The 118,024-nt window shown below is 33.0% G+C and overlaps 16 protein-coding genes, 1 non-coding gene and 1 pseudogene across 23 annotated transcripts; 6 read left to right on the top strand and 12 right to left on the bottom strand.

Annotated features, from left to right (window-relative positions):
- The first annotated feature begins 9,519 nt into the window (after nt 1-9,519).
- On the top strand, nt 9,520-9,705 carry LOC132800399 (U2 spliceosomal RNA; annotated as a pseudogene).
- A 6,302-nt stretch (nt 9,706-16,007) lies between these two features.
- LOC112490344 (U2 spliceosomal RNA) lies at nt 16,008-16,204 on the top strand. The gene has a single exon (XR_003054595.3). It is a non-coding gene; the product is annotated as a U2 spliceosomal RNA (small nuclear RNA).
- Nucleotides 16,205-16,456: 252 nt separating this feature from the next.
- On the bottom strand, nt 16,457-20,998 carry LOC107431421 (disease resistance protein At4g27190). The gene has a single exon (XM_060815201.1). The coding sequence runs from the start codon at nt 20,366-20,368 to the stop codon at nt 17,450-17,452; it is 2,919 nt and encodes a 972-aa protein (XP_060671184.1). The 5' UTR covers nt 20,369-20,998; the 3' UTR covers nt 16,457-17,449.
- Nucleotides 20,999-23,145: 2,147 nt separating this feature from the next.
- On the top strand, nt 23,146-26,745 carry LOC107431653 (probable galacturonosyltransferase 12). The gene is made up of 6 exons (XM_016042632.4): nt 23,146-23,505; nt 24,704-24,759; nt 24,914-25,069; nt 25,198-25,788; nt 25,892-26,194; nt 26,357-26,745. Exons 1-6 carry the CDS (start codon nt 23,295-23,297, stop codon nt 26,639-26,641), a joined length of 1,602 nt encoding a protein of 533 aa, XP_015898118.3. The 5' UTR covers nt 23,146-23,294; the 3' UTR covers nt 26,642-26,745.
- Nucleotides 26,746-27,110: 365 nt separating this feature from the next.
- On the bottom strand, nt 27,111-28,409 carry LOC107431664 (uncharacterized). The gene has a single exon (XM_016042643.4). It carries the CDS (start codon nt 28,180-28,182, stop codon nt 27,205-27,207), a length of 978 nt encoding a protein of 325 aa, XP_015898129.2. The 5' UTR covers nt 28,183-28,409; the 3' UTR covers nt 27,111-27,204.
- Nucleotides 28,410-28,889: 480 nt separating this feature from the next.
- LOC107431674 (transcription factor ILR3) lies at nt 28,890-32,433 on the bottom strand. Its single transcript, XM_016042654.4, has 5 exons — nt 32,085-32,433; nt 30,372-30,434; nt 29,806-29,883; nt 29,561-29,723; nt 28,890-29,383 (listed from the first exon to the last, which is right to left on the bottom strand). The coding sequence occupies exons 1-5, from the start codon at nt 32,222-32,224 to the stop codon at nt 29,117-29,119; spliced, it is 711 nt and encodes a 236-aa protein (XP_015898140.2). The 5' UTR covers nt 32,225-32,433; the 3' UTR covers nt 28,890-29,116.
- A 1,232-nt stretch (nt 32,434-33,665) lies between these two features.
- LOC107431557 (thioredoxin-like protein CXXS1) lies at nt 33,666-35,790 on the bottom strand. Its single transcript, XM_016042510.4, has 3 exons — nt 35,581-35,790; nt 35,254-35,376; nt 33,666-34,044 (listed from the first exon to the last, which is right to left on the bottom strand). Exons 1-3 carry the CDS (start codon nt 35,680-35,682, stop codon nt 33,859-33,861), a joined length of 411 nt encoding a protein of 136 aa, XP_015897996.1. The 5' UTR covers nt 35,683-35,790; the 3' UTR covers nt 33,666-33,858.
- An 8,976-nt stretch (nt 35,791-44,766) lies between these two features.
- On the top strand, nt 44,767-45,879 carry LOC107431631 (photosynthetic NDH subunit of lumenal location 3, chloroplastic). The gene is made up of 3 exons (XM_016042601.4): nt 44,767-45,122; nt 45,274-45,560; nt 45,652-45,879. The coding sequence occupies exons 1-3, from the start codon at nt 44,843-44,845 to the stop codon at nt 45,748-45,750; spliced, it is 666 nt and encodes a 221-aa protein (XP_015898087.2). The 5' UTR covers nt 44,767-44,842; the 3' UTR covers nt 45,751-45,879.
- Nucleotides 45,880-45,990: 111 nt separating this feature from the next.
- On the bottom strand, nt 45,991-52,064 carry LOC107431622 (kinesin-like protein KIN-14N). Its single transcript, XM_016042590.4, has 16 exons — nt 51,311-52,064; nt 50,958-51,102; nt 50,758-50,867; nt 50,556-50,675; nt 50,268-50,450; nt 49,317-49,526; nt 49,151-49,225; nt 48,915-49,061; nt 48,707-48,845; nt 48,470-48,579; nt 47,810-47,971; nt 47,478-47,695; nt 46,979-47,060; nt 46,751-46,855; nt 46,526-46,630; nt 45,991-46,348 (listed from the first exon to the last, which is right to left on the bottom strand). Exons 1-16 carry the CDS (start codon nt 51,500-51,502, stop codon nt 46,169-46,171), a joined length of 2,283 nt encoding a protein of 760 aa, XP_015898076.2. The 5' UTR covers nt 51,503-52,064; the 3' UTR covers nt 45,991-46,168.
- A 6,201-nt stretch (nt 52,065-58,265) lies between these two features.
- LOC107431642 (21.7 kDa class VI heat shock protein) lies at nt 58,266-59,621 on the bottom strand. Of its 2 annotated transcripts, none has more exons than XM_016042622.4 (2): nt 58,948-59,621; nt 58,266-58,656 (listed from the first exon to the last, which is right to left on the bottom strand). In XM_016042622.4, exons 1-2 carry the CDS (start codon nt 59,261-59,263, stop codon nt 58,391-58,393), a joined length of 582 nt encoding a protein of 193 aa, XP_015898108.3. In that variant the 5' UTR covers nt 59,264-59,621; the 3' UTR covers nt 58,266-58,390. The 2 variants fall into 2 exon arrangements, with proteins under 2 accessions (XP_015898108.3, XP_015898099.3); XM_016042613.4 differs by having other exon boundaries at nt 58,266-58,692; nt 58,948-59,601.
- A 2,249-nt stretch (nt 59,622-61,870) lies between these two features.
- Nucleotides 61,871-68,933, top strand: LOC107431611 (formin-like protein 5). Its single transcript, XM_016042580.4, has 7 exons — nt 61,871-62,703; nt 63,307-64,096; nt 64,207-64,918; nt 65,026-65,228; nt 65,996-66,231; nt 67,313-68,203; nt 68,428-68,933. Exons 1-6 carry the CDS (start codon nt 62,509-62,511, stop codon nt 68,186-68,188), a joined length of 3,012 nt encoding a protein of 1,003 aa, XP_015898066.3. The 5' UTR covers nt 61,871-62,508; the 3' UTR covers nt 68,189-68,203; nt 68,428-68,933.
- A 3,831-nt stretch (nt 68,934-72,764) lies between these two features.
- On the bottom strand, nt 72,765-74,456 carry LOC132799090 (probable histone H2A.3). The gene is made up of 2 exons (XM_016042422.4): nt 74,112-74,456; nt 72,765-73,332 (listed from the first exon to the last, which is right to left on the bottom strand). Exons 1-2 carry the CDS (start codon nt 74,298-74,300, stop codon nt 73,114-73,116), a joined length of 408 nt encoding a protein of 135 aa, XP_015897908.1. The 5' UTR covers nt 74,301-74,456; the 3' UTR covers nt 72,765-73,113.
- A 2,406-nt stretch (nt 74,457-76,862) lies between these two features.
- LOC107431488 (uncharacterized) lies at nt 76,863-81,233 on the bottom strand. Its single transcript, XM_060814022.1, has 5 exons — nt 81,084-81,233; nt 79,028-80,151; nt 78,751-78,859; nt 78,298-78,598; nt 76,863-77,209 (listed from the first exon to the last, which is right to left on the bottom strand). Exons 1-5 carry the CDS (start codon nt 81,231-81,233, stop codon nt 76,863-76,865), a joined length of 2,031 nt encoding a protein of 676 aa, XP_060670005.1.
- A 3,472-nt stretch (nt 81,234-84,705) lies between these two features.
- Nucleotides 84,706-86,327, bottom strand: LOC112490246 (protein VASCULATURE COMPLEXITY AND CONNECTIVITY-like). Its single transcript, XM_025069820.3, has 3 exons — nt 86,081-86,327; nt 85,740-85,951; nt 84,706-84,980 (listed from the first exon to the last, which is right to left on the bottom strand). Exons 1-3 carry the CDS (start codon nt 86,297-86,299, stop codon nt 84,758-84,760), a joined length of 654 nt encoding a protein of 217 aa, XP_024925588.3. The 5' UTR covers nt 86,300-86,327; the 3' UTR covers nt 84,706-84,757.
- Nucleotides 86,328-94,316: 7,989 nt separating this feature from the next.
- On the top strand, nt 94,317-97,194 carry LOC107431545 (uncharacterized). Of its 2 annotated transcripts, XM_016042501.4 has the most exons (3): nt 94,317-94,702; nt 94,808-95,791; nt 96,365-97,194. In XM_016042501.4, the coding sequence occupies exons 2-3, from the start codon at nt 95,110-95,112 to the stop codon at nt 96,994-96,996; spliced, it is 1,314 nt and encodes a 437-aa protein (XP_015897987.2). In that variant the 5' UTR covers nt 94,317-94,702; nt 94,808-95,109; the 3' UTR covers nt 96,997-97,194. The 2 variants fall into 2 exon arrangements, with proteins under 2 accessions (XP_015897987.2, XP_015897979.2); XM_016042493.4 differs by having other exon boundaries at nt 94,317-95,791.
- A 2,248-nt stretch (nt 97,195-99,442) lies between these two features.
- Nucleotides 99,443-103,205, bottom strand: LOC107431595 (putative anthocyanidin reductase). Of its 4 annotated transcripts, none has more exons than XM_048467419.2 (5): nt 102,888-103,205; nt 100,859-101,051; nt 100,374-100,751; nt 99,947-100,069; nt 99,443-99,776 (listed from the first exon to the last, which is right to left on the bottom strand). In XM_048467419.2, the coding sequence occupies exons 1-5, from the start codon at nt 103,008-103,010 to the stop codon at nt 99,715-99,717; spliced, it is 879 nt and encodes a 292-aa protein (XP_048323376.2). In that variant the 5' UTR covers nt 103,011-103,205; the 3' UTR covers nt 99,443-99,714. The 4 variants fall into 4 exon arrangements, with proteins under 4 accessions (XP_048323376.2, XP_048323375.2, XP_015898044.3 ...); XM_048467418.2 differs by having other exon boundaries at nt 99,859-100,069; nt 102,888-103,196; XM_016042558.4 differs by having other exon boundaries at nt 99,859-100,069; nt 100,859-101,026; nt 102,875-103,171.
- A 1,751-nt stretch (nt 103,206-104,956) lies between these two features.
- On the bottom strand, nt 104,957-107,681 carry LOC107431561 (large ribosomal subunit protein uL24c). Its single transcript, XM_016042520.4, has 4 exons — nt 107,481-107,681; nt 106,256-106,294; nt 105,782-106,012; nt 104,957-105,292 (listed from the first exon to the last, which is right to left on the bottom strand). The coding sequence occupies exons 1-4, from the start codon at nt 107,583-107,585 to the stop codon at nt 105,086-105,088; spliced, it is 582 nt and encodes a 193-aa protein (XP_015898006.1). The 5' UTR covers nt 107,586-107,681; the 3' UTR covers nt 104,957-105,085.
- A 534-nt stretch (nt 107,682-108,215) lies between these two features.
- Nucleotides 108,216-113,596, bottom strand: LOC107431519 (calcium/calmodulin-regulated receptor-like kinase 1). Of its 2 annotated transcripts, none has more exons than XM_048467487.2 (8): nt 113,221-113,596; nt 111,790-112,157; nt 111,428-111,581; nt 110,916-111,042; nt 109,979-110,064; nt 109,795-109,866; nt 109,364-109,567; nt 108,216-108,870 (listed from the first exon to the last, which is right to left on the bottom strand). In XM_048467487.2, the coding sequence occupies exons 2-8, from the start codon at nt 112,101-112,103 to the stop codon at nt 108,532-108,534; spliced, it is 1,296 nt and encodes a 431-aa protein (XP_048323444.2). In that variant the 5' UTR covers nt 112,104-112,157; nt 113,221-113,596; the 3' UTR covers nt 108,216-108,531. The 2 variants fall into 2 exon arrangements, with proteins under 2 accessions (XP_048323444.2, XP_015897947.3); XM_016042461.4 differs by having other exon boundaries at nt 111,790-112,178; nt 113,221-113,595.
- Nucleotides 113,597-118,024: the final 4,428 nt, after the last annotated feature.

Below are 118,024 nucleotides of genomic sequence, written 5' to 3'. Positions count from 1 at the left end.
GAAACTGTTCACCTTAGTGTACCTCATATCTTCATGCCTATAAACAAGAGAAATTATGGAATACTTAGTAAGGATCAGGACGAGAACATATATGTACTCGTCAAATGGAATTGCTATTTGTCTTTTAAAAGTTTGACAGGGATGCAATAGTTAATCATTATTGTAAGCATATACTGATGGGACTTTCCATTTCTACTTGGATACATCAACACCCCACCCCCCCCCAAAAAAAAAAAAAAAAAAAAAGAGAAAAAAAGGAAAAGAAAAGAGATAAAATGTATAGGCAATTTCTTACCCATCTGTCCTCTCTTGCAAGAATTTTAGTCTGCACAGGGTGAAGAATGAATTTATTTTGCTATAATTCCATCAAAGATTAATATCCTCTAATGTCTTTTATAGTTGATGCATTACAGGCTGAGTGAGTGAGCTGCAATAACTTGGGGGTAGTTGCTCACCTCAATGCTCTTCAAAAGCAAAGGACATGAGCTTCTTTAGTCTTGGACAGCCCACAACTTCAATGGTTTTTAACTTGTCAAGACATCCTCTTGTACCATTCCATCAAACATGGTCTTTAAGCCATTTAGGTAAGGCGACTCAGACTTCAAATGCTCCAAATTTGAAAATGTCCTCCATAGAGATCTTTCCATCTAAAAATGTAATTTATATTTATGTCCTTTTTTTTATTTTATTTTATTTTTCCTCCCTTGTATAAACATATTCATCACGTCCTTCCCTCAGTTTCCTGTTTTAACAAATCAAAAAGGGCCCCTCACGTTTCTACTGGGGTATTGTCAGGACATTTAGGGACTTGAATTTCAGGATGAACTGATTCGAAATACGGCCGCAGAGATGACTTAGTTTTGTGATTATCCCATTTCAGTTCACTCCACCAATGTGATTCTCCTCGTATTTCTTTAATTATATTTGCATTTTGGACAGTAAGAGGTAGCTTCCTGAGAAGATAACACTTGATAATTTCAATATGCTCTAGGGGTGGACATAACTCTTTCGGTCTGGAAATCACAGTCCTTAGCATGGGGAGGTCTTCCAATTCTAGTTTCTTTAAGTTGGGAACTACGGGAGCTGTACTTGCAGTTTGTCTTGAAACATAATTAAATAGACTTTCTAACCTGTAACAAGACCTTACTTCGATTGCTTCCAGACCTTTGGGAGTGAGAGAACAAAAAGAACAAAATCCCCATAAGAAAGAATGCATTTCATGTTGTTACACCTTTGACTTCAATCAATTTTAGCTCTGAAAATTTAAGTCCAAGTTGGCAAACTAATTCTGAAATGTTTTCTAGATGAGTTAAGTTGTAGATATGAATTTTCTCTAGATCAGGTAGCAAGTCACAGGAGGCGGCATATTGGCCTTAGCATCTTGTTCATTCCCTCACAACTGTCTATAACGAGAGAACTAGCATTGATCAACAACCACCCAATCCACTCTTCAGAAAGATTAAGCCCCACTGATTGTCACGATTCTTTGATCATGTATCGTTCCCAAGGAAGATTCAATAAGTACTGGACCAATGAATAATTGGAATCTTCTCAATCTGCATATCCAGGTTATGTATCTAGGTCAAAGACATGAGATGCTTTTCAACCAGATGGATAATGAAACTAACCGCTTAAGGCAACCAATTTCTTCAAAAGTTGCTTTTCCTTCTTCAACCTCCCCCTCTGTACCCCATTAATAAGTACTGAGTATCATATCTAGAACCTCTAAAACAACACCACTTAGATACAATACCAACTTGAATTTTCGTCAGGCCGGTGCTTGACAGGTTCAATTGCCTCAAGTTTATCAAGTTCTTCATGTCTTTAGGTTGTTCTTTTGTACGAGTGGCAGAAAGATCAATAATCTGAAGTCTATTAAGCACTCCAACTTGAGGTAACTCCTCCAGAAAGAAGCAATCTCCGAGAAGAAGAGCAAGAAGGTCACTCAGTTGAAGAAGGGAAGGAGGCAATGATTGGATGCGAGTTGTGCTCATATATAAGACCCTGAGTGCTGGAAATCCTGGCAGGAATCTTTCAGGGACTTCGCTAAGTGGAAAATTACCTTGTAGTAGTACGGTTGAGGCATTTGAATATTGTATCTCGCAATCAGGTAGTTTATTTATCTTGTTATTCATGAAAGAAATGATAAATATCAATGCCGACTTAGCTCCCTAGAAGAATCTAGAGTTATCTTGTTTTCTCTTTTAAAAAATGGAGAACAACTAGTGCCTTGGAAGTGATGAGAAAAATATCTATAATTAAATATTTCTAGAAGTATCCACAGCCGACTTTCTCTTCTATAAATAGGTGGTGATGTATGAGGTAAGTGTTATGTCCAATAGCAATAGAAAAAAGAGAGAGTGCTGTACGTGTGAGTGTGAGTGTGTGTCCTTTGAGTGAGAAGAGTGTGAAAAGGTGTTTTGTGTCCTAGTGTAAGTCAAAAATCAAGTGAGTGTGAGTGTGTTAGTGTGTGTTGCTCATTTGTGTGAGTGAGTGTGTTGCTCTCTTTATACGTGAGAGTGTACCAATTTTTTTATATTAATAAAAATCAATTTTCTTGGTTTCTCCTTTAGTCCTCTGTCTCCAACATTTTTGGTATCAGAGCCTGGTTGGTCCAAGTTCGACTTTGTGGGAGCTTCTTGTTCGTGGTCACGCAGTCAAGACTAAGTTTACATAGTGCTGCGGGAATTTTCAGCAACCATAATGGGAGACCTTCAAGTTGGTGGAGATATTAAGAAGCTCAACAGTCAGAATTACGGCACGTGGTCAACGTGCATGAAGTCATATTTGAAGGGCCAAGATCTCTGGGAGATCATAGCTGGCAGTGAAGTCGAGCAACCACAGGATGCTGAGGCTTTGAAGAAGTGGAATATTAAAGCTGGTAAGGCAATGTTTGCCCTTAAATCTACAGTTGAAGAAGAGATGTTGGAGTACATGCGGGATATTGAAGTTTCAAAAGAGGCCTGGGACACGTTTGCAAGACTCTTTTCAAGGAAGAACGACACAAGGTTGCAGCTTCTCGAGAGTGAATTGCTGTCAACAACACAGCACGACATGACAATCCAGAAATATTTCAACAAGGTAAAAACTCTTAGTCGCGAAATTACTGAGTTAGATCCTAGTTCTCCTATTACAGAATCTAGAATGAGGAGAATAATTTTACATGGGTTGAGACCCGAATTTAAAGGATTTATTTCAGCCATTCAAGGTTGGCCAGTCCAACCTTCATTGATTGAATTAGAAAATTTACTTATTGATCAAGAAAATATGATCAAACAAATGGCTGGGGTGTCACTAAAGAGCGATGAAGAAGCGCTCTTTAGCGGCAGAAGAAAAGGCCGACCCAAACAACAAAAATTTAATAAGGTAAATCAACATGGAGAAGATTTTAGAGGAGAACAAAGGAATAATAGAAATAGACAACAATTTTTAGAAAATAAAAGAAATAATGGACGATATTTTGAAAATAAAAGAGATGATGGAAGATGCTTCAACTGTGGAAGAAAATGACATTATATTAAAAGCTGTAGACTAAGGAAGAAATTTACAGAAAGTAATATAGTTATCCCAGAGCCTCAAAATAATATAAGTGAAGATGAATGGGATGTTGAAGCATCTTTGGCTACTGCTGAGCTCATGGATGGCTCAAGTTCAATGCAAGAAAGGGAAACGGCACTCGCAGTGGTTATCCCTAGACGCATTGATTATCCCTAGACGCATTGATTATAAAAATGATTGGATTATAGACTCTGGAAGTTCAAATCATATGACGGGAGATAAAGAGAAGCTGCAAAGCATGACAGAGTATAAAGGAGGGCGTATGGTGGTGACGGAAAATGACTCAAGATTGCCGATAGCTCACGTTGGTAAGGCAGCAATCATGCTTCATTTTAGTTGCCATCAAGTTCAACTGCAAGATGTCTTTCATGTGCCAGGAATGAAGAAGAATTTGCTGTCAGTAGCTCAACTAACATCTTCAGGAAATTATGTATTGTTTGGACCTGAGGATGTTAAGGTGTATCGAGACCTTAAAAACTCTGGTACACCAACAATGAAGGGGCGGCGATTGGAATCTATCTATGTGATGTCAGCAGAGTCTGCCTACGTAAACAAGACAAGAAGGAATGAGACATCAGACCTTTGGCATGCACGGTTAGGATATGTCAGCTACAAAAAGTTGAAGGTGATGATGCAAAAGTCAATGCTCAAGGGTCTTCCCCAACTCGATGTCGGTGTCAACACAATCTGTGCAGGGTGTCAATACGGCAAAGCACATCAACTACCATTTGAAGATTCAAAGTTCCAAGCAAAAGAGCCTCTACAACTCATTCACTCTGATGTCTTCGGGCGTATCAAGTAGTCATCAGTTGGAGGCATGCATTATATGGTGACATTCATTGACGATTTTTCAAGGTACGTCTGGGTTTTCTTTATGAAAGAAAAATCTGAGACCTTTTCAAAATTTAAGCAATTTAAGGAAAAGGTAGAAAGAGAATTAGGCAAAAGGATACAATGCCTACGCACAGATAATGGGGGAGAATATACTTCAAGAGAATTTATACAATATTTAAGAGAATACAAAATAAGACATCAATTGATGTGTCCAAATACTCCGCAACAAAATGGTATTGCGAAAAGAAAGAACCGACATCTTGCAGAAACATGTCGGATCATGCTACATGCAAAAAATGTTCCAGGAAGATTTTGGGCTGAGTGCATGAATACAGCAGCTCATGTGATTAATAGGCTCCCGCAAGCAAAGTTAGGATTCCTCTCACCCTTTGAAAAACTGTGGAACATAAAATCCACAGTAAGCCACTTTCGAATCTTTGGCTGTGTTTGCTACGTGTTTGTGCCTTCTCACTTACGCATGAAGTTTGATAAGAAGGCAATAAGATGCATTTTTGTCGGATATGATAGCCAAAGAAAAGGGTGGAGATGTTGTGACCCTAATACTGGACGATGTTATACTTCACGAAATGTGGTGTTCGATGAAGCATCTTCTTGGTGGGCACCTCAAAATACAGAGTTGCCAAATTCAAAGGAGATTGAGGTCAAGCTGCAACAAAATATGGGGGAGCAAGAATATGAAGCATGCCAGCCAACAAATGAAGGAGAAGACGAGCCGACTGTAGCAGACGAGCCTACGATATCATCTCAAAGTCCCTGGCGGTCTGGTGTACATCAAGGAATACGAGAGAACATCGGGTCGAATCTTCAACAAAATGACGAAGAGACAACTCCACAACCATGAAGATCAAGCAGACAACGAAGACCAAATCCCAGGTACGCTAATGTAGTAATAACAGAAATGGAGGATATAAAAGAACCTACATCATATGAAGAAGCATCTAAATATCATGAATGGAGAAAGGCTATGGAAGAAGAAATTTCTGCATTAAATCAAAATCAAACTTGGGATTTGGTGCCTAAACCTACAACTGTAAAACCCATATCTTGTAAATGGGTTTACAAGATAAAAACTCATCATGATGGATCAATTGAAAGATATAAAGCTCGTTTAGTCGCACGAGGATTCTCACAGCAATATGGACTAGACTATGATGAGACGTTTAGTCCAGTAGCAAAGGTCACTACCGTACGTGTTCTACTAGCACTTGCAGCAAGTAAAGACTGGAAGCTGTGGCAGATGGACGTGAAGAATGCCTTCTTGAATGGAGATCTAGACAGAGAAATTTATATGATACAGCCAAAGGGTTTTGAAAGCAAAACTAATCCAGAGTACGTGTGCAAGCTAAGGAAGGCACTTTATGGTCTAAAACAAGCTCCGCGGGCATGGTACGGTAAGATTGTAGAGTTCCTTCTTCAAAGTGGATATATAGTATCTTCTGCAGATTCTAGTTTATTTATGAAGACTGAAGGAACAAAACTAGCAATAGTGCTAGTATATGTGGATGATTTAATTATCACAGGAGATCATGAAGATGAAATCTCTCAAACAAAGAGAAATTTATCAGTTCGCTTCCAAATGAAGGAACTTGGGGAGCTCAAGCACTTCCTTGGACTCGAAGTTGACCGAACAGAGAAAGGTTTATTTCTTGGTCAACAAAAAGTATGCAAAGAATCTATTACAAAAATTTGAAATGTTGGACTGCAAGCCAATATCAACTCCAATGGAGGTGAATACTAAGCTATCTGCATATGAAGGAAAAGACTTGGAGGATGCTACTATGTACCAACAATTGGTAGGAAGTCTTATCTATTTAACACTGACGCGGCCAGATATTTCATTTGCAGTTAGAGTTGTAATTCGGTATATGCAAAGTCCAAAGAAACCTCACTTGGAAGCAGTCCGACGAATATTAAGGTACGTTAAAGGCACTCTAAACTTGGGGCTTCTGTATAAAAGAGGAGAGGAATGCAAGTTGGTTGGTTACTGTGATGCCGACTATGCTGGAGATCATGATACACGACGATCGACTACTGGATATATATTCAGCCTTGGTTCAGGAGCAGTATCTTGGTGCAGTAAAAGACAACCAACTGTGTCTCTGTCAACTACAGAAGCAGAATATAGAGTAGCTGCTATGGCAGGCCAAGAAGGTATGTGGTTAAGACAACTACTTGAAGATTTACATCAACAAGTTGACTATGCAGTTTCTCTCCATTGTGATAACCAATCAGCAATACAATTGGCGGAGAATCCAGTATTTCATGCAAGGACAAAACATGTGGAGATACATTATCATTTTATCAGAGAAAAAATACTGCTAGAAGAAATTAAAATGCAACACGTTAAAACGGAAGATCAAGCGGCAGACTTATTCACTAAAGCACTCAATATTACCAAGCTTACGAAGTTAAGAGAAATGCTCAACATGGTGAATAGAGAATCAATCAAGAGAGTCGACATTGAGGGGGAGTATTGATAAATATCAATGCCGACTTAGCTCCCTAGAAGAATCTAGAGTTATCTTGTTTTCTCTTTTAAAAAATGGAGAACAACTAGTGCCTTGGAAGTGATGAGAAAAATATTTATAATTAAATATTTCTAGAAGTATCCACAGCCGACTTTCTCTTCTATAAATAGGTGGTGATGTATGAGTTAAGTGTTATGTCCAATAGCAATAGAAAAAAAAGAGAGTGCTGTACGTGTGAGTGTGAGTGTGTGTCCTTTGAGTGAGAAGAGTGTGAAAAGGTGTTTTGTGTCCTAGTGTAAGTCAAAAATCAAGTGAGTGTGAGTGTGTTAGTGTGTGTTGCTCTCTTTATACGTGAGAGTGTACCAATTGTTTTATATTAATAAAAATCAATTTTCTTGGTTTCTCCTTTAGTCCTCTGTCTCCAACAAGAAACTCTTTTAAGAGAATATGATAACTCTAACTCTGAAATCTCACTCAAACCAATCCCTGATCGAACTAAGGATTTACATTCATCTTGCAATCATGATGCAATACATATAGCAACATCACGAACTACGTCATGCATCTTCACAGTTCCATTGCAAGCACATTCTTCTAATAATCGACAATCCTTAAGAATTTCGAACAAAGTTCTTCCAATGTTAACAGAATCCTAAAAGTCATGCTGTCCATCTATCAAACCTTCAGCCAGCCAATGTTGTGCCACTTTACTTGTTGAATTATATCCCAAAAGCTTGAATTACCACCTACCACCTATACCAAAAGCTTAAATTTGTCGAATGTGGACTTTTATTTCATTTATAGTTTTCTCTAACACTCGCCTTCACATGTAAGCCCCTCTTCTTTTGGATATATATATATTTTTTCTAGGTTCTTAGATATGTTTTTAATTTTTGGATGAAGTTATTGAGTTTTGAACTTAAATCTCTTGGATCTCTAGCTTATACCATATTGAATTACCATTGATCTCAAAAACTGAGATTAGTGGTAATTCAACATCATTTACTTAAATTGAGAAATCCTCAGGAAACAAAGCACAATATAAGAAACAAGCTTTGTTGGTGTTACTTTCTAATGAGTCATAGCTCAACTTCAAAGAGTTAAAAACATTATCCTTTATCCCTCTTATACAAGGCACTAATCTTCGCAACTTGCTCAAGGCATGTTTCCGCAGCTCAGCCTTATCCTTTCTCCTCATTGCACATCCCGATGTGATTATAGCCAAAGACAATCCACAGCATTCCTGAGCAACTGCTTCTGCAAATTGGTTTAATATGCAGTGAGTTTATTACCTCTCCTGCATGTTTACTAAACAATTCCCAAGCTTCTTCATCTTTTAGAGCACTCACTTTGAGTTCAAAATTAGTCATCATCTGCCTACAAACTTCTGAAAATAGAGATGTTAAAAAGATGTTAGAACCCTTGTGATCTTTGTGCTGGGGAACACCCAAGGAGTCCAGATCAATTTTTTCCCAAACATCTTCTACAATAACAAGAAACTTTTCTGCCTTCCCTGCTAAGCAATAATAGCTCCATTAAAAATTATTAAATACAAGGTTATACTCCTGTATGTATATTATAGTTTTTATATTTCCTAATGGGTTCTGTGAGATAATAATCCTCAAATCAAGCCATTTATAAGACGAAAGAAGAGGAATTTTGCATGTCCAAAACGGCATCACCTGCTGCCACATCAGTTAATTAAGGGTAGAAATGTTATTTCACGGGTTGCTTGCTACATTGGAGTTGCTGGAGATTAATTGAATGCAACGTTTTTGTTTCTGGAAATATATATATATATATATGTATATGTATTTTGGTTTTCTTCTTCATATATCAGATATAGGAAAAAACAGTGTGTGAAAAAATTGCAGACCCGTGTAAAGCTTTGTGCGAGTGAGTCCCTTGAGTTTCTAAAAGCCATTCTTTCTTGTTTCTTTGTATTCTCAACGTGGGTTTGAGAGAGATCTCAATGGAGATGGAAGAGTGAATGGGTGTATTGGGATCTTGGGTCTTGGTTTGGGTATTCTTGTGTGAATCCTCTATTAGAGAGTCTGTAACAGCTTGTAAACACTACATTTACATAGTGCAGAAAGCTCAACACCTAAGCAACGAGGACGTAGGTCGATTTTGACCGAACCTCGGTAAATTTGTGTGCTTTTGTTCAGTTTCTTTATTATAGAAATAGTTCCAGAATTCTACAACAGGTTCTAATAGTTCCTTTGGTGTGTCACTAAAAAAATCTTTTCTCTCTCTAATTTAATATGTCAAAAAAAGTATAAAATGATATCTACCGATAAAGATTGAAATTATTGTAGCTAGGAAACTACTAATCATTTTCGTATTTGTAAAGTTCTTCCAAAGTTGAGAATAAAAACATTTTCTTTTTTTCCTCTAATGAAGCTGACCTGAAATATAAATAAAATTGTGATGCATCTGTCACCATGTTCACTCAATGCTATATATGCGTGTAATAGCTAAGCATAGATACTAGTGTATATAAATATATATATATATATATATATACATATGGACGACCATAGAGGTTGGCCTTTCTTCTTGCCTCTTGGCCCTGTAAAACATCGCTATCATGAGAAGAAGAGCTAAAGTTCCTGGAGCTAATCAAGAAAGCAATTCTGTATCTTTCTTAGCAGCCTTTTTGGCTAAGATCAAGTTGTGGTATCGGTTCTTATCAGTTTGATATGTATGATATTATTATTATTATTATTATTATTTTTGAATGGGGAGTTTCGTATATAACTTGTTCTATGTCCTCTGGCCTTTATATCAAGCTTCATGCTTTTGATAGTTAAGATCATTGCATTTCTTGGTACATGTTAGGATACAGAAAATGGAGCAACTTTAATTGCACCAAATAAAAAAAAAGAAAAAAAAAAGAGAAAAGAATATAACTGAAAAAGTAGTAATAGAACTGGGCAAAAAAAGGAAAAAAAGAAAAAAAAGAAAAAAAAAAAGTGTGTTTGCATAAGAAATTTATCAACGTTCCTGTATACATAAAAGTATTTGAAAGTTCAGTTAGGAATAAAAATTATTGGCATTGTTTTTTCTCTTGTTGTCATGTTTTCTTTTCTCATTTTTGGAGGTTGAATTTGTCCCCCCACCACATGAGAGTTTGTCGAATTTTACCATCACTTTGGAGAATAATTGTAATGTTGATTGGAATAACACACAGAGTTGTGAAAAAGCTCATCTTGTTGAGTCAAAACCAATGTATTTATACAACGCCAGTATACATGATAAACAGAGAAATAGCAACCAATACAGGATAATGAAAGAGTACACCATCACAACAGATAAATACAACAAAGATTGCTTTTTAGCCTTTTGATTACCCTACTTTCTAAAAATAGTAACAAAATTCTTTCTTTTTGGAAACTCGATTTTATTGCTCTAAACCAAATAGACATCAAGGAGGATAGGAGGGTACGTAGTTGATAATAACATCAGATTTTCCCACGAAAACAGAATATTTGTGATAACATTCCTTTTTCACCTCCTTGTCCATTTCTCAAATCCAAGGATTTTCACAGTTCAAGCATAAATGTTCTCAAAATCAAATCTTTTATTACATGCTTTCAGCATTTGAAGTTTCCAAATTTGTGATAACATTCCTTTTTCACCTCCTTGTCCATTTCTCAAATCCAAGGATTTTCACAGTTCAAGCATAAATGTTCTCAAAGTCAAATCTTTTATTACATGCTTTCAGCATTTGAAGTTTCCAAATTTATTCTGCTTAACATACAAAATGATGTGGCAAAAGTTTACATTAACAGGATTACATTTCAAGCTATTTTAAAGTTGACAGGAGCTGGACTGTAACTTGTGCATGTAGCTAGCATGCATTTTGTACTTGTGAATTGGAATTCCTATTCATAAAAATTGGCTTGTGATTAAAAATGTCCACAAGGATACCTAAGACGGCATATATGAATAACATTTTTCCATTTCTATTAAGAAATGATAAAAAACAAAAAGGTTTACACCTCACACACACAAAAAATAAATAAATACATATGAGACATCAAATATATAAGTAATTTCTTACCCAGCTGTCCTCTCTTGCCAGAATTGTAGAGTCTGCACATGCTTGGAATTTCTGCTGAAGAATGAATTTATTCTGCCATAATTCCCTCTAAGATTAATCTACTCTAATTTATTTTATAATTATGCATTGCAGGGTGACAGAGGAAGTTTCTGTAACTTGGGACAATTGCTCACCTCGCTACTCTCCAAAACTGGCCATCCTGATGTCCACTGACAAATATTCCTCAAACTGGCCATATCCATGAGTTTTAAGATTTTCAACTTTGGTAACATCTCAGAGTAATAAATTGCTGCAATAATTTGCCAAATCCTTCTGCAATCCCTAACCAGGATCTCCTCAAGGTTTTGGACAAAACAAAGCAAAAGATATGAACTTTTTTAAGTCTTGGACAGCCCACAACTTCAATGGCTTTTAACAAGACATCCTCTTGGTACCATTTCCATCATCCATGGTCCTTAACCTTTTCAGATGACTAGAAATTAAAATGCTCCAAACTTGGTAATGCACTCATCTTTCCCAATCTTGCAGACTTGTGATGGAATCAATATTTGACATGGCTGTGCATCTCCATATTTTAATCACATCCTCCCCTCAATTTTCTGTTTTTCAGCAGAGACCTTCACGTTTCAAACATAAATGAGCGGACTGGAGTATTGCGAGGACATCTAGGGAGTTGAACTTTAGGTCGAACTGCTTCAAAATACTGATTCAGAGATGACTTAGTTTCATGGTTATCCCATTTCAATTCTCTCCACCAATGTGATTCTCCTTGTATTTCCTTAATGACATTTGCATTTTGGATGGTAATAGGTAGCTTCCTGAGAAAGTAACACTTGGTAACTTCAACATGCTCCAGGGGTGGACATGACTCTTCTGGTCTAGAAAACACAGTATTTAGCTTGGGGAGGTCTTCCAGTTCTAGTTTCTTTAAGTTGGGAACTATGGGAGCTGTACTTGTAGTTTGTCGTGAAACATAATTAAACAGACTCTCTAAAATGTAACAAGACCTAGATGGGGTAGCAAGTCATATGAAGCAGTACAATGGCCTTTCCTTGGTTGGAAAATGCTTCTAGAACTGGTTATAGTCAGTGATTTTAGACCCACAAAACTCTCAAAGCTGTTTATTCCAGCAAAGCTGCCTTAACTGTTTATGGCCAAGTGTTCGAGCATCTTGTTCAGTCCCTCACAACTGTTTATGACAAGAGAACTAGCATTGATCAATAACCATCCAATCCACTCTTCAGAAATATTAAGCCCGCTGATAGTCACCTTTCTTTCATCATGTCTCGTTGCTAAGGAAGATCCTATTATAACAGGACCAATAAATAATTGGAATCTTCTCAATCTACGTATCCAGGTTACATATTCAGGTCTAAGGTATGGGATGCTCTTCAACCAGATGGATAATGAAACTAACTGCTTAAGGCATCCAATCTCTTCAAAAGTTGCTTGTCCTTCTTCAACATCTTCCTCCGTACCCCATTGATAGGTACTGAGTGTCATGTCTAGAACTTCTAAAGAAGACCACTTAGACACATTTCCAGCTCGAATTTTTTTCAGGCCGGTGCTTGACAGGTGCAGTTGCCTTAAGTATATCAAGTTATCCATTTCTTCAGGTAATTCTCTGATATGAGTTGCAGAAAGATCAAGAACCTGAAGTCTTCTAAGCAATCCCAATGGAGGTAACTCCTCCAGAAAGAAGCAATCCCTGAGAAGAAGAGCACGAAGGTCACGAAGTTGCAGAAGGGAGTGAGGCAGTGATTGAATGCGGGGTTCCACTCATATTTAAGACCCTCAGTGCTGGAAATCCTTGCAGGAATCTTTCAGGGACTTTGTTAAGTGGAAGGTTACCTTGAAGTAGTAAGGTTGAGGGACTTGGTACACTTCTAATTTTTATGATAACTTCCTAGTTCCTACTTATGGGTCCATGATGCCTATAATTAATACTGAAATGGAAAAAAAAAATTAAATGCTAACACTATTCCTTGTTGATATATTGTAGTTTTCACATTTAATTTCCTACATTGGTTCTAATAGTTCCTTTGGGATGTAAATAAAAAATCTTCTCTCCCTTAAATTTAATATGTCAAAAAATGTAAAATAATATCTTCAGATAAGACTGACATTATTCTAGCTAAAAAACTACTAATCTTCTTCCTATTTGTAGAAGTTCTTCCAAACTTGAGAAAATTATATATCTATATATATATATATTTCACTAATGAAGCTGACCTTGAAATAAAAATAAAATTGTGGCACATCAGCTCACCGTGTTCACCAGATGGTGCACCCCTAAATTGTCTTCGTGCAGCAACGAAATACAATTGATTTGACCTTCGTTGTTTTAGTTCTCACGTTATGCAACTAGTACAAAGTTGCATGAAAAATCAATGAATCTTAAGGGTCATATTAATCAGTTCGTTTTTTTTGTTCTTTTTTGGTGAATGGATCATATAGAACACGCACTTACTTGCTATTGACAGGCTATTTATATACAAGTACGATACCACAATGGTTGCTTCATTCAAACACAAAAAAGGGTCCAGAAACCACGCAAAAACAGTATTCATTCTCTCGTTACTTAGAACCTCATCTCTACCTCCAAATCATCATCTAGGCCAGTAAAGAACTCCCATATCTCGATCTACATCAGCCCATAATCACGCCTGTCTTCCGGACACGTTATCCGTCTTCAGATGTACATAAATACACTATAGATAGTCAACAATTATGCATCCTTTACAACTTCTTCAACCTTACTTACTTTATCACCTTCCCCAGATCGGCGGGTAAGCTGCATAAGTTGCACAAAGGCAACTTCATTTCAAGGCTGGCCTAAATAAAATTGCTCCACCAACTTTTAAACCAAGAAAATTGACATAAAAAAAAAAATTAATTGACAAATGAGTGAGAAAAAAATGAGAGACATGGGATTAACAGGATTGTTATAGGGTGATAATGAACATGGCATTGGAAGATTTCTATTCCAAAAAACTCAGGCATATAGCATATTTTTCCACTTATTTTAATCTAATGCAAAACTCGGCAAACACAATAACGGTTAAACTTTAACTTCTTATATCAAATAAAAACTTTATGCCAAAGTTTCTGCATTAATCTAAAATGGGATTTAAAAAAAAAAAAAAAAAAAAAAAAAAAAAAAAAAAAAAAAAAAAAAAACAGGGGAGTTCATGTTGAGTATATATGGACTTGGTTTTCCGTTATATTTTCCCAGAAAATGTACAGTTTGAAACACTCGGTTAGCTTTGGAAGAACATATTATGTAGATTATGAAAGAGAAAAAGAGTTTTAGATGCTACTGAATTTGGTAAAATAGTACACAATATTGGGTTTAGTATAAAGTTTGTGTATATATAATATATATATTTTTGGTGAATGGTTAAGTTATATATTCAAGCTAGCAGAGATCAAATTTATATACTAGGGAAGTAGAGAGGAAGTAATAGTCTATGATTTAGATATAAAAGTAGTTTATTATGAAGGCTACAAATTATATGTCCTGCATAAAATTCTGACACTGGAGGTATAAAATTACACAAATGTCGAAAACTATAAAGTGATGTTAGCTTAGTTGATATGTCCTTCACATCCACCTTGTAAAATGATCAAAAAAATAAAATTTCCATGACAAGATGTATCAAAGAACTTCTCAAAATCGCTCACATTCATATGTGTATTCTCTTCTATTCATGCCTGCAAGCAACAGAAATGATAGTAAGAAGTAGAACGTATAGACATAGCATGTTCTCATGGCTAGTACTTTGTACTCGGGCCTTAAAAATGTTATTCACAAAGAATTCGGATGAAGTGCATTTAGAAATGATAACAGGGAAATAATCGTTTTATTATTCTAAGCGTATATATGGACAGCCTGTTTTCATTTCTATTAAGAAGAAATAGACTTACATGCACAAACACGAAGAAGAAAAGAAACATGATCTAATATACAAGTAAAGATTTGAGCTTCTTTAGACTTGGATATCCCAAAACTTGAATGGTTTTTAACCTTCCACCTCATGGCCAATTTCCAAGACCTCTAAGGATGACCCTTTTTTTCTCATCATATTTAGCAGGTAGACAATTTGATTAAAACAATCGGCCAGTTGTTGCCACCATGGAAACTGCAACTTCCATGCCAGAATTTTGGTGTGTCTTAGGTGGTGGAATAAATTTGCTCAAGAAGGATTCAAGGAAATCAATTCAGAAAGAATGCAGATATTCAGAGGTTCATAGCAAATAATGATCAGAATATTGCCAATTCACATAGTTGACTTTGCATACTTTCTATTTTTATGATAACTTCCTAGTTCCTACTATTGGGTCCATTATGGCTATAATTATTATTGAAATGGAGAAAATTAAATACTAATGCTAGGTTGTCCATCACTCCTTTTCTACATTTATATATGTTTAGTTTTTACATTTAACTTCCTTCATACATAGGTTCTAAATTTCTAGTAGTTCCGTTGGGATGTAACTAAAAAAAATCTTCTCTCGCTTAAATTTAATATGCTAAAAATATAAAAATAATATAATCTTTCATATAAGATCCATATTGTTACTACTATTCTTCTTCCTATTTGTGAAAATTCTTCCAGAGTTGAGAAAATATAACCTTTTTTTTTTTTTTTTCCCTTTCTCTAATGAAGCAGAACCTGAAATAAAAATGAAACTGTGACACATCAGCTCACAGTGTTCACTAGATGGTTAACCCCTAAATTGTCTTCACGCAGCAACACAAAAAAAAAATAATTAATTTGGCCTTCATTATTAATTTTCTGATTATGCAAGCATTACAAACTTGAATAACAAATCGATGAAATCTTAAATAACAAAGTGGGTGTAATAGCCAATCACAGACACTAGCATATTTCGACCGAAGGAAATTAAAAACAGACACCAAGCATGAACATATACGAATACGAGGCTACAAAGGTTGGGTTTGGCCCTTTCTATATAATATCCCACATCATCCGGACGAAAACAAGTGCTGAAGTTCCCAGAGCTATAATACTAGAAAGCAGTCTTCTTACCAACTCATACCTTTCTCGGCCTTTTGGCTAAGATCAAGTGTAGTATCTGTTCTTATCAGTTTAATATCTGATACGTGGGCCAATGGTCCACACGATATTAAATTAATTTTTTATTGGGGAGGGTCCAATACGGTAGCTTGCTACTGTGGGCCTTCAAGAGTCGCCCAAGCCTTGCACTACAGCTCGGGCCTGGCTCACCCTAGCAAAGCTAAGTTTAAGCTTTAAACTCTGAAGAAAGCATTTACAATATTTTGGATTTTAGAGTTTAACCAATTTAATACCAATAAAATAGATGATTACGCGTTGGAGTGAACGCTCATTGAAATTTCCGCGAATGGTGTGGTTTGGCTGTGGGCATTTATACAACTACAATGCTTGAATTATTGAAGGTCATCATTGCATCATTTCTTTGCTGTGTTTAGGATTGGAGGCTAAAGACCAGGCAAGTGGTTTTTACATTAAGCAATTTTTATACATTCCTGTATTATATATGAATATTCTGAAACTTCTATGCGGAATAAAAATCATGGGAATTGTCTTTGTCACTTTGTTTTCCTTTTTTCTTTTTTAAATTTTTTGTCTCCCTCATTTTTGGTCTTGCTATGCTCTATGGCTTTTTCACACACATGTCAAATTTGTTCCGCCAATTGATGAGATGGATGTCATTTTCCATCATTTTGGAGGATTAGAGTGTTGATTAGCTTATTATCTGAAAATAGTTATTGATAATAACAAAATTTTCTTTTATTTTAGGAAACTGGATTTCTTGACATATAAGAAATATAGAGATAGGAGGGTTAATATTAACTGCAAATTTTCCACACATACACAAAGAAGGGAAAAAAAATTGAACAAAAAAAAGGCCAAAACATAGAACCATGGTCAAATCCTTATTACATGCTTGCTCGTAGTGTTTTTAACACTTGGATGTCCATGGAGTTATAGGTTAATTCTCTGTTTACCACACAAATGATGTGGCAAAAGTTTGTACTGCCATGACGATATTACAAGCTTTTTACAAGTTGAAAATCCATATAAATGGTAACATAGTCGCACACCACAAGTCCAAAAACTGTTGTTGGAATAGATTTCCCTCGTTTCCTTGCCCCTGTTCCCAACAATAAAAAATAATAAAAAAATAAAAAACCTCTTTCAATACGAAAGTTAATCACCCTAATAAAGGGGAGTTTAGTGTTATCAATGCATTTAAATATCAACTAACAGTACATGCTCAAACAAGGAAACTCAATCCAAGACGTATTTGGGAAACTAGTCGAAATCACTCACCTTTATATGTGTATTTTCTTGTATTCATGCCTGCAAACAACAGAAGTGGTGTCAAGAAGTAGAAGATATAGGCTATTCTAAGCATATATAGACAGCATATTCTCATTTCAATTAACAAGTAATAGATTTACATACACACAAATATACTAGCAACTATTCTTTTACCCATCAGCTTCTCTTGCCAGAATTGTAGTGTCTGCACATGCTTGGAACCTTTGCTGAAAACTGAGTCTGTCTCTGCTACCTTTCCACTTAAGATTGTTCCACCATCTTAAATCTCCTCTAATTTCTTTTATAGTCGATGCATTGCAGGGTAGCAGAGGGAGCTGCTGTAACTTGGGGCAGTTGCTCACCTCAATACTCTCCAAAACTGGCCATGCTAGTGCCCTTTGACAAATACTCCTCAAACTGGCCATATCCCTGAGCTCTATGATTTTCAACTTCGGTAGCATTTCAGATGAGTCTATTGCTGCAATAATTTGCCACATCCTTCTACAATCCCTTACCTTGATCTCCTCAAGGTTTTGGACTAAACGAAACAAAGCAAAAGATATGAGCTTCTTGAGTCTTGGGCAGCCCACAACTTCAATAGTTTTTAACCTGCCAAGACACCCTCTTTGTACCATCCCATCCAACATGGTGCTTAAGCTCTTAAGGTGACTAAGAGTTAAATGCTCTAAATTTGGTAACGTACTCTTTAGAGATCTTTCCCAGTCTAGCAAACTTGTAATGGAATCACAATTTGATATTGTGAGTGATTTCAAGTTTGGCATGCCACACAAACTCCTCTTGCCAACTATATCAGATAACCCGCATATTCCCCCACATATTACCAGTTCTAAGGCGCTTGCATTGGAATATAACCCCTCAAGGCCAATTTCCAAGAGGTTAACCCCTCTAAGGATGACCCTTTTCTCGTCATACTTAGCTGGTAGACAATTTGAATCACATCTGCTTGGACTGATCCGTATATTGAATTCTTTGAGCCGTATCAACCAAGCAGAGTCTAAAGGAAGGCAATCAATTGTGTCCAGCCTTATGTGAAGAACTGAAAGTCTCTCCAATGACAGTAACTCATCAAATGTTGCTCCTTCTCCTCCATTACGTTTCACATCCCACTTGTATGCACTGAAGGACATGTCTAAGATCTCAAGACTAGATAACCCTGATATACTTCCCGCTTCTATGTTTTCTAAGTGCTGTGTGTGAGACAAGTTCAATTCCCTAAGGTTAGTTAGCGTTCCCATTTCTCTCGGTAGCTCTCTTACCCGAGTGCCTTGGAGATCAAGCACTCTGAGTTTATTAAGAACTCCAAGTTGGGGTAGCATTTCTAGATAACAGCAGTCTCTCAAAAGGAGAGCACGTAGCTCTCCTAGCTGAAGAACAGAACGAGGCAGGGTAGTTATATGAGTTCTGCTTAAATTCAGGGCTCGTAGTGTTCTAACCTCACGAAAGAAACCATTGGGAATTTTTTCAAGAGGATTACCTTGGAGGAACAGCACAGATAGACTGAAGCATCCCGGCAGCCGACTAGGCAGCCTTGATATGTTGTTGTTCATAAATGATACTCGTTTGAATGAATTCTGGAGCTTTTCTGGCAGTACTTGCAAACCGCTGCTTGGTTTACAGAAAAACCCACTTTCCTTTTCATTCAAGGATATCCATATTGCTACATCCCTCAACACACCATGAATCTTTACTGTACCAAGGCCATCACCCTCTTCCAACATGCATGAATCCTTCAAAGTTTCAATTAGGGCAATCCCATTATTGAATGATTCCTCCTGAGTTTGATTTTCATCAATTAATCCATCAGCTGTCCAGCAATGTATCAGTTCACTTACTTTCATTGAGAAGTTTTCTGGGTATAAAGAACAGTACAAGAAGCACCACTGAGCAATCTTTGGCAGTGAGCTATAACTCAACTTCAAAGGCCGATAGACCTCCTTCTCGATATCCCCAGAATGCAGTGTTGAGCGTTTTAACTGGTGCAGTGTGTTCTTCCATAGCTGAATCATTTTCTTTCTGCACATGGACTTCCCCATGGTTTTGATTGCCAATGGTAAACCAGAGCACTCTCTAGCAATTGCTCTTGCCAGAGGATTTATATTTTCCAACTCCACTACATCTCCTGCATATTCTGCAAACAATTCCCATGCCTCTTCTTCTCCAAGAACATCTACCTTGAAATCCACAGAGGTCATCATCTCCCGGCAGACATCAAGGAGCCTAGTTGTAAGCACAACCTTGCAGTTCGCTTGGCCTTCACCTTGTGGAGTCCCCAAGATATTCAGATCAATTTTCTCCCAAAGATCATCCAGGATGAGCAGCACCTTCTTGCTTGAGGACAAGCGATTGCGCAGTATGTAAGCTCTCCGCTCTGTGCTCTCTTCAGCATCCAATTCTAAATTCAATCTGCATGCAATTTCAGATTGAATCCTTCTCAAATTCAAGTCCTTTGACACCGTGATCCATATGACCACATCAAATGGTTCTTCCATTGAAGAACACTCGAGCTTGTTGTTCAAGTTCATCGCCAGTGTAGTCTTCCCTACTCCTCCCATCCCCCAGATGGCAACCCTGGTGATCTGCTCGTCGTTCAAAAACTTCATTAACTGCTCCAACATTTCCTCAGCTTTATGACCAGCAAGCAATGGTGCTGGCAATCTCTCAACCGGTTTGATAGGATATTTCCTGTTGGCTGTTACCATGGAGAAACTGCATGAATTTATGAGATGTTTCACCTCATTGCACTTCTTCTCTGCTCTTCTACTAAGTTTGTACTTGGAGAACAAGATGCAGCCATCGATCTGACCCGCCTCCAGAATCTTCTGGACTTGACATTCGATCGTTTCAACCCTTTCAAGCCATCCAATAACTCGTGCAGTGGGAGACTTCCCTTCCATTCTTGCTATATCAATATTTTCTTTTATATCCTTCTTCTGCCGACTAAGTTTTTGTATTTCATCATGCAGAGATTTGATATTTCGGTGGAAATTTCTCAGTGTGGAGAAATTGAAAATTATGAAGGTGGTTGCATATGCACTAGCTTCGAAAATGATTCCTTCCAAGGACGCCATTGGAAAGGACTAAGGAAGAATTCAGATAAAAAAAAGGATCAGTGAAGAGAAAGAAAGGGGAAGGAAGGAACCAGAATTAGAAATGAGAATACTATGCAAGTTTATGGAGGGAGATATTGGAGAATTTCCAAATGAAATGAAATTTTCGTGTTGCTTCCTGGTGTGTCTTCACTTGGTTCTCTGCTTAGTTATAACCAACCCTTTATAAGTACAATCTTTGGAAGATTCATACCTTTGGATTAAACATTTACCCACATGACAAAATTCTTGCATATTGGTTACTCTGTATGTCTTATTCATATTTTCGAATGCAACTCCCCCATTTTTTGTCTGTTTCATTCTAGCATATAATGACGGATTTTGTAGCGATAGCATGACCCTGTACAAGTATCAGCAAGGCTGTGCTTTTATTTTTAAAATTTTTTATTTAACAATATTTTCTGATTTTCCTATATCGGTATTTAGAACCAATAATCTTTTAATCATAAATATGAATGATTTACCAACAAATCCGATCTCAATTGACTAAATATTATGAGTTTTATTATAAGATTTTCTCCATCAATAATGTGTTTAGTGCGAATTTTATCTCTCTTTTTTTTTTTTTTTTTTTTTCATACAAAACTCCATGTCTATATTGCGATGAAATTAATTGGTTTTGTTTTCTACTAATATTTTTTTTGATAATCTATTAATTTTGTGTTAAAAAAAGCGTTTAATGATATCCAAGTTTTCGTTTATAATTTTCTTTTCCTTTTATGGACAAACTTTATATATCCAAAACCAAAAAAAAAAAAAAATGTTTGTAGGATATTGGTCGGATCAAGTCCTGAATATATATATATATATATATATATACAACCTGTTTGATTTGTATTACTTTAATTATTGTTCTTTCTCGAAATTTTTATGTAAATCTCGATATTAAGATGTAATATTTTTATAATCAACTATCCTGTTTGAATTTGATTGGATGAATAAATCTCTATTTTTGCATTTCAATCTAGAAATTTCCATTATCTTTACAGAAAAACGACATGCCGACTTTGAATAGTGATATTTGGTGGGAAACACCATGAATGCTTGATCTGTTTTTTGTTTGTATTAATGATGCTCAGCGCCATTAATTGTCGTTTGCACGTTGTCATTAGCTACAAATGCGACACCATTTTGAGCCGTTGGTTTAAAGGCTTTCCATCTGATTTCATTGACTGCCATTCATTTTCATAGTTTTTAAACAAGAGAAGAATTTTTTTCTTCCTCAACTGCTTTTCAGATTGACCCAACTTGTTTAGCCCAAAGATCATTGCCAATGGCACAAAAGATTTGTTCATTTTTGATTGATGAAAATGGTCGACTACCCAACTAATTTATTATTATAATGATTAGTCCAATTTCTTGATGTGAAACAACTCTAACAATGTTCAATATTAGTGCTCATATCAACCATTTCAACCATACAAGTTTAATTTTTCATTAATCCATTTCCATCAAACCCATAGGAAATTTTCTTTATCTGTTTGGTGGATATCTTATCTACTTTTGGCCATTTCAATTCAAGCTTTCCTTTTGAGTTTTGAAACATGAAAAGCACTTCATGGCTTTAAAAACAATAATTAAATTATTTCTGATGTTTTAGAATTCTTTTGGCTGATGTAACGTAACTAGGAAAAAAAAAATTAATTTTAAAAACATTTAAATAATGTTAATTAAAAATAATTAATTTCATTTAAATAAAAACTCTGTCATTCTTAAAAAAAAATGATAAAAAAACAACTTTTACAAGTGTATATATATGTATATATATATGGTCAAACAATAACTTAATTTATGTGACTAAAAATATAATTAATACAATTTTTTAAAAATGAATATGTTAATTAGGTTGGAAATGTAATGTTACTTAATTCAATGCTTACCTAAACTAGGTCAACATCAAAGTAAATAAGGGCATATATATATATGTAGAAAAATTTAAATAAATTATATTATATAATTTATGGCTACATTCAATATTATCTCTGTCCATCTTCTGCAAGGTTTTGAACTATAATTGACCATACTAATGCAAACTTGGTACTGTTGGAAAAGGTCAAGAATATATACTGAATTTGGCAACACTAGGCTCTTTATAATTCTATGGACAAATCAAAACCTTACGTATATATGTATATATGTAATAGGTTATGCCCTACAAACATATAATGAGGAAAAACCTAATATAAGGTACACCAATACCTTATATATTGATTTTGCTATAGAAAATGGACATGGGAGAGAGCTTCCTGTTTTTTCACTCCAACAACCAAATCCTAACCCCACCTCACAAGAGAGAAAGAGGGAGAGTCATTGTCCATTTAGAAACTCTGTTGTGTCAAAGTCCAAAGTCTCTGTGTTTCCAAAAAATAAAATAAAATGAAATAAAAATAACAACACAAAAAAAAAAAAACTTCGTGTGAAGGCAAAGTCAAGCAAACAAACAACAGCACCAAACCCCCTCTTTCTCTCTCATTTTTTATATATTTTTCATGTCCTCCAACTTCCCTCCTTCAAAACCAAGCCAAAACAAAACTCATATATACGAGCAGCTAGTAATTCTCTTAGTCCCATGTCTCTTTCTTATTAACAACCCTCTTCACCCTCCAAAATTAATAAAAAGTCTTTAAGAATTTTTTTTAAAATTTGTATTACATACATACATATCTAGCCCACATGTTAAGCAAGGTTAGGTAACAGATAGCTACCTTAAACAGCATCAAAACCTTCCTTTTACAGCATATCTCTCACATGGGTTTCTTTGGGTTTGATTTGCCATAGATGAAATAAACAAACTCTCTCTCTCTCTCTCGTTGGGAACCAACTCCATAACCAAAGTTTCTTGGTGTGTGTGTTTTGACTGTTTTTTGTTTCTGTTTTGGGACAAAAAATGCAGCTTCACATATCGCCGAGTTTGAGGCATGTGACAGTGTTTCCAGGGAAAGGTGTTAGAGAATTCATCAAAGTGAAAGTTGGTTCGAGGAGGGTCTCTTATAGAATGCTTTTCTACTCCCTCTTGTTCTTCACATTCCTTCTTCGGTTTGTATTCGTAATGACCGCTGTGGACTCCATTGATGGAGAATCCAAGTGCTCTTCCATTGGTACGTTTTCTACTAATTTCTTTCTATTTCATTTTATATTTTCAAATATTAACGGATTATTAGATCCTTATAAGAAAATATTATTGCATTGGCATCAACACCTCCATAGGATTTGTTTGTTCTTCAAGAATTAATGATTAACAAAACTTCAAATTCCAATATTAATGTTAGAAATATAAATTCAATAAAGCTATACATATAGGTGAGTAAGTCTTTATTTTTGCAACGTGTACATAACGAAAATTAACTATTCCCACTATGCTAAAAAATATTTTGTGTATAGAACCAAAATGTGATGTTCATTGTACTTTTATATTAATATGATATTTTTTAAAAGTTAAAAGTAATTTTAAAATTTATTACAAGCGTAGATTAGTTATTCATTTACAACATTTTTTTTTCTAAATTTAATATAATATTATATAGATTTAGAATTATGCCTGTTTAGGACTCCAAGAAATCGTTACAGTCATGAATTTTATATTTACCATTTATACGGTTTGTATATGTGGATTTTTTTATTAATTAAATAAATCGCCACTTGCGAAGAAAAGATAATACTTAAGCCCAAAAATAAATAAATAAAAAGGCCAAAAATATTCCAAAATGAAGTATTTTACTGTTGCAATTCAAAACCGACGAAGAATCTGAATTTCTAATAAAACATGGATTAATGGACACGTGCAATCCATGCAAGATGCACTTACATAAGCACCCCCTGTATATGTTATTTATTCAGATTTAAATATTTCGTTTGCATCATTGTCTTCTGCAGTCAGTCAGTGGTCACTTCATACCCACAGGGAAATTCCATGTCAAAACACTCGAATTTTTATTTTTTTTCTTTTTTCTTTTTTCAGCATCAAAACTGTAGAATTGGATGCATAGGATACCATCTACTGTACAAAATCTAAGCCAAGCTTTGGAAGTTGAATAAAATAATACAGAAATATATATATATATATATGTTCACGCAAAGAATTTAGTTGTTGTTATCAATTTGGTATGGTCAGCAACGTCTAGAGAAAAAAATAATAATAATAATATAAAATAAAACAAAGACTGAGAATGAGAGTCTAACTGCAAGATAGTAACTATCTAACTATTAAATAATAAAATAAATAATTTAGTTATAGAACAATTTTTTACATTAATTATTTAAGTTATGAATAATTCATAATATTTTTTTCAATGATAGGTTGCTTGGGGAAAAGGCTAGGACCAAGGATTTTGCGAAGAAGGATTGATTCAGCTGTAATATTCTAATCCCTTATTTTATTATTATTTTTAAAATAAAAAAAAAATTAGTTGTAGATATTTTAGTACTACTTTGTTTTTCCCTAAAAGGGATGTTAAATATTCATGAAAAATTTGCTTACTGATTGAAATTACATTTGGTATTGAAAAGGTCCCAGAAGTCATATATGAAACATTAGAAGAACCCATCAACAAAGAAGAATTAGAAGGAAGAACCGATGTTCCTCAGACTTTAGAAGAATTCATGGCTGATATTAGAGAAACCAAATCAGACGCAAAGACTTTTGCTCTCAAGCTTAGAGAAATGGTACTACTAATTTCTTTTATTCAAATTAGCATTCATTGTAAATTAATTATATTCTAACTCGCTAGCCATCACTATGTATAAAGATCTATCAAAGCAAAACAGTATTTGAAATTTGAATTACTTTTCAGGTGAGCCTTCTAGAGCAAAGGACTAGAACAGCCAAAATCCAAGAATATTTGTACAGGCATGTAGCATCAAGCAGCATACCAAAACAGCTGCACTGCCTAGCCTTAAGGCTTGCCAGTGAGCACTCCAACAATGCAGCAGCACGCCTCCAGCTCCCCTCGGCTGAACTCGTCCCTGCCCTTGTGGACAACAACTATTTCCATTTCGTCCTTGCTTCGGACAACGTGCTCGCCGCCTCTGTTGTCGCCACGTCTCTTGTCCGGAACTCATTGCGCCCTCACAAATTTGTGCTCCACATAATTACTGATAGGAAGACATATTATCCTATGCAGGCTTGGTTTTCCTTGCACCCTTTGTCCCCGGCCATCATTGAGGTCAAGGCATTGCACCATTTCGACTGGTTTACTAAAGGGAAAGTGCCTGTCTTGGAAGCCATGGAGAAAGACCAAAAAGTGAGGTCACAATTTAGAGGTGGATCGTCTGCCATTGTGGCAAATAACACTGACAAGCCTAAAGTTATCGCAGCCAAGTTACAAGCACTTAGTCCCAAGTATAATTCAGTGATGAATCACATTAGGATACACCTCCCTGAGGTAAAAATGTCTATTTCTCAAATTTGCTTGACTATTTTTCCCAAATAGAAGCAAGAAAGCTACTCCTTACAATGTACTTAATTTTACTACACTTTCTTTGCAGCTGTTTCCTAGCCTCAATAAGGTGGTCTTCTTGGACGACGACATAGTGGTTCAAACTGATCTTTCTCCTCTGTGGGATATTGATATGAATGGAAAGGTCAATGGAGCAGTGGAAACTTGTAGAGGAGAAGATAAGTATGTGATGTCGAAGCGGTTAAAGAGCTATTTGAACTTCTCCCATCCTTTGATAAGCCAGAATTTCAATCCAGATGAATGTGCTTGGGCTTACGGAATGAACATATTTGATCTTGAGGCTTGGAGGAGAACCAACATAAGCCTTACATACCATTATTGGGTTGAACAGGTGAGCTTCACCATGCATTCTAGTTTCAATTATGAAAACCAGTAGATTTCACGTCCCAGATAGTTTCAACATTGTGGAGACTAGAAAATGAATCCCTGCAGATTGCATCACAATGCGGTATTGTATATTACCCCTAATATATTCTGTTGTTCCTTGATGCAGAACTTGAAATCAGACCTCAGCTTGTGGCAGCTAGGCACATTACCTCCAGGCCTAATAGCATTCCATGGTCATGTCCGTGTTATTGATCCATTTTGGCACATGTTGGGGCTTGGATATCAGGACAACACCAGTTTTTCTGATGCAGAGAGTGCCGGTGTCATCCACTTCAATGGCAGAGCAAAGCCTTGGCTAGACATAGCATTTCCAGAACTGCGGACATTGTGGACAAAATACATAAACTTCTCTGATAAATTCGTCAAGAGTTGTCACATTAGAGCATCTTAGGCTGAGTTTTTGAGAGGAATTTCTTGACCATATTACTCATAAAGTGTGTATTTGTATAAAGAAAAAAGGAAATGAGAGTTCTTCCAAAACTTCAAGGCTTCCAATCCTCAGATGCAAGATGAAGCAAGCACCAGGGTTCTCTTTTTTTCCAACTCTATTATATCCTCGGTTGGAATTCCCTTGTTTCGTCTCAAATTATTTCCATTTCTTAAGTTTGTTTGTTGAAGCTTTTAGACCATAAATTTTATTTAAGAATAAAAATCTGTTAACACTACTGTGTCAAAGATGCAGAACTACATTTAGGAGCTCAATAAGAACTAAAAACTCATTATTTTTTTAGAAGAAACTGAGAGAAGATTCTAAATGAAAGCATTATTATGTAGTAAAAGAAAGCAATCCAAGATTTTATTATTTTTCTCATTAACCATTTAAGGGTCCAATTTTCACAAGCTTAACATATGCAAAGTCGTCACAAGTAAGTTTTCAAATGCGTTCATTCACATAATTTTACAATCATACATACGAACCATCCAAAGATAGAAATCTCAGTTATTCAGCCACATTTACTTTTTTCCGGTCACGTTCGATACCAAATCCTTTAAGAATTTCACAGACTTTGTGACGGGTGAATTCATGGCCATCAAATTGTACAAAACATTTTCGACTTCACCAATCGATGGTCGTGCCTTGAACGTCGAAACCACCTTCAATTCGCCTTCTTCTTCAACAAGAACATTCCACTTCTCACCACTTACAACCCCATCTCTTACACACTTGAATATCACCCCCTTTCGATTGCTCAAAAGCCCTTTAACTTCCAACCCCATAAATGAGTAAATCACATCAAACGAACCCACAAAGCCACTCAGCTCCTTGAATTCATTCTCATCCTCAAAAGCCCATCTGGGGTTGAAGATCACCACTGGCCTTGGGAACAAACTGTCAGCAGCCTCTTTCACAACGGCCAGCTGAGAATCCTCTGGGGCCAAAAACACTGCCACGTCAGCAGAATTCAAAATTCTGGTATCACCGTCTGAGAGTGAAGAAATATCTACATGTTCAACTGGGTTTGAAGGATTAGATTCAAAAGCTTCAAGTGCTGCCTCTAGGAAAGTGGGGTTGGGCCAAATGATCAAGATGTTCACAGAAGAGCCTTTTCTTCTAATGGGTATGTCTCTGAAAACCTCAAAAGCTAACTGAGAGAGCGATTCCGGTGAGTCATCAATGACAGGAATCTCCACACGGAATCTGGGTTGCTTGAGTTTCCTGAGTCTGCTGGTCAATTTGGGGTTGTTGAGGGGCTTTTCTAGGGTGGTTGAGAGGCAGGTTTTGGCTTGGAGAATTGCTGCTTCTTTTGAGTTTGGTGGGATTGAAGAAGATAAGGAGCAGCGTACACACAGATGAGAGATTTTGGATTTGTTAAGCAGAGTTGAAGAGGATGAAACATGGTTATAATTTATGGGAAAGGGAAGAGAAGGAAAGGTTTGACTTCCAGTTTGGATAGTAGTCTGCATATGAAGTTTGGGAAGATTGGAACCCATTTTCAATCTTTAACTGAGTAGACCAAAGATAGATTGATGGTTAACAAGGTAGACTAATGGATAAGATTTCTTGGCAGGTTCGGGGCCTCATAAAAGTAGTCAGTTTCTCTCGTCTTTAAAAGACTTTAAGGTGAGCAGCATTCAAAATATTATTTTAAATTCACCTTTTAGTCACTGATCCACATTGCATCTTTAGGATTGCTGTTACCCATTCATTTTGGGATCTCCACTGAAAAGAAAGACCCACATTTCACTCGTAAATGTTTACGCGCGTACATAAGCAAACCATAACGCCTAGTTTTGATCTGGACAGTAATAGCCAATTACCACTTTCTTAGGTCTGCATTTGTTTGATGGGTTTATGCATACAGGCCCGTCACCTGTTTAGATGATTCAACAGTTCCAATTTTTCACGGTTGTTAGAATTAATTAGAGTATGCATATCGAAATATATTTCATTCATGGCCTACACTTGCTTCGATTTCGACTCATAAGTGCCCAAGCTATCCTTACACCAGAAAAAATAATGCCTACAACACCACCCACCCATCCCTAAAAATCCGCAAAGCACCCAGCTTCTTTTTGAGAAAGCTTTACGTATATGATTGCACGATTGCAATCTCAACGGTTTGCTCCGGAACCAAAATTAAGAATGCAGTGGCAATCAAAGACAAGGCAGTCAAAGCCACGAAACACCTAAGAAACAGTTCAAGCAAACACACAGGTTAACATGCTAACTTATTATCATTTACATGTGAATCCCAGCATCAATATATAAATATCCCAGGTTCCAAATACAGTTAAGTCACCCACCAAATCCAGTTAGAAGACTACAACAAAAAACCCAGAAAGAAAGTTGAGAACAATGACATGATGAATACATTTCCTTGGTGCAGAGTGCAAACCCAAATCATCCAAACATTGTACTGCTTGCTTAAGCCACTGGTGGGCGGAGAACATGATCCTGCGAAGTATCCACTGCAGCAGGAGGCATGAACTGCCACATGGCGACACCTGGGTAACCAATGAAGGGCACCAACTTGTTGCCAGGAGCTTGGCCTTGAGCAGCATACGCAGCAGGAATTGCAGGTGGGGGAGGCAAGAATCCAGGTTGTGCATTCACAGCTTTAAGTTGTTGCTCCAACTTCTCCTTCTCTCCCTTCAGCCTCTGCTTCTCATCACGGAGCTCATTCTTCTCCGCCTACAGGGTAAATTATTTTAAACTTTGCCACATTAAAAAGTTTAGAGGTTTTCTTTGTAGTCCATGCAGAAGATTTTTGGGTCAAAAAGAAATTGCAAAACCGAAGAAATCAGACAAAAGAGTAATTTCAACCTTAAAAAAAAAACAAATGCAAATACATGAATATAAGAGACTTACCTTCAATTCCTTGATCTTCTCCTGGAGATTCGAATTTGAATCCTTTAACTTTTGTGCTTCACCCCTCAACTGGTTTACCATTCGGACGGCATCAATCAAAATTGCAGCCTTGTCCGTCTTGGGAGGCCTTCCAGGCTCCAAGATAGCACCCAATTCCAGAAATCTATGATTAACAATGTCAACCATAAAACAAATATACCACAAAGAAGAGACAAAAAGAAGGAAAAGAGAAAGGAAAACTGTACTTGTCATTAAGCCTATCCCTTCGCAACTTCTCCCTACATGCCTTTGAGCTAGATGAACCACACGTATCAGATCTGACCCTGCAGGCCAGAAATGCAAGAGTGAAAACAAGCAAAGAGTTGGATTAAGGCTATTTAATAACATACTTGCTAATTCAAATTTACAAACTCGTTGCATCAGCTTCTATCATAATAACATTGATACCCCACAAACCAAAATATGAATGGTAAAGCAGCTAATTAACAGAAATATCCATCCAACATGCATACGCTCCTGGTTAATAAACAAGTTTTAACTTTTTCTCATGTCAAATTCTTATTGTGGTTGCTTAAGAGTTATTCTAGATAGTTAATAATAGCCATGACTAAATTCGATAAAATTCCTCCAGTCTGGCCACTGTAACTTATGCAATGTTTACATAAAGCTAAAAGCACAACTTTATGAGAAAAATGGACAAGTTAAGCCATCAATCCTTTATGTATCAGGGAGAACAATACATTTGTCATGTAAATGGATCTAACTCTTTCCTTTGAAGTAAATAGTGCAGAAAAAGAAGAAAAAACCATACCTCTTTTTTGAGCCAGATTCCTTAAGCCCATCTGAATCTCCCAATGAGTTATCAATCTCCACACTAGAACCAAATTACGTAACAACAGGAGAGTAACTCCGTTAAAAGTTGGAAAGAAACTGGAATAACACAAGCATGTCTTTACAAGTATGATAGCTTGAATGTTCACAATTAAAATAAATCATAATGTACAAGGAATATATGTGATAGCAGAAGAATAGGAGGAGACAAGGAAATGGTCAGAGTAGAAAAAATTATGAGAACATAAAAAGTGAATCTCAGTCTTCAAAGAATTTTGCCTATCCTAAGTGAAATAAAGCACTTTAACTGTATCAATCTTCAAAATCAGTAAGAAATGGAGTACAAAACTTGAACATGACAATTTTTCCTTTACTTTTACTGAATGAGACTGTGTGCCTCTAAGAGTTCAAATTTTGTCATCTGACACATCTCAATTAAAAGGATTCCAAATAAACCAACAATTTGATGATCTCTTTCATTTACAAACCAAAGATAGAATAGGGTCAGGTCCAATAGTCAAAGTACAGAATTCAAAGGGGTTAAACATTTAAACCCCCATTTCAACAGAATAATCTTGTCGATGACCCAAAAAAGGAAAAAGAACTGTAGAATAAAAGTCCAAGAATAAAACTAAGTAGATGAAATGGTGAGTGGATATATCACTTTTGGTAAACCTATGCACATAATTCAAAGGCAAACATTTTGTGCATGATCCTTTTATTCAAATCCCCATTTCAACAGTATAATCTTGTCAACGACCAAAAAATAAAAAAATAAAAAAAAGGAGTAGAATATAAATCCAAGAATAAAAATAAATAGATGACTGGGTTAGTGGATATGTCACTTTAGGTAAACGGTAAACCTATATACAGTTATAAGAACCACTTGCTTCAGCCCCTAGAAAAGATCATGGGTCCTTTACTTTTTTCAAGAGGCCACAACATCAAACAGCGACTTCCCATAAAATTTGAGTGCTAGCAGAGGTGCAAATGAAATATGAGCCAAATCACAAACTCGGTAAAATGTTAAAAGCTAAGTTCCACTAGATCATTAAATATATATATATATATTCACCCAACATAACACATCAGAAAAAAGAACTCTCAATTTTATAAAAAAAAAAGAAAAACAGAGTCGATAGAACCCCTACAGTTCGCCGTAGATGCACATAAAACTTCCGAATAAACTCACAATTTGGCCAGAAAACCACGAATACTCCCAGAAAACCACGAATACTCCCACAACCACTCAGCACTTGAACCAAAATAGTACAAAATATATGTTTAATCTAATAGACTATTCACATGAATATAGAACTTCAACATGCTAAAACAAGCAGACCCAAAAATAAAATAAAATAAAATAAAATAAAAAACCCATTCGATCAAAAAATACAATTCCAACTATAAATCCTAGTGATACACATTTACAACCACTAGAAACGCCCACAAAGAACCAACTTTCGGAATCAGCAATAGGAACCAGAATTCCAACACATAGAATCGCCCCCAAAAAAATATATATATATCAACAAAAGCCACCCAGACTAGTCTCAAATTTGCCACAATCAACTCAAATAATTCAAACCCTAAAACACAAAATTGACCCAAAAAAAAAAAATCGAACTTCGAAGTAAAAATAAAATAAAATAAAATAGAAAATTGGGAGGAGATCTTAGCATAAATAGAGTACCTGACACTGGAGGAGCCATTTAAGGTCTGAACAGACCAGTTGAAACCCGATGAAGAAACAGGGAAATTGGCATCGGGGACAGGGATTTCGTCGATCAAGCCGTAATCGATGAACCAATTGGTGTTTTCCGGGGAGACCATTCTTGGGTTAGTGCCGGAATTTGGGGCTTATCCGGCTGAGGAATAGAGTTATACTCGGAACCAAACAGGGTTTGAAAAATTGATGGGTTCTGGGGGAATTTGGGGGAAAAATAGGGACGAAGTGAAAGGGTGGGTGTGGGTTTTGAGGGGAAAAAGCGGGGAATCTCCCAAAGGTTCGATGATGGGGAATTGTTGGCTGCTAATGTGGTCATATTTCTTCACCACCTCCCAGTTAACGGCTTTTGTGGATCTTTTTTTCTTTTTGGGCCTCGTTCTTTAATTTTGGGCTTTTTGGGCTTCTTTTTTTAAAAAAAATTTTAAATTTAGCATTATGGAAATTTTATTTTATTTTTAACTTGATTAGGTTTAAGAATCTTTATGCTTGCTAGGATTACACTTTAAATTGTTGATATTTTAAGGGGAAAAGAAAAGGGAAAATAAAAGAAAGAATAAAAAAATATATTGTTTATTTCATTATAAAGTAGTTGTACATCATCATTAAGTTTGATTTTTGTGGTTGTTCACCCAAGAGAAAAAAGTTTGATTTTTGTAGTACGAAAAATCATAAAATACTCATATTTTTTTAATTGGTTTAAATAAACAAATAAATATTAAAATTAGGATAAGCTTATCTAGAGAGTGATGATGGCATTTCAATTTTTTTTAAAAAAACAAAAAAAATTAATAATATATAAATTTTAAATTACAAGATATGGTGAGCTAATGAAAATCCTCTCTATATAACCAAAAATAATAATAAGAATAAGAATAAGAATTCTCTCTGAAGAGCATCTTTCATTCCCATCTCCATGTGAAACAAGTCCAAGAATTACTATTCTGCAGCTGTATATATTGCTGTGGATAATGGAAATATAATGGATGCTGACATGTCATGAGACAATTGGTGAAGCATGATTTGTTGGAAAAAGTGAAAGGGTAGGAGATATGTGGCCTCAACATTTCCCCTTTAACACGATCTTTTGGGGGACAACAAGAGGAGCAGCAAAAGGCCAAAAGGACACAAGCAAGGGTACCACCGCATAGTCCACGTCATATTTTTCGAGTTTTTAAATAACTTTGACTCTTTACAATAACATGGCAAATTTGACCACCATTTCTCAAAGCTAATTTCACTTACAATTTTCATGCTTTTCACATTTCCACAAGTAACAAACAATTGTTGACTTGAATAACGCGTTTGTTTCTTTTTGGCTTTTGAAAATTAGAAATTGAAATATTTTTACTCTTAATTTGTCTCCTATGTCCTCTCTAAGAAAATTCCTAAACAATCATATTTACATTGCTATGAATTCACATTACAACACCAACTTTTTCTTCTTTCTTAGAATATTAATGATGCATAATCAGCTGAAAACCACAAACTTAAAAGTATTTTTTTCCTTTTTTTTTTTTGTGGTTTGGTGAATCACAAAACTTAAAATTGTATACAAACATCAAATACCCATTTTCAATCCTTAAAGTTGCACACAAACATCAAACAGCCATTTACAAACTTTGATACACTCTTAATTACAAGAATCAAAACCAATGTACAAGAAAGTCATAGAATTTGGAAAGTGAAAAAGACACAACAATTCTTCATTTTGCAATTTTCCCAAGTCTAGAATTTTGATTTAAGGGTTGGTTTGCGCATTGATTAATTTTGAAGTGGTTTTGTAGGAGCGAATGGAGTGAATAAAATCATCGATCCTTTTCCTCATCTCTTTAGGATTAGCACCCACAAGTTTATCAACTGGAGCTCCTTCCCTCATCAACAAGAAGGTAGGCATGGCTTTTATGTCCATCTTGGAGGCTACAATCTAAGTTAATTATGGAAGTCGCTATCAACAATGTTACGAAAATATAACAAGAACAATAATAATAGAAAAATGAGAATAAAAACAAAATATATACAGATTTACATGGAGAACTAACGGAAAAAAATCATTTGTAGAAAATAAAAAAAAAAATTATTTAAAAATTAATACAAAAGGTGAATAAATAAAGTAGCTACTAAAATTGAATAAAATCGAAAAATCTCCAAAAAAAATAAATATATTGTACGGAATAAACTTAAAACCCAATTGATCCGTATCAGGGGCGTGTTGCCCCCAGAGCCTCAAAAATTTCACAAAATAAATTTTACTAAATAGATCGCATCGCGAGCTTTTTAGATCAGACCAAATATAATTCGAATCACCAACTCTAACATACAATTCGAATCATCAACTCTAACAAACAATATCTCAATGACTAATGGAATAATAAGTGGAATTTATCACCTAACTTACGGTCAACATATTACATTAAAATTTCTATTGGGGTTGACAAAAATGTGACAACAACATATATAGTTTTTTTTTTTTTTTTTTTTTTTGGTATTAATAGATACCAATAAATTAAGAATAGCCAACACATATGTGCTTCTGCAAAGAAAATGACTTTAGTTTTTCTGTCACAAAAGCTGTAACTTGTTTTAATGCCGTATTCATACATTCATAGCTCACTACGACCAGAACCTGAAATATATGACACCGTTCCATTGCTGTTTTATTATTTTATTCATGATTACTGAATTGTATATTAACTTATTATTATTATTTTATTTTTTTTAAGGGCTCTGTGAAATATACCCAGTGTGTATATATATATATATATATACACTGTAGCCTTGTGTAACTTGATACATAATATGAAGAAAGCGAAACAACAGGTCATCATGTGACACAAGATGAGATAGAGAGTTTTGAACCAAAGGATAGAAACAGGATTGAAGACTCTGATTCTTTTTAGTTTTTAATTCCCCAAGATAATTTATAATATTTTGTTCCACTGCCAACCTCCCCAGAAAAAAAGAATAAAAAAAGGAAAAAGAAAAAGAAACTGAATTATATAATATATATATTTTTTTATGAAGTCTTTGGTACCATCATGAGTGAAGTCCTTACAAAGAAACACAAAAACATCTTCACAAATTTTTGCAGAAGAAAATGAATATTATAGAGGAAACGAAAATATATAATTTGTACCTTAACCTCATCTACATCAACCAAGATAAACAGAATATCTTGGTAGCTGAAGGCCAATTCCTCAAAGAAAGGATTCATGGCCACTGAGGGTATGCACCAAGCAGCAGTAAAATGCACAACAACCTGAAATTTTCAAGCTTAAAATTCATTTACTCCAAAACAACAGGATTCCAACAATTCTGGCTTAACTTAAACTCCATTTTGATTTCTAATCAAGTATACATTAAAACATGAATTTATAGTATATATGGAAATTCCCAGATAAATAAGAAAAAAGAATCTGAACCAGAACATGGAAAATATATATATATATATATATATACTCACAGGGCAGCCTTGATTGGTAGCTTGAGAGATGAAAAAATCCCATGATTTCTTAGAGTCAACTTTGACAACCCTGGACTTTCTGAGCTGGTCATGTCCTTCCATGTTTTAGTTCCTCCTATTATCTTCCACTTGTCTTTATGGAATTTATATACTGGTCTGGACAGGCTATATAAAGATTGAGAATAATTCAGCAAGGTACGCAGCTTCTTTAATTAACCTTTTTTTTTTTTTTTTTCTTTTGGCTTTTTGATTTAGATATAAATAAATATAATAAATATATTAAAGGACCCCACTTTAGTCCTTATTCTTACGTATATATCCAAAAAGGATATATGCTTTATCCAAATCTAATCGTCATCATAAAAATCATAATCATGCCCTATTATAAATTTGTAATTTGAATTTTACTTTAAAGAAATATCCACTATTGGTTATCGTTTTCCTCCAGAAAAAGAAAATCAAAGCTTGAGCAGGTCAATCTCTCATTATAGCTTGTAGACAATAAGTAAAAATCTATAGTCCCTAAATGCTATGTATTTGATCATGAAACGTATACGGAAGTTTTTTGACGTTTCTTACGACAGGATGGTCTAGACTTTCCTTGAGTTAGATTGACACAGACAAGCACACAGAATCACATTTACTTTTAAATTTCCAGGGAATAACAAAAATAAAAAATAAAAAGAAAAAAAAGTCAGGTTGCACAGTTTATACGTTATTAATAAATAAGTAAAATAAAATAAAATAATACTAACTGTGTCCTTTTTCTTCATACAAAGGTACATAGAAATCATATCCTATTTCTTCATACAATGGTACATGGAAATCAGGAAGATGCTTTGCAAGTTATATTGCTTTCTGGTTTTGTGATGTCGAAATACCAACTAAAGTATGAGCAAGGGACAAGAAATTTATGAATTAAAACGATTATTATATTAAACAGCTCGATATCGAATATCGATACATGGTATATGTTGAATATTGAAATTGAAAGATCAAATTGATAACTCGTAATCAACAAAATAATTAATGCAAATATTTTCCAAGATGGATATAAGGATATAAAGCATCGCTATCTACATTATTCAATAGTACAGGTGAGATTTCTGGCCATATTATATATCAACTGGCAAAACAAGTAAACTACAGAAATAGTGCACTTACTTGGCTACTTTTTGAGATCTACCACCCTGGCTTTGTTACTAATTAAGAAATGTTGGGGAATATTTTTGGTGAAAACAAGAAAGTAAGTAGTTTATATCAAGATGTTCCTACTCAAAATGTCAAAGCCATTAACTACTGGCAAGCCCATTTGAATTTTGGTATGAATTTCACATGCAAAGCACTATAGGAAATGACAATAAAAACAATTGGATAATGGTGGACTGGATAGTTTGTGTGGTTGTAAAAATACAACTGCTAATAGTACATAATTTTCTGAAATCTAAATCAATGATATTCACCAAAAGATCTATTTTTTTATTCACCAAACAAAAAAGACAAAAAAAAAAAAAAAAGCCATTAACTACTAGTACTATTACTGTGTTGTAGGAAAAGTAAAATGTTGCAAAATGGTATTTTCAGGAGGAGGGAATAACCAAAACCATTAACTACTAATACTTTTATTTTTTTGGTTGAACATTAACTACTAATACTACCATGCTCTTTAGGTATCAACTATGTATTACGTACATTTTGTGATCTGCTTTCATTGATTACATATAATGGAGTAATAGTTACGGTTAGATTATGCCTAATAGGAGTTTTTGCCAAACATGAATTTAATTGGCACGCATATGTGAATGAGACTTTGCTTGGAGGCTTAGAGCCAGAGCCCATTCTCTTTTGTCACATTATAAGGTGGGCATCCAATGACCGTAGTTTATTGTGCATCATTTATTTTTCCTTGCTTAAGCAGTGGAATTTTTATGTGGCCTACCCAAAACGATTTGCAATTTTTTTTTTTTACTTTTTTTAGAGGGCTTTTTGGTGCGCACCACAATAGACCGCACAGTATTATTTTAGTACTAGACAATGTGTCATGTGTGGTAATTGGAAGTACGCTAACCAAGGCGTTTTGCATAATATCAACCAACCTACCCATATTTCAGCACCATTATACGGTGCCCAATGAAACCCATGGGAGTTGGGTTTAGCTTGTATGAGCCTTTTCTTTTTTTATTTGTTTATTTATTTCTTGCATAAAGCCTTATCGATGCAATTTTTTTTTTCCCCCTTTTTCTTTATACACTTGTCAAAAACACATAATGGGACAAAAATGGTAGAACTGTCAGTGTGCTTAATTTGAGCTAAAGTTAACATCCATATTTTTAGGTCTAGCGTTAGCAAGATAATGCTACTAACTTAAAAACAAAAATAAATTAATAACCTACTAACTAGTCAATAACTACAAACTTCTTCGATATGGTCTCAGCAGAGTATTTATTACCTTCGAGTTTGATCATGCATGGCAACATACAAATACTTCCATAATATAATATTAATTCCAACTTAAAAACAATTCAAATATTAAATAAATAAATAAAATAATATACCGAAATAATTGAATAAATAAATAAAATAATAAATTCAAACCTTCTCCGATTATGCACAACGTTGATAGTCAATAATCAATAGTCATCGTGCAGTTGAAAGAGAACGATGAATATGGATATATATATATATATACACGAGTGGTTTTTTTACAATTTCAAAATAATTTTTTATGGTTTCATTTTTTATATATTACTATTTAAATATATAAAAAATATAATATTATTTAATATAATATTATTTATTTCTAAAATATTCTTAATTTATAACATCCCAAAATTATATATTTTTTTTTTACAATTCTAAAATAACTATATATAGTCCCATAAAAATTAATTTCACTAAAATATTTTTATTTTCTTCTTTTTTATTTCTTGTTTTGAATTAGGGTTGATTTCTACTTTTTTTAAATTTTTTTTATTTTTTTAATGACATAAAAGGTTGTTTATTTGAAAACAAAAATCCAATAAACAACAAAGGGTACTGGAGATTAGGATTGACATGACCATCTCATTTTTCAAGATAATTGCTCTTTTCAAGACCAAAAAGTTTTATTATTATTTTTCCATCTCATTTTTTAAGACAATTTCATTATCTATATCTTTTTCATCCTGCATATTTTTTACATTCAATTACATATAAATTATCAATGACTAAAAAAAAAAAAATGACATATTTCATAATGTATGGTATTTAATATTTGTACATACATACAATGTTCCATAAATAAAAACTAAACATCTTAATAATGTTCGGATGGACGCTGCTAAACAATTAAAAAACTTCGACTGAAAGAGGAATTCTAAACATTTTAATAATGTTCGGATAGACCCTTCTGAACAATTAAAAAATATTCAATTTAAAACTTTCAAATAAAAGATAAATTTTAATACCAGGATCAAATATAAGAGTATTGTTCCGACCTGATCGTTGGTAAGCGATAGAAAAAAAAAAAAAAACTAAAGCAATCATCACAATATAAAAATAAAATAAAAAAATAAAAACTAAATCCATCTTACTATTCCATATTTTTAAGCTTTTATAATTTATAAATAATTGTTATATCTGCAATTCTAATTTTTAATAAAATATAAATTAAATAGATATATTTAATATATTATTTGCGAGAAAGAATGAGACTGTATAAAAAATTATTTAAATAAACTTAGTTAACAAATATCCTTAATAGTGATTTTAAATGAAAATAAAAATATAAATTAATAATAAAACTGTATAAAATCCAAATAGTAATGCAACTAGAACTACTTTATTTATATATATATATATATATATATATATAGAGAGAGAGAGAGAGAGAGAGAGAGAGAGAGAGAGAGAGAGAGAGAGAGAGAGAGATTTGCTCGGTCACGTTAATTGAGGTTTTACTATTATTATTATTATTATTTTCAAAACACAAGTTAATTGATTTCGGCATATATGTAAACGTTTTATTTACAAGTTTCCTACTACCAAACAACTTTTTTAGTATGTATTTTATTTACTGCACTACTATAAGTTTTTCAAGGATAAAATACTAAATTTCAATGTGAAATATTTAATTTTACAGTTATAACAACTTCTCGATTATATCTAAATGTACAGAATTAAAAAAAAAAAAAAGTATACAATAAACTTTTTAAATATTTATTACTCTATTAATTTTTATATTTAAAATTAAAAAAAGAAAAAGAAAACACACACTCAAGAAAACGCAAACCTACAGTAAGATTATTTTTAAATTTTAATTTCAATAATTCCAGATTTTGAATGATGAACAGTCCTTTATTTATACAGTTTTCAATTATGTTGCTGAACTACCGTAGTGGTCATTGGATTTATGCCAAACATACCTTTTATTGTATTTTTTGGGTACTTTAGTGTACTGGCAGCATGTAAATTGGGACTTTGCTTGGCATATCTCACGCATTTTCGATCCACATCAATGATTATACATTTATTTATGTGTCATTTATTTTGTTGTTTAAATAAAAATAACATTGACTTAATTGGTTAACTATTTAAATCCATATTTAAAAGGTGATGGATTCAAAATACTGCATTAAAACGTTTTTATAGATGATAGTGTGATAGTCTAATGGCGGTTTGAAACATCCAGCATGGTGAAGTCTTTATGGTTCAGAGTACATGATGGTCTAATGGCCTGAGCGTAATGAATGATCCTTCCACTGAGGCGGTTTTTGAAACATCTAGCCTAAAGACGTCTTTATAGTTCATAGTATGATGGTCCAATGGTCATGAGCGTAATGAATAATCCTTTTCTTGGAGCAGTTTTTGAAACCTCTAGCATGGTGAATATACCTTGAGGCGGTTTTTGAAAAATCAAGCATGGTGAGTATCCTGCTGATATTCTGTTTTTGTGTTTAAAAACCACTAGCAAAGTGTACTTGTCAGTGGAGAGTGAGTTATCAACTTTGGACAAAAATAAAGATAACAGCGAAGAGTATGAAATGAAAGTGTTTAGGAATCATTTGTACACATTTTCCAAGTTATTTGTTTGATGTCATTATTCAATTCAAATTTCAAACTCAGCTCTATGGCTTGAATACTCACATAAGAAAGTATCAAAAATTTTAGTACATATTGTTTATTAATGACTGGTTGAGAATTCATGCCATGGATCTTAGATTAATCTTTAGCATATACTATTTTATAGATGATGATTGGAAGTTCCTATTATGAATCTTTGATTATTATGAAATCTGAAAAACAATAAACCAAAAAAGAAAATATCGATGAAATCACCGAAAGATTGTCGAAATTATCGGATATTGCCAACCATTGACTCCGATAGAGGGGGAGAAGAAATTTCCGTCAAAGGTGTAGTGGAAACATTGCCGGTGCCATATAATATCGTAGTTGTTGGAAAAAATCAGTTGAAATTTCGAAAAACTTGTGGAAATCCGATGGATATCAATGGAAATCTAATGGAAATTCGATACATGTAAATGAAAAACTAAAGTGTTTTTCAGGGGTTGAAAATGTGATTATTTTTTTTGGTTTTCGTGTTTTTGTGCCCTAGACACACAGACTCATAACAAGAACGACGCTTTTTTTTTTTTAATATATATTTTGTTTATATTCTATTTTTGGGCTTCTATGACGGGTTATTTTGTCACTTGGGTTAGAGTATTTGTGTTGTGTCTCTACTCGGCCCATTAATGCTTTTATGCTCTTCCCAATTCATTTCCCTCTATTAAAAACAAAAACAAAGGATCAAAAGTCAAACTTTCATGCAGAGGAAAAATACTAAAATAATATTTTTTTAAATTTGCTTTAGGGACCATTTATATTGTAAGTGTAGGTTAAACTTGCTTGAATTATTTTAAATATAGATCAATTAAATTAAAATATTTTAAATTTAGTTCAATATAATTGAATAAAATTTTTAATAGTCTAGTTCAGTAAAAACCGATTTCATAACACAAAATGATTTTAAAATTTTTCATAAGAGTGGATTGAATCTAAGTAAAACCACCTTGGGTAAATCTACATTATCTTTGATTTAGTTGGTTGAAATTGATAGAGAGAAATATGTTTGGCATATCCACAATTACATGGAAAATTTTTCTAATATAATGAGTTGGAATGCCAATTGTTATACTTCCGAAACATCTAGATATGATCATCAATTTAAAATACGAAGGAGTTCCTTTTAGTATTGATGATATATTTGAATTATATTTGAGAATTTCATATATTTTAGTATTATTTGTTAAATTATCTATATTTTGGTGCTAATAAATATTGTATTTTCTTTACTTACAATGATTTTTAATATTTATGAACTATTTTATTATTATTGTATTCTAATTATTGTATTTTTTTTACATTATTTTACTATATTAATTATTTCATATGTAAAAATATATATTCTGAATTAAATATTTACAGTTTCCATAATTTCATCGACATTTCTGTCGATATCGACATTGTCATTGATATTTTCATTCATACCTTTGATATTTCCGTTGATATCAACATTTTCATTGATATATCGACATTTTCATTGATATTTTCATAAAATCATACCCTCGATATTTCCGTTGATATCAATATTTTCATTGATATTTTCATAAAATCATACCCTTGATATTTCCGTTGATATCAATATTTTCATTGATATTTTCATAAAATCATATCCTCGATATTTCCGTCGATGTCAATATTTTTATCACTACAATAAACTACGTGATAGAGACGCTATGAAAACAATTATCTCAACATTCACCTTTCTGTCTAGGTTAAAATAATACGAATCAAAACAATGACATCATTTTTTATTTATAACACACACCAAATAATAATTAATATATATTTTAAAATAGAGATAGATCACAAATCCATTAAGATTTTACATAAAAAGAGATTTCAAGCTTTTCAGCACACAATAAAAAAAAATTTAAAAAATAAAAGAAAAATAAAAGAAAAGATGTCAAGGTATTTAGGTCTAATGGATCTATCGAAAAATAAATAAAGAATGTTTTCAATAGATCTTTTTATACAACTAAATAATAAAGTATCAAATTCCGAAACATCAAAGCCAAATAAGTTAATGAAACTAAGTGTTGTTATTTGCACAATCAAAATTTCTTTTTACACTGTTCTTTATTTAAATTACTTTAAAAACCCTTTTGCCCCTTTTTTTATTTTTTTATTTTTTTTGGTTCCTCACCACAAATGAATAGACGGACCAACATGAACTTTGAAACCATGGCAGCCTTGTAGTTAAAGTTAGGAAAACGCCACTCGCAACGCTACAACTCACGGTTAAAGTGGCCATTCACGCTGACGTCCACCACCAACATCGAAGCATCACCACCAGCACCAAACAAACGGCCTTTTGCCGATCTGTGTATTTTGCGGCGGTGCCGCAGCTCAATTTGCTCGGAATCTACCGTATGCAGCACCCAAAGTGTAGTTGGAATTGCCGTCTTTGGTACCGATCTACCACAAATGAACGCCAGGGCTACCACTCGCCCTGCCGCAACTGATCCTTCCTTTCCATCTTTATCATCTCCTTTCAAATATTTATCCTCCAATGCCTTTGCTATTGCAGGCCAAAGAGACAAGTGCAAAGCTTCTGTGTTTCTTGTGCAATGATTTTTGGTTTATTTGCATTGTTTGTTTTCTCTTCAAGGTGAGATTAAATGCAGAGCATGTAAAATTTCTTTTGTTCATTTATTCCCCTAAATCCAAAGGTTTTTTTTCTTAGTCGGGAAGATCAAATCTCACAGAGAAGAAAAGATGGTGAATAAAAAATATACTTAAAAAAAAAAAAAAGGATCTAGTAATTTTACATAAAAGAGTAGTGTGGATAGAAATTTAGTTGGTGCAAAAAGCAGCACACTTAAACTAATTATGCCAGTCCACGTACTTATTCCAACAGGTGCCAGATTCATTGAAGTACTTTGGATGAGTGTTGCACTATAACTCATTATCTTTTATATGACATAGTAAATATCATAAAAAACATATGATTGTATTATTAGAAACGTTATGACAGTATAAAAATTCATACTTTTTTTTTTTATAGCAGTATTGAACATGTTAAACGTTATAAATAGCAATTAATAGCATTGCATATTTAGTATGTATTTGAGATAATTTATAGATCTCATGTTACTTATTTTAATAGTTATTAAAATACTATAATCATACTTTAATAGCATTTTCAAATACTATGTTAATTCATAACATTTTGAAATGTTATTATACTATTATAGAAATCTTAAAGCAAAATAATTAATTGGTGTAGTTAATTTTATTTGTAATCTCATTTCTAAAATTCAAGATAAGCACAACACCATGAATATTATAATAGTATAGCATCACTAACAAATAATAAAAATTAAAAAACTAATTCTTTATACAATTGTCAAAAACACATCCAACAATAAATTCATAATTACAAATACCTCACAATTAAATTATCTACAGCCAAATATCCATAAAAATTAACTCGGTTGCAAAATTTATTTCTTTAGCATCTATGAGTTCTAAAATATTAAACTCGGCAGCAGCGTACAGTTACAACTACAATTACACTATTTCAGACATCGGCCAAGATTAGGTTAGTGGAGAGAAAGTGTTAGAGAAAAAAATTAAGATTTAATTTGTAACTTGAATCTAAAGCAAGAAAACCAAGCAACTAATTAGAGATTGAAATACAAATTTAGCTAAACTATGCTTCATATACAGCCAAAAAATAAAAAATGGAATAGGGTAAAATATCCAACTAAAGCAAATTACCACAATTGCGATAGGGGTGTTGGTAATGCTTTCGATAACAAGAAGACCCATAGGCCATAGTCTTGACGTTATTGCCACATCCACCTTCAAAGAAAATATAAAAAATGGTAAAGTTCTCTGAATTTCCCATAAATAAATTACCATGTTAATTAATTCTGGACTTGAATTGATCTTTGATGATAAAGATTATAATAATCAGTGGTCAAGAGGTTACAAATCAAAACATGGTCAAAAGAATGGGGAAAAATATACCATATTTTAGTAAAATAAAGTGAAAAGAATCTAAATATGAAGTGCAATGACCAAATTATCCCTCATATGGATATCCTTCTGATGGTCAGTAGTAGCTAGCCCCTTGCAAACGGATACAAATAAACTTGAAAACCAACCAACTTTATCAGTTTGCTCAAACCCCATTTCCTCAGTGGCTTCTTCTACTATGGCCCGTCTGGCAAACTTCAATGGAGTCTCTGAAACTCTGCCAGGCATTGCAAAGTTTCCCAGCATTCGACGAACCCAAAAGAGAGTAAAAAAAATTGGATTCCTATGCAAGAAAACCGATGATGATTCGCAACAACACTCACTGCAAACTACAAGAAGGCTAGCACTCGGCCTTGCCTCCATTACACTTGTTGGGAACAGCTGCAATGGAGTCTCTCTTGCTGAGGAGAATAGGTTCTGGCTCGATGGCCCTTTACCTGTTCCTTCTGTGTATAACAGTAAGCATCCCTGTTCCCAATTCAGTATTTATGACTTGTTGTAACTTTCTGCATGTTTTTTTCCAGTTTGGTCTCTGTCTCTCATGTCAGGAGCCACTTTGATTGATTCTGAGACTCAAAAAAAGTTGTCTTTTTCGACTTTCTATGACAGATATCGCGAATGAGAAGACGGGTACTCGTTCGTTTCTTAAAAAAGGAGTTTACATAGCAGATATTCCTACCAAAGGCAGAATGTATAGGCTAAGGAAATATGCATTTGATCTCCTGGCTATGGAGGATTTGATCGGACAAGATACGCTGAACTATGTCCAGAAGTATCTTCGACTCAAATCCACCTTCATGTACTATGATTTCGACAAAGTTATCTCCGCAGCACCAGTTGCTGACAAGCAACCTCTTACCAATCTGGCTAACAGATTGTTTGACAATGTGGAGAAGGTAAGCAATCAAGTCTAGTATTATTCTCTGTTCTCTTTTGAAAGTTCAATTCAGCTGCTTAAGAAAGTTTTATTTTCAATTTTATTTACAGCTAGATGACGCTGCTAAACAGCGCAATCTGACACAGACAGAGACATTTTACAAAGACACTAAGGTTATCCTCCAAGAGGTCATGGATAGAATGGCATAAATCTATAAAATCTGTTTGTCTGATAAAAGGAAAGGTTGGTCGATTATTTGAATGGACAATATATGGTTACAATTCTAGATTTATCAGTTTTGCAAATTAAAAAAGCAGCTTATTGTTCTTTTTTAGTAACTGATGACACTTTCTGCTTCGAATCATTCGGTATTCAAAAGATTAAAATAAACCAAACACATCAGAGTAAAATTTTCTGGGAGGGTATTTGTTAAAGAAATCAAGCTCACATAATCAGAACTTTTTAAGGATTAGAAACTTGAATTTTTGTACTTAAGCTAGTACAGAGTATTTTCTTCACTATACAAATAAGCCTATGTTAGCATCACTCTCAACTTTCATTTTATAATACTAGTGATAAAGAAACAAATATTATTTGCATCCAATAAAATGGAATATCTATCGAAGATTAACAGTAGCTCAAACGTGAATCTGAAAGCCGCATATTGGTTTGACGCCGTGGAGTTCCTATCTCACAAGCATTTACCCGAGCAGCAAAACGAAGTGAGCAGAGTGACTCACCCGCAGAGGAGGAATCAGGAGAGATGTTTACAAACATCAATGTCTTTGAGTCTCCTCCTAGACATGGCTGATCAAACATTCATATGTGAATTAGAATGTCCAAAATATGGAGATAAACTATATTTTGGTTCATTGCTGATTACAGAGACTTCCTCTCTCATATTAGGAGTGAGCAGTCCATAACATTAGTGAAACCATCTGCATAAATGAACTAAAACTATCTTCATATCTCTACAGAAATTACCTGAAGAAGATACGTCAGCTTTGAGTTCCTAAATGGGACATAGTCCTCTTTCTTTGCCAGGGCAAAAATAACATCACTTAAGGATGACAAACTTTTATTGATGGCCTGATTTAAAAAAGAAAATACTTAGAATAGAAAAGGTAAAATACAACAATTAATAAATAAACAAAAAAGAATACAGAGATGTAGAAATAGATATAGATTAAAAAGGTTTCGATGATATACTTGAGTTTCTTTCAGTCGGTCCCCTGTAGAACCACTCTTAGAAAGACGCTCACTTCCAGCAAGATCAATAAGATTCAATACACCTTGTACATGTTGTTCAGTGCTCTGGTAGATAAAAGGGCAAACTTAGCCAAATAAGTTACCACAGCAATACAGCACATGAGAAGATAAAAAATCAAAACATTATGCTTAAAACCTTTAAATTATAGAAATAGAGGATGTTGATACCTCATTAACACCAGATATCCGTAGTGTGAAAACAAAATGACTTCTTGATGATTGCTCGTTCATTTGTGTCTTGCCTACAGACCTAAAAACCAAGTAAAATATAAGAGTTCAGAAATTTAGATCACATAGGTATTTAAGAAAATGTTAGTCAAATAAACTTCAGAACATTAATTGCATATATATACATATATATCAATTCAGGAACCTTTTTTCTAATATCAGTTGTTGTGTGAGAAGTTATATCACAATTCATCAAACATTAGCACCACACCATGAAATTCTACATAATAAGACAAATAAGATAGAAAATAATATACAAAGGACTAGAAATTTTGTAACATAACATAGCAAGCATGTGTTAGTAGTTATCACTTGTAAATGCTGTCAATTCTCAAAAAGTAGTTAGTAGTTATAAATGCAATCAACTTCTCAAGACATAGATACAATGAACCAGGGAAGAAAAAACTTGTAGCCAAATATTGAAACAAGATTTGTTTACCTGCTATTTGCAGCCTGGTTCAAAAGAAATGCGACTTCTTTAGCACTACGAACATCCACAATTGTAAGATCAGAGACATGTGTGTTACCGTTCGCATCATGCTTGATTGTATATTGCTTACCACCGTTACTATTTTCTAATCGTAAGACATCTGTAGATGATCTATTTGTAGATATCAAATCACGGATAGTTTCATTATATATTTCCAACATTGACACCTACATATTTGCAAAAGAAAAATATAAGTGGTTGCCACCATTAATTCGCAGAACTGGTAGAGAACTACAAGAGAGAGAGAGAGAGAGAGAGAGAGAGAGAGAGATTCCACTAACCTGCATTTCATATTTCCAACCTTGTGGTTCAAGAGATTGTCTAGTTTGAAATATCTGTTCTAATGAACGAGGTATCAACCCCTTTAGCTCTGGGAGACCTGGTTTACCCATCATGGTATAGGTTTTGCCAGATCCTGTTTGACCATAGGCAAAAATACAAACCTGGAAAAAGAAGCCATATCATCTGGCTAAGTTACATATGCTGAAAATATATAGCAGTTTAAACGAACAAATCAAATGCAGTTGCATATGCAAAGTAAATGAATCTCTATACACCATATACATCAGCCAAATAGGATAAAGGTATTAAATAACCAAAAAAAAAGGAATCTACTACAAATTGTGATACCCATGATCAACTCAAAATAACACACATGCAAACAAATGTTTTAACGAGTAAAACTAGTCATGTTATAATAATCAATTTCATTATTTTAAAAGAAAGAAAAAGAAAAAAAGTAACATTTTCATCTTATGGAATCTGTAAATATGATATATAAGCATATAACAAAAACATTTAAATGTTGAAGGATGCAATCTTATGCTTTCCCAACATAACTAACAAAACTTTCAAGAGAAAAGTATTCAACAAAACATATTATTTCACTGCTTGGTATGAACACAGATAGTAATTGAAATGTATCTGTAGCTCAGAATCACCTTATAACCATCTAGAGCACTTTGTACAAGCTGTGAAATTTCTACAAAGACCTCTTCTTGCGATGCATCAGGCATAAAAACTTTGTCAAATGTGAAAGAATGTCTTTGCCCTGTTGATGATATAAACCTTTTGAGAGTATAATAAACAAAAAGTAAGGCATGAATGATTCTAAAAGCAACTTGCTATCTTTATCTCTTTTTTATTTTTCCTTTTTCTTTTTTTCCTAGAGGACTTACCGCTTTGCACTAAATCAATGCCCCGTCCATGAGCTTCCATTGATGTTGGATAAAAGATAACCTTTCCTTCACTGCTAGAACCATCATCAGGCAACAAAGGTCGCACTCTACAGAATACTCGAATGTTCCCCTTTAGCTCCTACAGTATGAGAGAGTTTAGTAAGGTGTAGCTGATGTTGGTGTCAAGCAGGTGTGACAGAAGAATTACCAGGATGGTGTTGTGTAACTTTTTACGGAGCATCTCTCCCTCAATAACTTTAGATTCTGCATCTGCTAGACGATTTTGTAACACAGTTATAATATTCTTCTGCTCCTCATATTCTGTTCTTGTTTCCAGTTGAGATAAGTCGGACAGCTAGAAAAAGAACGGAATCAAAAACAATATGGCACACATCCCAAATCTTTTACTTATTTAATGAACTCAACACCGTGTATTATTATCACCTGAAGTTTCTCTTCTGCATTCATTAGACGGTCCTTCAATGTCCTTATCTCATTACTCTGTAAGGTGCATCTTTCCTGAAAAGAACCCAATAACCTAAAATGTTTGCCAGGAAGAATAAAAGTTATCGCAAACAAAAAAACCGCAGAAAAAGTAAAAAATAAGGACCTCTAGTTCATTTGTTTTTGTTGTCAGGTTATCCAACTGAGAACAAGAACTTTCTGTAGACTCTTTATACTTCACAACTTCAGCAGTCAAAGTCTGCACTTGGAGTAGCAGGCTGTCACGATCATCTCTCACTTGCTGCAACTCCACTCTAAGGGATGCAACCTCATTAACCAGAGAATCCCTCTGCTTTACAGCCTCATCATGAGATGCCTACATATAATCCATAATTTGCTACAAGTTAAAATGGATATACTGAAATGGAACTGAAGAGAAGGAAACCATCTTCACACTTAAGATTTACATAAATCATTGATTAATACCCTTAAAGGGTTCCAACATGGTTGCCAAAGTCACAACCTGAAGAAGAAGAACTGTCGCATGTGGACAACAATAAAGCCAGCCACAGAAACATAATTTTAAAGTCTTAAAACATATGAAAACGGCTTCTATGAAACCTTGACTTCAAAAGATTATAGAGATAATTTCCTTGATGAAGAATTCAAGATCCTAACTTAGTAATGATTACAATATAAATCATCCTTTTGGTCCATCAGAAACCCATTGCAGCCATCTAACTACATAAAGCAAGATGTTCTTTCCATTTTAAAAAACCCATCCACGGAGAGGTGAGATTTAATCGCAATGGATTTCATTCACATGTCTCTGATCACTGGCTAAACATGTAGGCACCTACCCTACCATTTGTTAAATTACAGCTTTAAGGAGCAACATCAGAAAACAAGATTTGCTTACATCATCTCGGATCATTAATGTAAACCAATTTACAATTGTCCAAGGTGTTTCACTTCAGCATATTAAGAAATCTAAAATACCATCTGAAGGATCCTATCTTCATTCTTTCAGCCACCCATTAGAATCAAGTATTTCTATAAATCATAAGTAAAACTATCTTATGCAATGGGAAGTGGATCTACTAAAGAAGAAACTCACTCTGCACATTGTAAGTTGACCCCTTAACATGCTTAGGTTCTCCACGATACTAGCTTTCTCTTTCTCTGTACGCTTCAGGTCATCCTCAACAGTAGAAAGATCTGTATGAAGTTTACTGTTATATTGCTGTAAGCTAGCAATGTAATCTTGCAATCGCTTATACATATCATTAAGTGACGACATCTGCAGAATTCAAAACCCAATCCAAATATTTAGAAGAACAAGTCTATAATACATGAGAAAGGCCAAAGTTAAAAAGACAATAAAGAAAACCGTATCCTATTTCACCTTCTGGTTAGCACTTGAGAGCTCTCGTTGAGTTCTCGAAAGCTCTTCCGAAAGGGAATTCTGTGATCTCTCAATATTAAGTCTGGCCTCTCTTTCAGTTGTGAGAGACTCCATTGCAGCCTGATTGTTATTTTCAAGAATTATATAGCTTATAGCAATCAGAAGACAAACCCATACTGCACAAAAACTTGGCCTTGCTTACCAATTTGTCCAATTCTTCCTTAGAAAATTTCTCTTGTAAAGAAGAATAATTATTCCTGAGCTCCGCAATAACGGCATTCAATTCCTCTTCTTTTTTTTCCAGTAGTATTTCTATGATCAAATAAATCTGGTTACTTTCACAAGTAACTTACATATAGAATTCACTGAAAAAAGAAAAATAAATAAATAAATAATCATTACCCATTCTACTACAGTTCTGCTCCGCCTCAATCAACCTATCCTGCAACTTCTCTTGCTCAAATAAGTAGCTTGACTCAAGCTCTTGAAACCATTTGATGCAAAGTTTAAGCCTTTTAATATACTCCGTTAAAAGATCACATTTTTCCTGGAAAAAAAAATCAATAAATTTATGAAAAAAAAAAAAATTGTAAATATAAAACTCAAAATTCAATCCATACTAAAACTAAACGAGGTAAAAACTAAAACTTCATTAACAGAAACATTCTGTCATATAGATAGAATGCGAAAGAAAATTAACCGATCCAGAAAGAACTTTTACTCCGAAATCCAAAACACTCAAAATGACAACTGACCTTGAGATTGAACCTGTCCTTCCTTTTGGGTTTCTCGTTCAGCAATGCTTCAACATCTTCTCTAGTGAACTCAAAGCCACCGCATTCCGAACCAGCATTACTCGCCGGAGCACTATTCGGACCTATATCGTGTGCCCCATTAACCTGCGAAAAAGCATGCCGGCTTCTTCCATTTGTAGCCGTACCAACCATTTTTTCTCGCTCCAAAGTTTATCACTTTTTTCACATCCACTTCATTCCCACGATTAGTTACTCAGAAAACCAACCAAAAAAACTCAAAAGAAAAGGAAGCAAAAGCAGATCAAGCACACATAAACTATTATCCAAGGGAGAAAAAACAAAAGAGACCCACGTAAAACAAGCGGATGAAGAATGAGACCCAGTTCTTGGAAAATGCAAAACACTCGAAAGGAGCTTCTGGTTGTGGGTTTGTAAAAAAATGGAGGCTAGCAGTACTTCTTGGAAGCCAATTTGAAGAAGGAAAGAGGAAGAGAGAGAGACAGAAATTTTAGAAAGTTTGTTGTGGGGTCATGGATTGTATCCAAAGCTAACAGTTTATCACAGCCGTTGCTTCAACAAGCAGGAAGATGGATGATCCACAAGCAAGAAACACAGAGATGAGAGATAGACAGCAAACCCAATTCTTTTTTTAGGGGAAAAAACACCACCCAAAAAAAAAAAAAAAAAGTTTAAATTATTAGATAATTTACAACAAAAATATTAAATTTTAAAATTGGGATGTTTCTTATTTTATTTTCCATAGGTTCGTTGGTTTGTTGGTATAGTTACATTTTTTACTGCCATTGGAATTTGAATCTTTTTGAAATGGGGATCGAGCGGTACTACTATATTAAAGATTCGTTGGGAAATCATAATTCCTTAATTGCCCTTAAATTATCTTATTCTCATTTGCCGTCTAGATGTTCATATTTGTTATAGACGGGGGATATTTTGGGTAATTAATGAAAATTCATCTTTATAACGTTAAAAACAATTTTGGGTTTTGGGATTTTTCTTTTATCTTACAATAACCATAGTTGAAATATAACCATAGCGTATTTTATAATGAAAAAAAGGAGGAATTATAAATTGAATGTCCAAAAAAAATTAAATTGTTTATAAATTTGTTTTTTAATTATTTACAAAATAATTATCGTTTTCCACCATCAAAATTGTTCTTATAGTTGATTTTATTTGGTGAAATATTTTTTTTTTTTTGGGTAAATGATTTGGTGAAATGTTGTTTTGCTATCCTCGGTGAAAGTGAGATATGGACCAAAATAGTCTATTTACCCCAAAAAAAAGGACCAAAATAGTCTCTGTGAGGGAATGAGGTCTGTGTAATCAACATCCATAAATTGCAATATTTACAATTTTTGGGGCCAAATATTTAAACAATGCAAGATAACCAATATTTTTTTTTTCTTTTTTTTTTAATTTTATATTTTTTTTTGGGTCATCCAAGTCAGCATGTCAACTACAAAACCAATTTTTGAAGAAAATTACAGACTGCACTTTTATATGTTTGAGTGTGCATTTTTCTTTTTTTGGGATAAACATGTTTGAGTGTGCATATGTTTTTCATAGAGTGAGTGATAATGAAAGAAACGTTATATATATATATATAATGAAATAAAAAAATAAAAATAAAAAACATACAGAGGAGTGACATGTTAAAAAGCTGATAGGTAGTTTGATAAAATGAAGGTTTAATAAATGAACATCAAAATGTATATATATATATATATAATTGACATAAGTGTATGGATACATTTTTAATGATAAAAAGTAATATGAGAGGTTTTCAGAAAAAGAAAAAAAAAAAAAAAAAGGTAATATGAGAGGCACAGCACATCTCTCCTAGGATATTATAGAATAATTTCTATATTATTCATGGGATACCAATGACCCAAAAATTCTCACATGTTCTCAGCAAAAAATAAACAATAAAAATTCTCACATGTTGGGAACTAGTTTATATAATATTTTACTTCACTTTTTATCTCAATTATTAATTCAATATGGTTAATTTTGACGTTTCAGTTCGAAGTTCCAATATGTCAGTACACCACAATGTTGGAATTATATTAATTGAGATTTTTATTATTATTATTATTATTATTATTTTGGTATATTATACTATTAGCATTTGGTAAAGCCAATTGATTAATTTGAATCAGTAAATGTATTCTTTACTAAAGCCGTTATTCTTCATAGTAGTTATTCTTCTGAATGACAAATCAAATTATTCTCTTCTTAGTCCAAAACAAAAATAAAAATATCAAACTATTCTCTTTAACATCTTATTGGTTAATAACGGGTCAAAATGTTTAAGCCTTGAGCAAAATGCTTAAAAATGTGTTTGTGAGGGAGTTATTAGCAACCCCAAAAGAAAAGCAAATAAATAAACAAATAAAATAAAATAAAATCTTAGATATCTAATCTCTATTATTTTGTATCTTATAATTAACCATAGACTCCCTTTTCTCTCTGTGTGTGTGTGTGAAAAAAAGAGAAAAAAGAAGCAAAGTCTCCGCAACAATCTTAACAAGAATTAAATTAGAAACTTGTGTTTGCGTCAGATTGGGGTCAAGAATTTTCTCTTTAAATTTTCCCTGGAAACTTTCAGAACAATTCTCTCTTTTATAATTGATATGGTAGTAAGATAAGAAAAAGGGTAAAAAAGTTTGTAAAATATCCTTCATGGTGTGTAACCTCAGTTGTTGGTATTTCTTTTCATTTCTTGGTGCTCAGCTGCATTCCTTGCACTCCTTTTCTTTAATAATCCCTTTTAAGGAAACTTCTTCTTTAAATATAGATCAGCAGCCAATAAAGTTTATGCTATGCGTGTAGCTCTCATAAAATTACACTCCAAATAAAATAAAGTAATAAATAAATAAAAATTATTTCTAGTTGATCTATACATATAATATAAATTTATATTTATATATATATATAAAATGCTATGATGCGGTTCCAAATTGATGCTTTTTTTTACAAAAAAAATATATATATATTGATTTTGTTGTGTACAGCTATATACACATACATAGCAAAGTTTGATTTTTTTTTTCAAAACATCAATTTTGATACAAATCTACGTACAGATGGACTGTAGTCTCCTCCTATATATATATATATACATATATGAATGGAATAAAATAAAGACCAGAATTTCTTTGTCTGTTTTAATTTGTTCATACTTTCATAGCCAGCATGCCCTTATGAGGAAATATATATATGATTTTGATTATTATTATTATTATTATTTTGGTGAATGGGATTGTGATTAGTTATATATTCAGATATATATAGAAGTTTTATTTGGTGCACATCAATCATATATAAACATAATAAATATTAGATTATATACGGGTGAATTTATATATAAGAAATTACCTAGCAGAAGATCAATTTTTAACTCTTTAACAACCATGGGGCTTCTAACGAAATTGCTGCATTTTCAAGCAATGTGGTGCTTAATACGTGATTCAAATTAAACGTAAAGATGGTAAAAGTTAAAAGGTCAAATATATTAAACAGATTAGAAGTAGCTTCTTTCTTTCTTTTTTTTTCTTTTTTTTTTTTTTTAAAAAAAAATCTGGACTTTTTGGTAGCACATCATGGATTAATTGGATTCTCACTAAAAACAATGTTAGGTATGAAGAATAATAAGTTATAACTTGTTTGGCATATTTCGGATACAAAAATTGACAAGGTAGCTAGCCTTATGTATGAGTCGCTGAAAACAATTATAGTTGATTAGGTCGATTAACAAAAATATATAGAGTCAAAGTATCAAAAAACAAAAAAAAAAAAAAAAAAATAGGGGGGAAAAATTAATACTTTTTTTCTCCTTAATGCTTTGGTATAATCGATATGCTAATAGATGAGTTTATTTTTTTTTGGGTTTAGTGAGAGAATATTGCAAGATATATAATTGGACACATAATTGATTGTTGAACAACAAACCGGCCAGTTTATGTTTGTTGTGTTATTGATCGAATCACCAGATAATTAAATAAATTAATAAGAGATATAATTTTTTTAAATGATATTATAATATATATATATATATATGTATATATTTTCTTAGTTGTTTTATGCTTCTTAATTAGTAATCAACCAACAAAGGAAAATTCTAGGGTTGATGTGCTTTCTCAAACACAAATGGATAGACAAATGGCTGAACTTAATTAGAGCTTACATATGGAATACTTGGGATGGGAAAGCCCGTCCTGATTAATTATGTAGTTTGATCGGCTTAACTTCTTGGGCCTGCAGAAAAATTTTATATATATATATATATATATATATGTATATATATTGTTTTCCATGTGAGGTGTATATATGTATATATATATATATGCATGCATTTGTATAGAATTAAATTAGTACTTATAATATGGTAGAAGAAATAAATTAGCTAGGATGCTCAGAAATTATATTTTCTTTTTTGGACGGTACAATTTAAGTTCTATCAATTTGAGCTATAAATATTATGATAAATGAGTGGTGATGATATATTTGTTTTGTTATATTTGTCATGCATGCATATATATATATATATAACCTTTTAGAGCTTAAATCAATAGGGGTGGATATTTACCCCAAAAAAAACAAAAAAACAAAAACAAAAACAAAACAAAAAAAGGGGGGTGGATATCGAAAAGCATGCATATGTCAGATGGAGCTTCAAGGCGCATTAGATCTTTTATACCTTTTTTTATTTTTTTCTTTTTTTCTTTTTTTTCTTTTTTTTTTTTTACGGTTGATTATTCCTTAATACTTTTGAGTATTTAATTGTAGACTTTCAATTGTTTAATTTATTGTAAATTATTTCAATAATCAATTTGGCTAAATAAATTACAATAGTAATTTCATCTACATGACTACTTTATTTTCATTAATCACCATCCTAAATTTTTTATTCACAACTTTATTGCAAGTTTCTCGGAAAATTTCAAATCAAGAGTACTAAAGTCAAAGTGTAATTAACTTTTCTTTGTATTTAGTGGTATGTTGGAGGATGTTGTCTTTTATATATATATATATATATATATATATATATTCTTTATTTTCTTGGTTAATATAAAATATTTTGAGTTAAGAAAAGCAAGGGAAAAAAAATCATATTAATTAAAATATAATATTATACTTTTTTCTTTTCTTAAATATCATATATATTAGATTTGAATAGTATTGTTTTTACAGTGAATTATTGATAAACCGTCTAATTAAATTTTGTCAAACTTAAGATAATAGTAGGTGTGGTGGAATTTTTTTATTTATTTGTTTTTTTTGAATAGATGGAATGTCTTGATTAAAAGCTTAAAAGAAATTAATTACCATCATAATATCGATTATGATTGTTTGTTATTGTTCATGGTTCATATTCCTCCCAAGGCCAAGAAAAACAAAATAAAGAATGGCTTGAACTTCATGTGCTGAAAAAAAAAAACAAAAAAAAAAAATCCTAGCTCCATTTTATTTTGTTAATTAGTGATCAAAATGACTAACAAATTTTGATATATATAGGATATTCCTTTCTTTCTTTCTTTTTTCTTTTTTTTTTTTGCTGTAAATATATATATATATAGGATATCCTTATTCAATATTTAGATAACTAAAAGAATAGTTCTTTTCTTTCATTACCTCGTTAAGATTTCAAGATTTCAGCGATCAAGTTTGATAAATGATCTAAACTTTTCACACCATTTTTAAGGATCTAGCATCGTCCATTTTTTATTTTTTGCAGCAATATTTGTATATATAATAAAAATGACTGTAAATGAGATTTGCATCTAGTATGCATAATTAACATTAAATAGTTCATGATAAAATCCAACTTTGTGATTTGCATGGGAATTCTGATAAAATGTTTATGTTGTTGATCATATTAAATGCATTAGAAATGTGAGAGATTACCTTCCAAATATGTTAATATAATCAATGAGATATATTTGGAGTTATATATCATAGTTGTTAGGATTTAGCTACTACTAGTATGTATATTATTGGACATCCTTTTATGTGTGACATTCGACCAATTAATCATGCATTACTATAGGAACCTTCCTTTATACAATGTCTCACTACCCTGCTTATTACTTGGGGGATTTTACTAGTCAAAAACAAAAAAAGAGTTTTAATTACTTGATTTGATGCTTAATTATATTATATATAACTATAATTTTAAATACTCCAAAACACAATTGATAATTATGCTTTGCATTGTTTTATGTGAAAATATTTTTTAATATTATATTTTATATATACATATATAAGTTTTTTGCATTGAAACAAAACAGTAACTCAACACAGAATTTCTACAGCACAAAAAATTTACCATTCTAATACGTGTAATTCAGTAAATACATTAAAATGATTAAATTTTATGAAGTATCTTGATAAAAGTCGAACTATATATATATATATATATATATAACAAAGATAATATATTGATTTGGTTAGACATATATAAAAATGCTTTTAGTCATTTGAATAAATAAATAAATAAATAAAAGGTGCAAACGAGTTTATAAGTGATTTATCAATTGGTGTTAAGGGTAAAAAACATTAAAATATGACAATTATTTTACAGCAGGTGCTAATTTCCCAACCTAACATGCAAGATTTTGTGGCTTAGGTAATATGCCGTGGAACATAGATGTCGTAACAATATCCTCTAACATGTTGATAAATATATATATATATATATATATCCTACAACATATTATCTGAAGCACAAAATCAGTTGAGGCCCACATTATGGTGGGAGATTAACACCATGATAGCATGTAAAAGTGTTTTTTTTTTTTTTTTTTTTGGTTTTGTTTTGTTTTGTTTTGTTTTTTTTTTTTTTTTTTTTTTGGGTTATAAGAAAGGTATTATACATGTTTAATTTGATATCTTTTTCAAATCCTTCATTGTATGAAACCAGGCTATTTGAGACTTTGATATCTTATCAGGAACTCTCATAAAAGAGTCTATATGTTGCATGTCTAATATATAGTACTGTATGAGATAGATTTTTCAGTGTCAAAATATGGCAGTGATTAGCAGCATGTTCTTCTCTACTTACACTGCTTCAGAATTTTTTGTTGCAATCGATACATCCTTTCCTTTATTTGGATGATCAGAACCCAAAGTTTTCTTGGCTATTTTAATTTCAAAAACCATGTCAGTAGTCACATATGCCTCTATTCTTCTGCAATCAGCATCTTCAGGCATCTCAAGCCTCCTGACAAACCCATATTCCCACCAGTTCCCACTTCTCCACTCCATTTTGGACTCTCTGGTCTGCTGCTTCCATTGCCCACTAATTTCCACAACTTTCTCACTGTCTGCATATATTTGAACATTACAGTTTTTTCCATTGCCTGTTTCAGTAAACCACACCAGATAATACCCAATTAACTTTCTTTCCTCTCATGAAAGTTTGTATCATAAAGTTTAAACCTTTTTTTTGGATTCTATACTATCTCTCCCAAACCCTCTTTCCCATCTCTATAGACTTCTTTTTTAGTTTTTCTTTGTTTTTATGGATTCAAATTGGAATCCAATAGTTTTATATAGATTTAATTTCAGAACTAGAAAGATATCTGAGAATTGCATACTCGGTAAAATTTACTTACCTGGTAGTTCTGCTTTTAGTACATAATCTTGCTCTGTTTGAAACCAATCCACAGTGGTTTGGCCCGAGCTCCGGAGATTAGATAGCAGTACTTCTGACTCAAATTCCCAAAGTGGGAAAGCATCAGAAGGGTCAAAAAATTTTCCAAACAGGAAAGGACTGAACAGTGACCCATCACCAAAAACCTTTTGTACTGTTGGATTGCCCTGGGACATGAAATTTTTGAACACATCGTCTCTGAGTGAGACACACCATCTGTTTGATGTATGTTCTTCTCTAAGAACTTCAAGCTGTTTGCGACCAGTCATTTGCGACATCTATAGAAACTATACAGGATTTTGAGATCGTGGGGTTGGAGACAGTCATGGTGGTGTCTTTGATTCTTATAGTGCAAGAGAAAAGGCTTTTCCATAAAGCATTGGAGGAACAAATTCCATTGAGAATATTTGGAGGGCTGTAAAGTTAATAGGAATATTACTTTTCTAGAGCTTTGCTCGTGGGGCTCAGAAGGAATTTATGGGCCTGCTGTTTAGGCATGCCTTAGATGCAATGTGTCAATTCATCATTTCCCAGTTTCTTTATCTACAATCAAAAGATGTGGCAAATTAGAGAAGGGTAATGATGAAGTTGAAGGCCATTCAAACATTGCGATTGATAGTTTGCTTCCACGCAATCAAATACAATATGTGTCAAGTTTACGTTGGAAGAGGAAGATGTATTATTCAGGTTTGCTTTTCTTTTTTGTACAAATTTTTATACCACAAATTTAAAATGAAGTCATAATATTCAATCCAACTTGCGAAATTTTCCTTTTTATTATTAAATGGAAAGATTTGAATTTAAATTTTTTATATAAAAAATAATGAACTTATCACTACACAGTCTTTTTTATTATGAAATAAAAAAATTTGAACTCAAACTTTCTATATAAAAAATAATAAATTTATCACTAAACAGTGCTCGGAAGTCAAATTTTAGATAAGAAATTTTCACATACCTATTTCTCATGTTAATGCCATTAAATTATAGTAATATTTTTGTCAATCACATATTTATTTTATCTCCTTTGTACAAGTACAACTAGAGCATATATAGCTTTTTTAATTTTATGCTTGTCACAAACAAAATAATAAAGGTTGGGTGGTTGTAATTCAATTCAAATTATATGCAGACCTATAAAACTATATTGTTGCTAAATTTATAAAAGTATATAATTAAGCAGGTGCAACTGAGACTTACAAAGTCAAATTTTTGAAAAGGAAAATAAAATCTTGTAAAATTCTAGATATAATAAAGATGGTCTCAGGAAGGTACATCCCAACTGACAATCACCCCAAATTTTGGAGGTGATTGCCTGTTTCTATCAATATTGGAGATCATGGTTAACTTTTTGAGATACAAAGCCAGTAAATTATATTGAAATTTGAAAGTAAGTAGGTGTGAAAGGAATAAGAAAAGCTGGGTGGGTGTCAGCAATAAATGATGGTTGGAATTGGAAATGAGATATAAAAAATGACCATTTACAAGCAAGATTTATGCACTGGATTTGTAAATGGGCATAGGGCATCTGCAGAGCTACTTTTAAGTAAAATAAAAGCAGGATTAGTATCTCCATGATGGATGCTTGCATTTGGATTACCGTCCATGGAAATGCTGGTGCTTCTTTTGGAGAGTGGGTGGGACTGGGACCCCCATTCAAAATCTCCTTTGTTTTCTTGGGCTCTAAGCAACCAGATTGGGTGAATTTATAGGCTATCCATTAAGGACTTCCAAGCCCATTTGGTTAGAAGCCCAAAATGAAAATTGAAGAAAACACACACGCTTAAGAAAAAGGAAAGCAACAAGGAAACTCTGGTTGTCAAAGCCGCGTTTGATCATTTTGAATTTTGTAGCAGTCTTGTCAGAAATAATGGGTCAAAAATGTCCAAACCAAACCTTACCTACATACAGGCTGGGAATGGAAATATTTTTGTTTTCCATTTTTTTTTTTATTGGGAAGTATTTCTGTTTTTGATAGGGAATAAGTTTACATTTGGCATTTCCATTGTCTTAAATCTAATGCAACTCTCTATCGTTAAGGAAAACACAAAAGCAATATAACAAAATAATCAAATGAATTTTTTAATTCGGCTGCTTTAATTTCTACTGTTGATGACAAAAGTTTGGAAGAGATGTTACGTCTTGACGTTTGGTTTATATGACTTTTTTGTGTTTGTTATTATTATATATGTGCTTTTTTGAAAGTGTATATTTTCTTTTTGTTGGAGGCAATGCAATAAATATTTAAATTCAGTAACATTTATTGAAAGAAATTATTCAAAGTGGCAATAAATTAATTGAAAGGCATGAGTCGAGGAACTTATGACTTGAGTTCTCCCCCACTAAATGATGTTTTATTAACAAAATGATTGTCCCTTATAAATTTGTGTAAGCATATATTACTGTTATCATTTTCATATATAAAACCAAACGTATTTGAAATACACAAATACATATTAAAGTATAAAAACCCCATGAAAATAAAGTTTGTATTATCTTAAAATAAATAACAGTCTTTAGATTTTGTGAGCTGTTGGCTGGCAATAATAATTTAGATATCTAGCAGTAACAGAAATTAATAAAATGTGGCAAAACAAAATTGGTAAGAGATTTCTATTTTAGGAACACAAAATAAGAAAAACGACACCTGACAGAAATATTCCATACAAGTGTGGCTAAAATCCATGGACATTAATAATTGAAATGGTTGTAAACTTGTAATGCATTAATACCATATTATATGCACGATATATATTTTTACAAATATCAGGTCTCAAAAAAAAAAAAACTGTTGTTTGTTTTTATTTTCTTTCTCTTTCTACCTTGAGTCATTCTTCTGGCAAAGAAAATAAAATTTAGGGGAAAAAAAAAAAAAAAAAACAAAGGTAAAAAGAGAGTTATCGAAGTCATTCTCATTTCTTTGTTGGCAACTTTTCCACGGTAACTTTGTACAGGAAAATCTTCAGCCTTTTAGACAAGTTATTGTGGTCAACAGCTCGCAATGCTTGTGGAATTCCCTAACAGCTAATGTTTTTTCAGATCCTTTTTATGGATCTGGTCAGACAAAAATAAAACAATAATAATAATACCCATTTGAAAGTTTCACACAGATAGCCTTTTTACATTCTCAATTCGAAGTTTCAAGGGACATTTGAGGGTAATTTCGATTTAATACGGTTTATTAGAGCTCCCAGACGAGCTCTCAAAAGTTTTTTTTTTGGGGGGTTTGTCCTTTTCATATATACCCTTTAATTCTTGGTGGGCGATTCCGTATTTTGGCCGTTTGGGAGAAAAGAAAATTTTGGGTTTTGTTTGATTCATTATTCCAAAGCTCAAATCTTCATCAAAGCTTCAGGTGGGTCTTTGAGAATTTGCTTGTAAAAGCTGGTAAATCGTTACGTTAGAGGGGTTTTCTTGGGAAGAATCGAATTGGGTCCCTTGCAAAATGATGAAAGTTTGAAGGTTTGGGGTGGTTGATGAAGATGTTCTAGGGTTTTTCCTGAGAGGTTTATGCATTGATGAAATGACAAGGATATTATATGTCTGGGATGAAAAAATTCAACAACATATGGATCTTATGAGGACGAGTTGTTTCATTGTTTTGGCTATTCTGCTATGCTTGTCGGCATCGATATGTTCAGGGGAGAGTAAGAACGCAGAAGAACTGTTTATTGACCAACTAGTCGATCCAGCATCTGGGAAAATTAATGGAGAAGTGGTGAGAGCCACATAACTTTTTGAATGCACTATCTCATCACTTTTGCAATTTGCTACATCTAACTTCACCTACAGGAGTTCTATGTGTAATAATTTTTCCCTATTAACTGGCTGGATTCTGTTTAGTTTGTATTTGTTAGCATAACTAATTGATGAAGTTTAATGCACTGCTTTTCGTTTGCTGTTTCCAACTGTTTCAAACTAATAATAATGATAATAGTAAGATATTTATAGGGAAAGCATATGTGGATGCTTATTTGCACGAACCCAATAAAAACAGTTCCTTTTATAAGTTTTGATATTGTTCAACAAAGGAATGATGGTATCTCAACCCGAGCTTGAATTCTTTTATTTGCTTACATTCACTCTAGGTGGAACAAATTTGGTTCTCTATCCCTGAAGTTCTTATTATATGTATGGCCGATATAAATATGTTTTACATTTCCTATTCTTCATATATCTTTGATTATAATGCGTCTCAAAGCTCACCTGAAGTCAAGATTAGGGAGATATTTGAGAATGTGTGCATTCATGCATGTATATGGTGGGTACTTAAGATTTGCACAAATAGAAATAAAAATCGTTACAATTCAATGGACTGCAGGCAGATATATTATGGTTGAATTGCGAGGTAGATTTGATCCATTTGAAGGAAGTTGTTGAAGAACTTGATTTGTGCTCAACGGAGGAAACATCTAGTAGAACCAATGAAATTAATTGGAAAAGTGAGTCATTAACAAAAGAAAACATTCAGAAAATTATCTATTTACTGCATCCACAGGTGAAGCAAACTCTTCTGGATTGTTTAAGGAACAATAAATTTGTATTTCCTGCTTCTGGAGAAGAAGGGGGCTCCAACATTTGGTTGGGCAAGTATGTTGAGTCCATGTTTCCAAGACCTAAGGATCCTAGAAGGAATCTTGGTACTGAGTCAGCGCAGAGAGTTAAAAGAGTACTTGCTGAAGCTCCTGCAGTTGGATCACCTAGATCCAGTCTAGCGCCATCCCCTGATCTAGCATCAGCCCCTGGTCCAGCACTGTCCACCACTCTGGCACCATCCCCTGGTCCTACACCACAAGTTCCTGGTTCTATACGCCCTGCTGCCTCTCCAAAAACGCCATTCTTTCCACCTATTTCCAATAGGAATACAAGTTTAGAACCCGCAGCAAACGAAAACTCTTCGAACAGTCCAGGTTCTGGTGGAGTACAACAAGAAAAGAAAAGTAATAACAATAAAACAATTGTTATTGCTGTTGTTGTAACTGCCTCTGTAACATTTATCATTGCAGTGCTGCTCTTTTTATGCTGTTCTAGATTTTCTAGAACTGGTCCTAGAGTCAGACGAACGGATGAGAGGCCCCTTCTCAGCCTGAGCTTAAGTGACTTCTCTGTCGGTATGTATTCATTTTTTTTTTTTTTCTCCCCTTTATGTTGTTCGTGTAATTTATAGTTGTTTGGCAATCTTCCAAATGTTATTGATCTTGACACAAATCTTGTGCTTCAGGCAACTCAGTTAAAGAAGAGAAGCTTGGGCATCAGTCTTTTGGTAATAATAACTTGAGTCTTCATGGAAAGGTCTCATCTTTGGATGGCAGTCGCATGGAGACCAATGTGCTCCACATTTCATTAGATGAAACTCCAAATGGCACAGGTATCAATCCTAATGGAAGGGTACCGCCTCCTCCTCTGAAGCCTCCACCTGGAAGGACTATCCCTACAGGGATGCTTCCTTTGAAGCCTCCTCCTGGAAGGGCAGAACCCCTCCCTCCTGAACCACGTTCTTCTTTTAAGCCTCCTTCCACCATGGCTGGTCCTCCTCCCCCTCCACCTCCTGTACGGCCACCTCCCTCTCTGAAGCCATCTGGCCCTACGGGCCCTCCCCCTCCCCCTCCTGCACCACCTGCACCACCTCCACCACCACCTCCTGTACCTTCTGGCACCAAGCCCCGTCCTCGTCCACCACCACCACCACCTCCTCCAAGTAGTGGTGCCCCTCCTCCTCGACCACCTCCGCCAATGGCCATAGGTTCAAAGGTTGCCCAACCTCCACCTCTTGCGCCAAAGCATCCACCAAAAGCTTCTACTAGTGAGGGAGCTGGCTTAGAGGATGATGGCATGGCCCCTAAAACCAAGCTAAAGCCTTTTTTCTGGGATAAGGTTCTTGCAAACCCAGATCAGTCAATGGTTTGGCATCAGATTAAATCAGGATCATTCCAGTAAGATGCATATTTCTTTATATATATCTATATATATATATATATATTTGTTTCCCATGGATCTTTGAATTTATCAGCTGCTGAAATGCAACCTACTTACTGTACAGGTTTGATGAGAATATGATAGAAACTCTATTTGGATATTCCAATGTTGATAAAAATAAAAAACAAACAAACAAAGAGTCTTCATCCCAAGATCCTTTGCCTCAGTTAATTCAAATTATTGATCCAAAAAAGTCACAAAATCTGGCAATTCTTCTTCGGGCATTGAATGTGACAATAGAAGAAGTATGTGATGCACTTCATGAAGGTATATTTTTCACCCCGTTTCCTTGGCAGAAAATTCATTGCTAAATAAACAAACATATGTAACCTCTTTCATGTTGTTTGGGGATCCTCTTGTTAGGATCAGAAAAAGGTTACATATATTTTACTTCTTTTCCTGATTATTCTAGAAGGAAAAATGCTACTACTCAAGTTCTTAAGTTAGGGTATTAGATCTGTACAGTGGCAGATGCTATAAGCCAATATGAGCTGGTATTCTAAACCAATGTATTCAAACTAAATCAGGAAAAGGAAAAAAAAAAAAAAAATTGTGCAGCTTGTCCCATGTATCTAATATGCATAATATCTCACAGCTATAAAATAGGATGAACAATGTTGGAATCATTTAAGATAAACACAAAAAGTGCAAGAGAATCAATATGTTTAAACCTGCATGAGGACCAAATAAGATACTTAAGCATTTCCATGCGCAATGCAGCATTGATATTTCCTTTCATAGTCTTCCCGAAGGCATTAATAAATGATTATTTAAGTCTTGTAAGAGTAGTATGCATTTATAATTTAGTGAAATGATTTTTATTTTTGAATTTTCCTGATATGTAATAAAAATAAATAAATAAAAATCTGAGACTTTAGAAGGATATGCTTCTGTAAAGAAAAAGATTACATTATTTTAGGGGGAAAACGAAACTAAAATTGGGGAAATGGAGCTGCTTGTAGTACCTGTTTTTCTGTGTTTGAAGTTGATGCATCTGAAGATTATTTGTACCTTTCCTTTTCTCATTAAATCAGGAAATGAGCTTCCCGCTGAGTTCCTTCAGACTTTGTTAAAGATGACGCCAACATCTGAAGAAGAACTAAAGCTTAGGCTCTTTAATGGTGAACTTTCTCGACTTGGACCTGCCGAGCGGTTTTTAAAAGCTTTGGTCGATATCCCATTTGCTTTTAAACGACTGGAAGCATTGCTTTTTATGTGTACTTTTCAAGAGGACATTGGAATTGTGAAAGAGTCCTTCACAACCTTAGAGGTAGCTAACCAGCTCTCAAACTTGCATCACTTATATGTTTTTCTTATATGTTGCTCTTGTCTGTCACATTAAACGTTTCTCTAATTGACTTTTATAAGTTGAAAAATGCGAAATAAGTACCGTAGACATTATTGTCCTAGACTAAAAGGACAAAGACAGTAAGCTACATTAAGCTAGCATAAGATATTTTCTACTACACAAAAGCATAAGATATTTTCTACTAAACAAACCTTAACTTTGAGCTATTCAACTCTCAGTCGCTATGAAGTATTACATGGTGCTTTTTTCAAAGAAAAATGGATAACAGGGAATCACGGAAGTAAATCAAACTGGAATTATGTATCATATTCAAAGTATAATATGAACTAATCCACAGAGTCCATTTGATAAGAACTTTCGTAATTGGCAGTATAGCTTACTTGCATTTGCCAGGTCCTTTGGAGTTACAAACCTTTTTCTTTCATCCGTGTGCGAGCACTCAAAATGAAACTTCCAATAAATTTAACCTACTTCTCTTGGCTAAAATGGCTGGAGAGAAAGAAAGTAATAGCAAATGTTTCATAGATTCTACCTTATAATCAATGGAGTTCCCACCAGTTGCAATGATCAGGTTCATCAATTTTCAATTTGTCTCATTGCTATAACAATTTGTGGATATGCTTGTGGAATTGGATGAACATGACATATCAAATGTATCTCTGACTATGCTCTATATAGTAATCTCAGAAAGAATGAGGGCTCATATGGACTGTAACTTGCTATCCTGTTTGGCTGTTTATATGGAACCTTTCTTCTTGTTATTCATCATTGGTGATTGGTGAACTGTTTCTATATTGCCCCATTGTTGCTGTGTTTTTTTTTTTACCCCTCACCTCGGCTGAAATTCGAGGAAGATTATGTCATCTATGTGCATAAATGTATAGACATGCCTAGATTTGCTTTCATGGATATAGATTGTCTGTTACTTATCTGACCTGTTGATTCTGCTTCGGCATATTATATTCATCTGCCAGTGGTTTCTGATTAATTTCTTGAAATTTATGCACTTCAATTTCATAACGTCTCCATGCTTTTATGGCAGGTTGCCTGCAAGGAACTCAGAAACAGTCGGCTTTTCCTCAAACTTCTAGAAGCTGTTCTTAAAACTGGCAATCGTATGAATGATGGAACATTTCGAGGTGGTGCACAAGCTTTCAAACTTGATACACTTTTGAAATTGTCTGATGTAAAAGGAGTGGATGGGAAGACAACACTCTTCCAGTTTGTTGTTCAGGAGATTATTCGTTCTGAAGGTATAAAAGCGGCCCGTGTAACAAGGGAGAGCCGGAGTGTCTCTAGCATCAAATCAGATGATCTCCTTGAAGAAGCTTCACCAGATATAGAAGAACACTATCGCAGTCTTGGTCTTCAGGTAGTTTCAGGTTTGGGAAATGAACTCGAGAATGTAAAGAAAGCAGCAATTTTGGATGCTGACAGCTTAACAGGAACAGTTGCCAAACTTGGTGATTCATTGCTAAAAACCCGGAGTTTCCTGAACTCAGAAATGAAGAATGTTGAAACTGATAGCGGCTTTCATCAAGCACTGAAGAGTTTCGTGCAGAATGCTGAGGTTGATATCATGTGGCTCCTGGAGGAAGAAAAAAGAATCATGGCTTTGGTAAAGAGCACTGGTGACTACTTCCACGGGAAAGCAGGGAAAGATGAAGGTTTACGATTGTTCATTATACTACGGGACTTTTTGATAATGTTAGATAAGACATGCAGAGAGGTGAGCAATTCAACAAAAAAGGCAAAAGCACATAGAAAGGAGGCATCTTCCTCTGATCCTCAACAGCCTCGAACTGCATCTTCTTCTTCTGATCCCCAACAGCCTCCTCCCAATCTCCACCAGCGGCTTTTGCCTGCTATCACAGACAGGCGAATGGAGTATTCTAGTTCAGATGATGAGAGTCCATAGATTTGTTCTGAAAAGGTACTAAAGTTTTTCTTCTTGATGGTAAAAAACCTATCTTCTTTTTCTTGAAAACTTAGATTCAGATATTTAATTTTATGAATTGTAGATGTCATTTTGATTAATAAGAGATGTTTTGAAAGATATAAGATGGAAATACGTGATACTCATGGATATTTTCTACCACTTTTAAATGACATTTCCTCCCCCTTTTTTTTTTTTTTTTTTTTTGGGGCATCTGTCAGGTGGCTTTTATATGGAAGTTCCAACAATGCAAACCCCCTACGAAATTCTTTTCTAGATGCCATCTATGCTCAGGGATGAGAAAATGTTCCAAAAGTACTTGGAAAAGCAATTGGGCCCACAGCCTTTGCCTTTTGCTTCAAGGTAGAATTTCAATGAACAGAGAGCTGATCTGACATTGCAATCGTACAGTGACTACCATTGTTGTTGGAATTGACCTATAGCCTATGGGGGTATGAATTTTGTGATAGAGGACAACCTGTGCATTACTAGTTAGATATATAGTTGCCATCATTTTGCTCCCATTGTTCTTTGTAAACAGGTTTTTCATATTGATGATTCTTTTTTTAATTATTTCACCACCTTTTTTCCATTGTATAGCTAGATAGTTTTGGGATTTAGTTTAGAATTGTAAGTGCCTGGAAAGAAATTTATGTTTTGTGTTGATGTATGAAAACATTGCCCATAAAAGCTGCAATATATGAAGCCATTGAGAAAGATTCATTTATTCTGATTTTGTAATTAAAAAAGAAAACAGACCCAAAAAAGCTTTATTATTTTCTTTCACGAATCAGACTAAAGTTAAGTAGCAGGAGAAATAGTAAAATAGGTTGCCATAGTTGTTTGTGATAAGTTTTTATTAAAAATATTAGAAAAGAAAATTAGTCCTCGTTAACCTTTCATTTGATGTGTCTAAAACTCCTGGAATGGACATTAATGGGGCTTTTGAGACCTTGGGATGGAAAACATATATATATATATATATATATTTCATGTTTTTCTCTGCTTAAAATTCCCATGACGACTATATAATGAGGAGGGCTATCACTACTATTTGTATTTTAAAGATAAAATAAAATAAAATTCTCACTGCCTTTGAAATTAATAGGCAGAAGGCCTTGGTCAGAACTATCTAAGTGATAGGCAAGGCTTTGGAACTAAGCATGATGTCCTATCAAATCCATTCACTATTGTTGTGAAAGAGGTGAGTGGAGAAAAAGTTGTTCATTTTGGATAAACACCATGCTTAGGAGCCACAATGGGAACTAAGTATTAATGGAAATGGTTAGGGTCCTGGGAGGTTATGATTGGCTTAGCTGGGTATTTCAATGGGCTAAGACCTAAGAGAGCAAAAACTAAATGAAGATTAGAATTTCTTTCTAGCTCTTACTAAGTGTTTGGTATTGTTAAAAAAAATAATAATAATAATAATAATAATAATCATTGTTTGTTGTGACTATTAATTTTTCAAATGAAGTCATTGTTGGAATGATGACTGATAAGGTATCCAGGTGTATCGTGCACCCCTTGGTCTGTTTGGAAGGTGTAAAGCGTATTATATGATGGATCCATAATTAAAAACAATTCGATTTAATTCTTAATGACATACCAAAATATAATATAATCCACATATATATATATATTTTTTCATACATATATGTATGTTGCATCCCCAAACTCAGTTGTATAATACACAATTTGTGATTCACATGACCCAAAATGAAGGGGCAATTATGATGTTTTCTCATTAGATCCTCTCTCCCCCCTAAACAAACAGATGTGGAATTTTTTTTTTCTTATGTTTTTTCATATAATTAACTCTAAATAATTAAACAATTAATTCATTAAAAGAACATATAAATAATTTTTTTTTTAAAAAGATTCAATTACTATAATATAAAAATTCGTGTCTTGTAGAAAAAAAAAAGGATTTTATTTGATAATAGGGTTGATTTTTTTTTTTTTCCACTTATGATTTGTTTACCTAAATGTTAGTTAATAATAAAGATTAGTTTAAAAAAAAAAAAAAAAACGAATTGCACCCAAGTTAAGTGCTTAGCTTATATATAGATATTGATAAATAATGTATAACACCTTAAAATTCCACTTATAAATTTAATTTTCAACATGCTTTTTGGACAGTTTAATTGATTATGAATACTGATAATAATCATTTCAATTGGACATTTGAAAAAATGAGAGTATAAAAATATGATACCAACAAACTTATACACATTAAAAGGCTAAGAGAATAACTATATAGAGTACCATGATTTTTTTTTAATAAAAAATACTAGGAAATTAAGCGCTATTACTACTACAAAAATAAACAAAACAACTGCAAATGCCTCATTTGCCAAGAATTGTAATTTAACCTTGTAGCAGTGTCAACGAATAATTAAAAACCAAATGGAAAATGATTAAAAAAAATAAAAATTACAGAGTTAAAAAAAGCAATTGATAATATCTTCCATTAAGGAACTAATAGGAGATGATTATACCACAACCTGAAAACCTAAATGCTCCAGCTTCAATTTTATAAATGGAAACACCCTAAACACAGTAAATAAAACTGAATATTTTTAATCCCAAATGCAACCAACCCGTGACAAATTTATAACCTGATATCTTCTTCTGAGATCAATTAGATAAGAAAGGTATTATCAATGAACAATTTGTGAATATTTTGTCCATGGAGCATACAATAAAGAAAATGGAAGATTTTATTTTTCAAACGGAGCGAGCACATTCATTCGATTAGAAGAACAGTTGAGTAACAAGGCTAAAAACTAAAAACTCCAATGGTTGGTTGCCGAGCAATCTTTCACGTAGAACCAAAATGTTTTGATCGAAAAACAAAATATATATATATATATATATTTTTTTTTTTTGGGGTAATAATCACTAGTGTGTGTTGAGTTGTGGTTTACCAGGTTATTTATACTTTGAAAGTCAATTTCGGCAACTCTGGTAATTGCCAAAATATTTATGCTTAATTAGTTTTATATTTATTTAATAAAAATCATATTATTCACCGTTTATTATGAAAAGAAAGTTAAAAGAGTTGCTCAATGATATAAAGTCTCTAAATCAAACTCTTATAAATAAAGAGCATCAGAGTAATGATGAGTTACAAGAAGCTCGTAAAGAACTAAAAGCGGGTTTGGATGATCTGTTGGGTAATAGAACCAATATTGGGATTAAGAGAATGAGAAGGGATCTTAACCAGAAGCCCTCTATTAACACATTTAAGCAACGATATCCTCTTAAGGAAGCACAGTTGTAGGCATCCACTATTCTTTTGTGGCAGGAACATGTGAAGGATTCAAGTTGGTATCCAAGCAAGGTTGTAACTATGAATGGTAATAAGCAGGATACATAATCTTAATATATGAGAAGCTAAGGAAACTCAAAGTAGGTATTACCCAAAAAAAAAAGAGAAAATGGAAACTCAAGTAGGAGTGAGGCGAAGAGATATATATGAGGCACTTGTAACAGACCTTGATTGAAATTAATGAAATGTCAATCCAAGTGGAAGACATGTTTGTTCCTCAACTTTGGAATTTTAAAAGAGGGAAGAAAAGTCACCTAAAAATAAAGGACGTTATCAGTTATATGCCATAAAGAATTTGAAGACACTCAAGCGCAAGAGAGCACGAGGTGAGGGGATTGGATTGATGGGGAAAATTAAAGATGGAAATTTTGGCAGAGTAATTTGCTTAGTGTCCATTTGGATGAATTTCTAAGCAAAATAACATGTCATATTGAATATGCTGTTCTCTTCTTTGATTTGACCACGAATCTCTACTGGGGAAATTGTCTGACTGACTATAATTGCAGGACTCGTTCATGAGAGTTTCCAAAACATAAAAATAAAAAATAATTATGGAAAACATTTATAGGTATCTAATTATAGAAAAATATATCTTCTATCATCGACTCAATCTTTGACTTAAAACTCACCCATCTGCTCAATATGAATATAATTATAAATTTATTTGTTAGACAAAATTTTTAATACCAACTTTGGCACAAAAACGCAAATTATATACCGCCCCCCTCTTAAATATTCTCTTTCTCGGTTCCCACATTTATTACCCCTTCCCAAAGGGCTTGAGCTATTTTGGGCTTGTTCTATTTCTTGGGCCTATTCTACCCTTCATCGCAAAAGTTTTACGCATGTACAACACAATGTTTTGTAGAAGTCTATGTGCCAGCCGCAGGATCTTTCAAATACCTCTTAAATTACCAACATGTTAAAAATGAAAGTCAAAAAGCGTACCGGTAAATTGCACAGAATACATACACATATTATCCCTTGAACAACGGTCCAATAAAAATACAAATTAAAAACGAATTGTCAAAGCACCAAGAAATTTCCAAAACTCAAACAATGGTCTGCATGGGCTGTGCCTCCAATTTGCTTCCGTGAATTTAATTAGGGGTAGGAAGAGCAAATTCCCACACTTCGACAAAATTGGATGAACAATTAACATAGAAAGGCAAAAAACTCACTCTTAGGAGATGCTACCACTAAGAAAATAAACAAAAATAATGATAAACCATAAACTTCGCAGCAGTGTCATTTTGTAATTAAAACCCAAATGGAAAATTCAGAGGCAAAAATACAGATGAAATGGAAAGGAAAAAATACAAAAAATAAAAATAAAAATCACAATATGGAAACTAATAATAGGAGATGATTATATTCACAATCACTACTTGAAAACCTAACTACCCCAACTACATTTCCAAAAGCAGAAACACATACCCTAATTTATCCCTAAACATGGTAAATGAAACTAAAAATTTTTAATACCAAATGCAACCCTTTGACCCAACCCGTGAAAGTTTTAACATTTTCCCAATAATTTTTCTTTTTTCTTTTCTTTTCTAGTCCCTGAAATCTAAGAATCATCGTCAGCTCCTGAGGCCTTTGATGAGCCTCCGGTCTTCTTTGGGAGAAGAAGGTTGTGGATGTTGGGCATCACACCGCCATTTGCAATTGTCACATCTCCGAGAAGCTTGCTCAGCTCTTCGTCGTTTCTCACGGCAAGCTGAATGTGGCGCGGCACTATCCTAGTCTTCTTGTTGTCTCTTGCAGCATTTCCAGCCAATTCCAAAACCTGAAAAATTCACACAATTCGAATTATTATTATTATTTTTTTTTTTTTTTTTGGTCGTTGTTACAAGCTCAAAACACTAATTAAGAATCAAATGAATAAGAAAACATGTTTAGCCCCAAATATTTGAAAACTCTACGATGGAAAATTATGCAAAATTTCGACATATTGCCTCGAAATCCACCCAGAAACAAACAATCTGACAAACCAAATGGAGGTTGCGAATTCACAAACCCAAAAGAAAAATTATGAGGGAAATAAAAAATAAAAATAAAGAAAAAGAACGACAAGAGATTGCGAAACTTTTATACGCTGTACCCAGGGAATGAAAAAGAAAACATGTTTTGCCACAATTATTGAAAACTCAACGGAAAATCGTACACTATTTCAACATTTTGCCTCGAGATTCAAGCAGAAACAAACACTCTGAAAAATCAAATCAATTGGAACTTGTAAATTGACACACCCAAAAGAAAATTTCTGAGGAAACAAAATAAAAATAAAAAAGAGGAAAGAAAAGAAATAGCTAAAATTTAATCCCTGTACACAAAGAACGCAGAAAGAAATGGAAATAAATCGATCCAAGATCTGAATTTCACTAAACCACAAGCAATTAAACCAAAAGGTCACACAATTTTACATTTTTTCAGGAACTTATTCATAAAATTTCCGTACGAATTCAAAATCACATGAAACTTGGAACAAAATTCCAAACCCTAGCCCTAGGTCAACAAAGAGGAAAGACGAACAATCGTAAGCCTATAAGAGAGGGGAAAATATACCTCAGCCGCTAGGTATTCAAGGACAGCGGCAAGGTAGACCGGAGCTCCGGCACCAACTCGTTCGGCATATTTTCCGGCTTTCAAGAAACGAGCGATACGACCGACCGGAAATTGAAGACCGGCCTTGCTGCTCCGAGACGTAGCCTTCTTCGCGGCTCCAGATCCTAGAGTTTTTCCACGACCCGCCATTAAGGATGAACTTCCGCGCGCTTGCTTCGAAGAAAAAAAAAAAAAAAGCAAAAAGATTCTGAACGAATAATACAATATATCTGTAAAGAGAGAGACGAGCTTATGCTTTGCTACACCACCGAAAGCCAAACAAAAATATAAAAGATTTTAGAGATGAGAGGGTCGGAGAGAGTTTTTAAACCTATATATAGTGGGTGGGCTTTTGAAATTTGACCAATCAAGTTCTAGTGCGAGGATCGAAGGTAATAACCGTTGGATTGAAATTTAAAGTGACGGTCGAGATTTGTTTCCACTCATCTCACACCGCTTTTCCCTTTTGATTTTTATTTTTATTTTTGTTGTTGGTTGGTTGTGTTGGGGATTTGAATTGCGTGCGTGACAAATGGATCGATGTCAGTCTACGTGGATCTTTATAGATTGACGGGAATACCCTTTCATTTCCATTTTTACCCTTCACTTCACTTGATCACTTCCATACGGCTCCTTCCCATGCGATTTGGAGCTACCCACAATTTTTTCTTTTTTTCCCTCTTTTTTTTTTTTTTTTAAAGAAATATAATATTGCTCTTTTTGAACATATTACCTATTTTTTGAGTGCTTGATACTCAAATTTCTATGATAATTTTTTTTATATTAATAAAGTGAATGAGTATGGAAAATATTAATTCTTTTTTTATGAATTTAAATTATCTTCCCTCTCACTCTTTAGAAAATAAAAAAAATTCAAGAATTAACTTTATTTAGTTTGGAACAATCTCTTATTATTACTATTATTATTTTTACATTTTATGATTTCTATATGAATAAACATGTACAAAAACTGCCAAAAAAAGTATGAAAATAACTATATACAATTAAAATACAAAAGCTCAAGTATTTATTCGTATTTATATTTGTTTTATTTACAGATGTACAAGTGAGATTAGTCCGATAACAATGAACTACTTCTATATATATTTTTTTGTTTTAGTTCCAGAACGAATAAGTTACAAGACTTTTTTTTTTTGTTTTTTTAAATGAATTTATAACCTTATATATAATTACTAGTTTCATAAAAAATTTACTACTTCCCATAGTATATTATATATAAATGTCTTTTTTTTTTTGGCTCAGAAGATTCTTCTTGTTATTATATTTAAATTTGTTTTTCCCTAATTGGTAAATAAATGTTATCGGTTCAAGATTTATCATTTAATGAAGTGATAGAGTTCGGGAAAAAAAAAAAAAAAAAAAAAAAGGTGATGGTGATTGTTTTTTTGATCGGTGTGGTTGTAGGCCCATGACTACAGAAGAAATTGTGGCCTCAAGTGCATGAGTTGGTGATTCTGAGAGCCCAAGTTGGTAGTTTTAGTCGTTTTAATGCTACCCAAATGGTTTGGATCAGAATCGATCTGTACGTCCAATTGTCAATCATCGTCCAGATTCATGGGCTTCCACTCCTTTTGAGAACTAAAGCTGTTTTTTTTTTTTTTTGGGGTAATACAAAGAGATGGGACAGGTTAACGAACTTTTACAATTTGGCGGATCGACCTTTGTCAATCTGATGCATCTATGTCTATAGCTTTGCAAATATAACAAAATTTTAAAATTCTTATAACCCATCTACTAGCATTTGGATTAAAAACTAAAGATGGTAGTAATTTTCTTTCACTAGAATTATTAGAACATTAGCAGCTAAATATGCTTATTCAAAATATGCTCTTAAAAGTAAAATGATATCATCTTAGCCTTTTTTTTTTTTTTTTTTGCCTTTTTGTTTTGATGAAATATCTTAATTGTCTTTCATGCGAAGGTTTTAACTAATTCTCTTCTTCTTTTTCTTTTATGTATATATATAGTTTGTTTTAAAATGATCACACAATATGTTTATAAAGTATACTTGATCATTCTAGAGCAAAATTTACCAAATTCACTTTCATAAATCGATATCCAATATTAAATTTTTATTTTAAAAAATAAATTTAACCCCCTTCATAACAAATTAAACTATATATATGTTGATTTCAATAGCCAATGACTAAACATAGGTTTTGAGATAGTGCTGGTGTTCTTAAATCACAAAACATCATACAACGTATTATTGTTATTATTAATTATTGTTAACTGTGATGGTAATGACCCTTAACAAATGGCATATAACCTAACATAGTTAAGTACTTCAGATCTATATATATATATATATAAACAAGATTTATAAATTGATGATAAAAAAATTGAGATTACCTAACAATTAAGAAAAGCTTGGTAAATTTAGTAATTATCATGCATTGTAAATTGATATTTGTGTATAAGATTTCAATGAAGCATGATAATTTCCAATTAATTTATGACAATCGAAGTCGTTGAAAAAAAAAAAATCTCTATTTTTGTCATTGCGTTGATCTATTCTAAGTTATGCATAAAATAGAACGTAATCTTTGAGAGAATGTACATATAGATGTCATGTGAAGCAAATGGGTATGGTATAACCATCATCATAAGTGGAAATTATATACAATTTTTTTTTGCTTGAAACTGGAATTCATTGAAACCAAAAAGCAAAGCTACAAAAGTAGCTTAGATTCAGGAAGCTTCCAAAGGTCCACTATCCTGGATCATGCAATCAAAACACAAGGTTGGCAGCCAGTTCAGGTCCACTGGACCCAAAACATAGTGACTTGCCACCCATTTACAAACAAGATGGGCCAATTTGTTTTTTAATCTAGGGGTCCAGTTAAATCTAACAACAGAGAAATTATTACACAACTCAACGACATTAGAAAAAAGACTTTCAGCAACCCAATGCAGAGGAGATTTGTCTATTCGATTCAAAGCATTAACAATTGTGAGAACATCTGTCTCCACAATCACTCTACTCCAGCCCAGCGAAATTGCCACCTGCAAAGCTTTCTCTACCACCTCCAGTTCTGCTATTTAAGGAATAACTATCTGAGTTTTAAAGGTATGTATATCCAACACATTACCTCTACTGTTTCGAACAACCGTCGCCACAACACTACCATTACCTCTCAAGGCTACGTCTGTATTGATCTTTATAAAATCTTGTTGTGGAGGGTTCCAACCTATGTTGTGAAGCTGGTTCGAGTTCCCCTAATTGCTTTTGCAAACACCTTCCATCGATAAGGCTTCTAAAAGCTCTTGGAATCTGCTACGAATTAAATTTGGTGCTCCCACCACAAGTGCTCCAGCATTAAAGCACTGAAAGTAAAAAATTGCTCTCTATCTTCTTCATGAACTGGGAGAATTCCTTTGGGATTAATTAAAATGTTGATATAATCCATCAGATCATTGGCCCTAGCTACCTCCTAACGAATGCCCCACGGATTGGCAAACCAAACTCGTCTAGCAGCTTGACATTGAAAAAACACATGCACTTCAGTTTCTATCTGATAACATCCATGAACACAGCTACTCTTTTCCAAATTAACTCCCCTAGAGACTAAGTTTGCAAAAACCAGGAGGCCACGATTAACAAGCTTCCACAAGAACAATTTTGTTCACTCAATAACTCGGCTCTTCCAAATGGTTTTCTACCAGTGTTCCGTCTCTAGATTATCATGCTCAATCGCTGTGTACCCTGATTTAACATTATAAACACCGTTTTTTGATCTTGTCCAAATAATTTTATCTTCCTGATTATTTGAGGCTTAGAAAATCTATTTAATACACTTAATTGAATCTTGGTCAAAAAATCTATTAAGTTTATCTTCATCCCATTCACCATTCTCCAATTTCAAGGAGTTGACCATTCCAAACAATTCACAGGAGTCATTCCGTGGGTTTGGTAGAAAGTTTGGTCTTTTGGGAATCAAAGGATCTACCCAAAAATCAATCGAGTCCCCTTTCCCAACCTTATAACATAAACCTTTGGGTAACAGGCTTCTTGTTTTCAGAATACCTGCCCATAGCCACGAACTATCCCTCCGCTTTTTGCATTTCATAAACGTAAAGAAAGAAAAATATTTCCCTTTTAGCGCTTGAATCTAGAGCTTGTTACCTTCCATGGCAAGTTCCCAACCAAGTTTTGTCATCAGTGCTTTATTAAAACTCCATAACCTCCGGAGACCCAACCCCCCATTAGCTTTTGGTCTACAAACTTTGTTCCATGCGACTGGAAAATAACCTCTAGACACTTTAAGATCATTCTTCCACAAGAAAGCTTTGGTAGCTGGCTCGATCTTCTCACACCAGCCTTTAGGAAGGAGGAAAGAGGACACAGTGTGCACCGAAATAGCATTTGCAACATGATTCACCAGAGTGATTCTTCCTGCTTGGGAGAGGAGCTTTACTTTCCACCCCTACATTTTATCTTCAATTTTGTTCTTAAGATCTTCAAAGGCCACATATTTATTCCGATCTATAAAAAGTGGGAGGCCAAGATGTTTGGCCTTTCTATCAAGCTCCTTCATCCCTAGATATCATTTAATACCAACTTTTACTTCTTGATAACATTGTAAGAGAAAAAGCAGTCAGATTTGTCCTTGTTGAATTTCTGACCCATCCACTTGTAAAAAAGCTTTAAACACTTAAGAACCTGTTTCACCTCTTCCTCGTTGGCTCTACAAAAGAGTAATAAGTCATCTGCAAACAACAGGTGAGAAATGGACGGAGAACGGTGGCCCAACTTAACTCCATGAAACATTCTGTCGCTCTTCCATTTGAACAACATTCTCGAAAGAAGTTCCGTCAATATAACGAAGAGAAAAGGTGATATCGGATCTCCCTACCTCAGGCCTCTTTCCATTGGAATTCTTCCAAAAACGCTACCATTTAGTAAAAGCTCCATGGAAACTGAAAAGATATAGTTAAGCACCAGCTTGGTAAATTTCTCCGAGAAACCGAACAAAATCAGTAGCTTGGTCAACACAATCCAGTCTACTTTATCGTACGCTTTTTGCAAGTCCATTTTGATGCCAACAATGACTTTAATGCCTTTATGCTTTTTTATGGCATGAATCACCTTGTTCACCATGAGAGTGGTCTCTCCCATCCACCGGCCGGGAACAAAGGTAGACTGATTGGGGGAGATTATTTTTCGAAGGATCGGCCTTAATCTATCTACTATGATTTTCATAATAATTTTATACACAGTATTACACAAGCTGATTGGTCGGAGATGCTTAAATTCCAACACTCCATGAACCTTCGGAATTAAAACCACAAAAGATCGGTTTATGTCTCTTAGAATCATGCCTGATCGGAAGACATTTTGAATCATAGTCACAACATCTGGCCCCACTATATTCCAATAAGTCTGGAAGAACAGGGCAGGCATACCATCAGGCCCCGGGGCTTTAGTTAGAGGCATGTCCTTCACTACATTCCAAATTTTCCTTTTTGTTGATATGGCTTCCAGAAGAACGTTTTCATCATAAGACACACAGTAATGAATAAACTCTGCTAGTCTTTCACTTCTTCTCAAATTCTCAACTTCGAACAATTTTGTGAATTCATTTATGAACAGAGCTCCGATATCTTCTCGGGTCTCTTTCCAATGACCATTGGCATCTTTCAAAGCATGGATGAATATTTTTCTTCGATTTGCTATTGTAGCCACATGGAAAAATTTGGAGTTCTTATCTCCAGCAGTAAGCCATAGTTCTCTTGATTTCTGTCTCCAGAGAATCTCCACTCTTTTCCTCCATTCCTCCAGCTCCCACTGAGTGCGCCTTTCTTCAGATAAAGATTCCTCCGTTGGTTCCAAACCTTGTAACCATTGAATCCTATCTTCCAATTCATTAATCTTGGTTTGGCAGAACCCGAACACGTTTTTGTTCCAACTTCTTAAAGCAAAAGCAGTACTATGAAGCTTATAACGAACCAAAGCCACCCTATCCCTAAAGTCTACCTTCTACCAAGCCGTTTCCACAACCTTAGCACACATAGAATCTCTGGTCCATATTTCTAAAAATCTGAATAGTCTTCTTTGACCCTGTTGGTCTACACAAAACTTGAGCTAAATAGGGACGTGATCCAAATACGCTCTTGATAGGTGAATAACCCCTGCCTTGTCGAACTTGGATCTCCACTCTAGGCAAACTAAAATTCTGTTAAGGTGTTCACAAATATTTGCATTTCTACTCCTTTTGTTACACCACGTGAAAGGTTTCCCCCGGTATCCAATATCTAAAGCTCCGACTTCAAACATGAAGTTACGTAAGAAAAAATTTGACTTAGTAGTAACCGGCCGACCACCTACTTTTTCCTCCTGCATAGTTACGTTGTTGAAATCTCCAAGACACATCCAAGAATTCAGGCCTGTATTTACTTTTTGAAACGGGTCTTCCCAAAACTTCTTTCTCAAGGACCTTTTGGCAGGGCAATGACAAAATCACAGCATCCAACTATCCTCATGAGTCGACTCCACATGTACCCAAATAATCCAACAAGAGGCTGACTCAATAGTCCAATTACAATTTTTATCCCAGAAAAGAGCTAAACCACCTTTCCTGTTATCAGCTTTCATAATAAAGGAATGTTCAAAAGACAACTTTTTTCTAATGCCTTCCATTTTTACCTTGTTAGATTTTGTTTCACACAGAAAAAGACTTGATGGAGAGTACTTAAGACACTAGGCCTCGAACTGCTGAGCTCCTCCCAAAACCTAGGTAGTTCCAAACAATTAGACTCATTTGTAAGGGGGGGCATGATTTGGCCCGCCTCCTCAGCCATTGAAAACTTGGTTATATTGACCACAGTCAAATTCTCCTAACCGCTCGAACCTGAAAGACTTTCCCAACTCAATCCACGAGCTTTCTTTTTTAGTCTCAATTTTGGAGATACTGGGTTTGCGAAACCAGTGCCTTCCTCAGTATAAACCTTTGGATAATCTTCTCCAGTAATAACTGCTTTGAGCTTAAATTTATCAGAGGAGTTAGCCCGACTAATCACCGTCTCCTTAGCTAAGGTATCTTGGGTTGCAGAAGTCTCCATATGCTTGAAACTCAGGTCTATCTTTTCTTAGGTCAACAAGGTCTAAGTAGTAGAGTTGCTAGTTTGGGCCGCTCCTGGCAAAATTGCCTATGTCTCCCTCCCTAGCTCACTTATGTTAGGCCTACCTTTCTGTTTCAGGCCCACTAATTTTCTAGTGACTAGACCTTTCTCTAGGCCCACCTCACCCTTCTTCGTAGCAGGAAGCTATTCAAATCGCTGTTTCCCCTCACTCATCAGATCAATCGGTCTGCTCAAGGATCCAGAGCTGTCACCCACTTCAACTTTGTCTGCTACACCTTCCTCACGAGGAGTTATCAAATTTGAATATGGGAGGTTATCTCTCGGAGGCATATAGGTAGAGTATGGTGTAGGCGTAGGTTCCGTGTCAGACTCGTTCGACTGCCTCTCCAACGATTCCTTAGATTTAGGGTTTCTGTCAATTGCCATACCCCTATCCGAGGAGTCAATCCCATCTTGAAGATCGTGCCTACTGTCTTGATTCACTCCGGTGGTATCTATCGGCGTTGGCGCATTCTCATTGGTCGGAGTCATACGGTCAGCTTTCTCTGCTTTAGCTTTGTTGCTCTGGTCTACGGTGTTATCCTCCTCATCTAGCCCGAGTTCATCGTTAGAGAAGGAATCAAAATAATCCCTTCTTGGATTTTTAAATCTTCATAGATGATCTCCTTTGCTAAACACTGAGAAAGCCCCCTCTTCCACCCTCAACCAAACTCCATAGGCATCCCCGTCCTTTGCAGCGGAGGTATGAACTTGAACCTTACAGGACTTTTTCACATAGCCTTGAATCCCACAATTATAACAAAAATCACTTAGGTGTTCGTAACAAAATTGGATCCAAGATTTACCTTTTTCTACTTTCTGAAAGAAACCTGTTGGTAAAGGTTTTGAAATATTGACTTCGACTTGGATTCGCATAAATTTGAGCCCCCTTATGTTTTTCTTTGATGTATCTTCACATCTTACCACTTTTTGAAACAATCCCCCAATTTTGAATGCACTCTTTTTGTTCATGAACTGCAGTGGTAATCCATAGATTTGGACCCAGAAAGTAGAGTGGGAAAAATCGAAATCCCTTAGAACCATATGAGGATTCCATTCCTTGAGAGCAAGGTGCGCACTGTTGATTGTCCAGGGTCACTGATTCCACACTCTGGCTCGGTCCCTTTCATTTTTGAACGAAAACAGGAACGAACTATGGCATAATTGCTCCACCTTAGCTGGTTCTTTAGTGAACCATATTCTTCTGGTTATCAATTGCACTGTAGCATGCTTAATAACTTTTTCCATGATGATTCTTCCCACTAATGTTAGATTGGATTTTCTAGATGCTTCTATAACATTTGCCATGAGCTCCAGATGGGGGAAATCACCTTGATCTAGAAATGAAGTTTCCTCTGCTTCCATGACCACCCTATTCAGATTTTTGCAACTCCACTGATCTCCTCTTAGGAACCAGGAAGTACTCTTATCTGGACCACTACACAATAACTTCTGGTTGAAATCACTGGTAGTGAGACTGCTAAACTAGTGTTAGTAATCACTCATAAGAAGGGAGTCGTTGTGGAAATTATATACATGTACCATTCTTTATCTATTTCTATCATATTGAATATATCTATATATAGTTGCTTTTGTACATGTCCAACGTCAACTTCACCACAAAAAGAAGATCAACCTTGCATATAGAAGAAGCTATGTAGGTTGAATTTTTTACCCAATCAAGCAAGTTGAATTTAACAGAGATCGAAGATGCCTATACATATGTTCAAATTTTTACCCAATTAAGCAAGTTAAAACTAATAGAGAAAAAGAAGATAAAATTGCAAGTGCTAATGATTAGAATTTGTGAATTATTAGAGGAACTGATACGCTAATTTGAATTAAAGAAAATTATGCCTATTTGAATTTTTCTTTTTGATATTAAATAATACATCCCACAAATATATGTGTGTATATATATATATATATATAATTGTAATAATATAATTATACAACTAGACTTCTATCAAGTCATTTTCAACTTTTAAATCATTTTAAGAGTTAAAATTAAAAAATTCATATATGATTATATGGTTTTTATAAAGTTTATTGTGTTCAAATAAAATTATAGAGTACATTACTAAATTCCTTTTTGGTTTATAATTAAATTTTAAATTTTATTCTTAATATGATCAACTAAAGGATAATAATAAATTTGAAAATTTAATGCCAATATTTAATTATATTCTTTGCTTTTCTTTTCTAAGTTTTATAGTTAATCGTCCCTTCGGCCGCTGTGTAATTGAAAAACCCTGGTTTTTACAATGATTTCTATTTTTAATCCATACACGGAAATTAAAAAGAATTAAAAATCACAGTACATTAGTAGTGTAATCTCATAAAATTGGAATTTTATGTTTTCTTCATTCTCATGCGATGTCCAAAAGTGCTTTTGAAAGAAAATAAAACTATAAAGATAACTGCATCTGTCAAAAAATAATAATAATAATAATTAGGTGACTTAGTTGCTATTTAGTATAATTTTTGCTCCTATTTCTTCTTTTAATTTTACAAAAGTGCTTTCCAAGTATTAAATAAATCGACCAAAACATGTGTTACATATCAATATATGATAATGATTTTTAAAAGAACATTTATTAATAATAATACTTTAGACGACGATTTGTCAAAAAATTATTTTTTAAAGTGATGTTTGCATTGTAATGTAAATATTTATATTGAAAAAGTTCTTTATATATAGATATATATATATATATGATATACTTATATTTATTTATATTTATCTTTTAAAATATTCACTTATTTATAATTTAATTTTTTATTTTTTTAAAAAAATATATTATTATATTAATTAATATAATATTAACACTTACATGATATTTAATTTACATCTTAATAAAAATTTATTAGTATTTCTAACATAATGGCAATAAACCCATAAAAGTTATATATATCTATACATATATATATATATATATATATATAACATCTTCGTCTATATATTATTCATTCAAGGCAAATATCTCTAAGAAAAACTAAAAGTCAACTTATAACAGTAGGACCGATTAATAAGATGTCACGCACTCTATCCCATATAAATTATTAGTGCCTTAATAAAATAATAATAATAATAATTAATGGTGGCCTCTTCTTCTTCTTCTTCCTTTTGTTTTAATTTTATTTCTTCCAATATACGTGTGATTGCCAAAGGAAGTAGTGGTCTTATTATAGGCTTCTCCCAAGGGAATAAATTAATTGCTGACTTTAAAAATATCCACAACATATATCTTTTAAAAGCTAGAAGTTGTTCTTCAAAAAGCATGACCTAATTTTGATGATTTGATTAGCTCATTGAATAATAAAGAGTAAAAAACAAAAGTAAATAATAATAAGAAAACATTTGTAATGTTACGTCAAAATAGCAAAGATTTGTGAAGTAGTGACCAAAAAAACATCAAAAAGAAAACAAAAGAGTTAAAGCAATCGTGAAATGTTGTCATTTGTCAAGGATAAAGTTGATGATGATTATTTCCACTAGTGGTTTGATTTCCAAAACTGATAGTAAGAACAACGTAAAAAGCAATGCAGAAGAGGCTGTGCACGAAGCATAATATACCTCCAATTAACAGAAAATGATGGTGCAAAATATTCCTGCATAGTCCTTGTGATTTTGAGTTCTCTAACATTCCAATTATCAGCGCCGGGAATCCAACAGCTGCTGTGATCCTGGATGTACATACATAACCCATACATCAAACAACTTTGTCAAGCACGTACAATATATCATTTCAAATACTAGCTATATAGCTCGTTAGGTCAAATTTAATAACATTCATATACTAAGTATATTTTGTTTTGGTCCATTCCAGATTTTTAAAAAAAAAAAAAGGTAACAAAAAAACTGAAAAGGATATATTGGACTATTAGTTTAATAACAATGGTGGTCCTTAAATTAATTAAAGGTGTTTCATTATAAGAACATAACCATAAGCACCACCATTTGGTTATATATGAAGGTGGGAAACTGCTTCTTTTGGTGTCTTTTGATTAATTAAAGCTAATGAGCTTTAGTAAACAATTAAGTAAAGCTAGGAGCTAGCTATACATTAATTAGATTGCCATTTAAAATCTTCCACATGCGTGTTAAGAATATTGCTTTAGCAGAAAGTAAAGTACCCAAAGGGATAGTTAAAATAGATGATTAACATACTAAAACACCTTGAATATATAAAATATATATGTGAAAATAACTTAGCAGAAAAATCCAGAAAATATTGCAATGTATGCCTACATATGAAACTAGGTAAGCTGGTAATTTAACGAGTTTAATTTTATCAGATTATATATGTGTGTATATAAACAATCAATCTTTTATCCAGTCTACCTGATAAAAGTACAAGTCATATATATGTACATGTATGTATGTCTATTATAGTTAGAAAGAATTTCAATGTACGTATGTCTATTATAGTTAGAAAGAATTACCATGATGAAATGAGACATGCAAAGCATATTTGGAGGTTAGAAGAAGAGGTCTCCAACTTTTCCATGGAATTACAAAAGCACATGCACCCTGCAAGCAAATTAGCCATAATGTGAGCTGTTGCCAGTAATAAAGTTGCAGCTAGACCAAGCTTAAATGTCTCTGATATTCCTCTTTCCTCGTCACACTCAACTCTGTGTAGCCGATTCAGCACCTGCTTAATTTTAAGAACACAAAAGTTAAAATTATTTTCTTTTTCTTTTTTTTTTTCTTTTTTTTTTTTTTCTTTCTTTAAGTGAATAGAACTTGATATATATATATATATATATATACATATGCATACCTTGTTTTTGTTGATTTCAGCTTGAAAGCTTAGTACACCAGCAATGACATCCATGGCCAAGATTGTTAAACAAACAACAGCACCAGATTTTCCCATTTTTTGTACCTGGACTTCGAGGAGGAGGAGAAGAAGAAGAAGAAGAAGCTTAAATGGGCATAGAGGAGACAACTTTATAGCTAGACAGGTAAGGGAAGATGTGGGGGTTTCGCTGTGGAGCATTCACATGAGAACACTGTGATTAAAGTTGTAAAGCATGTACCATGTGATTATGTATTAGCCTCTTTTTTTCTTTAACTATATATTATTATATAAAGAATTTTTGTACTTATAACTATTTAATTTGTGATTAACCCCCCCCCCCCCCCCCCAAAAAAAAACAAATAATAATAATAAAAAATAAATACTATTAAATTTTATGAAGGGATTTAATGCGACATAGAAATCCCAACTTACTTTTGTCATTACTATCTTGTTTTAGAAAATTTCCTTCTCATTGCATATGGTCTGCCGATTTTAGAAATGTTTTCTTTATTATCATTATTATTATTTTCAATGTTTGGATTCTATCCATATCTATGTGTATTAATACCAATATTTTAAAAATTGATATTGTTGGAAATATTGAATGTTCAAATATGAAAATATTTATAAAAATATGAAAAATTATCAAATATCGATATAAATTTATTGAAAATAATAAAAGAAATGATGAAAAATTATTACAATTTTAAATTAATTTATTTAATCAATAATTATCAATTTGACTATAAAAAGTGAAAAAAATATTGAATGTATATAATATTTTCTTAATAAATAAAAATACGGTAGACATTAACGAAAATTAATATTATTGATAAAAAATATGAAAAAATACATATCTCATAAAATTATTTATAAATTAAAATATATAATATACTATTATAATTACATTATGATTTATGAATAGTATTTCGGTACCATATAGAGTTATTTTGTAGTTGAAAACTATTATTTCATTCTTTATCTTCATTTTTTAATGTGTAATATAAAATGTAATAATCAAGATACTATATCTTTTAATAATTAATTTATATTAAAAATAATATTTTATCTTATAAACTTAAGTTAATATCAATAAAATTTTTAAAATTTTTTGTCAAAAAGTATTAAGTTTAATGGATATTTATAGAAATTTGGATGAAACTTTAAAAAATATTAATAAATATTGTGGAAATTTAGACCAAAATGTGAGGAAATTGATATGAATGTATATGAATGAAAATTTCAAAAAATTTAAATGAAAATTATGGAAATTTTTCCATTTGATTTTGAAACTCAAATTTCTTATCAACATTGAAAAAATAAAAGTTTTAAAAAAATATCTAAAAATTATGGAGATTTTAAACTTTGGTTAATACTACCATCAAGTTTCCCAACAAGTACCTGTGGCCTCACATGGTTGAAATCCAAGGCGTCTTAAATACCTCATTAAAAAAGTAATAATAAAAATAAAAAATAAAAAATAAAAAAACAAGTCATAGTTTGTTGTGGTACCACTCAATTACCAATTTGACTATAGTATGTAAGTCCAAATTTCAATATTATCCGAGTGGCTCCACTTCACACCTAATACTAGAAAATTACCGCTTGGAATTGGGAAAATAGTTAATAATTTTAATAACTAATCGTACCATTTACTGGAAAATATTTCGATTATTTAATAAAACAACAGACAAATTAAAACGAGTAATTAATGTTTTTATTATCTTTTAGACACACTGAAATTTTATCTTAGATCTCTTATTTATAGTGATTAAAAATGTGACTTGGACAAAGAAATAGGAAAATATAATCGGTTCAAAATTTCAAATTGGGTTAAGCTTCTAAAAATTAGAAAAAGGGTACTACTCACGGTCAGAATTTTAGCGGGTTGATCCTAATTAGCGGAGAAGCTGTGCAGTGCCAAGCCACTAAATTCCTATATGGTGCTCTGTTATTTTTGTTTTTAAGCTCGGGATGGTAATGATGAGGCACCATTTTACTTACCAACTGATTAAGCAATATTTCAATCATTCCCAAAATTGTTAAATAGATTATGGTCTGTAGATGAGTTTTAATATAAACGTATAAAATAATATTACAAAGGTGATGACTATAGTATTATTTTGTAACGAGAATGTTGTTTTCTACTTGAGCATTGTTCCACATGGAAAAACACAGCTTAAAGTCAAAAAAATAATAATAATACTATAGCCATCAAATTTGTTTAACAGATTTTAGATGCTAAATGATTGGACAATTTTTTATTATTAGTTAATAAATTAATATAATCTAATTATAAAATGTGAATTCAATAAAATAATGTCAAAATGATGTCCTAAAATTTAAAAAATAAAATTTGATAACCTTAGTATTATAGAAGAAGAAAAAAAAAAAAAAAAGTGAAATTGGTAGATAACCGGCCCAAGAAATTTGGGTCTGGCAAGGTTTATTAAAATTTAGGCTCATGAAGTTTTGATTAGCAGTATTCATGTTAACGGGCTACCAAATAGTGGGCTGGAAAATGAAAAAGGGCTCACAAGACTTCATCTCCAACAAAATGAGGCTGAAGAGCGGCTTTAAAATGGCTCTTTAAGAAAATTGAAGGAGCATGATCTTTCACACTTAATAATCACTTTTTATGAAAACTGAGATATCAAAACCAGTGAATCAAAATGCTGCACCTAAAAAAAAAAAAAATTTAAAAATAAAAATAAAAATTACAATTTGTACAAAAAGTAAAACGTACTTTAGCAGTGCCAGCCAAAATACCACTACGGTAAACGACTGCTATAATAAATTTGCCAAAGCAAAGATACAAATTTCTTATTTTGATTCTTCAAAAGACAAAAATATGAAACTAGTGGACCACTCAAGTTCTGCAGATTTTCCATGCTGGTGAATATGATTGAAGCCAATGTTTGATATTGGAAGACCCAAAAAACAAATATGCTTCTAAAGGGTGGAAAAATATTACAGAAAACATGAAAATGGCTGAAAGCAAAGCTTTATGTGGGGAGCAATCAGCTCCATGTGCTTGCATTTAATGAATGAAAAATTTTGTTCCTTGGACCTCTAAAATATCAAGATGCTCATCTCCATATTAGAGTATTAGGGAGAAAAAACAAGAATCTGGCCCACCTTCTTCATCATATCCTGGCTTTTGTTGGCCCTTATTATGTTTTGGTGTAAGAAATTCAAGAATTTTAGTGTGGTGAATCATTATCACAGATTTAATATCATAGCTTTCTCATTGCCCTTTTATTTTTCTGTTCCCACCACCATTCTTTGTCTTTTCACGACAGCAAAACTAATGACTATAGACAGAGAAAACAAATAAAAATAAAAAATAAACCAAGTATATTCGTAATTGGAACCAATGTTTTATTGATTAATTATAATTTTATTTGAATTTTGTTTAATCGGATGATTTTGACTATGACTTATAAGTAAATTGTATGATGATCGCAAAATTTGAATACCAAGTAATACAATGTCATGCCTTCTAAAGGGACAACATATATAGTAATAAAAATTACTGTTTTCTTGATTGTTGATTTAAATTCGAATTCCTCCATGTGTAATATAGAAATAAATAAATAATGAAATGATTACATTATCACCCACATTAAAAATAGATTGAACCAAACATAAATAAACAGACAACATATAATATATTTGTGTATATTAAAGATAAAATGTGATATTCTTTTATATTAGTAGAATGGGATATTGGAAATACAAAATTACTGTCTATAAAAACATTAGTGAAAGCCATTGGCTTATTCCACATGGAACCATATAATAGTTGACAGGTATGTAAAATTGAAAATTGTTGGCAATACCTCATGTAGTTCAACATTTTTTGCATTTTACATTTTGTAGTATCAATTAATTTTACAAAAATGTTGAAATTAAGTAGAACATTAACGATAAAAATCTTAAAATTTAAGAAAAAATTTAATGACTAGGTTTTTTAATATTTAATGACTAGTTTATTATAATAGATTTATTAATTAGTTGTGGATTAGATGATTTTATAAATATTGCAATCTTCTGTTCACCAACCTTTTTCTTTTTCAACACCGGATTTAAAAGGTGCATGGAGATTTGTGGTCAAAGCTAATAATGAGAACTCTGTTATCTTTCCAAACACCACTAGTTTTTGGAATTTGGGTTCTCATTATTGCTTCACTCTAACCCATATCCTTACACCAATTAAGGTTAATGTAATTATGTAATTATAAATCTTATAGACCTATATTTTCTCTCCCTGCTCGAACTTTCTTTATATGTTAAAAGCCCCCCCCCAACCAAAAAAAAAAAAAAAAAAAAAAAAAAAAAAAAAAAAAAAGAAAATTGTATGTGTTTTGGACTTTGGAGTTTGGTTCCCCACTTTGAATGGAAATTTCGGAAGAGGCAAAGGCAATTAATAGTTTATCCATATGCCCATTTGGTCCCACACATATCCTCACAAAACAAAAGGCCCACCATTTTTGTATTGAAAAAAATATGTGACAGCTACACTACACCACATTAATCTAATCAATCTTTGTACTGTTGGATGCAAGGCCTGGACCATTTCCATTTTTGTAGTTAGTTAAACTCCCAGCAATCTAGTTTAACTAATTATTTAATTTTATCTAAGTGTTAAATTTGTTGTGGCTGGATTTCGATAAATGAAAAAAAAAAAAAAAATCATAAACAAGCACTTGTTCTTTCTACCAAAAAACAAATAAAAAGGCCCTTGTTCATGTTTTCATTTCCTCTATCCTCTTTTGCTTCCTAGGTTTCAAGATTTTGATCATTGGTTATGAAATCAAGTATTTTATGTTGGATTTCATTAGATATATATTATATTGGAGGTCTAAGATCCTATTATCATGAATAGACATGATGTAACCCAATATAAGTTGTTTGATAACACCTGGTAGCTAATTTTCAATTTCATATTTATAGAAAAAATGCCTTAATATGAAGTCTTTTGAATAAATTGGTAACTTTTCCAATAACTAATTTGACTTGAATTTCTTATTATCGAATTCTCAAAATTTGAATATTTCCCATATTATATAAAACACTTACATACTCTTAAAAGTTAAAAATTATCCTAGTAATACTACATATATCAATTTCTTTATCAAAATTTAAATAAACAATGACCTCATGATATATAAGTGGTTGCTAGATTATTTATGTTCTACAATTATGAGAGGAAAAACCAATTGTATAATTCAACTTATTATTTACCAAAATTTTGATAAACAAATTCAATAAATGTAAAATTATTAAAATTATATATGTTCAACATGTTAAAAATGTTCTATTGCAAAAAAGCAAAAAAAAAAAGGGAAAAAAAAAGTGAAAAGTATTTCTCCTGTTAGTTAAAATTAACATTCATTTTAATAAATTGAATACTGAATACGAATGTTAACTATGGAAACATAGGTTAATTAACTTTCCTATCTTTGCTATTCTCTCTCTCTCTCTCTATATATATATATATAAATGTTATTTAGTATTACTAATATAACAATCATCAATAGATTTATATGTGATTTAACAATTTAAATAACTAAAAGTATTTACTTTTTTAAATTAAAATTTTAAAATATAAAATCAATACATAATTAAATATTATTAATTAGCAATTGTTATATCAAAATGACATTACCAGTGATCATCCCTATCAATCACAAATACCAAAACTATTTTATAAAAGATCACCAATTTCTTTCTCATTGAAATTATGTTCCATTGAGCAAAATTGAACTGGCAATCGAAGAACATGAAGTTGACTAAATCATGAATAATGCTTAGCACAGTATGCTCATGGTCATGCCTGTGATTTGTGTCTTATCTAACAAGCTAGCTAGTATTAAAAATATGCTATTTTCCAATCTTGAAATATTAATATACCTTTTTAGCTTAAGATGCTTAAAAACCATTATAAAATAACCAACAAACAAGCATGCCCATGTTATAGAGTAAGACTAATAATTAAAGATGTTTCAATTATTGTTTGACTGGAAAGCATTTGCTAATTCTCAGCTGTTTTTAGCCACAATTTCACCAATTTGTTTACTTATACATACTAATCAAGTTTGTCTTCTGTTGCTTGTGTGTCGTGGGTTTCAATTTGAAATATACTATTTGTTTCTATTGATAATCACACTTATGGATTAATTTATTATTTTATTAAAAAAAATTTACTTTCTTGTATTAATATTTTAGATTAAAAAAATCAATACATAATCATATACAACCAATTAACAATTGAAATATTAACAATGGTTTAGCAAAATTCGTTTAATTTACCTTTTTATTTTCTAAATTTCAGGGGTTAATACAAATATGCTGCTTGTTTATTTACCCAAACTACTTAACTATTGCTTTTTGGGAGTACCCAAACTACTTAACATTAATAATGGTGATCAGAAATTACAAGTAATTATTATGGTTTATTATTTAATTTTATATTTAAAAAAAAAATCTAATTTGCTGTTTATTAAAATTACAGTCTTCTTTAGTTAAAATTTTGTTTTCCTTTTGTAATGGAAGGGAAGAGTGTTTTTTTTTTTTTGATAATTTGATTTTATTTTACTAAAAGGATTTAATAATAACTAGAAACAACGACATGGGCATTTTCCGTGGTACGTTTTTTTTATCTTTACGTTTAACTCAAACAGTGAAATCTTGGGAGGATGACAACTGTACGTCAAGAAATCTAAAGGTAAATATGGAATTAAGAAACTAAATTGAATGTTACTTTGGTACTTCAGTACTTCAATTGAAAATTTACTGCATAATTCACGGGATAAATAGTAAATTCAGTCTGTTGTAGGTGAATGAGGAGGCAGAGGTTAGACCTCCCCTGTTTAATTTTTGACCGCCCATCCTTATTGTTTCATATTTTTAATAAATCATGTTTTTTTAATCACGCCTAGATCACCATAGTGCAATTTAAGAACCAACATTTCATGGCCTATTGTCTTCTATAAGCATTTTTGAGACCCATATTTTGATGTATCGGAATAAAAAGGTTTAAAATATAGATATTTGGTTAAATGTGATTGGAACCTTTTACAATCACAAACCACAAGCAGCCATTTTTCGGCAAAAAAAAAAAAAAAAAAACCACAACCAGCCATTTTATTAAAAAATAAATAAATTTGTCATAATTTCTCTATTTAGAATCAACCCCTTTGGCATGGTTGGGCCACAGTTTTTGTAGTAGTCAAGGACTATTCATGGAAAGCTTGAATGTGTATTTTTACTTTTTTAAGATTCTTATTGATTCCAAATCCTTAAATTCCCTATCTAACCTTCCATGGTCAACAATATTGGGAAATTTAACTGAGATGAGGTTTGATGGAATCCAAAGGCCAATCAATTGCAATTGTTTTTGCTATAATTTTATCTTTTCCATTTATAAAAGAACAAAAAGTAAAAATTTTCACCAACCAAAAAAAAAAAAAAAAAAAAAAACAAAAACAAAAAGTGAAAAAATCGATCATATAAGAATATCCTTAATATTTAATGTGATTGCAGTATATATAATGGAAAAATTAACATTGTTAAAATTTATAAAAGCATTTTTAATAAAATTATGAAATGTGAAAATAAATATATTATATTAGCAACATAAGCAGTATTTTAAAAAAAATTTCTCTTCAATAATACTGTCTAGAATGAATATCATACTAAAGTGATCTAAATATTATTAAAATGAAAGTTTTATCTCTAAAATTTTAGGGTTTAAAAAATCAATGTTATATATAATTAATTAACAGTTATAAAATAAATGCTATTAAAAGCTATAAATATATATTTTATTAATTTTTTTTTAAAAAAAAACCTGTTTTTAAAAAATCACCTGAGGAATTTTCACAAAATCCAATCACAGACTTTCATTTTAGATATTACTATTAAAAAACAATATTTTTTTAAAAATGCTGTCCATGTTATTCATATCCATATTAATTACTTATATATCATATTTCATATTTTTATTAAAAATATTTTAAATAAGGCTTATTTTTTAGTATTCACCAAAAAAGGTTAATGTGTGATTATTCTACCAAAAAAAGGTTAATTTGTGATCGGGAATAATAAAAATGCACTAAAGATTTGGATTATAATAACTAATTTCACCAAAAAATTAGATCTTCATTTCCACTAACCATCTAGGCCCACGGATAAAAATCTTTGAAACCCAGTACGTGAATAGAAAAAGCTCAAGAAATTCAAATGAGATATGACTAATGAGGGTCCATGAATAAAAATTAAGATATGATTGTCTCTTTCTAGTGATTCACTGAGCACCTGCCTCCTCAGTAGCTATATCATTTATTAGTGTCACAGAACAAGGTTTTTTACCAGGTTGGTTTGTCATGTTCCCCAGGAGCACCAAAGATTCTCCATTTTTTTGAATTCCATACTTTTACCTTGATGATCTACATGTGGCACCTTGTTCACTGGTTCTGAGTTTCCACTTGTCTCTCTTCCTCTCCCATGGACACCACCATTTTAGGGAAACTTCCAAAATTGCTTCATGTGATTCTGGTTTTGTGCCTTTCAGGAGAGACTTTACAAAACATAATGGTACTTTGAGAATTTCTTTCTTTTTTTTTTTTTTTTTTTTTTTTTTTTTTTCTGGGTGTTTCATGAAAGATTTGATTTTGGTTTCTTGCTGAAGTATTCTTTTAGTTTCATGAGTCTTTTAGGCCCAATGGTTGTTGTCAGGAAATGGGTACCAAATTTTAGTGAAAGAGAGTTGTGTTCCAGAGCAGAAAGCAATTGAAAAAGAGGTGGTGGTGTTTATTATGCTTCTTCAGCTTTTTATGGTGGGAAGAAAAAAAGATGTCCTTTTGAAGACAAACAAGGGAGATGTCTAAAAAGATTTATTCATCCAAAAACCCAGAATAGTGAAGGGGTTGAAGCTGTGAAGCTCCTCATCAGCAAGAAAAAAAAAAAAAAAAAAAACTTTATTAAACAAAAAAAAAAAAAAAATGCCAACAGTGTGGTTCTCTCTGAAGAAATCTCTACACTGCAAATCAGAGCCATCAGATGTTCATGACCCAAAATCAAGGAAGCATTTGAGTACAATCTTGACTAGAAAAGCAGGAAGGTCAGGCTGTTCAAGGTCTATAGCAAATCTCAAGGATGTCATCCATGGAAGCAAGAGGCATTTGGAAAAGCCACCAAGTTGCAGTCCGAGATCCATAGGGAGCAGTGAGTTCCTCAACCCAATAACCCATGAAGTTATTTTGAGCAACTCAAGGTGTGAGCTCAAAATCACTGGTTTTGGTGGATTCCAAGAAGGGGTTAGTGGTGGTGGTAATAACAATGGTAGTGGTGGTGGTGGAGGAATAGGAGGTGGGTCAACTTTTGTAGGTACTTTAAGGCCAGGAACACCTGGTCCTGGTGGTCACTCTACAATGCACTACTTTAATCCTTCCTTTAAAACATCATCAACTCCTCCTAGAAAATCCCCATTTCTTGTATCAGATAACCCTGATGGGTCTGGTTTTGGAGGTCTTACTATTTCTGGAAATGGTGGAATTCGTCCAAGCAGTAGAATCTCTCTAGACTCAGACTCAAATGTTTCATCCACTGTGACTTGTCACAAATGTGGAGAGCAGTTTAGCAAATGGGAAGCTGCTGAAGCTCACCATCTCTCCAAACATGCTGGTAAGAAAAAACTTTATCTGGGATTTTCAGGATTAGGCTAATTTGGGTCATGATTATTACCAATCTTTCCTTGATTTCCTACCAAGTTACTGGTACTTTTTATTTGTGCATTTCTTTTTTCTTTTTTTATCCCTAACGCAACAGCTTTTTCTTATATCTTAAAGTTCCACATCATATAACTTTTCGGACCACATGATTTTGAGAGAGATATTCTCTGAACAAATTTGAAAACATAGTTGGTGTTATCCTTATCTACATCTTCTTTTAAGAGTGTAACCTCGCTGGTTTCTTTGATTCACCTAAGAGAATCGTTTAGAATTAAGGATTATTCTAAACTAAATCTAAACCTATTACCTTGCTCACCACCTTTTGATATGGAAGTTCATAGGTTAATTATGCAGTAATTACTAGGATTTATTTACATGGACCAAAATATTATTTAAAATATGGTTCTGTTTTCAATTTCTCTCATGGTTGTAACTTAATAAACTGTTAAATACTCTTCCATATCTTTGATATTCTGGACTAGAAAATCTCCATCTGCAACTCACTCTATGCTCTTATACATGACAGTTACTGAACTTGTGGAAGGTGATTCTTCTAGGAAAATTGTCGAAATAATATGCCGGACGAGCTGGTTGAAATCAGAAAACCATTGTGGTCGGATTGAAAGAGTTTTGAAAGTCCACAACATGCAGAAAACTCTTGCTAGGTTTGAAGAATACAGGGAAACGGTAAAAATCAAAGCCAGCAAGCTCCCAAAGAAACATCCTCGGTGCCTAGCTGATGGCAATGAGCTTTTGAGGTTTTATGGCACAACTTTGGCCTGCTCTCTTGGTCTGAATGGTTCTTCCAGTTTATGTGTGTCTGAAAAATGCTGTGTTTGTCGAATTATAAGGAATGGATTCTCAGCAAAGAAGGAGCTCAAGGAAAGTGTAGGTGTTTTTACTACTTCAACAAGTGGAAGAGCTTATGAATCGATTGAAATATTTGAAGAAGTTCCATCTATAAGGAAAGCTTTGATAGTCTGCAGGGTAATTGCTGGGAGGGTTCATAGGCCTTTGGAGAATATACAAGAAATTACTGGCCAAACAGGTTTTGATTCATTAGCTGGAAAAGTGGGTCTCTACTCAAATATTGAAGAGCTTTATCTTCTCAATCCTAGAGCTCTGCTTCCTTGCTTTGTGGTAATCTGCAAACCCTGAAGAAAAAAATGGAAATATTCTTCTTCATTGAAGTTATGTGAATTCTTTTTTCTTTTTCTTTTTTTCCTTTTTTTGTTCCAATTTTTATTTTTTTGATTGAGGTAATTTTCCTCCTATTTTGTGGAAGAAATTTGATTCTTCTATTCGAGCCTCTTGCCACTTACTCTTTACATCAGAATCTGTACTTATTATTGTGAATCTGCCATGTTTTTGTTCTGACTTTTTTTTCCCTTTACAGTTCTGACTTTAGGCTTGTGCTTTTGATGTAAAAATTTATAACAACCCCTACTTGTGGGATCAGCTTATTGAAAAAATGACTGAAAAATTAAGTTAAAATTTTCCATGTATCTGAAAAACTAAAGAAGTTAAGCTACAGTAGTATAATCATAAAGCAACAAGCCTCCAGATCCAATGTCAGGAGGATCTTGATAATGACCTTTACCGGTGGTTGGAGAGGCAGAGTAATGAATAAATGATATTAAATAAAATATGACTTTCAAAATCTTCAACTACTAAAACAGGTGACTAATTTTAAATAAATATATTTAAATAGAAAAGACAGTGATTATATAATAAGACCAAGTCTTCAAGCTATTTAATGAAGCCTAAGGCCATTTGAGACAAACAGTGAACAAGAATTGTTGCAATTAATTTAATAAACCAACCTTGACTTGAGATTCCATCTGAGTTTTAAATATAGTTTTTTTTTTTTTGGTTGTTGATCCTTCTCTGAGTAGAGGGTTTCCAAAAGACTCCTCAGAAAAAATAGAGCACTTCGTAGCATGTTCACATATTTTATTTTATTTTATTTTGAAGTTAATAGCATGTTCACATTTTTGTTCATAGAATAGTTACAAATAAATAGATTTTTAGTACCAAGTAGACAATTATTTAGTGTGACAAGTCATTAGGCATGCGGTCCATGTTGGAGGGGATATGTTTTTGAAGGAAAAATAGTCTCACTCTCACACCAGAGGACAAATATGAAGAAGGATTATATGTCTTATGTTTTCTGTCCAGGCATTTTCTTACTATTCCCATCCTTATTTTGATTTTATGCTGTAAATGGTTTGTGTTCTCTCTCTTAAGTGTCAGATTTGCTTTCTTTTGGCTTTTGGGAGCTCGTGGACCACCTTGGTATACAACAGCTAACATTTAAGATAAGGTCATGGATCTCTCTCTCTCTCTCTCTCTCTCTCTCTCTCTGTTTATTGAATTTCAAAATGGTAACTTTTATTGGTCGCTTTAGATGTGAATGTCAGCTAGCCCACTTGAGTATGGCTTTTTAATTCATTTACTTCTTTTATTTTCCTGTTATTATATTGTTTTTCAAAAACAAAAAACAAAAATAAATGTTTTTATATAGATTTTTTTGTTTCTGAAACATGTATACAGCTTTTAAAGCTCTGTGGCACATCCACCTCTTAAATGCATACTACCGCTCACAACCCTTGCATGAAATCATGATTTTGGATGAAATTTAATGGAATTCAATTTTTCAAAATGGTGGTAGCTTGGAGGCAGATGAAACTAAATGAACAATCTTTAGTTGCAGATTGACATAACTCCTTGATATGGACTTTTCATCTTTGGGGTCCATTTTGCTAAGCTGATTATAGATAATGTCAAACTCTTCCATTGGTAGTAAATCGCTGGAAAAGTGGCAAATTTTTGCCTTCTGAAAATGGTCTAGTCAGGCACAACCTTGAGGTTGATGGCTAAATAAATGAAGGGGAACAAAAAAGCAAATGAAAAACTGAGACACCCAAGTTAACCTCCAAAAGATTCAAAGTCCTAGAGCGTCTATTTTGATATTTTCTCTACCATCTGAACTTTTAGCTTTCTGACTCAGGCTGTTAACTACCCATTTCTTGTTTTCTCTTATAATTTCATACAGTTTGTGCAGCTCTAATTAGTTAGCTACCATTTAAAGCTGAGAAAATTTAGGGAAATTTAATTTCTCCTAAATTTCCCTGCAAACTAAATTGGGGATTAATACCCTTGACAATTGAATTCTTCATCACACTTTAGGTAAACCCAGATGACAACTTTAAATTTTGAAGGTAAGTTTATAGGAAAGTTGCATTGTCTAAATATATCCATGGAAGTCCAATAATTTTCCAGACCATTAATGCATTTTGAATGATTCCCCACATCTTACATAGTTCTTACTGGATCCTGTTGTAATATCTAAAGTTTTATGCCTAGTCACAGTATTAATAAGGACTTCGTTCCCAATCTGAGATCTAACTTCTATTTTGTTATCTTTTTCTTTTAGATGCTTTAGGCTACGTAAACCCAATGGATGCTATATTTAGTAAGAGTCTACTTAAATAGCATTTTGTCTCAATTTTCAAACACTTATAAACTTCAAAAACTGCTATTAATTATTGGTATTTTGGGACAAATATCAACTTACTCCTAAGTTCACATGTTCAAACAGATATGAAGATGAATCTGTAGATTTCATACCAGAATCAAATTGCACTGGCTAACTTATTCAAACCAAGGTGCCAGATCTACATAAACCTATTACTATGGATGATTTAGTATATGGATTTTTCTCTATAGATTACATATGCTAACAAATTACACTTTGTCCATTCTATCGATTAATTTGGTTTCCAATAGGAGGTAGAAAACCATAGCTTAGGCTGTAAGTAATGGCCTGATGGATAATATCTTGTATCCCATGCTTATAACGAAATCCCAAATCTGTTAGCTTCTTGGAAGAAATCTCAGATGGGACTTTATCATGATCATCCTCTGAAAATCTGCATCTGTTAAGATTATAGAAAGCTGTTAAAGCATATACACAATAAATCCATATTTACGTAGAAAGTTTGGTAAGAGAGAAACTACCCTTGCAAATTTGAGCATGGATACACCTGCGCTAGATGATCAATCAACTTGGATAATGAGCAGCTTTGAGCACAGCATATGTACCGACCTTTCGCTTTAGCATGCTCCATTAATAATAGGTGGGCATTGCATATGTCTTCAATGTGAACCAAAGCAATCGACCCCATTCTTGCATTTACAGCGGATAATATCCTTAAGAGTTCAGGATCACCTATGGAAATGATCATATCCACATGTCCAAAATATTTATATTATACATATGTATACATATGTATGCATATGCAAGCATACTACTTATTTTACCATCACGTAGACCACAAATATCACATTTCTTGTCCTAGATCCCATTTATCAGAAACTTTCCTCCACTAATATTGTAGTGAAGTTCATTTCATATCTAGTAGCTAAGAAAAAAACCAAGTGACAAAAAAGCAGTTGTGTTTTGCTAAGCTTAATGGTAATCTGTGCTATCGTATGATATGCTAGATGCAAAAAAAAGATGGTTGAAAAATTACCTGTTATAGGTGACAATAGGACTTGAATGCTTGATGGAACATGAGAAGTGATAAATGGGCCAGCAACAGTGGTTGTTATAACTGATACAAGATCAATACCATTTTCAACTACAAATCTAAAAGCTGCTTCCTCTGTGAGAAGCTTTGAGAGTACATAAACCCATCCACTTGCTTTTGCATCCCAAACATGCCCAAGAGGTGTTTGACAAGTTTCATCAACAACTGGTTTCCATTTCCCATTGCTGTCTATGGCAGTGAGAGTACTGATTGAGGAAGTGAAAACAACCCTTTTCACTGATCTCGATTTCGAGCACGATTTGAGAAGGTTCAGTGTTCCTTCGATAGCAGGGTTGATGATATTCGTTTGGACATAACTTTCTTGAAGACCAAGAAAGAGAAACAACCATGTGTTAGATTGAAATTTCCCTCCAATATAATTGAAAAATTATATTGAATTTTTTTTTTTTTTTTTAAATAGGCATTACCAACGTTATCTTCCACTGCAACATTGAATTCCATTGAAGCTGCAAGGTGAAAAACACCATCACAGCCCTTTACAGCCTCATTGAAGCTCCCTTCCTCTCTCAAATCAGCTTGGAACAATCTCAATCGGTCAGTTCCCGTCCAAATTGAAAACAGGTGCAAACACTTGGCTGTGATATTAGAGATCAATTGAGTCTACAAATTAAAATATCCAATACAAACAGAGGATATAGATGGAATTAAAATTGGTTGAAATGCATTAATTTCATTTAAATATTTGGTAGAGAACTAATTGTAAAGTAATTGTCCTTGTAAATGTTTGAGTGCTCTATTATAAGAACAATATGTCTTCCTCTTTTAACTTTTATACAATAAATGCATGGTTTGTTTGTTTTTTGAATTTTTTTTTTTTTGGCTATAAACTTTTAATTTAAGAAAAAAAAAGAAAAAAAAATTCATAATATCTGCCAATTAAACTACCACACTAGTTGCCAAATCTACCTTATCACCAAGGTAACAAATGACATTTTTTATATACTTCAATAAAGTAGATCAAATTATAGCAAATAAAATTCAGATGCTTTTAGTGAAAAGTTAAAGCCATAATGAATTCATCCAAATTATGCATACCACAATTTATCGTCACCTTTTATCTTTAAAATAACTAAAATATAGAAATATGGGCCTTACCAATTGGGTCCTGCTAAATTATTGAACTTAATTTCAAGCCTGCTAAAGTTGAAGCCTATAACATAAGCAGGTCTACGAAGTCAGGCCTACTGTCCACAATCTCAGAAGTTTGTTAAAGACTCTTTTATCTTCTTAATTTGTTAAAAGATTCTTTTATACATTAAATACATTAATTTGTTCAATGAATGAATGAATGACTCTTCCATTATTCCGCCCCAACCAAAATAAAAAGAAAAAAAGAAAAGATTCTTTCATTCATTTTACTCTCCATGTTTGTCACATAGTGGACATCGAAGTAGCACAAATGAATGTATCAAAATTTTTATTTTGTCTTATCCTTTATCTTCAATCTTAATTATAAGCTTTTATTTATTTATTATCATTATTATTATTTTAGTTGTTGCATTTAATTCAATTGCTTAGACTTGCAAAAAGGGGGGGGGGGGGGGGGGGGGGGGGAGGAATGGGAATAGTGCCTTGATTTGAGGGCCAGGATCACTAACATGTTCCATTTGAGGGAAGAAATATATAGTATAGGATTTTGAATTTTGTACCATCCATAATGTCTACATTAATAACTTACTAAGAATTGCTTTGAATTGAATATTCAATTAGATATTTGTGTAAGGATGAGATCCTAAGGGCAGGCCCAAGAGATAAGGGGTCCTTTATTTTGATTCTCCTTAATAATAGAAAAATTCTCAAAAGGTTCAGAAGCCTAAAGGGCGTGGATGTACATTGTGATATTCCTAATAGATGATCTTTAGCTAAGCTAAAGCTTGAGAGGTAAAATGTTCACAAACTTTAACAAAACCTACTTGGCATTGAGAAACTTTCTACAATAACCTAGCTACATGCCAAAATCCAGCATAGGAACCTAATAATTAAATTAAGAAAATAATTTCATTAATACACAAATATAGATGCATGCATGTAAATTAAGTAAATTTTGACCATTCATAAAGTTACATCACCCTTTTTCACCTATTACTACTATATTCTTTCTGGCTATTGCTTTAAACCTTTCAAAATCAAGTTTTATACCAAAAGTTTGAAGAAACACTAATCAAATTAGGAAAATATCAGAAAGCTAATCTAAAGATGTCCATTCTAAGATTCAATATCTCCACTTGTTTAATTCACACACCCTTCACCCCTTTTAATTACTCTCTAGTCTCAATTAGCAAACAGAAACAAATAAATAAATAAATAAAGAAAAAGAAAAATTAGTAGCTAGCTAGTAAGAACTAATTAGTAATTAGGTAGAACAAGAAAGAAAGAAAGAAGAAGGAAAGTTTGAGAAAGAGTGAAAAGGAATGGTTCCAGACCAGGATCACGGACCGTGGCATGAACCATGTGGCCAGTTTGGAGGAGAGTATTGACCAGACACGATCCTATATAACCACTCGCACCTGTTACACAGTATGTTTTTGGACCTCCTTTGCTGCTCTCCAACTCTTCCATTTCTTTGATTATCACTATTCCCTCTGTTCCTTCTTCTTTTGCTAGCTACTGCCAAACCAAAACTCTTTCCTGCACCCTGCTCGATATGCTTTCTTGTTTGAATAATCGACCCAGGTTATATACAATATTATGATCTACATTATTATTTAATTATTTTATGTACGAAATTCAAAAGCAAGAGGACAAGTCAAGTATTCTGGCTGGTTGTGGTTTACACATGCTGCTTATGTACCAAGTGATATAATATGTTTGGCCTGTGTAGTGAATAATGACATTCAAGGTAGTATATTATAAAATATATTAACAGAAATGATATTGTACTGGCCATGCTTGGGCCTCCATATGTGAAATCATCCTGATCTTTTGCAAAATGTTTGGGATAATCATGCCTCCGATTCTGGTATGTACTTTTTGGTAACATTTGGTAATTATATTGTGCTACACAATTCTAGATTCATCATCTTGCTTATTTAAAAGAATGAAACACCTTTTATTTATTTATTTATTTTCTTTTCTCTTTTGACTGTTTACTTTTATTTATTTATTTATTTTAGAAAATCAATTTAGGATTTGACAGCTGTTGATGTTTTTAAAACGGTGGAGTAGCCACGGCAATAACTGGTTTATCCATGAATATAATACGAATTTCTTTCAGCAAAAATAATATACTATGAATTTTCATGTATTTTGTGTTTAATATGTAGATCTGGTAATGTATGTATTGTATTATGTTTATATGAAATTTAATTAATTCAAATATAATTTATTAAACTTTTATATGAAAATAAATAAATTCGAATCTATTTGATAAATTATCATGTAATTCGTCAACCGATCCGTTAATTCATTAATAATAAATAAAAATTTAAAAATTTAAATTTGACTTAGCTTTAGAATAATAAAATAATATTTTTTAAAAAAAAATTTAAAAATTCTAGTTTGTTTTTAGATTTTTTTAAAAAAATTAAACTAAAAAACAACAAATTAATATATATATTTAACAATAAATTAAGTAATTATAATGTTATAAAACTAATGTGATTATAAAAATACTCATTTTAATGAGTTTAATGGATTTATCATGTTTTATCCATTAAAATCTGTTAATTTATTGGATAATACTGATACAAATTCGATATGATATTATCAATCCAAACTTATAAATTATTGTACAGTTCATATCATATTATCGTGTTGTAGAGAGATTTTTATCGTATTGTATGAGATTTGTCAGCCTATTCATATGACACAAACATTTAAAAAAAAAAAAAAATACGTATTGCATGCAATTTTAATCATTAACATGGTTTATTTTATTTTAAATCTCTTTATCATAGTGGTTGGAGTTAATTTATTTTCTCTTAATTTTATTATTAATTAGTAGGATTGTAGAAAATAAAAGAGATTCGGGGGAGAAAGAAAGAAAGAGTCAAAGAGAAGTGGATCGATCTCTTTCACTAGAGGTTTCTAAAATAAGAGAAAATTGATTAATTAAGTTTTGCCATCATCTCTAACTCAATTTTTTTTAATTTAATTTTTTTTTTTCTAAGCCCTTAGAGGCCATTGATAAACAAAAATAGATTAAAGTTGGGGATTTGGGTTAGAAAGCCGGGATTTTTGTGCAATTAAGTAATGGTACCAGGAGATAAAGCGTAACCTGTACCAATCAATCCTGGTTACACTCACCAGAATGAAAGAAAATATCTGTTGGGCATTTCTTTAAGAAACACTTGTTTGATTTACTGCAAAATGAAGGTCAATCAAGGGTTTCTCTCTTTCTCTGGCTTTTCATTTCAGTGTTAACCTTTTCCCTAAAAGAAAAATTATAAAAGAAATTCCATTGCCAAAGATGAAGATTTCAAGGGTTTGACTTGAATATTTAGGTTGGAACCCTGATTCAAATTTGCAGTACAAGCAACACAAAAATAAATAAATAAATAAATAACTAAAAATAAAAATAAAACTCTATTTCAGATAAATATAAAGGCCCTTACAAGATAACCAGACCAGTAAAAAGTCAGATGACATAAATACATCTAGAATTACAAAAACTACATTACGGGTGTTTTAGATCCCTATGAAGCAGCAGTGGTAGTTTCTTCAGTTTTCCTTTTTTCTTCCTTCAGTTCCTTCCAGTTCTCTGCACTATCAATGATTTCGCCAGTTTTTATGAGGTACCGAACTCGTTTTCCATTGTCAAGAACTTTATGACCCACCCGGCTTGCTACTTCCTTCTCTTTCGAGTAAAGCATCACGTTTGAGCTATGGATGGGTCCTTCAATCTGGAATACCAAATTTAAAGAATAGCTATTACAGATTAATTCAACCAACAAATAAAGAAAGCAAGAAACATATAACTCAATGACATCTAAGGAGAAATGTCGACTAACAATGTACATCCAAACACAATGGGACAAAAAAAGAATTCAAACTCATCATACTTTGGTACGTTATGTCTTGCAATGGAGTAAAGGGCGTTACAAATAACTTTCATCTGTATAAACTATATAAAAGAGTAAAATTCAGAAGGAAATTCTTTTGCTTTGAAAACCTGTGTGTAGCACGGATCAATATTAGTACTGAGACCATAGAATTACTTGTTTTACCACTAGCTGTCCCCTTGAGAACAAACTCAATTCAAGAATCAGATATGAGGTATTGTCTCACTTCTATAAAATCTGGTGCATACATCCATAGGATTTAAAAAGTAGGAGGAATACCGTTGAAAATATCAAATAGTGATCTCAAGTTTTTTGGAAAGGAAAATGAACCTTAATAATTTGCCCTGGTTCATCCTCTCCTCGGCTCTTCACATGCTTTGTCTTCAAGTTTACCTCTTTGACGATCACCGTGCTATTATGCCTAAAGACCTTGGTAATTTCTCCAATTTTACCCTTTTCATGTCCAGCTATAAGTTTCACTGTATCTCCAACTTTAACATGCATTTTGTGCAACACTGGAAGGCTGTTTGGCTTACATTTCTTTCGCTCCCATCGCTTAAGCTGTCAGAGGAAGAACAAAATAAAACGACAAGAAAATGTTCGAATAGTTCCAATAAGCTACATCAGAAAATTAGACCTCATAAGCAAATTAAATTCTTTGAGTATATCTATCTTAAACAGTTTAGATATTTATATCTACTCCCCCTACCCCCCCCCCCCCCACACATGTATCATATCAAAGAATTACTTATCAGAAAATGAATGGAAGGGAAATCTAAATGCAGAAGGACCTTCAATACTAACCCGCGCTACAATGAGACATGGCTTCTCTGGTGATTTAGCCTGCAAGAAGGCAAGCAGAGAGATAAAACAATTCCTGGGTTAATTTGAAACTTGTGGGCAAGGTAAATCCAATTTTAATTGCCAATATGAATGGCACATACAACACTGACTAAACTAAAGCAAAATTATAGTCCCAGGAGAAGAAAACATTCTTAGCAAACTTGCAGGCAGGCATGCATGCGGCAACAAATATGAAGTTATAACAAATTATAAAGTCATTACTTGCTAAATATCTGAACCTGATTTTCATCCTCAGATGTTCTCATCTCTCAGTTTGTTTGACTATCAAAGGCAAATACTAGTATAATGAATAAATAACTACAGCTGCCAGTGCATGGCCTATAGAACCGAAAAAAACTAGAAGGAATCAACAAGTCAAAGTCACATAACAAAAAGAGTTTCAAACCAAAATTAATCAACTTGAAACTGAACAAATTAAGCGTAATGCAATATAAACTTTGTATCCTAGAAAGGCCAATTCTTTTGACTTGACCCAAGGAGTTATCTTACCTATTGATAGTCCTTAATTAACGAGAACATCATACAACCGTCGTGTTAAAACTACAACAAACAAAATTGCTCGAATTTAAGCAGAAATAAAACCCATTTCAATCTAGTAACTATATCAAATTAAACTAACATTTCTCTTCCGCTTTCACTTCCTTTACTGTATATGGGTTTTGATTTACTTCTCCACCTCCTCACCAAAAGGTATATATAAAATAAATCCTTTTGAAAGACCCATTCAGAATTATACTCAAAGAGCCCAACATTGACAAAAGTAAAACCACAGGAACATTTTTTTTTTTTTTCAATCTGTGCAATGCAAATTCGATTTTTTACCCCTTGCTTGATAAACCAACAAAAGGTATAATTCAGAAAATAAATTCAAAGTTCAATGCACAGAAAGAAAAAGGAAAGATAAAATAAATCTGCGTTGGACCCATTTAACTTAAGATGAAGAACGTCATGAATTCAATCACAAAATGGAGCGAACTCCGATGTCAGCAACAACCATTACCAACACAGATAACCAAAATAAAAATAACAAAACCTGAATTAAAAGCTTCAAACACAGACATAGAGAGTGAGAAAGGTAATTAAATAATAATTAAAAAAAAAAAAAAAAAACGCAAGGAATTCGATACCAAGAAATGGGGGAGAAATGCAAATGCGAAGAGCTTACCGGCGAGGGACAGAGAGTGGGTAGTGAGAGGCGCTGGCCCAAGAAGGAGTTGGAGGAGAGGGAGAGAGATGTCATGGAGCTCTGAAGTGCAGCCATGGCTGCCATTTTTTTGGTCGCTTCTTTCTTCTTTGAACTCGTTCAGACTCTTTTTGCTATCACCTATTCCGTTGCCGTTGCCAATTGATAATATGGATGGATAGAGTACGGATCGGATGAAAGATACGTTTGTACCTGGAAGAGCAAAACCTTTAAAACGACACAGTATCTTTTCCACCTACATGGGCCTAATCTTTCCTTTGGGGGACAAATCAGCCCACTATTAATCTCATAGCCCAAACTTAAAAGGCTAGGGCTATAACAATATGGGACATCAGGGGAAACAATGTTTGTCCAATGCGAAACAAGATGGAGGAAAAAATAATTTTTGATTGTTTTTGTTTTAAAATAAGAAAGGAACAATTTAAATTGTTTTTATGTATAATATGTTGTAAGCAAATGGTGGCGTTTTGCTTTAGATTTTAACAGAATACTTTTAATATACTAGCAGGTTCTTTAAGGTACAGGAACTTGGTACATAGTCCATTATATCATGAAGGTAATGAGTTATCCCATTGCTTTTGTGATTGAGCTCAGCTCACCTGTCGTGTTTGAATTGGGAAAAGACAAGTATCGGTTTTTCAACAAGTATTGAAGCCATGGTTTTATGGCAGTGTCTAATTGGGGAAAAAAAAAAAAAAAAAAAAAAAGGTGATCTTCGTTTGAGTATGAAAAGTATCCATATACAAAATCTGGTTTCTGTCACTTCAGCATCACATGGAACACTATGTTACAGAAAGTTAACAAGGACCACTTGATCTGAATCCCTATGTCACTTAAGCAAAAACCATAACTAACAAATCTACAAGCCCTCTAGGTCGTCTTAGACTGCACATGTATCCCCAAAAAAAAAATAAAAGCAAAGCTCAAAAACCAAGAAATGAAAACAAATGAACATGTGGAACCAAAAAAAAAAAAAAAAAAAAATGACAAAACGAAAAAGACCAAAGAACATCTAGACTTCACAGTCAGCTGTGCTGTCCACAGACTCATCTCGCCGGTGATCCGCGATTGGAGTCCTGGTTTCTGGTTGGTCCATGTCGATGGTTGCTTCATCTGTAATTGCTGAAAGGGACTTCTTGTGGTGTGGATGCCTCCTGTTGTGCCTCAATTTAAGAATTCTTGTGAGTACTTGCACAGTGTCCCTCATGGAAGGCCGTTTTCTTGGGATTCGATTGATGCATTTGTATCCAAGTGCTGCCATGTCATTGAGCTCTTGCACATCAAACTTTCCATCAAGACGGGAATCTACAATTTCTTCCCACCCTACTTTCCCCTCTGTATTCATTGCAGCCTGTTCATCATATGAGGATTCTATTAGATTCACTGATAATAGCAAAGGTAAGATTGAAATAGGATATCCATGAATGCAAAAGAATCCAACAAGAACTCTCTTTCTATTTCTTTGAAGTAAGGCCTTGACTCTGACCATTCCGTGGTATATACAACCAACCAGACAAGCAGAAAAATACAGAACCACACCATGTAATGTGTACGAAAATAATCCTCATGTTCATCACATTTTTGCTTACTCTCTATTACTTTATATATCCAAGTATTAGGACATTATTTAAGATAGAAGCTGTTTTAATAACCACAAAACGCACTGAGTTCCTATTGGATTTTAAATCATGACCATAAATATATTTTATAGGCAATGCACCCACCTCGTGCATAAGCACCATGCTTCTAAGTAATGAGCATTGATTATGGCCACTTATGGCAGCAAAATATATGCTTCTTTATTGATATAAGAGAGAGAGAGAGAGAGAGAGAGAGAGACTTACAAGCTCCACATATTCCATAAGTCCTTGTTGAGGATTTCTGCCAGCTATAAGTTCAAAGAGCAAAACTCCAAAGCTGTATACATCACTCTTCTTTGTGAAAGCCCTTGAAGATATATACTCGGGATCTAGATAGCCATAAGTACCCCTTACATCAGCCGCATGTTTGTCCACCATCTCTTCTCTCGAAAGCCCAAAATCAGCTACCTGCTTGACTCAGCAAAATTAGCTGCTATAATAATTACAACAAATCCTATTCAATTTATTGTGTGTATTAGATGGATATTTTCATATCTTAAATGTATACATAAGCTCTATGAATTCTTTCATTTTCAAGAAGAATTAAATCAAATTATTTCGCACACACAGTAAGAACATTAATGTGATCTTTTGTTGGAAATAAACGTAACCATAAATTGACAAAGGAGATATACCCTGGCTCTCATGGACTGATCCAACAGAATATTGGAAGACTTAATATCCCTGTGTATTACAGGAGGAACTGCCTGCAATAAAAAGACAAATGAAAGATAACACAAAAGCAGTATTAGCATAAATCTAATCTAACACTTATATTGACAGACAGAGCAGCTCCCAGGTGCAGATGAGTTTACTTACCCCATCATGGAGATACTCCAAACCCCTTGCTACATCTAAAGCTATATAAACCCTCAAATCCCAGCTCAATGGCTCATGTTTTTCACCTGAATTAAGAAGGTACAGTTTCTTTTAATTCAAACATTCTCTATAAAATAAAACATTAAAGTGGCCATGGTAACAACCTGTTTTGAATCTCAAATCTCATCATTGTTACTATTACAGACACCAAACCAACCAACTTGTAGTTAATTTCACTATAGTAGCTCAATTAGATGAATAGCTACCTAAGTGCTTTCCAAGATGACATATCATTCCAAGCTTGTTGTGTCAAAGTGGAGTTTCACTAATAGATATGGTTTATGTCATAATGTTAGTTGTACTTGGATCATGGAAACTGACATTAAATTATATGAATATTTTAAAACTTAGCCCTATAGGTTTTTATAAGTTTTATATAATTTATCATAAAATCTGGCAACACCAGCATAAAGATATTAACCTTAACATAAAGGAAAGAGAATGAATAGTACAGAATGTTTCCATCTTATTCATCCTTTTGAGGGGGAGAAGGATAGAATAAGGCTTCTGGTAGAAGATTGTTGTTCTTCTATTCAAATCTATCAGATAGTTAACAACAAATCACACGGCCAATCAATTCCAGCTCTTAAACTACTAAAATAATAGTTCTTGCTTTATGGTAAAGAAAGCAAATTTTTACAAGAAAAGCTGAAAATAAATGGGCATAAATGAACAATAAAGAGAAGCACTGCACTTATTTGAAATCCGTTCTACACGGAAGAGACTCTTCATTCACTAAAAAAATTAGCAATGCTAGATGGCTAAAATTGATGCTTTTACCAAAACTATAGTTCCTAGAATCGATTGGATAGCAATTAACACTATATATATATACACACTAAATATACACACACATAAAAGTTGATTGGCATCTTACTGTACAAATGAGAGGCCAAATTGCCTTGGCTCATGTAGACATATATAAGCATATGCTGCCCCTTTTCTGCACAATACCCAACCAAATTCACAAGGTTCCTGTGATGCAATCTTCCCAATAACATAACCTGAAATAACCCAAAAAAAAAAGGTGAAGATTTACAAACAGATCAAACAATCTGGAAAGCAGAAAATATTTTTAGGAACAAGTTGGTTTCCTGACACAGACAAAAACCAAGAAATACTAAAAGTTGCTTGTGTCACACTCCAAGGTGCATTTCAAACCACAAGTGGAGTAAATCTACCAGGAAAATTTGTGTTTTGCAAATTTCTTGGTGACTTTTGCATCAGTAAAGCCTGAGAATCTTATCCAAAAACTTTTATATGGACTAGCTTTTTTTAGTGTCACCAAGCTTCCACTTTTTTCCTAAACATGTAGAATACATACATTATGTTGAATTGTCGCACTAAATTGTCTAAAACAGTAAATGATTGAGCATTATCCATCACTACCTCGGTCTGAAATTCTTTCTCTCCTTGCTTAGAATCAGTGGCAAGCACTTTAACAGCAACAGTTTCACCCGTTGACATTTGAGCTTTGTACACAGGACCAAATGCACCTTGACCTATTAATGTTGTAAAATTATAGGTTGCTTTTTGCAGATCCCTGCAATAGTAACATTAGCAACGAATTGTTAAAACTGGAAAACGATGGTCCATAAAATTTGGTGAACAAAATTCAGTTAGATGTGGTGGACAATTTAGAAATTCAAGGTATCACTCATAAACAAATATTGACAATGATAAAGAGATATCTCCATCCAAAACAAATAAAATATGCTGCATAAGTTAAACAGGTTGAAGGAAAAATTTACTTGTAAGAATACTCGGGTATTCCAGACACTGAAACTACATTACTCTTCTTAAACCCCTCAAGCCACAGGGATGAGCCATTCCATCCTGATTTTACAGGTGAATCAGGACCAATCGTTGAGTCGGACAATACATTACAAGAGTCAGCACCATTGGCACGGATAGGAATAGTTGCTGCTCTCCGAGAACTGCTGTTTCCTATCTGTGATCGCTTCCTATGGTATCTAAAGCAAAAGAATCCAAAAATTGCCAAACCAATTCCAATCACAACCCCTATCGAAATCCCAATGATCAACCCGATTGACTCTTCCTTCATCTCCTTAAAACTTTTACTTCCCCCAATTCAGTAGTTTAAGCCATCAATACAAAGCTGCAAAACAAACCCACCAGTCTTTTAACAAGACCGGGTCAAAAAAAAAAAAAAGAAAAAAAAAACCATTTTATTAGTATGTTAAGCTTATTATAACTTCTAACACATGAAGCTCAGTCTAAGGTCATCCTTTGACATTTAGCTTGATATCCATAGCCATCCAAAGAAGTCAAATGTTAGACAAATTATACAAGTACGCAAAGGACGAATCTAGAATTTGCGAAGAAAAGTCTTAAAGACAAATTTAATCCAGCGGAAAAACCAATTTCAATACTTTGAACAGGAAAACCAACATGGGATAAGTACAACCTCATAAATCCTAATTATTACAAAACTTTTTTGGTATTAAATTAGTTTAACTCAACTCTGCAAATTTTTTTTTTTTTTTGGCAAAACAAATTAATAACAGAAATAAAAATAGGAGCAATTATATCCCTTAATTTTAACCTTTAAAAAAAAAAAAAAAAAAAACCATAGACCACTTCAGTTTTTTAACTCTCAATAAAAGCTTTCATTAATGTCGGAAATATAAAAACCAAGCAGTACTAAATTTGAAGCTGTCCAATAATCCTCTGCTAAATTTTTTTAACCTTAATTAACATAATTACACGATCTGCTCTCAAATTTTACTAAAAATGAGAACCATTGGATTAAAAGCTAAGTAAATAAACTACGCACAAGGTTAGATTCCAAGGGGCAAAATAAAAGGCTCAGCAAAAAATTCATTTATGCGGTGTTTGGTTAGGTGAGAAAAAGCAGGAAAAAAAACATTGAACATCCAAATACTCAAAAACACAGAAGCTAGCTGAGCCTAATACACATATATTCAGGTAAATTAAGCAGAGATTTGCTTTCATTGAGAATTTTTCTTCTTTTTTTTCTTTTTTTTTTTTCTTCTTCATCATCAACCATTAAAAAAAAAAAAAAAGATCAAAACATTGGAATAAAAGAAAACAACAGAGAACAGAAAAGGAAGAAAATTCAAAGCAAACGAAGAAAAAAAATTGAAAGAAAAACGCGTTTTCTGAAAAAAGAAAAAAAGAAAAAAAAAACTGAAAATTACCTGTAAATGCAATAACAGATAGTTTGAGAAAACAGTTACATGTTGTTTTCTGGAAGCAAGGAAAACAGCTCAAAGTGTTGCGAGGAAGCAACAGAAAAAAAAAAAAAAAAAAAATTCAATGTGCTTGCGAGTAAGGATTCCAAGGAAGAGATCGAGAGGAAGGAATGCGAATAATATGTGTAAAAGAGAGGCTTCTTCACAGCAAGCACCTGATACGATCTACAATAATCTGCTTCCCAAAAAAGAAAATTTACAGAAAACAACGTCTTCTCAGAAAATTGAAAAAAAAAATAAATAAAGAAAAAATGAAAACCACTGCCACTCTGGTTATTATTGCTTTTTAAATTCCGTGAGTCGCCGTTTCCATAATAATAATAATAATAATAATACCCGCCCAACAGAGTACAGAGTACAGATAGTTTACGTCTTTTTCTTTTTCCCAAAATGCCCTTGTTTTCTTTGATATGACCATTATCCCCTACATGTTTTGGATTTTAAATTTTTAGCCTGGGAATTTATGTTTCATAACAACCCAAAAAAAAAAAAAAAAAAAAAAAGATCATAATTCATGGTGCATATTCTATATTTATCATTTATATTTTTATTAAAAAACTAAAATATATTTGTAATACCATATAGGGTGCTTGGGGGGAACACTTTACACTTCTAAGTTCTTTTATACCATATTTTTGATAAGGAAGTTGGTGTAGCATCAATTTCAAGGTCTGGATAGTTATTCAGCATATGTAATTTATGACAAGCGCATTAAAAAAAAAAAAAGAAAAACAAAGATTTTTATAAATAAAATGAAAAAGATTGAAACACTTTTTAAATTAAAGATATTTCAGAAATATTTGTCATGAATTTAATACATAATTTTGTATATATAAGAAATTTAAGACTGAGCAATCAAATACCCAATCATGAAAAAGAATTCTTAAGAGAACTGATAAATTTTGAATGAAATGATTCCAAAAAACAATTTATTGCAAAATTGAAAAATTCCATTAGGAAAAAGAATGACAGTTGGGAATAGGGTATGAATAAATATGCCAAAAGCATTTAATATGGAAAAAAATGGGTAATATTTTATGAAGATATTAGCTACCACCACACCACAATAATAAAGTAATGGAAATGGGTGGTTGTTGAAACTTGAAATTGGCGGTTAATGGGTATGAAAATCTTGGCATTGTGGTAGTGAGCAACTGTCAACTAAAAACACACCTAATCTGATATGAATGAAGAAATTGGGATTATATTAATAGATTAGTTTAATTAAAATAAAAGTGTAGTAATTAACAAAAGCAAAAGGAAATTTATGGGTGATAAAGAATGAATCTCTTCCCACTTCCTTCATGAAAATGACTCCCTTCTTCTCATTTCCATTTAGTACTTATATATTTTGGAATTCAAACCAAATATTATTATCTTGAATATTAATAATTAATAATAAAAAAACAAAGTGTGGTTGTTAACAAAACCAAGGAAATTTAAGGGTGACAAAGAATGAACCTAATCTCACTTTCTTCATGAAAATGACCTTCTTCTCATTTCCATTTAATATTTATATATTTTGGATTTCTAATTAAATATTATTATCTTGAATACGTAACACATATATATATATATATATATATATAGAGAGAGAGAGAGAGAGAGAGAGAGAGAACACGCATAAAAAAAAACTATATATGCATATATGCCTTCTTTTTGTCGATGGGTTTGACCTCTAATATCTATATATTATGTTCCATTTGAATAATCTTCATATGTGGGACTGCTTCTCATATACTCTTTTTTTTTTTTAATTAGCCATTTTTTTATATTTTGAATACAGCTGTGCTATTCTTGGCCATTAGAATATATGTTAGTGTACGAATCTGCTTTAAAGGATTCTGAGCTTACTAATAATATAATGCAGATAATGTTTATATATAAGTGTATACGTATCTATTTTTAGATGATATGGACATTAATTAGGGTTTATACAAGGTGGTACGCCTTGGTGGAGGTCACGACAGATTGACTAAATAAGATATACAAATATATATTTTTTTCAAATATATATATATATAATAATGTTAAAAGGGTGGAAGGTTAAATCAGTCATTTAAACATATACAGCAAGCCCAAAAATGAAACATGTGGGGACAATTCTGTAAATTGCAGTGAAAAGGATAAGCAGAATGTTTTTGACGGCGATTTCAAAGAAAGGGAGCAAAAGGGGCTGGAACGTAGAATTTGGTTCAGGGATTGCCGCTGCAAAGATTGAATAACAAAATGCACTACTTGATAATTTTTTTTTTTTTTGAAAGCTTTAAATTAATATCTAGAATTCTTAAACTCAAAGAGCCAGAAGGACCTTATTCGTAAGCTTTGTCCATTGATAATACATTTCCAGGTTTTGAATTCCATTTATCAAATCTAAGTGAACAACTCATCTTTTTGGGTTTGCAATATATTGTAATTTCTAATTAAAAGGATAAAAAAAAAAAAAAAAAGAGAAAAGAAAAAAGCGCCAAAGCGAGCGAGAATTAAACTGTTTACGTTATAATAATGTAGTTGAAATTACCAAATAAAAGATGACCCTTTAGGCCTTTACTTTACTTTATACCTTTACCATCTCCAAAAAGATAAAGCTGCTGGTTTTGATTATTTCTGAAACGGTCAGGAAAACTCACACAAAAGCTTGAAAAAACAAGAGAGCCAACCTTTAGAATTGTAGAAAATCGTAGTGTTTTGTCCCCAATCTACAACTGGAAAGTTTCCTAAACGAAAATTTTGGCTTTCTAATCTCTAAACTTTCTTCATGCAATATTAGGGTTCTAATTTTTTTTTTCTCAATTTGCTTAAAATTTTGAGACCCACTTGACCAAAACACATGAACCTTTTTTATTTTTTTATTTTTTATTTTATTTTTTACCTGGTCATCTTTCAATTTTGTCAAGCTGTAGAGTGAAAAGCGTCGCGAATATTAATGAAATTTGTGGGGCTAAAAAAAATGTTTTATGACCTATTGCTCGAAAACACTTTGAAAAGAACAACAGATTATTATATTCGACCCCTTAATAATGCATTCACAAATTTTTTCCTTCATCCGTACGGTGTGTGAGGGTTTAATGCCCTAGAAGTGGAGCACCAATAAAAAAGCCACCCCCCAAAACATCAAGCATATCATGGAAAAAATCCATTTCTTTAATATTAGCCATTGATGAGGCTCACATTTAACTTGGATGCAAAGATATATATATATATATATATATATATATATATGTTTACATAATATATTGATGGTCGCATGAGACTGAAGCAAGGTTGCCCACTTGGCCGGGGTCCATGGGGCATGTGAGACGCACATTTGGGTGCATGTGGCATTGTTCTTTCCCTTTCACATTCCCATTTCAATGATAGGGGTATCAGATGGGGGGTCCTAATATAAGTGATATTGTCACCAACGCCTACCCAAAAGATGGAAAGAAATAAGGTCAACCACATTTGTTGTACCATGTGATATCATATATTTGCTATATATTATGTTGTACTCAAGGGCATGCCCTTTCAAATTGTGAAATTAAAAGTGGTAGGTTGGCTATATTGAATATCACCTTCTAACCTATGTTGAATGGTTAGCAACTAATTTGGTTCCATTCCAACAAAGGCCAATTTTTAGGAATTAATGCTGTCTAATACTTTAGTAATTTAGTTGTACAATAGAAAAATGCCACTTTATTAATTGGGCGTTTCCAAATTCTTGGGTTTGAAAATTAATGTCTCCCATATTTCTAATTCCTTTGTTTGAAGAGAATAAAATATTAATGTAGAGCTTTTTGCTCTTTTTTTTTTTTTTTTTTTTTTTTTTTTTTTTTTTTTTAACTTTCATTTTCTCCAAAAGGGTATTCCTGCTTATTCCATTGGCATAGGAGAGATTCATGCATACCAAAGTTTATATACATGAATAGTTAAATTTGTTCCATCTTTCGGTATCCAAAAGGATATAGAATTGTCCCTGAAAGATCAGTAAACATTGTGAATCATAGATGATTGCCTGGAGCATTTAGAAATTTCATCAATCTTTTAGTAAAAAGATGACTTTTCCGAACTTGTAGCTCTTCACATGTGAAATTCATGGCTAAAAATTTATGGAGTCCTCTAAACATTTCTTAAGCCCCCATCTATGCGTAAAATTAGGACTCATCTTAAAAGAAATATCTAAGTTAAATGAATATTGGCCCGAAAATGTGACTGACGGGTTCTAATCTGTCTGACCCAAATATATTTAATCTGCCTGACCCAAATATATTTATTTAGGAGGATTTGTCCCCTGTGACGTGAGAAGTTAATGGGCTCAAGGGAATTGATTGAGGCCCAAATTCTTCGGCCTTTGTACACTTTCAAAAAATATGAAAAACTTTTGTACACTTTCAAAAAATATATATTTTAAAGGCCTTTGTACACTTTGTGTCATTAATATGAAAAACTTTTGATTTTTGATTTTTGATTTTTTGTTTTTTAACTTTTAACTGTATGTAACTTACTTTTTTTAAAATATTTATTATAATTAATTAAACTTTGTTAGGAATATCAATTAACTACATTTCTTTAGCAAGTACCAATTAACTATAAATTTATTTTTTTGGCATAAAAATTAAATTGAATACAATTTCAAATTGTGTGTGTGTGTGTGTGTGTGTTTTTTTTTTTTCTCTCAAATTTATAGTTCAATTAAAATGTTTGACAAATTTTAATTAATCCACTAATGAACATTGAGGTAAGCAAACCTACACAATTATGTTTGCAAAAC

The sequence above is a fragment of the Ziziphus jujuba genome, chromosome 1 (assembly GCF_031755915.1).
Source record: "Ziziphus jujuba cultivar Dongzao chromosome 1, ASM3175591v1".
Lineage (NCBI taxonomy): Eukaryota > Viridiplantae > Streptophyta > Magnoliopsida > Rosales > Rhamnaceae > Ziziphus > Ziziphus jujuba.
This window is presented reverse-complemented; position numbering and strand designations above follow the sequence as displayed.

Bases quoted from the DNA above. Each gene is read 5' to 3' on its own strand.
- LOC107431421 (XM_060815201.1), bottom strand. From the start codon at position 20,368: ATGGCGTCCTTGGAAGGAATCATTTTCGAAGCTAGTGCATATGCAACC.
- LOC107431653 (XM_016042632.4), top strand. From the start codon at position 23,295: ATGCAGCTTCACATATCGCCGAGTTTGAGGCATGTGACAGTGTTTCCA. The intron at 23,506-24,703 runs GTACGTTTTCTA...TTTCAATGATAG, and splicing joins ATCCAAGTGCTCTTCCATTG to GTTGCTTGGGGAAAAGGCTA. The intron at 25,070-25,197 runs GTACTACTAATT...ATTACTTTTCAG, and splicing joins CTCTCAAGCTTAGAGAAATG to GTGAGCCTTCTAGAGCAAAG.
- LOC107431664 (XM_016042643.4), bottom strand. From the start codon at position 28,182: ATGGGTTCCAATCTTCCCAAACTTCATATGCAGACTACTATCCAAACT.
- LOC107431674 (XM_016042654.4), bottom strand. From the start codon at position 32,224: ATGGTCTCCCCGGAAAACACCAATTGGTTCATCGATTACGGCTTGATC. The intron at 30,435-32,084 runs GTACTCTATTTA...ATTTGGTTCTAG, and splicing joins AATGGCTCCTCCAGTGTCAG to TGTGGAGATTGATAACTCAT. The intron at 29,384-29,560 runs GTAAGTCTCTTA...TTTACCCTGTAG, and splicing joins AGAAGATCAAGGAATTGAAG to GCGGAGAAGAATGAGCTCCG.
- LOC107431557 (XM_016042510.4), bottom strand. From the start codon at position 35,682: ATGGAAGGACATGACCAGCTCAGAAAGTCCAGGGTTGTCAAAGTTGAC. The intron at 35,377-35,580 runs GTGAGTATATAT...TGAAAATTTCAG, and splicing joins CTACCAATCAAGGCTGCCCT to GTTGTTGTGCATTTTACTGC. The intron at 34,045-35,253 runs GTACAAATTATA...TAATTAACTTAG, and splicing joins TTGATGTAGATGAGGTTAAG to ATTGTAGCCTCCAAGATGGA.
- LOC107431631 (XM_016042601.4), top strand. From the start codon at position 44,843: ATGGCCCGTCTGGCAAACTTCAATGGAGTCTCTGAAACTCTGCCAGGC. The intron at 45,123-45,273 runs GTAAGCATCCCT...TTTCTATGACAG, and splicing joins TGTTCCTTCTGTGTATAACA to ATATCGCGAATGAGAAGACG. The intron at 45,561-45,651 runs GTAAGCAATCAA...TTTTATTTACAG, and splicing joins TGTTTGACAATGTGGAGAAG to CTAGATGACGCTGCTAAACA.
- LOC107431622 (XM_016042590.4), bottom strand. From the start codon at position 51,502: ATGGTTGGTACGGCTACAAATGGAAGAAGCCGGCATGCTTTTTCGCAG. The intron at 47,061-47,477 runs GTAAACAAATCT...CTTGGTTTTTAG, and splicing joins AACCAGGCTGCAAATAGCAG to GTCTGTAGGCAAGACACAAA. The intron at 46,349-46,525 runs GTAATTTCTGTA...ATGTTTGATCAG, and splicing joins AGCTGACGTATCTTCTTCAG to CCATGTCTAGGAGGAGACTC.
- LOC107431642 (XM_016042613.4), bottom strand. From the start codon at position 59,263: ATGTCGCAAATGACTGGTCGCAAACAGCTTGAAGTTCTTAGAGAAGAA. The intron at 58,693-58,947 runs GTAAGTAAATTT...TTACTGAAACAG, and splicing joins ACTAAAAGCAGAACTACCAG to GCAATGGAAAAAACTGTAAT.
- LOC107431611 (XM_016042580.4), top strand. From the start codon at position 62,509: ATGACAAGGATATTATATGTCTGGGATGAAAAAATTCAACAACATATG. The intron at 62,704-63,306 runs GTGAGAGCCACA...AATGGACTGCAG, and splicing joins GGAAAATTAATGGAGAAGTG to GCAGATATATTATGGTTGAA. The intron at 66,232-67,312 runs GTAGCTAACCAG...CTTTTATGGCAG, and splicing joins AGTCCTTCACAACCTTAGAG to GTTGCCTGCAAGGAACTCAG.
- LOC132799090 (XM_016042422.4), bottom strand. From the start codon at position 74,300: ATGGCGGGTCGTGGAAAAACTCTAGGATCTGGAGCCGCGAAGAAGGCT. The intron at 73,333-74,111 runs GTATATTTTCCC...TGAATTTTTCAG, and splicing joins TTGAATACCTAGCGGCTGAG to GTTTTGGAATTGGCTGGAAA.
- LOC107431488 (XM_060814022.1), bottom strand. From the start codon at position 81,233: ATGGAGACTTCTGCAACCCAAGATACCTTAGCTAAGGAGACGGTGATT. The intron at 80,152-81,083 runs GTATCTCCAAAA...ACGGCTTGGTAG, and splicing joins GCACTGGTTTCGCAAACCCA to AAGGTAGACTTTAGGGATAG. The intron at 78,599-78,750 runs GTTATCAAGAAG...GATAAAATGTAG, and splicing joins ACTGCTTTTTCTCTTACAAT to GGGTGGAAAGTAAAGCTCCT.
- LOC112490246 (XM_025069820.3), bottom strand. From the start codon at position 86,299: ATGCTCCACAGCGAAACCCCCACATCTTCCCTTACCTGTCTAGCTATA. The intron at 85,952-86,080 runs GTATGCATATGT...AAAATTAAGCAG, and splicing joins CTGAAATCAACAAAAACAAG to GTGCTGAATCGGCTACACAG. The intron at 84,981-85,739 runs GTAATTCTTTCT...ATGTACATCCAG, and splicing joins GCATGTCTCATTTCATCATG to GATCACAGCAGCTGTTGGAT.
- LOC107431545 (XM_016042501.4), top strand. From the start codon at position 95,110: ATGCCAACAGTGTGGTTCTCTCTGAAGAAATCTCTACACTGCAAATCA. The intron at 95,792-96,364 runs GTAAGAAAAAAC...TATACATGACAG, and splicing joins CCATCTCTCCAAACATGCTG to TTACTGAACTTGTGGAAGGT.
- LOC107431595 (XM_048467418.2), bottom strand. From the start codon at position 103,010: ATGGAAGAGTTGGAGAGCAGCAAAGGAGGTCCAAAAACATACTGTGTA. The intron at 100,752-100,858 runs GTAATGCCTATT...TTGGTCTTCAAG, and splicing joins TGCAGTGGAAGATAACGTTG to AAAGTTATGTCCAAACGAAT. The intron at 99,777-99,858 runs GTAGTTTCTCTC...TAATCTTAACAG, and splicing joins CCATGCTCAAATTTGCAAGG to ATGCAGATTTTCAGAGGATG.
- LOC107431561 (XM_016042520.4), bottom strand. From the start codon at position 107,585: ATGGCAGCCATGGCTGCACTTCAGAGCTCCATGACATCTCTCTCCCTC. The intron at 106,013-106,255 runs GTTAGTATTGAA...TTCCTCTGACAG, and splicing joins CATGTCTCATTGTAGCGCGG to CTTAAGCGATGGGAGCGAAA. The intron at 105,293-105,781 runs GTTCATTTTCCT...TTGGTATTCCAG, and splicing joins AACCAGGGCAAATTATTAAG to ATTGAAGGACCCATCCATAG.
- LOC107431519 (XM_048467487.2), bottom strand. From the start codon at position 112,103: ATGAAGGAAGAGTCAATCGGGTTGATCATTGGGATTTCGATAGGGGTT. The intron at 109,867-109,978 runs GTAAGTAAACTC...TTTTTATTGCAG, and splicing joins TGGAGTATCTCCATGATGGG to GCAGTTCCTCCTGTAATACA. The intron at 108,871-109,363 runs GTAAGTCTCTCT...TATGATGAACAG, and splicing joins TTATGGAATATGTGGAGCTT to GCTGCAATGAATACAGAGGG.